The 144,179-nt window shown below is 44.9% G+C and overlaps 1 protein-coding gene across 2 annotated transcripts; it reads left to right on the forward strand.

Moving 5' to 3' along the window:
* The first annotated feature begins 14,185 nt into the window (after nucleotides 1-14,185).
* Nucleotides 14,186-105,022, forward strand: LOC115315203 (medium-chain acyl-CoA ligase ACSF2, mitochondrial-like). 2 transcript variants are annotated; one of them, XM_040210411.1, is made up of 16 exons: nucleotides 14,186-14,308; nucleotides 38,023-38,188; nucleotides 46,761-46,889; nucleotides 46,983-47,036; nucleotides 52,463-52,581; nucleotides 52,672-52,719; nucleotides 54,180-54,297; nucleotides 59,853-59,948; nucleotides 66,012-66,160; nucleotides 74,783-74,874; nucleotides 80,172-80,248; nucleotides 80,347-80,454; nucleotides 91,827-91,972; nucleotides 99,532-99,673; nucleotides 100,741-100,851; nucleotides 104,838-105,022. In XM_040210411.1, the coding sequence occupies exons 1-16, from the start codon at nucleotides 14,226-14,228 to the stop codon at nucleotides 104,961-104,963; spliced, it is 1,764 nt and encodes a 587-aa protein (XP_040066345.1). In that variant the 5' UTR covers nucleotides 14,186-14,225; the 3' UTR covers nucleotides 104,964-105,022. The 2 variants fall into 2 exon arrangements, with proteins under 2 accessions (XP_040066345.1, XP_040066346.1); XM_040210412.1 differs by lacking the exon at nucleotides 59,853-59,948 and having other exon boundaries at nucleotides 14,189-14,308.
* Nucleotides 105,023-144,179: the final 39,157 nt, after the last annotated feature.

The following is a 144,179-nucleotide window of genomic DNA, read 5'->3' on the forward strand; positions in this document are numbered from 1 at the left end:
GTCTATTGATCCAGCCGCCAGTCTGGCAGCACTGATCGAACAGCCTGGCAACTGTGCGCATCGCATTCCAAGTCTCGTCGTCAGCCATGATGTGCCTTGTCGTCTCGAGCCGGCAGCCGTTTGACTAGGGTGGAGCGAGAGACGACGGTGAAAATGATCGTTCTGCGCTCCGCGAGACGTTAGAAGAAAACGTAATGGGGTGCTGTAGTGCCGTTGGGTGCTCGAACAACGCGGAGAAAGGGTTTAGGATGTACCGGTTCCCGCAAGGAAAAGAAAACCGTGCAAGGCACAAGATCCGGGAGGCCAAAACAAGGAGGGCTAAGTGGAAGCCGACTTCGAGTTCTCGATGGTGCGAGGTAATATTATAATTAATTTATTTTGTGAGTTAAACGCGTTTTATTTTAAATAAAACTGTGCAGCGACTTGACGCGGCAGCGTCAGGTGACAGTGTCCGTTGATCACGAAGCCGTTTCCCTCCGCGCAAGACCTGATACTTGCGAGCGGCCTAGCTTGCCAAATTTGAACTGTGTATACTCCGATCGCTGCAGGCGCGTGCACGTCGCGCTGAACGACGCGTGCAGTTTACGAGCGCACGCGCTCCGTCGGCACGTTCAAAGCATTCATCTCGCTCTCGTAGCTTTCTTTACGCTCGAGTTTTTAGAAGCGGCCTCGTAGCTCCGCTTCGCCGTCTCGCAAGCGCTTTTGTTTCGCTAGCGATACCTTTATTTTTTTTTTCGTTGTTTTTAATACGCGTAGTAAATACTAACTTGTCATGCTTTGTTTTTTTTTAGGTGCACTTCGCGGACAGTGAATTCGAAAGCGGTTGTCGATCCCAAAACGCTCAGGCACAACGCGATGCCGGCAGGTGAAGAAGCACGGCGGAAAATCACGATCGGTCCGCCGTATTCCGCACAACGGTGCACAAACCTTGTGATGATGTAAACAGTCGGGGAGCGATCCAGACAATCGAACTTACCCACTGAAAAATGCGCACAAGGCCGCTGAGTTGTGTCGGGCGTTTTTGAGCGATTCCCCATTTATAAATGAGTGCCGTTCGTAAATGGGCGGTTTGTTTGCTAATTTTTACATGAATAAAACACCGAATCACAAAATGGTTGTTTTCCGACTTTCTCGTCACGGCAACAAAAGCGCGAACGGCAAAACCTACACGCGTATGCATCGCATGTCAATGGGGACCCACTTGCCGGGAGGCACATCTTGGCGGGAGCGGAACCGCTGAATCCGCTAAACCTAGCGGGCTGTAAGCTTTTTACTCACGGTATGCGTCAAGAATCTTCCACATTTTGAAACGGAACGAAGGAAGATTTACTTTTAAAAGCGCTCACTGCGTCCTCCCGGACCAGCTGGACCGGATCAGCTGACGACGACGAGACTGAACCCGTCGAATTTCAACCCCACAATAACCGATTTGCGCTTCGCGTTAGTATGGGCTTCCACCTCCAAGCACCGCACCACACACCACGAACGTTTCAACTCTTTGTCGCATCGCCGTGTTGCACCAAACCTATCTCTATGCACCAAACAGAACGAGATCGCCGAAGTCAACGGAGCGCTGTCGTGAACCTTGGCTTGTGGTTGCGCACTCGTGGACCCTGTGACTCCCTTCGCTTTCAAAGCACACCCGACGATTACGAATGATACTTTCCGTCTTCCGGGACCATCACAGGGGCACTTCTCCGGTCACGTCTTCGCTACATGTGCTCGTAAACCGCGTCAATCGGGGTCAAACCCGAAGCTGCCGATGCAATCCCGGCGCCATGTTGAACGTGCGTTGTTGCCAGACTTTCTCCCACCAAAAAAATACAACGAAAGCAAACCGGCTCTAGCTTCCAGCGTACATCGGCGTTGCGCCGTGGCCAGATTTTCTCTGTCAGCTTTAACTTAAAGATGACCTACAGATGCAGCAACACTGGTATCAAGTTTTAACATGGCGGCTCCCACGGAGCGCCGTAAATTCTGAGGAGGGTGCATTGGAAGCGGCGGCACCTTCCCCCCCCCCCCCCCCCCCCCCCCCTGGGTTGGCGCGGTCGCGGTCCCTGCGCGATGGCGCAATCGCGCAATCTCGGCGGCTCGGCTAGGCTTGGCTGGGCCGGCGGGTTCGGCCACTCGGCGGCTCGCTCAGCCGTTCGTCTGGCTCGATGGGCTACTACCGGCTACTACACTGCAGGCAGCGCAGGCGCGCCGGCTCGCTGGGCTCGCGGCTCGCTCGGCTCGCCTCCCTTCGGAGTTCAAACTGCCTCCGAAGCTCGAGCGCTCGAGCTTTCGCGCGCGCGGGTTGACGATGGAAACTTTTCTCATAAAACGAGTCTGTAACGTATCGTTTGATGGCGCAAATGCACGTATTTTTCCCGTCGTTTTTTACAGTGTGTGAATCTTGCGAAACAGGCGACGAAGAGTGGTGGGTGAAATGTGCTCGTGTGTGGTTGTGGATTTTGTGTACCACGTAGGATTACCCAGAAAGGTGGGTCAATATCGATAAATGTGCGGGTAAGAAGCACGTAACCTGTCAAGCCCAATAATCCTCATTATTTTATCGTGCGAACTGACATTGTCACGTATCGCTTTCGATTTGGGTTCCAACATCGGTAACCTAACTTTTGTTGCATTAAAACTGCAATAAACATTTGTTTGAAAACGATCACTCCAATGAGCACGTCGTTATTGGGCTTTCTCAATGAAAGGTAGGTCGCGGGTGTTCCTGCTAGTTATTCTGAATGGTTTGGTGGTTGTCTAGCATTTCAAGCGCTCGAGGCTGTGTGTACTGTGTGCCGTACGTACACTTGCGCTTTCGATCAATGTGAATGTGTTTGCAACGCGGAAGGTTTGTGTTCTGTGTGTATCCACCTCCAATATCGTTCTCTCTCGTATTGCCGTATGGTAACTCCTGCTGTTCTACGATATCATTCACGCGATGTCGTATATGTGGACATAGCGATATCCACATGTTGCTTCACGGGCGATCAATATTGTGTTACGTATCCTCTTAGTCCGCGGTATATGCCGACGTAATTCATGTTGGTAACTTGGAATTCGTTCTGAGATTTATCCACGCGATATTGTATTTTCCTTTGGGCCCGTGATCGACGACCGATATTTATATATCGTGTAGCCGCACAGTATGTCCATGTCGGTCACCAATATGCACGCGGTGTAGTATTCTATTCCAATAACCGTAAGTTCTGTCGGGATATTGTGCTTCGATATCGTGTTGTATACCAATAACCGCAAGTTATATCGGGATATTGTGCTCCAATATCCTGTTGTATAACAATAACCGCATACTATATCGGGATATTGTGCTCCGATATGAATTCCCGTCGTGCGTATTGGGTTAATCGGATATCAATAAGTTTTTATTGGTTTCCATCAACTTCATTGGAATACAATATTTCCAATAAGCCGAGTTCATATTGGCCTTTCTCAATAGGGATCCTTGACTTTATGACGACTTGGTTGAGGTTTGGAAGTACTTCTTTTTCTATCGTGGCCGAGATAGGGAGACCAGATTTATGTAGGAGCGAATCGATCAAGAAGAACGTTTATTCGTTATGTACTCTCTTTATATAGTCGCCACTATCAGGGCGATGACGTCATGTGGCTGACGTCGGGGTAGCGCATTCATCAATACATGACACTCTTCCCTGCTCAACAAAACAAAGGTTTGTAAATTAATCTAGGCTACATGGCCTTCGCTCTGTAATCATCGGCTTGGTACTTGTCGAGAGGTCGCCGGGTGCGGTTGCTCCGCCACGGTGCCGGTGCTTCACCTTGAAACCTTGCGGCGGTAGACGTCACTTGTCCGGCGTTGCCTGGGGCCGTCTGAGTCACATCGAAGTCTGCAACGCCATGAGATGAGGTTGCTGGTGATGACCTCCTGTTGCTTTCGGCTTGGCCATCGGAATACGGTGATCCCTTGTTGAGAAGTTGGGGTTCAAGTGCTGATGATAGGGCACGGTCGTGCAGCTCTTCAACTGCAGAACTGGCCTCTGTTGGCTGGCTGTTCTTCCAAGGGTTGCGTTGATCATCGGGTCGGCTGTCCGGAATCGCTGCAACGTGTTGACCTGACGTAAAAGGTGGTCTCGGTGCAATACACCACCGTTTCCGCAAGTGGTCAGCGTGAGTGAATCGCACGTTTTCTTTTACTCTAACGAGGTACGTAGCGGAGCTGACGACTTGTTCGACGATTCCCTCCTGCCATGATTCGGCTTCGCCTCGCGTTGTTTTGACGTAAACCTTCTCATTGGCGCAGAACAACTCCGCTGGCCCATTTTGCTGGTTGAGTTGGTCGGCGCTCCTTTGTTGAAGGTCTGCCATGTCACCTGCAAAGCATGGCTTGAGCAGAGACAACTTTATACGAGGCACTCGCTTTAGAAAGAGCTCCGCTGGAGTCTTTGCCGTCACTGAGTTTGGCGTGCACCTGTACGACAACAAGAAATCGTTAAGGCGCTCTTGTGTTGTGCGCTTCACTCCTGCTGAATTGTTGCAAAGAACTTGCTTGAGCAGCGCTGTTTTCGTGGTTCGCACCAGTCTTTCAGCGGCTACGTTCGATGCAGCGTGGTAGGGAGGTATCCTCGTATGCCTGATACCACTGTGTTGAAGGAACTCTTGAAAATCGTCCGAGGTAAACTGTGGGCCATTGTCAGTTACAAGTTCCTCCGGGTAGCCGTAGGCTGCGAAGAGTGTGTCTAATTTCTGGGCTGTCTGTGCACTTGTCGTTTTACTCAAGGAAAAAACTTCGATCCACTTGGAGTAAGCGTCGACCAGCACGAGCAGGTTAACTCCGTCTTCGACTGCGTAGTCCGCGTGAGCGCGTTGCCACACTCTGGTCGGATAGGGCCACGGCCGCAGTGGACCGGAATTTTCGCAGGGAGGACGCTTTGGCAACTACGACAAAGGCGTGCCGTGTCTTCCACTTCCTTGTCGAGAAGAGGCCACCAAACCTAAGACCGGGCTAACATTTCGTGTAGTAGAGTGAGCACGTGTGCTTGCAAGGTTTTGGGAATGATGACCCGATGTCTCCGAGTCAAACATCCCCCTTCCCCTGACGGCTGTCCCTACGCACAAAGAAGGCTTGCATTTCTTCGGTATACTTTCTTGGCCACCCCGAGAGCGTATAGCTGATAACTGCCGTAAGGACCAAATCACGCTTTGTTTCCCCGCCACTTGTTGGGCGGTGAGCGGCATTGCGTCGAAAACCGCTAGACATTCTGGATCGTCATCCTTGTCTTTCACCGCTAGTGGCAGCCGTGACAACGCGTCCGGAACTTGCATGTTGTGGCCGTTCCGGAACTTGAGCTTGTACTGATATGCGGAAAGTGTTACAGCCCATCTTTGGATTCTTGCGGCTGCTAGTGTTGAAATTGGTCTCTCCTGTCCTAGAATGCCAACCAGAGGTTGGTGATCAGTGTACAGACTGAAGCTACGTCCATATAAATACCGGTGAAATCTTTTCAGGCTAAAAATAACAGCAAGCGCTTCCTTCTCTCCTTGCGCATAGTTAAGTTCACTGCTTGTGACAGTGCGCGAGGCAAAGGCTACCGGCCTTTCACTTCCGTCCTGCATTTCATGAAAAATCACAGCTCCCAAACCGTATGCAGATGACTCACAGCCGAGACCGATGGGCTTGGTTGCGTCAAAGAATGTGAGGGCATCGCTGTTGATGATCATGTCTTTCCTGGCTTCGAAAGCTTTTCTGCACTGTTTTGACCAGTGCCATTTTTGCTCTTTCTTCAACAGTGAGTACAGGGGCTCGGCCACCGTTGCAAAATTTCTTAAGAACTTGGCGTAGAAGTTCAAAAGTCCCAGTTAGGCTTTCAGTTCTGTGATATTTGTTGGCCCGGGTGCGTCTCGGATTGCCTTGATTTTTGTCGATGTTGGGTAGATGCCTTCGGCCAAAACCTTGTGACTCAAGTCAAGAACTGAGTCGCGAAAGAATTCACATTTTTCTTCCTTGAGCGTGTTGTTATGACTTCTTAGCCGTCGCAAAACTTTTGTGACTGTGTTGTAGCAGTCTTGCTTGCTACTGCCCGTATTGATAACGTCGTGTATGTAGCATCCTACATTAGCGATGCCTTCCAGGACCTTGTCCATCAGTGCCTGGAAGATTGCGGGTGCACTGGCGATTCCAAACGGAAGTCTCTGATATTCAGAGTCACAAGTGCGTGTTAATCGTGAGCAGGGGCTTGGCTTCTTCACTTGGTGTCACCTGCTGGAAAGCGGAGGACAATTCCAAGACGCAAAAGACCTTGCCACCAGCATGCATGGAGTAGAGGTCTTCCGGCAGCGGTAGCGGGTAGCAGTCCGTCTTTAGTACTTGGTTTATGGTCACCTTATATTCTCCGCAGAGCCTTATTCATCCGCCGCGCTTGGGAACGACGACTACAGGAGTCTCCCAGTCACTGCGGGTCACTCGTTTCACGATGTCGTCGTTTCCCTATTGAAAATTCCACCAAGATACGTAATTTGGGACACTGAATGCAAGTCAGCAGCCTTGGTGGAACGTGATGGACCGTCCATCAGATGACGTCTGACTGCCACTGCCAAGGGAATTTCATTAACAAGGGCAGCATTTATATAAGAGTAAACCTATACGCACTCATAAATATTGCCAAATGCCTCGATAAAACAAAATGTTCGAGAAAAAAAATAAAAAAGAGCAGGACCACCGCGGATCGAACCCGTGACCGCTTCCGTACAAATCGGACACCTTAACCCCTATGCCATGCCACCGCTTTGGAAATTCGATTTGACCATTTGTTTTATACGAGGTGCTTCGGCTGCATATGCAGTTAAGCTTTCAGCATCTTATGCAAAGCACTCGTACATCACTCGCCGTACTTCAGTTCTGCTCACCTACCATGTAGAGTACTTTCGCGTCGTAGAACGATCCTTTTGTTCACGCGTCTCCGGCCCAGTAGACCTAGTACACCTTGTCGTCTTCAACCATACCGATAAAGTCCCTTACATCGTCGGAACTCACAACAGGCTGGGTCTTGTCGAGTAGAAATTCTACTAAAACATAAGACAATGTAGAGCCCGGGCAGGATCGACAGGTTGGAGCAAGCGGGCAAACAAAACGAGTCGAGGGCGATCGTTCATGAAAGCTCGGCGAAGCGACGAAGCCTCTATGGGCGAAGTGAAGTGCCGTGTTCGGCGGCGTTTCGGCGGGCTTCTGATCAAGGTTTTCGGTCGGCTGCGTGTCATATCTCTAACATCAGCGGTTTTATGGGCTCACGTCCCGAAATCGTTTTCTTGTGCATAGATTATTTTTTGTATTCATAGATTTGACGAAATAGTGATATCCGAACGAACTTTACGTCCTTTGACCATACACGTAGACTTTACGTCCTTTGACCGTCTGCACGTCAAAGCTTTTTGACGTACACTCAGAGACAATCGATGTACAATCAGAATCGCCCCCAAGACATCTTGATGGCATTTCGCGGCGGCCAACTGCACCAGGAAACCATCAGAAAGCCGACAAGTGGAGTCTGACCGGAGTTTGACTGTCGGTCAGAGTAACTTGTTGGCCAATCAGACATGCTTGACGTACAGTCAGGCACAGTCACCGGTCCACTAGAAAGCATTGACTGCCAAACAGGGTTACATTGATGGATTTTTCCTTCGGGTTTCTAACCTGCGTAGCTCTGTCGCTACGGCTTCTTTGGTTGCGAATAGTATAAGCCTCACTTTGCAGTACACTGGTGCACTGTTTGCTTTTAGGACGACCTTTTCCTCGTAGTTGGACACAACTTCAGGTGTGCTACGGAAGAATTCTCAAAGCTTCTCCTTAAGAGACTTGACTTTGTCTTCCTGTGTTACTGCAGACACGGCTTTGCAATCGAGTTGTAACTCTTCTAACGAGTCGCGACCTAGTAGTGCGGGTAGAGTTCTTTGGTTATCTTCTACCACGAAAAGAGGAAGCGTTGCGCTGCGTCCGTTGGGCTCTACGTGGACAGCTGCCTTTCCCTTTATGCTCAAAGGTTCTCCAGTGTATGTTCTCAAGGAAACCTTTGTCGGTTTGCATGCGACTTCCGTGAAGTTCGCCTCGTAGACGCTTTCAGGAATAGCGTAACTGCTGCGCCCGTGTCCAGCAACATAGGCAACCTGCAATGCTGTTTGGTTTGGCGCCGTCTAGCGACTGAAGCAAGAAATATTGGGTACCCCTAGGAGTGGCGGCTGCATTGTGCAAACGTGAGCTATTACTCTGGTGGTGCCGCTGAGCCTAGTGTCTGAAGCAAGAAATACTGGGTATCCCAGGAAGCCGTGATCGCGTAACGTGCCAGTAGTGCGGAAGCTACGGCCTTGGCGGGCCAATCGGAACGTGACTGCCTATCACCGGAGCGCGCCTCAACTCCAAAGAAGTATCAGGCTTTTCGCTGCGTCATGCTCCAACATTCGTGCGTTGCGCTCGTATACGTCGCGCATTTCGAAGCCTTTGGCACACAATGTGGGGCTTATCGTTAGCCATTTGCCAAGTTACAACGAGACAGGATATAACCGTGCGCTCTCACCCTGCTGGCGGCGCCTGGCCGTTGCCGGCTGCCTATAGAGATCGGCTTCCCTTCGATGTTTACAGAAACCTTGTACCCACGCTTGTCGCTTGCTGTACAGAGCGCGACGTGATAAACTTGCGATTCTTTAGAGTCATCGTCTGTCGTAGCAACATAGTTTATCGGACGCCGCTTCTTTTCTTGGCACATTGCTTCCAAATGTCCTGTCCATGCGCACGCCCGGCATTTCGTATTTCGATACCAGCATCCGTCAGGCGCGTGTCCTTTCCCACAGAGATAACGACCGTGTTTCGTTTTTGATGCGCCTTCCTTCTTTAATCGTGACGCGTGCCTTTTCCGCTTGTTTTCTTTTTCTTTGTTCTTTGATCGTAATGCGTGCGTTTTCCCGCATGTGCTGCCGCCGATAGCGTGAACTTCTGTCGGTCTCGCTTCTGCTGTACGCAGCTCGCTGGTTTGCCGCGATGCAAGTTCCTTTTCAAGAGAAATTTTACATGCGCCTTCAATAGTCAGACCCTCCGTAGCAAACAATATTCCCTGTGTCTCTTCGTCGCGTAAGCCTGCTACCAGCCGGTCTCTCAAAGCTTCATTCAGAAATGCCTTGAATTCAAAGTTGCATGATAGGTGCTTTAATTTCGTCATAAGATCCTTCACGCTTTCACCTTCTTGTTGCATTCGCCCGTTGAATTTGCAGCGTTCGGCAATTACGGAATACTCCGGACTGAAATGGTGTTCTAGCAACTCCCGCACTTGGTCGAAAGTTTTGTCGGTGAGTTTCTGTGTAACTAGGAGTTTCTTGAGCTCCTCGTAAGCCTGACCAACCAGCACGTTAAATAACAACTTCAGCTTTTTCGCCGCGGGTCGTTCGTTAAAGTCAACAAAATGTTTAAACCTCTCGAAGTACGACTTAATGTTGTCGCTCTTTGGGTTGAACTCAGACATGCCTCCTAGGCGTTGCTGAGGATGAGGCGTTGACATAATGTCGGTCGAAACAGTGCACTTATCTGTTCCGTTGATCTTGCCCGCTCCGTCCTCCGTCGTTTCCGTGACGCTTGCTCCTGGCTTCCGCGGTGCTGCGTTGTTACTTTACTCGCCGTTGATTCGAGCTGCCGCCGATGCCGATGCCGCCGTGAAATCCCACCTTCGTCGCCAGTTCTTCTATCGTGGCCGAGATACGGAGACCAGACTCATGTCGGAGCGAATTGAACAAGAAGAACGTTTATTCGTTACGTATTTTCTTTATATAGTCACCGCTATATAGTCACCGTTACCCCGACGTCATGTGGCTGACGTCGGGGTCGCGCGTTCATCAATACATGACACTTCTAGTTTATAGTCTGCCAAGCTCTTCACAACACGATGCTACGCCAACGAGTGAACTTACGTACAGCCTTGGACATCGTTAACTTACGCGGAAATAAAACGGAGTCGTATCTAAAGTAGAATTGCAAACAATGTTCGAGAAAGACCGGTATGCGTGTGGGTGCTTGCGGGCGTATCTTTTTCAAATTACAACCCGCATGCGAATATTTTTGCATAGATAAACGAGACATAAACGAGACCTAAGGTATAACATTTCGACGAAAACCCCGAGACTGGGTCAAAAAGGGACGGACAAACACAAAGTCTCAATTGAGACTTTGTGTTTGTCCGTCCTTTTTTGACGCAGTCTCGGGGTTTTGTCAAAATGTTTAACCACCACCAGCTCGTTTGCGCCCTTACCTTTTGTTCACCTTAGGTAAGTGGTTTTTAAGTACCGATAAGTATATGAGCAATTGATTTCATTTTTGTTTTCTTTAAAGTCCGACCAACAAGCAGAAAGAAAGAAACTTTAAACTTCTCCTTGCCGTTTGAGAAAAGAGAGACTTTCCTCATTTCTGCCGGGAGTAGCTCAGAGACGCGCTTTTATGTAAAAAGGGAATTGAGAGAAGGAAACTGGAAACCGGTTTTATTCCCTGCAGAAGACGATTCTGTAGGTCGGCTTTTAAACTTTATTTAAAAAAGGGAAGCCAGCCATTCATTCTAATATTTCTTTCCACTTCGTGATGCCATAAATAATGGCATTTTTATTGTAACAGCTTGTATCACCCTGTAGCAGCTCATATTACTGCAAGCTGTACCAGTAGCGTGACAATCTTCCAAAATAGCAACATTATCAGAAAGAATGAAGCTGCTTTGACCTAGTTAAGAATAAAGTGAGCCCTTGCTTTACCGAAGTTTTTCTTAATGCATTTTGGAATAGTACAAAGAATAAGTCAATTTGATTGAAGTAACTTGATTAAAATAAACGAGTGTATTATACTTATTTAGATCTAACATCCGTAGAGTATACTTTTGTTTTCAAAGTTAATTTAGAACTCGTTTCTCATCGACTAAATATTATATGTTCTGTGTGCAGAAGAATCTACAACCCGTAGCTTGTTCGAGGACGCGGCGCTCTCCAAGACCCAGAAGCGAAACTGTCGCAGATGTGGTAGAAAGCGGCGGTGGTGAGGAAGCCGGATAGAACAATATGCAGTGTTAGCGGTAACGGCGTAACCGGTAACGCAATACTTTTTTCGGTAACGCGTAACGTACCTACGTTACCTATTGAGAGTAACGGTTAGCCTAGTTACGTTTCCACATACATATTCTTGCAAGCATTTAAAGAAAAATGCACTTACATTTTGTCCCGTCTTTAAGCGCTAAAACGTCTGATTATATTACAGTTGTTTTCAATCTTTGCTTTTTTTATGAGCATTTAGGTGTAACCGTAAACAAATATTGGATTATAATACTTTTCTGGAGAGACGTAATAACATTTGAAATCTGGCGCTTATGAATGCCTGTAACGTCAAAACATTAAAAGCTGCTCATTCGCAGCTCAAAAAGGACGTAAAAGCAACTTCTGTTCCTTTTTATCGGTAATGGTAGCTGTAACTCGTTCCTTTTATTTCGTGGTTTTTGATAGATATAAATGATATAGCTACGCAGATTGAAGAACCAGTAAAACTAAAATGATTGCCTTCTTTACTCTGTGATAAACAATACTAATGAACAATTAGCTCTGAATAGGAACCTGGAAAATATAAGGCAATGGTGTGAGGACTGGCACATGCTAATAAATTTTCGTAAGTCGATATAAATATATATATATATATATATATATATATATATATATATATATATATATATATAACGAACAAAAAAAAGCGTTTTGAAATTTTTTTATAATATAGGCAATGTTAATTTGAATATTGTTAACAGTTTTAAGTACATTGGTGTGGTAATGTCACACGATTTGCAATGGCGGACCCATATAGATAATGTCTACTCCTCTGCCTATCGAAGTCTGTGCTTCCTTAAACGAATGTTAAAACACGCAACTACTAATACCAAAATCACAGCTTATAAGAGAATGATCCATCCTATTTTAGAGTACGCCAGCATTGTATGGAGTCCAAACAAAAAAGTATACATCAATATACCAGAAAAAATTCAAAGGCAGGCTGCACGTTTCATTCGTAATAAATACAAACGAACAGTCTCTGTGACTGAAATGCTTAGCCAGTGTGGACTTCAATCATTAGAAACTAGACATAGAATAGCGCTGCTAAAGTTCTTATTTGCGTTGTATAACAAACACTTAAACATTGAACCTGAACTATATTTAAAAGAGACACATAAACAATCGCGCAGATTAAATCACAATAAAACAATCCAACCGTATAATAGTAGGATAGACGTTTTTAAATATTCATTCTTTGTGCAAACAATTGAAGACTGGAACCAACTCCCAGATTATGTCATTAATTCTGCAAATGTGTCCCAATTCGAGTCTTCTTTAGAAAAGATATTTACCCAGCAATAAGTAAAAAGGGCGTTTTTCCTTTTTTTCTATTTCTCTTCTTCTTACAAAGTGTGGCGATATGTTCACGTTGTCTTCAGTTAAAAATTGTATAACAGTCTTCTTTTATTACGTACATATGTATAGAGTTCAAATTTTTTATATGACTGTATATATATTGTTACCTCTCATGTAATAGCCTTCAAGTGAAGGCTGACACTATTCTTAAATTAAATAAATAAATAAATGGCAATGTAGACCGGCAACGTGTTCATTTTATTTGGAAGTAATCAGTAACCTATTCTGTTCCTTTTATTTTTTTTTTCTAACACCTCCAACACCAGTCCCAAGTCGTTCTTGCGTGTTTTTTTTTTCTTTTTGTGTAAAGAACTTTACACATTTTTTCTTGAAGTAGTCACATTATTTATTTCCGATAAGGAGCTGGATAAAAATACAATACACATATGTTTCTACCAAGCGGAAAAATCCCCAAAATCGCATGACATGCATAATGTCTTCGCGGTCTCTGACAGAAATTTGAATATGTTTCCCTATGTAGCGAAGGACAGTCGTGGCTACTAAGCAATATGACGAGCTGCGTAGCGAGGCCTTGTCGCTTGGAAAAAGAACGAAAATCAGACATCAAGACGCAAAATAATACGTTCTAAATATAAGCCATGTAAATATTGTGTACCAACATTAGTGGATTAAGGAGACATGCAGCTTGTAAGTTTGCGATTCTAATCCAATATCGAACAACACAACAAAAAGTCATTTTGAACTCTGCAGATAAATCCTCCGTTTCAAAAATTTCAAATAATAGACCCTTTCCGAAATTCAGTGCCATCTGGTGGTTTGTAAAGCACTTTAGGTTTTGCCATATCAATGGCGGAAATTAACTTGTATCGGCACCGTCACTTTCGGAAGTCAACGGCACGCGAGGAATTGTTCGGTGTGAGTTCTTTCTCGATCACTTTCAGTTTGATGGTGACCAAGAACCTGCCTTTAGTACAAAGCTTCAACCCATTAGGATGCCTCGAGAAAAATTCTATACACCACAGTGCTTTAAAGGCGATTGTGTGCCGCCCACAAATTGACTGAATCTGAGTTATTAGAAATAAACGCTTACGTAGCTCTTGTGTTCCATTCCCACGTCGCGTCGTACTGACACCCCGAATGTACAGTCCTCGCAAGATCCACTTAGGAGCATGTTCAACGTCTTCCGTTATCAGTCACTAGAAGGCCGCCATTGGTATGGCACAGATGCCGCTCCAGAGATGATGATAGTGATCAAAGTGGCCAGACTGTATATCGGAGAGGGTCTATTGGGAAAGTAATGACTACTTCATCGAGCAGCGTCAAATTACTTTTTTAGAGTAATTAAGTATTCTAATTGAATAATTTTTGAGCCAAAATCAATTGCGATGTTAATCAATATAAGGCTCGCTGGTAGTAGCAAATAAAGACGGTGAGCGCCCTAGAGATACGCTTCTGGTGCCGCTTGATCGACGCAATGAGACTGCTGCCGTGGCAGCGGTATTCCATAACGTAAAATGCATTATAGGAGCTTCGCTTGCACAGTCCCTAAAACGTTTTATTAACGCGTCACACCACCCAACATTCAATCGACAAAAACGATTACACCGGATGTTTCGCAGATGTTCGCCCCCTCTTTGGTTAAGCAGCCGCTTAGAGTGCCATGGTTCTCTTCTCCTCCGTAACCCCCCCCCCCCCCCTCCCCCACACATATACTGTGGGAGTGGCTTTGTGAGACCACGTGACGGGGTCCTGTCCCATTTGGCCGAACGATATATTCCGCCATCACTCGAGACACTGACGTGTTTCTGCCTGTAAAGCCCGCAATCAAGATGCTCTCGATTCGCGCTCGGGTCGCGTTAAATCATCTGCGCTGCGCGACGAAAAAGGCGAAAAAAATTCAAAGCCACAAACGGTAAGTGCAACCGCCTTGGCACATTTACGAGCTTGAATATCAGTCTGAAAAGCGCGTAAAAAAAATTAACTAAATTATGTTGTTGTTTTTTTTTTTAATTCTTGGCAGCCATGCCCAGAATTCAACATTCTGGGCAACCTAAGCCTTCATAATTTCCCGAAGCACAGTGCGTACTAAATATGTCTCCACGTGGACTAGAAGGGACCGATTGAATAAAGATACGTTAAAAAGGTTCTGATGAGAATAAACATCCTGGCATTCGCATTTTTTTATTTAAAATAAGAAAATAGATATTGTAAAAATAATATTTTTTTTCATTCTTTCCAACACTAAAAAATTTTGAAAGGTGATAAAAAAATGGGAAACAGCATGACTGGCACCGAATTTAGCGGTCGTGACTCCGGCACGAAAGGAATTTTTATACAACGGTAACTGAATCTTAGAAAATTTGCAGCGATGACACAATGCGAAGCCAGAGAACCTTAGCTTGAAAGAATCAGCACTCATTGTAGGCAATTTGGTTTTAAGTAAACACTTCTTGTAAGATGCTTTTTGATATATGGCTGGAATCGTCAACGCGCGAGTTCCCAGTAAGAGTAGTCGGCAAAGTATAATCTGTAGTTTAGTAGCCATATTGTGTTCTTTAGAAACATACTTTTAATGTTCCTTTTTGTGTTCTATACTTATGTGTTTTAAGGGTCGGTTTCGCCAAGTTTTCGACGTAGCGTTGTGGTAGATTAGTTTCAATAATATTTTTTTTCACATAAACAATGTTTAAATGAAAAAAAAATATTTCACTAAATTTGGCAGATATATCATTAAGTGGATATTTACTTTTTGACGTACAAATTGTTCTGAGTAGTTTTGTAACATCAATATGTTATACATTAGTATGGGTAGTTGCATTCAATATGGGATTGCAATAATTTAATTGTGTATAAAAAATTTAAATTATATAACATGCACTTTCTTGGCAGTAGTAAGATGTGCTTATGACAATACGGAATACCCGCAAGCTATATTTAATAATTGACTATATTCGTTTCTCATCGTCTATAAGTTCCGAGGCGTCATCACCGTTCAAAAGCATACTCGCTTTACCGGCATAAATAAAATAAAAAGTTGATTCACTAATATTTATTATCTTATTTATATTAGTTGCATAACAAAGGTCCGCAAATACTTAATTGGGGAACCCGTGATTCGATCGGTTTTATTTTGTACGAATGACCACACAGGTACCACTCAGATAAACCCCAATTTGGGCGAAAATGTGGCAAACGTAAGGGCCTAACTTTAGCCCCAGTAGGGCGATACAAGGGCATGCCAAAGTTTGGCTATTCTCTGGTCCGCCACAGTTGTGCCAAAGGAAGTCCAAGACTTGGGCCATAACTGCCAAAGTAAATACACATTTTGGGTTCCGGACAGGCCAAAGTTTGGCATGTCTCTGGGCCGCAACCAAGACTGCCCAAAAACGTGCAACACTTGAGCCTAAGTAACGCCTAATTTGGGGACTTCGGACACGCCAAAGATTGGCTTTTTTCTGGTCCGCCACAGTTGTGCCAGAGGATGTGTGATTTGAGCCAAAACTGCAAAAGTAAACACTAATTTTGGGTTTCCGACATACCAAAGTCTGGATTTTCTCTGGTCCGTCACAGTTGTGCAAAAGGAAGTGCCAGACTTCAGCCATAACGGCCCAAGTAATGCCTAATTTGGGGATTTCGAACACGCCAAAATTTGTGTTTTGTCTGGTCCACCACGTACCAAAGAAAGTGCCAGATTTGAGCCATAACTGCAAAAGTAAATAATCTTTTAGGGTTCCAGACATGCCAAATTTTGGATTTTCTCTGGGCCGTCAAAGGACGGGCGAAAATACATGGAATACTTGAGTCATAACTGCGAAAGTTACGCCTAATTTGGGGATTTTGGACGTGCCAAAATTTGGCTTTTCTCTGGTTGGCCGCTATTATGCCAAAGGAAATGCCAGACTTGAGCCATAACTGCCAAATAAAATACTAATTTTGTGTTTCGGACATGCCAAAGTATGGCTTTTCTCTGGGCCGCCACGTGAGTGTACAAGTTAGTGCCATACTTGAGCCATAACTGAAAACTAAATACTAAGTTTAGGTTTCGGACATGTCAAAGTGTGGCTTTTCTCTGGTCGGCCTGAATTGTGCCAAAGGAAGTGCCAGACTTGAGCCATAACTGCAAAGTAAATACTTTGCAGTTATGGCTGTAAAAACTAATTTTGAGTTCCCGACATCCCAAAGTTTGGCTTTTCGCTGGGCCGCCACAGGGGTGCCAAAATACGTGCAATACTTGAGCCATAACTGTCAAAGGAACGCCTAATTTGGAGATTTCGAGCACGCCAAAGTTTGGCTTTTGTCTCGTCCGCCACAGTTGTGCCCAAGAAATTGCCAGAATTGAGCCATAACTGCAAAAGTAAATACTAAATTTGGGTTCCGGACACGCCAAAGTTTGCTTTTCTCTGGGATGCCACTGGAGTGTCGAAGTTAGTGCTATACTTCAGCCATCACTGCCAAAGTAAATACTAATTTTGGGTTCCGGACATGCCAATGCTTGGCATTCCTATGGGCCGCCACAGGAGTGCAAAAGTTAGTGTCAGACTTGAGCCACAACTGCCAAAGTAATTGCTACTTTCGGGTTTCGGACACGCCGAAGTTTGGCTTTTCTCTGTGCCACCACAGCAGGGCCAAAATAAATGCAACAGTCAGCCGTAACTGGCAAAGCAACACCTAATTTAGGGATTTCGGACACGCCAAAGATTGCCTTTTCTTTGTTCCGCCACAGTTGTGCCAAAGGAAGTACCAGGCTTGAGCCATAGTTGCAAAAGTAAATACTAATTTTTGGGTTCCGGACATGCCAAATTTCGACTTTTCTCTTGGCCGCCACAGGAGTGCCAAAATACGTGCAATACTTGAGCCATAACTGCGAAGGTAAATAGAAACTTTGGGTTCCTGACATGACAAAGTTTGCCTTTTCTCTGGGCCGCTACAGGAGTGCCAAAGTTAGCGCTATATTTGAGCCATAACCGCCAAAGTAAAGAAGAATTCTTGGGTCCCGGAAAAGCCAAATTTTTGCTTTTCTCTGGGCTGCCACAGAGTGCCGATGTTAGTGTCAGACTTGAGTCATTACTGCCAAAGTGGATACTAATTTTCCGTTCCGGACACCCCCACGTTTGGCTTTTCTCTGAGCCACCACAGCAGTGCCAAAATACATGTAAAACTTCAGCCAAAACTGCGAAAGTAACGCCTAATTTAGGGATATCGGACAAGCCTAAGTTTGGCTTTTGTCTAGTCCACCACAGTTGTGCCAAAGGAAGTAACAGGCTTCAGCCATAACTGCAAAAGTAAATACTACTTTTGGGTTCCGGACATGCCAAACTTTGGCTTTCCTCTGGGGCGCCACAGGAGTGCCGAAATACGTGCAATACTCGAGCCATAACAGCCAAAGTAACGTCTAATTTGGGGATTTCAGACACGCCTAATTTTGGCTTTCCTCTGGATCGCCACAGTTGTGCGAAAAGAAGTGCCAGACTTGAGCCATAACTGCCAAAGTAAATACTAATTTTTAGTTCCGGACATGCCAAAGTTTGGCTTTTCTTTGGGCCGCCACAGGAGTGCTGAAATACGTGCAATACATGAGAGAGAGCTGCCAAAGTAATGCCTAATTTGGGGATTTCGAACACGCCAAAGTTTGGCTTTTGTCTAGTCCACCAAAGGATGGACAGACTTGAGCCATAACTGCAAAAGTAAATACTAATTTTGGGTTCCGGACATGCCAAAGTTCGGCTTTTCTCTGCGCCGCCACAGGAGTGCCAAATACGTGCAATACTTGAGCCAGAGCTGCCAAAGTAACGCATAATTTGGGGGTTTCAAACACGCCACCATTCGGCTTTTGTCTGGTCCGCTACAGTTTTGACAAAAGAGGTGCCAGACTTGGGGCTTAGCTGCAAATGTAAATATTAATTTTTGGTTCTGGACATACCAAAGTTTGGCTTTTCTGTGGGCCGCCACATGGGTGCCGAAGTAAGTGCCAGATATAAGCCATCACTGTCAAAATAGCGTCTTATTTGGCGATTTCGAACATACCAAATATTTCCATTTCACTGATGCGCCAAAGGAGTAGCGAAGTAAATACCAGACTTCAGCCACAGCTGTCAAAATAAATCATAATTTGGGGATTTGAAGCATGCCAAACTTTGATTTTCTCTGGCTCGACACTGGAGTGGCAGATGTGCGCCAAAAGTTTCGAAGGAAACCCAGAGGCCTGTTGAAGTTTGCAGTTTCTCTGGTGTGCCACAGAAGCGCTCATTCTTGCGCTCCAGAATAAAATTAAATTGAATAAGCGTTCGTAACACGATGTTCAGATGTCATTTCCGTTCCTAAGCAGCATGGCGATACTTTGCTATATCGCTGCAAATACCGGCCGAAAATTGATTCCAACGCAGCCCAACTGTCCAGTTTTGAACCACAGCTTGGCATCCAGACGTACCGGCGTGCGGTCGTTTTTCCTCGGACTAGTGTTGGCGCAATATTATGGAAATACCCTACAATGCGTCTGCTCCGCATTGGCCGGACGTCGTGCAAGTCTGTGTTGTATAGGCCGTTGCATATTAGTTGTTCCATATCATTCACATTCCAGAGAGAACGAAATTGTTTTCGATCCCTCTCATACTTTTTTTAAACCACTTTCATTACACACACCTTATTCTCGACACACTTACAATAGTTGTACCTCCTTGTAAGCCGAAAAGCGAAGTATTAAATATAATTACCACTGCTTTCATGCCAAGCAAAACTTGCATTTGGAAACGCGAAAACCGTGGAGATTGAGAGGGAAGCATGACTACTATCAGGTGCATGCCTGCAGTGTACTTACTAATAAAAAAAGGAATGGCATGTAATCCTTGATAGATGCATTATCCGGCTCGGGAAGCGCAGACAAACACGCATGAAATATCTGTGAGATATTTCACCCCTGTCCTTGCCGCCCATGCAACCAAATAGTTCATTGGAGACGCCATTAGCAAATTAATAGACGTGCTCAAAACATCATGATCGCCAGGAGCTGACAACTTTAACAGCGAAATATTGAAGATGACTAAACCGCTGTCAACTGTTTTTCTAACATCATTATTTCAACAATCCTAAGATACCGGTGATGCTTCTGACGACTGTAAAGAAGATAAAGTCGTTCCGGTTCACAAATGTGGCGATGCACACTTCCCTCTAAATTACCGGCCCATATCATTATCTTCTGTACGCTGAAAGCTTATGAAACATGTCATTCATTCTCAAGTTATGCAATTCCTGAAACGGAATAAGTTCTTTTTTCACAAGCAACATAACATTAGGAAGCACCATTCATGGCAAACGCAGCTTGCCGCTTTCTGCCACGAAATTAATTTTTCTCTAGAAAAATTACAAGTTGATGCAATTTTTCTCGATTTTTCTAAAGATTTTGATTGCGTTTTTATAAACTTCTACTTGCTAAGCTGTCCACACTGTCTCCTCACTCTTCTATTCTAGCTTGGATCGAAGGCTTTCTCACCTCTCGAAGACAGCATGTGCAAATTAACTGCCGTTTTCGTAGCGCTCCTGTAACCTGCAGTATACCGCAAGGATCTGTTCATGGACCGCTTATTTTCTCGTGTATAATAATGACCCCCTGTTTATCATTGCCTTCTAATGTTCGTCGATCTGCTGATGACTGCGTAGTCTACAGAACTATAGCGAACACAGATGACTTGCTTAACCTACCGGCTGATCTGTACCAAATTAACGATTGGTGTTCAAAGTGGCAGATGTTACTAACTACATCAAAATCCGAATGCCTCTTGTTTTTTCGAACTCGTAAACATTTTCACTTTTCCTATTCTGTTGGCAATCATATATTAAATCCGTGTCGACTTACAAGTATCTTGGAGTTCACTTCACTCAAGACCTTTCTTGGGAAACCACCTATACTAATACTAGCATTTCCGACTCAAACCGTACTCTTGGGCTCTTACGCGAAAATCTTCGTCCCGAGTCCTGATCTGTGAAGCGACTTGCATATGCCACACTGGTACTTCCAAAACTAAAACATGCATCGTCAGTCTAGAACCTCCATCTTAAATACCTTGTATCCGACTTAGAATCAGTTCAAACGCGTGGCGCTCGCCTTATAACGTCTCAATATTCTAGGTTTTTCAGTGTTACTGAACTTAAACAAGATTTATACTAACCCCTATGTGCTCACGCAGGCGCGTCACTAAATTGTCTTTACCACAGGTTTTACTCCGATGCACATCTACACAATTCATTCATCTTGGAGCTCATCGCATATCATTCCGCATTGATCACCATTCAAAAGTTTGCCTTCCTTTAGTGGAAATACAGCATTCCTTAAATCTTTTTTTCTGGCGACAGCTGTGGGCTGGAAGAGCCTGCCCGAAGCCATCGTTTCTTTTCAAGACATGCATTCGTTCTGCCAAATGGTAACCTCGCTTTCTTTAACCCACAACCTTATGTAATACGCTGACTGAGGATTGCCAAGGTATTTAAATAAATAAATAAAGAAAGAAAGAAACTGAAAGTCTAGAAAGAAGGTTGCCCACATTCAACTGAAGTCTCGTCGTCGGCGGAGAGCAGTTGCTTCACGAAGCATGTACGACAAAACGAAGTGCAAAAATTCCAAGAACCCTGAAAAAAAAAAATGGGCAGTACCGGAAAATTGGCATGGCCGTATTCCGGCCGTTTGCGGCAAAAAACGACGGCCGCGTCTGCAACGCACGAAAGCAACAGAACACTGAAGGCGCATTTCTGAAACCGCACCTACATGGCCCGCCTATTTCTATAACCTGGCAAACGGCGAAGAGTACAGCCCCAACGATCCCATCAGCGCGTAAGAGAGAGTTACGTGACAAAAATTCGTCCAAGCGTTTTTGTCTTTCGCGTACTACGGAGAGAGGTCACACGTTTCGCTCCACCCCTTTGATTTGCTTAAAGGAATGCTGAACCGAAATTTGTATTTCACAAGATAAGGTAGCAAGAGGGTTCAACGGGGCGCCACAAACCCCAAAACACCACTTATAAAGCGATATCTCGAACGGATCGCAGTATTTTTGTAAAATGAGAATGGGCGATTGAGTGGGAATCGCGACGCCGCGCATTCAGCAAAACTGTTGACGAGGAAGGGAAACAGCCTTGCTTCCTTCCCTCTTCGCGTCCTCGCGGAGTCAGAGAGGAGAGGAGGAAACGAGAATCGGGCGACGTCAGGGGCTTTTTTGGCCTTGTTCAAGCACGTTCTTCCTTCACAAAAATACGACCATCTGTTGGACACATCGCTTGATGAGTGATGCTTTCGGGTTTGTAGCGCCCCGCATAGCGCGTTTGCATTCTTTTCTAAAATCAAAATTTCGGTTCAGGATCCCTTTAAAGGGACCCTGCAATCATGCTTAAGCTTCTACCTGTTTTGCGGTTTCCACATCTGTTGGAGTTCGGGCAAGCCAGCGGGCAGGGATAGAGCAACTAAATATCAGTTCGTCATATTTTAACCGGACGACCTGGAAACCTTCTCCACCTACAGGGGTGACCCGCGGTACCGAAGTCGCGCAATATTTGAAGTCTATGATCCTGGGCTTACTACTGGTAGAGCCGCTAAAAGCTTCTTTTTAGTGGAAATGCAAAATATAAATGACACGAACCGTTTCAGTTATTTATTAAAGTAGTTTTTGTCCGGTGTTTTAGATCAGAAAAGAAACAAATGGAGTTTATAAAGTACGGAAACAAGAAATGACCCGTCGACATACCCGCCACCAAGCGGTGGAAAAGGCGGCGCATACTAGAAAAGGGTAGTGGCATGAGGTGCCGAAGAGCGGCGAGCGTAGAAAGGTCCCAGATGTGCGCGGCGTCTCTGCGGTCGTATACGGGCTCGAAGATCCCACCGGTTCGGAGTGTTCCAAAGGCCTTCGACGTAGAGGTCTGGCTTGCGATTTGGCCGTTCAGCGGTATGGCAGCGCGAAAAAAGCTCCTCTTCTGCACCTATATTTACTCGTGTTTGCTGTCGTTTGTGGCCAATGAAGTGTCGTGCCGAATTAGTGTTTCATCGCGCAGCAAATGCAATGCGAGCCACCCTGGCTGCCCGCTTCATACAAGCTATCCAGAACATGCTTTAGTTGCGCCCTCTGGAGCCGTCGACACGGAGTGTGGCAGCCCTTAGGGCTCGCTGAGCTCACTACCCCTCCTCTAGTTCTCGGCCACTGAAGGGACCAAGGACGCCATGAACGAGGTTACTTTTTTCTTGGTTTTGTAATTTTATTTTACCTATAACTTTTAAAATAAAGCGAAATTCGAAAAAGGAAAGTTTCATTAAGTTGCTACTTTCAGTGCCCCTCAGGTTCGGTGCATAAGGTCGCAAAGGGAGAAGCAGAATCGCAGCATCCGAGGACTGCTAATTCCCGAGCGTGTTCGCACTGCGTCCCCGCCTTTTCGTCAGTCAGCCTTCTGTGAGGCAACAGAGGACGGTACGGGTGCGAGGCTGTAGAGGCCTACGTCTTAAAACAGGCGACTCAGAACATACCTCCTTCTCTCACCTTATCGGAGAGGAGGGCCGCCTTCCTGGGACCAGATCTGACGGCCCTGTCAACAGGAAGGAATGTTCGTTTATGAGATGGTTCCGTCTATGAGAAGAATCTTCGGTCGGCTATGAGATGAATGTTCCTTTATGAGACTTAAGGTGAAGCTTCTTTTCAGCTTAAGTCCAGACGCAGTTGACGCTACAAGCGCGAGCTCCGGGCTTTCAGCGTCCCTGCCAAGCACGCGCACTCGTGCAGTGCAAGCACTGTTCAGGGCCACACGCTTGTGCTTGTGGCATCGGCTGCGTCTGGACCACCGTGGTCTGGACTGAAGCTGAAACGAAGTATGGGTTCTGCCCAGCTCGCTGTCTTCACTTTCTCTCTTTTTCTCTCAACGCCTTGACTCAATAGACCTTTCGCTATATTACCCAAGCATCAAGGAGAATGCAGGGATTGGTGTTACACGCGCCGCACGTGCTGACGTCGGCAGTAGTAACTTTTCTAAAGCAAATACCTAAAAGAAATGGCATCTGGCACGCGCGTTCGTCAACGCTTTATTTTGGTTATTTACATCGAATATTTTATACGGGGAAGGCGTGCGCGTGTGGCGCCTGGAACACCAACCCCTGCATTCCCCTTGATGCTTGGGTAATACAACACATGCTCTATTGCCTCAACACAGGTGCATTTTTTTTCTGCTCTTCGCATGTTCTCTCGATGGCGAGGTGCCTTCACACGTGTGCGCGCGCTTGCAGAGGTAAAATACTCGTCCTGCAAACACTCGCACAAGGCTACGCTGCTATATACAGGGTCTAACAAAAGAAGATTTACACGGTCTTTTTTACCGCTAAAATAAACTAGGCATCGCCGAACACTTATTCTTCGCCAAAAGGTAGAGCTAGAGGTCACAACCAGCTGCCAAAGTTTCAGCCCGATCCTATAACTTAATCAAAGGTTATAGGTGATTTTCTGAAAATTTCAATGAGAAAATGGCGGCCGACGGAGTTTTCGAACACATGGTGGTTTTTATGGCACCAGAAAACGAAAACGGACAAAAATGGGCTCCCTTTTCTCATTAAAATTTTCAGAAAATCACTTATAACTTTTGAATAACGCATCGGATCGGGCTGAAACTTTGGCATCTGGTTGTGACCTCTAGCTCATCCTTTGGTCGGAGAATGAGCGTTCGGCAATGCCTAGTTTATTTTTGCGGTAAAAAAGACCGTACAAATTTTCTTTTGCGACACCCTGTAGTTGTAGCGTTGTACTGTTCGCACTTGGCGTTGTGATGTGACGCGTTGTAGCCACTTCATACACTATAGAACACAAGGCACATAATGACCCGCCGACACTCAGATAGTGCGCACGATTTGACCAGCGCCCCTGAAGCTAAACTAATACATTTCGCACAGCGGTGGTCGCGCCATCATGCCTCAAAATGTGCACCAAGTACATCATGCCTAACATATATAACATTCTGCGTTGAAACTGCCTTTGTCACGCTAATATGGGAAATGGGCAATTTTTTTTTTTTTTTTTTTTGCTACCCAGGTTTTTTTGGGGCGTACCCTGCTATTAGCGGTGAATGCACACCTCTTTTCTACAGCGATATCAGTTATTGGCTCTTCCCAGCGCTAGAAACGACACCCATTTTTTATGTTTAGTTGTTGTAGAGAATGTAGTTGTGGTTGTTGTCCTTGGCGTATTGGGGCGTAGGATATCCGTCGTCGATCTGGCCAAATTCTTGAAAAAGTTCGCCGGCCATCGCGGGAATCGAACCTTCGTTCATTGGATGCTAAGTGAAGGTGTTAGAACAGAGCTATTCCACCTTTCTTATTATTGCCTGCCAATTTCTGCAGGTTAACTTCGTCAATTTACCTTCGCCAGGGAAGGAAAATATAAGCCAAAATAAAAGAAAAATCCCGCAAAACGAAGGCGATGATTGTGTGTTTATATATATGCGCCAGAGACGTCGAGAGAATCGTCTACCTAGTCGAACGGATTCCACTTCCGGCAGCCGAGCGCGACGGACGTGTTATCATGTGCTCCGTCGGAGCGGCAAAAACGGCCGTGTCAGGCCGTGGTACATCTGTTTCTGGAAACCCCGAAGAATAAAAGATCATCCTGCCCACTCTGCCTACTGGATACGTTGCCACCAACTCTGTTATTCTTCACTGCGATGTGAAGGGCCGGCCATACCGGATCCAAGACTTTCGCAACGAACTGCGGCGGCTGGAGGTGCTGAAAGACCTGGCGTCGGCGGGGCCACACCAAATGAATCACGTGTGGATGCTCCGACTGCACACGCTTCAAGCGAAGCAAAGGTTAGTGGATGCAAAAGAGTTAACCGTGAAAGGGGGGCGTTGCCTCGTGCTGGACCCCGCCAATGTGGCGGTCAAACTCAAGCTGCATTGGGTGCCTTACGACGTACCGAACTGCCAAGTAAAGAAAGAGATGGAGCGGTATGGCAAGGTGTCTGACATAACCAGAGACTTCTTCCGGGAGAAGGGTTTCGAGGCTGTCGAGTTGAACACCCGGTCTGTACGCCTGACCCTCAAGGAAGGCTACACCGTCGACAGCCTCCCCCATGAAATCCGTCTGGATGGATGCAAGGTCCTTGTCGTCGTACCAGGACGGGCCCCGCTGTGTCTTAGATGCACGCGGAAGGGGCACATCCGACGTGACTGCCGCGTCCCGCGCTGTACAGACTGTCACCGGTACGGTCACGAGATGGATGACTGTGTGAAGACGTACGCTTCTATCGCCCGAGACCGCAAGTCGGAGGACAATTCCGACTACGTCATGGACGACGCTGAAGCCGAGAAAGCCGTAGGAGGGTCACCGCCCGCCGCCCTGACACGGGCGGAACCAAGCGGAGCGTCGAAACCCGACGACGACGGGGACCCTGACGCAGCGACTCCATCACAGGATTCTGAGGCGACGGTGCAGGTGCAAGTCATGCCCGGTGAGGGAACGAAAGAGCAGCTCGACGATCAGAAAGCGTATTGTCAACGTGGGGCAACGACGGTAGGCCATCCTGATCACGACGACAGCAACGGAGGAGCGGACGACAGCAAAGACGTCGACATGGACTCAAGTCTGACCGGGAAGCGACCGGCTGTTGCACCAGATCCAGCAAGCGGGACTGCTACTCATGGGACTGCACCCAAAAAGAGTCGTGCAGTGAAACCGCGTTTTTCGACGGAAGACCGTCGCAAAGAAGACTCGCTGTGAGTTTCCACGATCACCCCGTTGTTTTAAGTCTCCGGATACAGGATGAGGCTCGGTTGGGTAGCGTTTCTTTCTATTCGATTTAATTTCAATGCTCAACCACTCGAGCAGTTTTTTCTATTTAACGAGTCCGTACGATTCGCGACTTTAAACGTACGTGGCTTTAACGCACGGAAGAAACAATACCAGCTGCAGCGAATACTGGCTGAAGAGAAAATTGATTTTCTAGCGCTCCAGGAGACAAAAATGGCCTCCGACGACGAAATAGAACAAGCGCTGCGTCCTTTCTTGAACCGTTACGAGGTGTGCGTCAGTCACTCAAATGGGATGTCGACAGGCTGTTTTTTTGTTTTTAGCAAAGTCAGTGCCGCCGCGAGACTTGAATGTCGTCGTTGATACGCTGGGGCGCTTTGTTTTGTGTGACTTCACTTTATTTAACCGTGACTGGCGAGTCACATGCATCTATGCGCCCAACAGAGCGAACGAGAGAGTATTATTCTTTCAGTTTCTAAGCTCGTACATGCAGTGCGACAGAATAGTGGTTCTTTTGGGAGACTTCAATAGACCCTTTCCGAAATTCAGTCTGGCCACTTTGATCACTATCATCACCATCTGAAAAATGGCATATGTGCCATACCAATGGCGGCTTTCTATTTACTGATGAAGGAACATGTTGAAGATACTCCTAAGCTGAAAATTCGAGGCCTATACATTCTAGACGTTAGCACGTTGCGAAACCGGAATTGAATGCAAGCGTTGCGTAAGTGTTCATTTCTCTAATTTGAGCCCAGTGAACCTGTTAGTGGCACAAAATCGACTTCGAAAGCCCTTGACTGATAGAACTTTATCAAGGCGTCTGTCTGGGTTGGAGCTTCGTTCTGACTGGTTGCATCGTTGTGCGAATCTACACTGGAAGAGATGACTGAGAAAAACCTGTATAGCGAAAAGTTTATTCTCGTCTGCCATTGACATGCAAAAGTGACGGTGCCCGATAAAATATTGCAGGCTACGGGTTCATTGCCGCCATTCGTATGGCAAAAGTTAAACCGCCATTTCAGCCACCAGATGGCACTGAATTTCGGAAAGGGTCTATTGCGCATGCAGCCAGGCTGATCGAAGTTCAGGCGTGTCGTACCGAGATAGCAGCGTAGAATTACTAATCGAAATGTTGCAAGAACACGATCTGGAAGACGTAGCGCGCTCGAGGGCCAATCGCGACACTCTCCGTTTTACTCATTTTCAAAGGTCATCTAACCCGCGTCTCGATCGAATCTACATGTCGGCCGAAGTAATCACCAATGTATCAGGCTACGTCGTGAAGCCCCTTTTTTCACAGATCATTGCTTAGTCACTGTGACTCTGGGAAATAACAAGCAGCCTAAGAACAAATTTAGTTGGGACTTGTGGAAAATGAATAACAGGTTGCTAGACGACGCTGTTTTTGTTGAGAGCGTAATAGGGACGGCAAAGAAAATTGCCTCCAGAAAAGAAACATCCTTCCTTGAAAAATGGGAATATTTTAAAGAAGAGGTCAAACAAATGGAAATTGAAAGGTCTTCCTACTTAAAGTACCTGTCAAGAAAGAAGGAGAAAGAATTGCAGAAGTGTTGGCATGAACTTTTTGAAAAAGAAGATAAAAACCCGTGCGCGAACGTGGCAGAAAAAAAAAAAGTGAGAAGTCAGTTAGATAACTTACACCAAGAGCGTTATCGCGGTGCGATCGTACGAGCTGGAACAGATAAGTTTCTGTTGGGCGAGCAGCCCACTCGACGTGCCCAGGCCGAAGAAAGGAAGTACGCGCAAGATAAGGAAATAACGATGATTAGTCACAATGGTACTATAAGTGGTGACAGAAAGTTTAAAGAGAATGCCTTTCTTGAATATTATAAGCAGCTATTTGGAGGCTGCCAGCAGCAGATTAACACGGATGAGATTGACAGCTTACTGCAAGGAACACCCCAGCTTACAGATGATGAAAAAGAGTGGTTGGAGGAACCAATTACGCTCGGAGGAATAGAACGGGCAATAGATGGTTTGCCGGCGCATAAAACACCCGGACCTGACGGGATAAGTGCAGAATTTTATCAAAAGTTCAATGATTTAGTAGCCCCTTTTTTCCTGGAAGTCTTTCGCGAGGCGTGTGAATTCAAAGCATTACAACCTTCCTTTCTGAAAACGTATACTGTGCTTATACCGAAAGGCACTGACGCGAATGCGGCAAGGCGCGTAAGCGGGTACCGACCGATCACTTTATGCAGCGTCGATTATAACATTTTTGCACGGGTTTTAACTAAGAGACTCCAGCAAGTCATATGTAATTTAGTAGGTGAACACCAAACATGTGGCATACGGAGAAGGTGTATCCAAACAAACAGACATGTCGCACGAACAATTTTAAACACTCAGCAACGAAGGAGGCCAAGTGGCGATGCTGCAGATAGACTTACAGAAGGCCTTTGATCGTGTCCGACACGAGGTGCTCTGGAAAGTGCTAGGACGCGGTAATGTAGGGGCAGTTCTTTTGGCGGGAGCACGCATGGTCGTACACTGGGTGTGTTACACAATTAGTTGTTAATAATTCTTTGACCCCTAAAATACCTGTATCTTCCTCCGTGAGACAGGGGTGTCCCATGTCCCTGTTGTTGTTTGCGTTGTACTTGGAGCCCTTTTGTCTGAGTGTTATTCAAAGTGAAAAAGTGCACGGTTTTAGAATGGACTCAGTCGAGACAAAAGTGCTGTCTTACGCAGATGATATTGCCGTATTTTTTTTTTTAACTTTTTAAAACTGACACAGTCATTTTGCGCCTCCACGGGTGCCGTAGTGAACCTCGATAAGTGCTCCGGCGTTTGGCACGGTACTTGGGCTACAACACCAGCTTTGTACGAAGGTATTCGATGGCAGTGCACCCCGTGCAAGTATCTAGGAGTCCCACTACAGCACCTGAGGAAAACAAAGCCTTACTGGGAAAATGCCGTCAAGGACATAAAGAAACGCACCGCCTCATGGCGTAATCGTGACCTGTCTATTTTTACGCGAGCAACCGTGTGTAACATCTTCCTGACCGCGAAGATTTGGTATGTCCTACAGGTGCCAAGCTGCCCCCGAATCTATATCCAGAAGATGCACCGCGTGTTTGCACAATTTATCTGGTTGTCGTCTAGCGAGCCGATGTGTCGGGACAATCTGTTTCGTCGTGTGTCCAATGGAGGGGTTGGACTGTCGCATCATTTTATTCGTCAAACTGTGTCGCGGCTTCTTTTTCTGTGTGACCAGCGACACCCCCTTTTACGAACGATGTTTCAGACAAGGCTCAGGGACGCCCTACCGTCCTTTTTTGTCGCGTCAGACTCGGGGCCTTCAGCAAAACCAGTCAGGTTTATAAAGGAAGTTATAGAAGCCTTTTATTTTTTGGGCGTAAGATTTTCACGGGAATATTTATCAACAGTAACGCGCAAAAAGTTGACGCGCGACCTCCTTGAGCTTTTATTCCCTGCTACGTTGTATAGACTTCCTTATGTTTCGTGTCCGGGACAAGATGTTCTTGCCCGGGTAAAGAAAATGTGCGTCCCGCCTTGTGTCGCAACCTTTTTCTTCCGCCTCCAAAGCGAAACGTTGCCCGTGAAGGTATGGCTTGATAGACGAGGCATTTACGTCCCATGGAGTGTAAATTGTCTACTTTGCAAACAACCGGAGACGATTGAACATGGATTCTTGTACTGCTGGGATGCAGTGTTCTTCTGGGACGTTTTGCAACGGACTTTGAAAAAGGATTTACAGCTCAATCCTTTTTCAATTCGCTTCCTTCCGGTGGAGAAGCCTGAAAGCATACCCTATGACATGTTTATGGTATTAGGATTGCATAGCCTTTGGAAGTCTCGTATGGCGGTGCGCCACGCAGAGCAGCACCCTAAGTCGGCTCGCCTGTTTTTTGTCGAACTTGTCCAAGTGAAGAGCGTTGTTGAACGTTTTGAAACCCCGCCCATGTGGTTTCACCTGTTAGAAGAGCTAACAGGAATGAAGGAATTTTAATGCTCCTGACGGCTCTAAGTCGGAGTACATGGGTCTTTAATATGTAATGTGCGACTTGTGCGCAATAAAGAAAAAAAAAAGTCTACCTAGTCGAACGCTTAGAACGCCGGGACATGTCATCGCGGCATGTAAGTTCCGGGATCGAATCTCGGCCCAAACGCTTTTGTTTTTTTTTTTATTCTGCGCGTGTTTTTTTTATTTTTTAAGTGTGATATTTTTTTATTAATCATCCACTAAGACTACTGCGCCTTACGCGGTTCTTACTGTCTTACTGTTGGGACGATAACCGGAAGAAAAAAAAAGATTACGGTAAGCCAAGTTAACGCCCTACTACAATCGTTTCATAATGTTCATTAAAGGAAACCAAGATCAAGCGAAGTTAACGCTCGAATATGAACGTTTCATAAGATTCATTAAAAGGACACCAAGATTACACTATCGGTATGACTTTCACACAAATGGGGCCGAAACAAGCATCCTTTCTCAGCAACTACAATTTTACCAAAATGAGTTGCTGGGCGAGTTGGATAGACATCTTGACTTAAACAGCGCAAAAAAGTTACGTAAGGAAGAGACAACAGGAAGGAAAGAGCGCTGTTTAACACATAAAATTGTGTTAAAAACACAATTTTATGTGTTTTTAAATATACAAGACTCTTGCTACGACTCTTTTCAAAACCAGGAGGCGCATATTTAGTACTAATACACACTGCAGTCTTGTCAATTAATAAAAAAAGTTCCACAAAATAAACACAAAAAACAAACGCGCAGAATAAAAAAAAAAAGCGTTTGCGCCGTGATTTGAACCGCAAACTTTCACGCCGCGACGCGAAGTCCCGGCGCTCTAACCGTTCGACTGCAGCAGACGCTGCTCGCGCCGGCGGTGGCACTGATATATAAATACACAACCACCGCATTTGTTTTGCATGGTTTTTCCTTTATTTTGGCTTATGTTTACTTTCCCTCGCCGTAACTTTACCTGACGCTCCTAACGTATGATGGGACGGTCAATTGGACTCTAGTTGAAAGCCTCTGCAGTCAGTTTCTGTGAGCGAAATTTGACTGTTGCACCCGAAACGGCACGCACCTCTCTGCCATTAAACAGGGACGCTAGGTACTTCTTTGTCCCCATGGAACTCGTCACGTGACATAAAAAGTCCCTCTTGGCCGCAGCTGCAGCCGCGGCCACAAGATGAGCAAACCGGCCCTGGCCTCCCTCGCAGATTGGAAGGAAGTAGGCGCAACATGTGTTGGGCGTCTCAGCCATTGGGGAGCAGGACCACGGGCATGTGGATGCGCCCCCCCCCCCCTCCAACCCCCAAAAAAAAACAAAAAAAAAAAACCGAAACCTAAAAAGGCGTGCAGATGAAGCGTTTCTACAGAACGCGGTAAAATGCTGACCTTGCGTTATATTCATCTGAAAGGAAATGATTTAGTGGTTTCCGATGTTGCTCAGCAAATTTCTAATTGGAACAATATGCCTATTTGCACTAATAAAAAATTTAATTAACAAATTTTACTTAATTAGCCGACTCATATTTCCGACTGTTTTCCTATACTATGTCCCCCTTGCGTATAAGTCCCCTGCACAAACCGCATAAGTATAGCTTTCACGGCTTTTTTTAAACAAATCTGAAAGAATAAAAACAAAACACTCGCTATATCTTTTCTTAAGTTCTTTGGAGGACGTTCCGAAAAACGCCGCATCCCAACAATCCAGGAAAACATGTTCTAAGGTCTCGGGTTTTTACACAGAAAACAATTCAATTTTCAGACCACGCTACTGGTATTTTCCTTTGGACACTAACCAGGCTTTGACAGAGAGCGTTTCACTGTGCAGTTTAAAGAAGGTGTTTTTCCTCATGGGGGGACAACCATTTTCTTGACTCGTTTTAAAATGTATTGTCCTGGTGCGGTGCTCTACAAGGATCGCTACAAAGGAGCAGGAAACAGCTCGTCGCTCAGATCTCTGGACAACCGTGGAGCTACTCCACAACGTTAACAATAATCTGTATGCTTGTTCCGCTGCACGCGCTCTGTGGAAAACAAATGTTTTGCGGTACTCCGTTAATCCACAATAAAGTTAGAGCGATAGCTGAAACACGTCCCGGAGAAGTCGTTGAACGTCGGCGTTTAGCATTCGGAACAAAATAGGTATCTGACCATCTTGTTCCGAACGCTTCGTTTCTGTTTTGGCTTGGAGCGTGAGAGAGGACGTCCCCTAGCACGAGCGCTTGGCATTGACAGCGCTACAACCACATTTTGTTCATAGCTATTTTTTTCTTCAATGTACGTGCATTGGGCATCTGTTTCTTCGGTGGCGCCCGCCTATGGTTCCCTCTTCTGGCGTAATTATTTTGCGAACAACACGTTCGACGGTGTTTGTAACGAACACGGAGGAAGCCTTAAATCGCAGCGCCCTCAAACCTACACTCGCAACACCGTCAAATCTAAAGTTCTTACCATTGCACTCATTTCCCTCAATGAGAAATCCTTTGCTGACGGCTTAGGCAGCGCTCGACCAATCATGGTAGACCGACCACAGCGACGCTTTCGATGGCTCACGTCGCCATATTGAACGCGTTGTTAACGCTATAACGTAGATCCATGCACTCTAAGAAAAAATGGAGGAAAAAAGTAGCAACGGCGCGCCTCCCTTCCTTGTACTGATGCGTCCCCAAGCGGACACAAGAAAAGGGGAGGAACGAAACGTTTTTCTCTTCCTCCAGGCAGACAGGAGAAAGCTTTCGCCCTCCCGACTCATCGTCTTTCGGTTTCGTTTTTCGAGCAGGTCGCGCACGTTGTTTAATAAATAGCTGTTGAGTTGATTGAGCTTCCAAGGAGCTTCAACGGCAGCATCTTCCGTCTTCTAGTCTAAACGTGTCAAACATTTCGGTTGCATTGACGTTTTTATCACCCATTTTATCAAACGAACAAACGAAGCCTCTAGAAACAGCGTAATTCCAGAGCAGTGCCAGTGTCGCCACGTACAGTGGGTAGGATGGCCTTCTCCGGATTGCGGGACTCGCGCGGCACGGAACTACAGTTGCAAAACCACGCGGAACTGTGTCGACGTTTTCGACGTTATGGAAACCGCAGGAACTACGTCCAAGACAGGCAGGTTTTGCTGCCGGCTGCCTAGGTGCCTTCCGTGCTGAGTTCGGTTCTGTTTTCCGATGCCGAGTGCAACCGGCTTTCAATGTTGTTCTGTATTCGTGCGTGTCAGCAACATAGCTGCAACATCGTGATGGCAGTGTTGTGGGTTGTGAACAGAAGACTAGAGTTATCGCCGATGTGACCGTGAGTTTGCGTATCAGTAGCGTAACAACAAGATGAGATCGTAAACTGTCGGGCATTGATGCCGCTGATCGGGCCGTGATCTGAGGGGGCGGGGCGTCGCAGGTTGACATTCCGCTTTACATTAAAAAGGTTAATACCACTTGAGGGATTAGGTGCAATCGATCAGCGTGCGGATAGTCATGTTGGAACGTTGGCTTGAACAGTATAAGCTCCTATCCTACAGTGGTCAATGTGACTGTCGGTTGTCTCGTCCCCGAGAGCGATTGCGCTCTGGGGCAAGGACAACAGTACGAAATCTTGACGGAAAGGACGTATTTTTACAGTGTGGAATTTTATCATTAAAAAACAATAGTAGGTAAAATCGCAAAAAAAAAGCTACCCTTTATTTTGCTGTTTAAATCTACTACGGTTCCTGGAGAAACTGCCCTCCAAGTGGCGCGCTGGGATGAGCGCTAGACGTTTTCGGGCTCGCCACGGCGTAGCTCCGTACACTTAACACCTGCCGCAAGTCGCGGCTTTAACTGCATTCAAATTGATCTAAAAGCGAGTTCTGAGCCCGTGAAACATCACCTCCAGCTGAGTGAATATCCGCTCCACAGAGATTAATGCAAGATGGCAATTGCAGCTTTGCGCGAACAGCACAAATAGAAAAACAAACACTACAATAGAAATTCAGGCTACGACGTGCCGTGCGGGGAAACAAGCTCATGGCTTCGAACCGCATTGGAGCGGCTTGATTTATTGGCTTTCAAATAATCACGGTATGATCCAGCGTTTGATTTTTAATAAAAGATTCATCCCCTGAGCCATTCAGAATACTCTCGGCTGGAAAAGAATAAAAACGCTGGGAATATTTTTTATTGCTTATTCAGTCACCGAGAAATTCCGTCCGTTCAAAACGACCAGTATAAAAGACGGAAACGCAGAGTACGTGTGTAGTGTTCGGGTTAGTGTGGTGTTCCGTTGTACTGATATCTGTGTGTGCCGTGTATGTGCTCAATGTATGTTCACCTGATGCTTCTCATAAGCGTAATGTGTGTACAGTAGAGGATCCCCAAGCGCAATAATGGCCTGAAGAAATCAAATTATTTTTTGCAGAACCTGAATTGGGCGGTACCTAGCGCCACTTAGCCTAGCTACTTGCAATTACTCTGCTTGACCCCGGCATCAGGTGGCTAGCGATATAACCTTCTTTCACGCTACGCGATAAACAACGGCTTCGAGTTTGTTCCTTCGAGAGCGGCTTTTGGTTTCGCGGATTGAGTTTGCCCTTCTCCGTCATGTGCGGTTGACGAAGGAATTGTGACTCGAGGAACACCAAAGGTAAGACGCAAAGTGCGCGAAGTAACTGGGTATCGGCTGTCTCCGTTTAACATCGCAGTGCTGTCGACGAGAAGACTGAGTAACTGCTTTCGAAACGCAAGTTTATGTACCTGGGGGCGTGAATCTGGCTTCGGAAATAAACACAGTTCGCGGAAAGCTCGTGTCACGCTTTTATTTGCTGCTCCTCTCGTCCCGTACAAGAGCCGTAGCGTCCTCGTCAAGCGTTATTGCGCTCGATTTGCTCGATTCGGGGCCGCCATATTGAGATGCAAGCGACGGAGGAACTTTGCTCCACTCTCTCAGGGACGAAAGTTTCTCCCTTTTTAAAGGAAGATAGGTTACCAGACCGTTCCTCCCCTAAGAAAGGACTATCCATACCCTTTTTTCTAAGAGTGTGGTAGCGTCTCCGCTTCACACGAAAATGACCCGTGTTCGATTCTCGCGGACGGCGGGCGATCTTTTTCGAGGGTTTGGCAACATGAGGACGAACGTTCTACAAAGCCAACTACAACATCAACAACGACAACCACTACTAAGACATTAAAAACTACTACGCTAACAACGGACGTCATTTCCAGTGGTGAGAAGAGCCCTCTATCCCTGTAAAATTAGCAGATGACAAAAGGCCGTCGTAGCAATCTCAATGCCTTGAGCTTGTGCCGGGATACGCGCTTTCGCGCGCCCCGGAACAACGAAGACACAAAAGCGTTGAGAACAAAATGGTCAGATGTCAATTTTCTTCCGAACGCTTTTGTTCGTGCACCCCACGGTTTGTGAACTCGACGCCGCCCAATGACTTCGCCGTGGCATGCCGCAGCTATCGCTATGACTGACAGTAGATTACCACAGGACTGCTCAGTTTTAAAAGGAAGCTAAAAAGGTCATCGAAAAAAAAAATCAATTAGAGTTGAATTTCGTAGTATTTTTATCCAGTGAATCTGAACCATCACGCTTATTTCCCTCAAAGATAGAACTAAACGCGGGAAACACGAAAATCGTCTGACCAGTCGTTACGTCATACCAAGATATTTCGGCCGACAAGTGCGTGTAGCTCGCGTGGGCAGCGCGTGCACAACGGAGCTGAAGTTCGTCTGCTTCTTTGTTGCAGTGGTTGTGGTGACGTCAGAACGCCGAGTTCCAATTGGCTCCAATTTAAGCATAGTTGTTAGACCTCAAAGCAAGCTGCCTTGAGATCTTCCCACTATCCTTGATCGTCTTTTTTCGACCTTTTTCAATATAGCGAGAGTGCCAGCACATAGCTTTGGAATCTGCTAAAGATGCGCAAAAGCAAAAATTAAAAAAAAAAACACAAAAAAAAAAAACAATGGACACGACGTTACGCTCCGGGAAGGGGGGCGCTCAGCGGGATTCTGAAAATAATTTTCTCCAGCCTTCCTGCACCGAACTGAAAACTAATCTCAATATTCGTAATCCTAAAGACAAATGAAGTCGATTCAAGTGTCTTTTTCTCAAATACAAAATCGCTTTCGTTTCTCTTCAACGCGTAACGTTCTGTGGCTAGGTGTTGGACATTTCGTGAAGCGGTGGAAATTAACTTTCAGCTGAGAGTCAGCTATCTCGTCTGTTTTTACTTTGTCTTTGTTTTGTCGCGTTCTTTTAAACCAAGATGCCCAGATAGAGGCCCAGCCGTGAGTCCCGACACTGATTGGTTGTCGGGTGGGAGAGGAGCAGACTTGGGAAGTAATCCGTCACAAGTAACGCATTACTTGTAATCTGTAACGTTTTCAAATAATTTTGTCATTGCGACGTTACTTTTTTGCGGCAGCGATTTTTAATGTAATTCCGTTACAAAATTTACTTTAAAAGTTACTTTAATTACTCGTCATTTTGGTCGAGCGGCTGCGAACAGCCGCTTTACCAAAGTTCAAAAACGAGCGCTCTCGCCCATGCATTTTTCTTCACTGCGGGCAACTATACTCCGTTAATGCATAAGCTGGCAGTGCTTTAAAGTTACAGGCACGAGACCTCATCTTTGAAACGTTTCGCTCACGCTTAAAAGGCCCGTTTCCAAAGAGAGCTGTCGTATATCGCGTCTTTACCTCTGAATCTCCTAGTGGAGGTAGACGCTGCTACTGAGCATGCGCAACGCTAGTTCTGTCTGCAGAATTCCAGGGATCATTTCAGGTCGCCGCAAGCCAGAGGGATGGCGGATGTGGTTGCAGCTTTCGCTGCTATGCCAACTTACAGCTGAACGGAGGGCACCTACATTATTTCGCTTAGATACGCTATTCTATTCTTACAGGACCTACCCTACTGCGGGCGTATGAACAATGGAAAGCAGTGTTGCTGAACTTTTTTTCAAAGCTATAAAATTGTTTCTATTGTTTTCTAGATAAGTGTACCGAAAAAGTAACGAAAAATTAATTTCTACCGTAACGAGTAAAGTAATCCGTAACGTTTGAGCTAAATTATTTTGTAACGGTAATCCATTCGATTTTAGGCACCCTAATTTGTAATTGTTATCCACAACATTTTTAAAGTAACGGGCACACGTCTGTAGAGAAGAAGTGAGGGGCTAGACACTGATTGGTTCGAATTAAGACGGGACAACTCCCGTCTTTTTTTTTTGCATTTTTTTATAAATTTTTATATAAAATTTTTAACCTTTGGTCTATTCGCAGCCTTGCACAGCAAACCTTTATTTTTAAGGGCTTATCGGCATAAAAAAACACATTTTGATCAGAATATCAAACAAAAATATTCATTGATTTTGCTGGCCTGCATATCACTCAAATTATTTTCCTATACTTCTTGCGGGTAGACATATAAAATACTTGTGCAATATAAACTAAACAGTACTAGCATGTGATTAACCTCAGGTACTTAAACAAAACAAACACACTTAGTAAATATGTAATCAAACATCAAAGAAAGAAAAAAAAAAAGCAGAAGGACAAGTAAAAGAACACGGACACTGCGCTGACCCACGACTTACTCTTCATTTTCGTATTCCTGAAAATACAACTAAATAAACACGATGAACACAGGGGGGGGGGGGGGGGAATCCCACATGTAGGGCATGCTCACTGTTATATTCCACCTGAAAACTTTCTAACAGGAAGGTACTGTTTTAATTATATGTTTACTATGCAGCACCGACTTGACCACCTCAAAACATTACTGCAAAATAACTTAGTTGGAGTCATCTTATGCCAACATTGCATGCGTATCCTCCTATTTGGGTGCACTCCTGTGACGTGAACTATTTGCCTCTGCATGTCCGGACAGAAACCTCTCCAAACTCAGCTACTTTCACAATCCCGGAAAAGAGCCGCTCCTGACCTGGACAGTGGGAGATGTTATTGACAGAGCGGCAGACACCGTCGGGGATGTCACAGCCATTGTTACCACTCATCAGAACATCAGCAAGACCTATACGGAATACAAGAAAGATGTGAGTGCATACCCGGACTTTTTCTTCATCTTGAAGCCCATTTCTAGCTTTTACCGGGGCCGCAGGCCTTCACTTGGTACGGGTGTCATCCCTTTCTTTGGCGCCGGTGCTCTGCTGAGCAAACATATATATCACTAGGAGTGTATTACTCTAAATCTTACTAAATATTCAATACGGAATGCTTGACAGGGGCGCAAAATATCCCAGGTTTTGTTGCTAACTAAGACCAAAACAATGGAATGCAAACTGGTTAAGACCGGCCATTGATACAAAACTTCGGAATGCCGATTCTTCAAAACTGGCGACGGATGCGCATAAACATGCCTGAAGGGAACATTAAAGAGCTTCAAAAGAAACTCCATTAAAGAAGGTCGTTCTGGCATTTTGTATTTTGTTTGCTTTTTTACCTGTATAAGCTAATCAAATTTTTAGCCCGGTTTTACTCTTACAGACGCGCTATTTATTATCGCTAAATTAAAAATAGCTACCGAAGAACGTAAATGGAGGTTATTCCGAAAGCAACATTTAAATTTTACGGCGATTTTTATTGGGTGCATGATTTACATTAACGTGCAAATCAAGCACGCAATCAAAAAAGCGAAAACAACAAACAATGCACGGGTTTTTGTGTTTCGCGTGACCTTACCCGGCATTCATTTTACACCATCAAACTTTTTTTAACCTCTCAAAAAAAAAACTAAAAGTGTAGCAACTTCGCGAGAAAAAATAAAATATTGTGGCTTGCCATTTGGACTTTTAGTTAGGCTGCGTCTAATAATGTGTTGAACTAAATTTGAAGCAAATCAGTTCCCATGAAAGCACGAGTCGCCGCAATGTCAATAGTTTGAATGGCGCCCGCCAAGTTTCTCTTTGAATTGATTGCCACGCGGTATTCGAAGCACGAATGTCGCGGCGACTCGCGTTTGGATCTTCATTCAGACTATCTTTTGTATGCCGCCTAAGCAGCGTGACACCGGCTTTAGAAAATCGTAAAGGAGAGAGATATTATGAAATGGGTGTTTGACAGGTGCCTTAAGCCTTCAAAAACGGCAAAAAACAGCCTGATTTCTAAAACAAAAAGTAAAAAAAAAAACTAATTGAATAACCACAACAAACAACCAACATTATAACAATAAACGACAAAAAAACAGCGCGAAACACAGAAGGACGAAGCTAAAAAATAAAAACACGCAGTGCTGGCTATGAGGGAACTTTTATCTTGAAAGCAACATTAAAATAAAAGCATCAGGATAGAACGCGGGAAAAATATTCCAGAGAAGACAACCCCCAGTAACTGCCACCAACTGCCACCAACTGCCACCCCCCCCCCCCCCAAAAAAAAAAAGAAAAAAAAAAGAAGCAAGGCTCTACATAGGTGCCACTCCTCATAACATTAGACTTTTCATCAGTAATATCCCTCATCCAGTTCCACACACTGACTAGATGAAAAACCACATTTACTTGCCTTGGCAGAGTTGTACTTGCGTCGTGCTATGATCCAAAAATCTTAACGGCAGTTAAAGGGAATCATTCGCGCGTCACTTAATATGTAAAATTCGCTGAACAATCCTGCGTTTTAATAGTACATAGAAGTTTTAATGTTCTTATGTTTATTAGTTTGTGGGGGAGGTAAGTGGTTATTACAAAAACACAATGAGGGCAGAGAAATTCCTATTATTTCTATTGAGAACGCCTAGACATTATTCATAAAATAATAATTCACAGAAATGGTACGTACCATCATCCAAACGCCAAAAACATTGCTTCTTCCTCCAACCACAAAATCTTGTAAGAACCATAGTTCGCAAAGTGTATAAACAATCTAAAAAAAAAAAAATCCTTTTTTTTTCTTTGTGATGAAAACGAGTATAGATCAAAAAGTGCTTTAATTTCTAGCTAGGTAATAATGCAATTTGCTTTAGTTCTGATTTGCTTGCAATGGGATAGTACACATTCCACTTTTTCTATCTTTATGGCACGTCCTATACATCCAATAAAGGACGAACAAAGTGGAAGGTAAAGAAAGATCATTGATCCTACTTGCTCAGAAGAACCACGCTTGTCACTCGTGGTCAACCTTATGTAATCCTTTCTGGCTTGATGTTTATTTAATTTAAATACAAAAGAAATGTACATAGAATACACCAAATGACAGACAACTGGTGAATAAAACATATTGTTGAATGAAATATATTTTCAGACTAACGTTTACGGGAAAGGTTGGATTTTAATCATCGTAGTAAAACCGGTCTGGCTTAAAGCACGATTTCAATCATAATTAAAATCATCTTGATTTTTATTCTCCACCCAGGCTTTCAGTGCTCTTTGAGATTTCCTAACGGTGTTAACCTGAGTAGGCCAATTACGACTCTAGGTGCCTGATTATTGCGTACCTCCAGTTTCTACTACTGTTTATTGGTTAGATTTAGTGAGCAACGCCGAAGCAGATTATCGAGATCACCAGATCCACGACGATCCTGCGCGCCACTGTTTCGTCCGCGCCACCCCTGGCGCTGCAAACCCTCTGGATGACGTTCAAAACGGCGTGGCATTACTGGGAGATCTTCGGGTCCAATTAGAGCCGTCTCCGTGAAAGTGCGGTCCAAGAATTTAGACAGAAGGGGTCGGCTCAATCCTTTCTCCATCCAGGCTTCGGTACATTCTACCAGCTTATGCCCGCGCCCATTCCTCTCTTGTCGGCAAGGACAGCGTAACTCGTCTTCTCCTGCGAAGCCTTGAGGCGCACGCTGTCGAGATGACTTGACACGATGTCCAGCCCACACTTGAGCGACTCTTGTTGTCGCACGTTCCCCTTGATCGTCTATAGAGAGACGTCGTCCGCATAGATGGTAAAGCGAAGATGTGGTGCCTTCTGTAGTCTGCGAGTGAGTTCCGGAATGACTAGCTTGAAACGCTGGGGCGACAGGACATATCCCTGCGGCACCCCGACTCCATTAGTCGTCTGCTTTTCGAGATAATCGCCGATCCTGACTGCGAAGGTGCGCGCCTCCAGGACCAATTTCGTAAATAATAGCGTCCAGCCCTCAACCGCGAGGGCGACCGCTTCTTGAATAATCGTCCAGTGGTGAACTCAATCAAACGCTTTCCGGACGTCCACGGACGCGACCGTCCTGATGTCAGAGACATTTGGCGTAGGCTTCTTGGTGAGGTCCCTGGAGATCAGCAGAAGACTCTCCTCCGTGCCCAGATTAGGCCGGAGGCCCGTCTGGGCCAGATTGAAGGCTCCGGTTTGCTTCAGTACCATGCGATTCAGGAGATCAGCATCCTCACCTCCCGGCTTGCATACGCACGAAATGAGGTAGATCGGCTTGAGTAGGTGAGGGTACTCTGCTCCCTTACTCGTTTGGGTATCGGCACCACAGTAGAATGTTTCCACGGCTCTCGAACGTTCCGGCTGCCCCACGCCTCGTTGACGTAATTAAGGAGCTGACTTCGAACACGCCAGAATGGTTACGCATCAGGGACACTTTGACGCCGTCGGGTCCTGGGGAACTGTGCAACCTTCAATGATGCAGGGCCTCTTTAATCTCGCTCATAGTTAACGGCTGATTCCTGGGTTCCTCTTCGTTGACCGTGACTAGCTCCTGTGTGTTACTTAAGGCGGTGAGAATCCCAGTGGTGACAGTCTGGAGGAAGATCGCGTCGCCCGCCTCTATCGCCAGTGTCTCTACCGCCATGTTTACTTTTAGGGCAAGCGCGAGCGGCACAGTCCTCTCTCTCCTTCCGTCTAAGATGGCCCGGATGCGTATTTGTAAACGGTAGACGATACGCGGCATAGTAACGCAGCTCGCACCGGACTGGTCACTCCTCGATAAGGACGCCGCGTGGTCGTACGTAGCAAGGCGCGGCTGCTGTGCCGGCAGGCAGGCGTTGCGCGAACTGGTTCGCGTGAATGAGTCGCCAGAGACTCGCCACGAAGCGGCGTGAAAAGGGAGGGTGAGAGGGGGAGTGGGTGTAGGTTCAAACGCGTCCCAGATATGTTCGCGCATCAAAGCCCACTGCGGGCCGGTGCAGAAACCGCACGTTGCTGTGTGTGACGACGCAGCGCCCTCTTCGAGGAGCAGCCAATCCGACGTCCGCGGCGTTGCTATGCGACGCACCGCCCACTGTTTATAAATACGGGGTCCGGATGATGACGCGTAGCTTCTTGATGAAAGATCGTCCAGACAGCGAGGTTCTGAAGTCCAGCCGGTTATTGAGGCTAGAACGATGTCTCTGAAGGATTTGGCGCCTTTCTGTACCGTTGCAGCACGCGCAGTCTCCTGGACGACAGGTTCATGAGATGAGTGCCAGATGGTGGCAATTCGGGCGCTAAGGACTTTTTGGTCCTCGCCGCTTCGAGGGCTTCCATAAAGACGGTCTTCGAACACGACACTGTGCTTTTGTGAAGGTTGTTTTTTTTTTTTCTGTAGCAATGCCAGTTGACAATATGTACGAATCGTTTTTCGGGCTTCGCCGCGCGGGACCCGCCAGAAACTCCACTACCCACTGAATCCGCTTTAGGTTTCCACGAGGGGCTCGCCCCGTGCTTGTTGGTGTTCTGCGTGAGGTCAAAAGTGGTCTGACGTTGCTTCGCGCTCATTTCCAGACTCGTATTTTCCACCTGGATATTCATCAAGGCGTACTATTGCTGCACCATATCGTCCCATAAGGCTCAACTTGCCACGCGGAACCACGAAGAACGACACATCGTTCTGCGTGGTTCCGCCTGGGTAGCGCAATGCGGAGACGGCCGTCTTAGCCCAGTGTACGTAGCGCTGCTGACGCTGCTCCGGAACTTCTCTGTTTCTGTCGGCTTCGTTTGCTCGTTTGATAAAATTAGTGGTAAAAACGGCAATGCAAGCAAAATGTGCGGCACGTTTGGACTGGGAGACGGAATTACAGACGGCGTTTGCTACCGCTAAAGCTCAATTAACTCAACCACATTTATTAAACAATGTGAGGACGAAACCGAAAGAAGGTAAGTCGGGAGGTCGGAAGCTTTCTCCCGTCTGCCTGGAGAAGAAGAAAAAAAACGCTTTGTTCGTCCCTTCTTCCTCTGTCCGCTTGGGGGCGGGTCAGTAGAAGGCGAGAAAACGCGCCGTTGCTACATTTTCCTCCAATTTTTCTTAGAATGTAGGTGCTCCCATATTAGAAAAGAGTTTGTTTGTAAAGCCGCGGCGACAGCTACGTTAAGGAAACAATTGGAAGCGATTCCATGACAGACTCATATGAATCCATCTGATGTTCAGTGTGTTCTAATCTTTTGTTACTTTCTTGCTTTGTAGACCAGAAGTTTAGAAGTTTTAGCAAGGGGCCATATTTTGCCGACACGGGGTCGGATGCTGCGAGCTTTGCGGAGACTGCAGTTTTGCGGGTACTGCAATGCTATCAAGAATATTAGTTCCATTATATTCGGTTTAAAACCCATACATGAAGTCGAAACACACAGCACGCCCCAAGAAATCGTGTAGGTTTTTCATATGGAGGCGTATCACTACGATTTCCGTAGTACCAAGCGCCGTAAGCGCCGTCCGGTGTCAAGCATCGAGTGCCGCTCGCGTCTGCTTGCGAATACTAAAAATATTTATTCTATTGAAAGTGTGAAAGCGCGTCTCACGGCTTCCAAACTGCCACCGAAGCACTTGGGAAAACAAGAAATGACGAGAAAGAACAAGGCAAAAACGAAAAGAATCTTTTAGCCTTCCCATTCTGGGGAAGAAGGAAGACCAGCGAAGCTCTGCTACGGTGGGGAAGAAGTGATGGCCGGCCGGAAGTCGGCAAGCCAGAGTGGAAAGGCTGGGAAGGTTGCCGCCATCTATGAGCTAAGGTGGCAACCAAACAGCCGGCAAGCCGGTTGCCTGGTTGCCGACGTCGCCTATAGATGGCGGGAGCTGTCCAGAGTGTTGTTTCGAGGTTTATTTGCCGGCGGACACGATCTAGGGAAAGTAACCTTTAACAAACCCGCTCTAAATATATATATATATATATATATATATATATATATATATATATATATATATATATATATATATATATATATATATATATATCAGGGTGTCGAACCGGAACCGAACCGAATTGAAAACCGGAACCGAACCGGTCCGGAACTGAACCCGAACTTGAACCGTTATATTGTTATCGCGATGAACCCGAACCGGAACTGAACCGGAAAAAAAATAACGGTTACCGGCTCATGTCAAAACGGTTCGGCCACGCGCTGTTGGCAATGAATGTGCTATCAATTGCATTTGTTTTTTAAGTGCCGTCAACTGACACACACGTCGCTTGCATATTTTTCTTCTCCGCTCAGTCTTAGGAATATGAACGCTGCATCCATGAATCTTGACAAACGCTGCATCCATGAATCTTGACATAGGAACCAGTCTTGCGCTGGTCGCGGCTTGCACGGAAGAAAGAGAATTGGAAGGCTGTGCAAAAAAAGAAAAGAAAAAATCGCGTCACGGGATTTTATTTTCTTACAATCTCATAAATCCTAAATGCTGCTGTGTGCTCATTTCATAACACGCTTCTAGAACGCGCGAGTTCTTGAAGCTTGCTTACATCGGAATGAGAAAAGAAAAGGCTGTGGGAGTTTGATAATAATGCATCGGGTTTCGTATAGGCACTTAGAAGCTAACATATTTGTGAGACAGCGAACTCTTCTATTTTAATATTTATCCTATTACGTCCTTCTGGCGTTGCGTTCGGTGAAGTGTTTTTCATATTCCGTATCTTGTTTAATGAAAACTTCTTTAAGGGTCTAATTTGAGTTACCGAAGGATAGTTCAAATAAAGAAAGCTGTATTTTCTCCCCACTGTTCCTTCAATTGCTTACAGGCCGAGGTGGCGGGATAGTTAGCGAGTTCTACTTGTAAGTGGGTTTGTAAGGAGGTGGCGGATTTTGCAGCCACTGCGTCGGACCCAATTAGATGAAGTCCGAATGCGTAAACGTCGGTGAGGTAACCTTTGAGTGCACATAAAGAAACCATTCCTGGTAGAAATCCCTGAGCCTTACACTACGATGCATCCCGTTTCGTATGTGCTGATTTCAGATGTTTTATTTGTAACTTATTTTGATGTTGCAATTTGTCATTTATAATTTCCGAACCGGTTCGTGGATCGAATTAATCGAACCGGAACTGAACCGGAACAAAATAAATTTACCTGAACTTGAACTGTAACCGAACCCGTATTTTTTTCGGTTCGACACACTGATATATATATATATATATATATATATATATATATATTACAGGCACGACTTTACCAGACACCGGCACTGGTTTCGGGCGTCTTGCAGATGGAAAGTCACTTTGAATATGCAGTTATGCCTTCGCAGTATGGGACAGCGCTTGGGAAATGTACTTTATAAACGCCTTACTCTTGTTAAAATTTGTTGCCTGAACCAAGGCCGGCGTCAATGATAATCCTGTGACAACCTTGAATGGGGTCACCCTACTCAGCTCTAGGATTCTACGGTGTCCCTGAGCTGGAGAGTCAATAACACGCAGGTTCTTCACTTTTGGAGTTTTATATGACTTGCCTCTAACGACATCGCATGCTGGCAGATGACAGACAATGGCAGACAACGGCGGATATTGGCAGATGATTTGAGGTTAGTGGAAGCTATATAGAAAGATACCGCTGGTGTATTCAGCTTCTCTGACATCTAGGATAACGGTGAGCCTCCTATAGTCTAGGCGCTGTTTCCGGGAGAAGCCATAGGCCATGCAAGTGTTCCCAAAATCGCTGCGCAGATTTCATTGCAATACGATAGCATATCACATCTTCTTGTACAGCGTTCCTGCGAGTGCGAGCCTCAACTTCTTACCAACGTAGAAAGAAGCTCGTTTGCAGGCTGCACATGTCACCAATCTGCCCACCCCCTCAATGGGGAGCGCCTTTTAAATCAGTCCCGTGAAGCGGTCCATCGCAGTCATCACGTCACACTAGAACCATAGGCATTCACGTAGACTAGACGGCACGCCGAACGAGTGGTTAAGGAAATGCTTCTCAAAGCAGTTCTTGGCCCACAAGTACGTGTCTAATTATTCGCCATGCGCCGTTCGTAACCCATGCTCCTCTCGCCTGCTTGGCGTCCCCGTCCCGGTGTAATCGAAATTGCCTCTCTTCACACGCTTCGCGAGGCAGCTTCGTCCGCTTGACGTCCTGCTTCCGTTGCAGCCGATGTTGTCGTTCTGGTCAATTTCACACGCCTTGTTGCTCACTGATCCTCCATATTTAACCAAAAGCACCTAGAGGAATTCACTTTCAGTTAAAATAACATTTTTGCTGGCCATAATGTTTTCTTTCTTCAAAAAAAAAAAAAAGATGTACAGTCGTATCCTCGCTTAAAATATATGTTGAGGTACTTTTCGTGCTCGAATATTGCAAGGAAGCTTCTTTTACGGGAATTTTAATGCATCCTCCTGTTTAGGCCTGCCTAACGGTGCAAAAATGATTTAAAAATGAAAGAATGGAGATAAGCATGAGCAGGTGCAAAATAAATCGAAAACATATTTTTTCAACGGCAACGAATAAAATAATTGTTATACGATTTTTCTTACAGGTAGATCAGCTAGCTGCGAGCCTGGTCTCCCTCAAACTTCCGGTGGGTTCCAGGGTCGCCATTCTCTCTCCAAGGCTTTATGAAGTAGCGCAGCTAATTTATTCTGCATCCAAGGCGGGACTTGTTATGGTAAATACGATTTAGGTATTTCGCTGTATCGGGTTAGGGCATTGAAACCACGCGCATTAATTCACCCTGGCTTCCCTTCGCTGTGATATCTAGGTTGGCATCCACGCATTCTGCACGCTTTCTGAACTTGAGCATTGCTTGAATAAGGTAAGTCATCTTCAGCTGGTATAAGTATTCTGCATTTTTTTGGACACGTGTACAACGGGGACCTCCATCCGCGGAAAAATGTGGTCCTGAGCGAGTTATATTGAACCAAAAAAGATCTCGTGAAAAACTTTCTCGAATTACGCCGTAACCGTAAAGCTCAACGCGGTAGAGAAACCCGTCATCTCGTGGTAAGGAGCTAATCTTCCTCCATGTGTACTGGCCTAGGAGGGATGCCTTGTTCGTTTACTCGACTAACAGTGAGCTTCAAACGCAGTCTGTGCAGGGGCAAGATTTCATGCGAAAATCTTCACGCTCTAGCTTAACGGAAAATCTTCGCACGCAGGCCAAAGCAAAATAAAGCATGTATAGCTCATAGCAGGCGATGCAGAAGCAAACACACCAGGAGGCATTCTTAGGCATGATTACACATATATTATTAAAATCAATCGTAATGATCGCTATTTAACGAATTGCTCAGCGGGAAGGGAATCACGGGGAGTGCGTTTTGCTGCTTGACGAGTTTGCTCGGCGCCCCGTCGAGGACGAGAACGGGGTGGGGAACAGCTAGACGAATAGCCCATTCCCCTAACAGATAGCCAGCAAGCGCCGAGCGGATTCCTGTGCCTCTAGCATAATGCGAGCGATCAGCCGTGTGGGTTTTCAGACCGGGGGCTCTAGTCTGGAGCCCCCGGTCTGAAAACCCTGGAGCCTGGAGCCCCCGGCCGATCATGGCGGAGAAATTTCTCAATTGTTTTTTCGTCAAGTGTCCAAATTTATCCTCGTGTGGGTTCACCGGAGCACTCGGCGAGCGGCTTCAACTGTTCTAAGGAAAGGCGGTGGAACTTGAGGAGCGATCAGGAGAAGTTCGCTGCGTCACTCCTTTCCGGAGAAGCTGGATGGTATTCACTCCGAAAATTTAAGTTTAGAACTTTACGACAGCGGTCTTGTCGCTTTACGGCAGCGACTGCTCCAGCTGTACTTGACGATATATAGCTACAGAGATATCTGGCGGTCCTGTTACAAGTGTAGTAAGGATCTGTTTGAAAGACGACGAATCGATACGACGTGGTGCTGAGGTTTTTATGTTCACGTCGAAAAAGAGTAATCGTGGTACTTTTTGTGGATGAAGAACAGTAATGAGTACCACGCTTAATTAGGATGTCCTCATTGTTCCCTGTGAAGGGTAAGTCGGTTGATTGCCTTATAAACAAGGGCAGTAAATATATCCCGCACTCGTCCAGCACGACTTTGGTGCTTTACGAGGGGATGTAAAGGCATCGGAGGGTGGGTGCTGGTGGAGAGTGCAGGCGCATCGGGGCTGAAGCAGCGGAAATGAGATATGGCAGCTGGGCTGCAAGCAAGGAGGCCAGCTGCGTCTGCTACAATGTGTGCCCCTGAGAGTCGTCGCTCTGCCATTCCCAGCGTTGCCGGATGCTTTAAAATCTGCGAGCGCTGGCTATTTGCAAGGGGAAGGGTCTATAGGTATAACTAATTGGATCCCGCCCTTGGCAAAATGCAATACACTAAATGAATACTTAGAATGCTAAAATTGTGCTTTTAGTAGAGCAGCTTATTCACAGTATACTTGTGCAGCTTACTTACAGTATATGTGTACTTGTAGAGCAACTTACTTATAATATAAATGCACCGCTAGACTTCTGAAAGGACACTTGCAAATATAAAGCTTATACATTTACTTAGGCATTATTGTAATGCATTGAGACCACTATCAATTTACTAAAGTAATATACGGAAACAAACTCTTGTGCATTCTCTTGTAAGTCAGCTACAAGCATAATACAGCGTGCTATATAATGCTGTAAGTATGCTATAGTGCAGTGAAATGTTACTTTAAACTCATTTAAAGTGTACGGAGTATATATTAAGGTACTCTGGAGTTATTTGACAATTATTGAGGGTACATGTCGAATCGATAAACTGTGAATTCCGTATTTGTGTTGTCTTCTTGCTCAGTGAGAAAAGGGGATAACAAGGCGACACGTGCAGCTTAGCTATGTATGTTGAGAACAGTTAATTACTTAAGTGATTTTAACGCTTCTTTAAACTGTAGAAAAAATCTTATATGTATAAGAACTTGCTTTGTCCAATAAACGCATATGATCAAACAAGAGCTAAGAGAGCATAAACAACAATTTAAGAACATGTAAGAATAGTATAGATTATATAAGAAGTTATAAGAAACGTCTTATCAGATTCCCATAATTTCTTATATAACCGTATATTGTTCTTATATGCTCTAATATGGTTGTTGTATTTCCTTATGAGATGTTATTTGACCACGTGCGTTTATCTTGCGAAGAAATTTCTTACACATGTAAGATATTTTACTAGAGAATTTAGAGCAAGTCAAAGTTAAATATCACTCATTCACCATACACAATTTTTTGCTGAACACACACTGAGGAAACAAGTTTAATATTTGTTTAAGCCGTTTCTTAACAGTGAGAGAGCACTTGAACCAATAGATAGCAAAGCCAAATTAAATAATCACATTTCATTTATTGATACGGCATTACGGAGGTATTCGCAGACAAACTGATTATAGAAGGTTCATATCGCATTGGCGTTGCTCCAGTGAATATAAACCTCCCATTTCGTTGCGACGTTTTTGTTTTAGATGGCGATATTTATTTCCGACATTCTACAATGCGTGGAACGAAGTACAACAACAGGCGAGGAAAAAGGTAGAAAGAAAGCGCACATTTTATCAATACCCGAGCACATTAGTACGGTAAAGTCCAGGGCAAGTATCTCTCTGACTTGCACTCAGCAGGTACCCTTGGAATATTGGAATCTAACTTAGCTTACTGATCCGCAAAAACACCGTGTGGAAACACGAGGCTCATAGGAGAAAAGAGCGTCCACGCCCCAGCCGGGCAAAAGTAAGTCCACTACAAAACCTCGGCGATCAAGTGTTTACACTCTACATATATAAGCCCGGAACCAAGGTACGCGCAACAGAAATCGGACGTGACCCAGGTTCCCTTGCACGAGCATTCACAGCTTAGAAGTTCCATGGTGCCTGAACTGCAACGCCATTTTTTCGCCACGAACTATATACTACGTCACGGAGCTCTTGTTTCTGTCTGCGTGCATGGTGGCTTGTGCAAGCCATTGCCTCCCGAATTCCTAGCGAAGTATATTTTCTAAATAAGGCGCCTCGGCTACAGGGAGATAGGTTCTAACTCGAGCGTGAGAGAAACTCGGTTATTTATATTGATGGTGGGCGTAAAGCAACAGTCTTCCCCGTATTTCTTTCCTTTCCTGCCCAAAGTAGTAACCAAAAACTACAAAAATACAACTAACAAGCTTAATGCAGGGCGGGAATGTGGGCCGCAGCTTTAATATGGTCCACCGTTATACGATATCGCCAACCTGGCATAAAAAAAAAAAAAATCTTAAAAATGGAAAAAGAAAGCCAACCCCAGTGGCAGGAGGAGGGGCGTTGTTCGCTTTTCACAGTCTTAAAATAAGCATTGAGAATAAATTCACTCGCATTCTTTGGCACTGTGACGGTTTCCCCTCGCCACTGTGCATTGTGTTTGCAAATCCAGAAATAACTTTGAACATTTTACGTGAGGAACGTATCTCAAAACTGAAGCTGTAAAGGTCGATGGAAAATTGCTGGAATGTGGTCGCCAGAGTAATGACATCAAGGAAATTCACCCTAGGCCTCACGTCATCGTCGCGGTTTAATACTCTGAAAGCTCGAGCTCGTTGCTTGCCATGCCGCCCGCAAGTTCGTCTGCCTCTTGTGCAGGGGTCGTGGTGACGTCAGAACGCTTAGCTCTGATTGGCTCTGAATGAAAGATAATGGGCAGACCTCAAGGCAGCATGCTTTGAGGTCTACCCACTATCCTTCAATCAGGGCTAATCGAAACTCGGCGTCTTTCTGATGTCACCGCCCCCATTGTACAAGAAGCAGACGATTCGCTCGCCGCATTACGCGTCTCGATATAATTTCGTGCCGATTTTATTTAATTTTCGTGAAGCGTGTTGCACGAGTGCCAAACATCCGCAGACGTGAGCCGTGTAGACCTTTTCAAATATCGCCTTCTGCACGCTGCCATCTTTGTCTGCTGGGATGTGGAACGCCTTCTGAGCGTGCTCTGTAATTCTGTTGTGCGGTATATTAGACCCTGCTCATGCGTCCACAGCCCGGTGACTCTGCAATTTTCGCCCGGTCACTTCAGCTGATGACGTAATGTCTGTATGCGAGGGGGAGAGTTTTTCGTCAATCGCTGGATATTGCAGCTTACCGTACAGCGTATCGTGTCGTGAGCGCTGCTATTAGGCGCCGGTGAATACAATCATCTGGGCCTCAAAGAGCTTAGCGTAAAATACTGATACGTTAGGTTCCCTATGATCGTGCACTTCCTTGCGGTGAAAAAGAGGTACGGTAATTGTTTTAACACTTTCTGGTGGTGTCAGAGAAATGTCGTACATGGATAACACACATGTGGAATAGCGTAGATTTACTGAATAGTTCTAAGGCATTTAAAAACTGTTTCGTTCTTAATGTGACAATGAAATATCCATTAAAGTACGCACGCTGAAGTTATTTTTTTTTTCTGGTGAGGGGCAGAGCACGGCAATGGGAACTCTTCAGTGAGGCGGTGCTATGCAGGTTGTAGATTAGTCACTCCAACTTGCTTAAAGGCCTCTGGTCTCAAATTATTTCTTTCCACTAAAGTTTCCTTTACGAGCAACCTCGACATATAGTCTGGCGCGCGTAATCTCAAACCGGAGCGGTGTGGTGCCTTAAGTCACCCACAATAGTCTGTCAATATGCAGGGTTTAGGCGAAAATGCACTTCGGTGCTAGCGAAACTAAGGCGCTTCAGTGCGTTCGCTCGTTAAGGCAAACAATCAGTGCGTAAAAAATTATAAGCAAGGTGAAAACTTCAAATTTCCGCTACGACTGCGTGATATTCCGTCATGATGACAACTTAAATTTGCCAAGAATAAACGGGATGAAGTCCTGCGTTCAAGAGTATATAAAACGCGTACTTGCCCAATTTTTTGATGGATATGTAGGCTCATATTACCGACATATTTACTTCAGTTCTTTTTGTCTCGGTTTTTTGCTTTTCAGCACCTTGCTGTGTCGAAAGTTTTCTCCTCTCGCATGGTCTTAAAAAAAAGAAGCTTGCCGAATCTGTGTCAATGTGCATTTTTTTAAAGTTCTGAGCACGCGCAGGCCCTTCTCACGCGGCGGCGCAAGCTCGAACTACGGTTGGTGTCCCGAAGAGATGTTGCACTACCTCTACAGTCTCATATGCGACGCATCTGATTCGCGGAGGTGGCAGGAGATGTAGTGCAGCTCCCCTTCCAGGCGCCACTGGCACTTCGAGCTTTGGCCGTTTGGTGCCGTCCTTCTGTAAAAGAGCGCCCCCTTGCTTTCAGGCGGAGTGTGCGGCTCTGATACTTGCGGACATATGTACAGATACAAATTACTACGAGATGTTGCTTCAAATTGCACCGGAGATGGAGAAGTCGGCGCCGGGAGAGTTGAAAAGCCAAAGGTGACGATTCGCGTCTTGACTTTGATGATGGCGCACAGCTTGGCAGCTGGCTGTCTTCGAAGCGCCGTAACTCTTGATGCCTTCTTCCAGGCTGCCGTTCCTGAAACACGTCATCACCATCGGCGACACCCGGAAGCCGTAAGTACCCTAGAATCGTGATGTGAATCGTGTATTAAGAGTATTACTTTGTCATGGTTTGGTGACAAAGCAATGCGCAGGCAGGAAAAACAAAATGAAACGAAATAAAGAAACAACGCACACTGATGAAGTAAATACCCCCCGAAGAAAAGCGCGACAGGATCGCTGGCATCGAATATTTTCGTATAACTAATGCCGCTGACAGGTGCAGAGTTCTGTGGAATCTCCTCCCATCTCTTTTCGATTTAACAGAACGAACGCTGGTGAGCATGTCGCCATTTCTTCACGTACACTCTGCAAATGGAAGAAGAAGTGGGAGGAGCTTCCCTCACACTTATCCTGCCACCGATTATAGACTGTTCGAGGGATGAAAGCCTGCCAGTCTGTTCGCTGGTCGTAATCGGCTACAAGGAAATGTTTTTCTCTCAATTACACTTACTAGTTTGAACCCACCCTTACCTCATCCATCCTACTCGCCGAGTTAGCACCGCCAGAGGTCCGCCTGTTCCCTGCAACTCGAGTTTTGTTTATTCACGGGTTGGCAGCATTGAACCACCGAAGGTAGAAGTGCGTAACACTCAAGGGGGACTACGTGAAGAAGTCCTAAGTTTTAATTTCGTCTCATTTGGCAGAAACAATACCTTCACAATGAGGCTTACTACAAAAACGTCAGTCGTTTGTACGTTCTATAAGAACAGTTTTTCTTCAATGTTTATTCAAGCTAGGCCGACACTAGTGTTGTAGCCCTTACCCAATAGAGGTAACGAAATACGTTAATCCGTACTTGAAAACAAAATGGAAGTGTTACCGACCTACGTTACCTCAAAATAAAAGAAACGCGTTACCGTGAGCTATATAAAGTAGAGCACGCCACAATTTCGTTACTTTTTATTTAGCAATTAACACGGGTAGTGCTTGGCTGTACAGGTATGCATAGGGGCCATATCTCATGAAACATATTCACGGAGGAAGTGAACATAATTACTTCACCTTGTTTTACGGTTTCACCTAAAGACTCACGAACAACAACGCAAAGAAAAGCGTAAATTATCTCAAAAATTGACATGACTTGGCGCCTAACAGCACGGAAGAATTTAAAGAGAAATGTTTCTAAGTCTTGCGAAGAAGTAACGAGTAATATAACTCCGTTATCCGTTACAAGTAACTGCACTACAAGTAACGCCATTACTTGCAAAGCCCTACCACCAACACTGGCCGACACAACCTGGTTCGAGATTAACTCCATTATTATAACTCATCGTGGCAACGGTTGATGCCATTAGCTTTGAATTGTTTCTTAGCAAAGACTCGTTTTTGCCGCTTGAAAGATATCGTAAGCTCTGGCGCTGACAAAATCGCATCAAGCGCTCCGCACAGAAACAAACTGCTTTCGTCCGGAGCGCAGAAGCAGTTCTCCCACCACGTAAGTGGTGATTCATGGACTCTTCCATATCCCGCAGCGGCAGCATTACTTTCGATGACCTGATGACTTTGGCGACGGCGGAAGACCATGCCACCATGAATTCCGTGTCTGCCAAAACGCAGTTCGACCAAGACGCTTTCATCCAGTTTTCCTCGGTGAGTGCTTAAATTCCCAGGACCGTTCTTATATTTCACAATACCAGCATCGCACATGAAACTATGTTCTTAAAGTAAACCAAAGTCATGGTGAGGAATGGAGCAGAACAGCATGTGGAGGCCGTACCCTAAAAATCGAAACAATCCTGCAGCGAGTAAGAAGCGGCCGGTGCTCACGGGGGCTTCCGAGATCTTGAGCAACATGCTTACAGGTTGCATAAATTCGCCCTCCCAGAAGATCCTAAGACACATCGCGATTATTCCCGATTGCACGACACGCCGCGGTGAATTGTGGAGCGGATCAGTGGCAGGCTTTGACGGACTCAGTCGCTTCGCATATACAGAAGCGGCGCGTCTAATCCATCCTGGCATTATAAACGAAGAAGACAAAAACATTCACTCCAAGCAAGATCGACATGTACTGTGTGTTGTCGTCCTGCTTCTTCATCATTATTATATAGGAAATGGTTAAGCAAATATAAACTTCTGTTTTTAGGCGTAGCTACGTTTCCATGCACCGCGTATCGAATGGCCGTAATGCGTCAAGCAGGCATAGAGGTGCCGCCTTTTGTCAAAATTGTCCATTGAAATCAGGCAGATGACATAATCGATTTGAAAGCTTCGCAAACGGAGGTTCGCCCATTGGGCTTTTCTTTTTTCTTATTGAATGAGCGGCTGAGCACTTAATGCTATCTTCACGTCGCATAAAATAACTCACGAAAATAGATTTCAAAACCTTCGTCGATTTTCGTGGCCTAGGCATAGCAGAATCGCTTTTTTTCAACCCATGCCTTAGGGTGGAAAATTTACAAGTTCTACGAGATAATATAGATTTAAATGACGTCAGTCTTACGTTCGGTTTTCCTTACTGCATACCTGAGATTGAGGAACAATATAAAGTCTCGAGTATCAACTAAACAAAAAAAATGCATTCAATTCGACCTAGACAAGGTGAGAGCAATGTGACCTTTTGGTTTGGCTGTCATCCAACGAGTACCCGTGCACCGCCTCTGCCATAGATTATCCAGACGGCACGAGGATGGTGCGCGTGACCTGGCTCTCTTGACCACTACGCGGTACAAATATGGCCTTCTGGTCCAAGCGTTGACCAACCTGGACGGCCAGGATCATGGGAGTCGCGCCGGCGCCCACAATTTATGGGTGTACATGAGGGCTGACCTGCCGGGTGTTCGAAACACACATCACACTTTTATTACTCGTGCCACAACAGCGAGGAAATTTTGGTCATTATGAATACACGGAGTTCCATCTGTTGCTCTCAAAAATCCGTAAACAGGCTGTGGCTGAGTACAAATATTAAAAAAAAAAAAACGCGGGTATAAAATTCCAGCAACGGTTGACGCCAATGATCGACAAATTTATAGTAATTTCTTAAATATTTCACTAAACATTACTAATTAACTGAAGTTGCGCCAATAAACAACTGGTTTCATTGATAAACTTGTTAAGAATCGTCGGAAACCAATAAATTAACTCATTTTGGAAAGATATTAGTCCGGAGCAGCATCTACGGCGTTCCGAAACGAAAACGCTATATTTGGAAAGGTTTCTAGGTTTGGGTTTCCTGTCGAAGCGCATCTTTGCGGTCCGATTCTCAAGTAGCCTCGACGCGCAACACACGTGCGCCATACTACCGGGGAGCAGTGCCGCTGGGGCAGGTATGCGCTCCGATAAAAGACCGAGACCTAGGGACTCATTTAAATTCAACGTTTTTATTTTTTATTTTTGTTTTTTGTTTTTGCAGTTTTCAGAAGGTTACAAAAGTTAATTTAGTGGCTTTCGAAGATGCTTAGCAAGTTCTCAATAAAACCATGTGTTTATTTTAACAACTTAAAAGATTAATGAGCAACTTTTTTTTTACTTATTTTATTTATTTTTTTTTATTTTATTTAAGAATACTGTCAGCCTTCACTTGAAGGCTATTACAGGAGAGGTAACAACAATATATATACAGTCATATCAAAAATTTGAACTCTATACATATGTACGTAATAGAAGAAGACTGTTATACAAATTTTAATTGAAGACAACGTGAACCATATTGCCACACTTTGTAAAAAGAAGAGAAATAGAAAAAAAGGAAAAACGCCCTTTTTATTTATTGCTGGGTAAATATCTTTTCTAAAGAAGACTCGAGTTGAGACATATTTGCAGAATTAATGACATAATCTGGGAGTTGGTTCCAGTCTTCAATTGTTTGCACAAAGAATGAATATTTAAATACGTCTATCCTACTATTATACAGTTGGATTGTTTTATTGTGATTTAATCTGCGCGATCGTTTATGTGTCTCTTTTAAATATAGTTCAGGTTCAATGTTCAAGTGATTGTTATACAACGCAAATAAGAACTTTAGCCGCGCTATTCTCCGTCTAGTTTCTAATGATTGAAGTCCACACTGGCTAAGCATTTCAGTCACAGAGCCTGTTAGTTTGTATTTATTAAGAATGAAACGGTGCAGCCTGCCCTTGAATTTTTTCTAGTCTATTGATGTCTACTTTTTTGTTTAGACTTCATACAATGCTTGCGTACTCTAAAATAGGACGGATCATTGTCTTATAAGCTGCGATTTTGACATTACTAGTTGCATGTTTTAACTTTCGTTTAAGGAAGCACAAACTTCGATAGGCAGAGGAGTAGACATTATTTATATGGGTGCGCCATTGCAAATCGTGTGAGATCACCACACTAAGGTACTTAAAACTGTTTACAACACTCAAATTAACATTGCCTATATTATAACAAAATTTCAAAACGCTTTTTTTGTTTGTTATATGGATATATGTCGACTTACGAAAATTTATTTGCATTTGCCAGTCCTCGCACCATTGCCTTAGATTTTCCAGGTTCCTATTCAGAGCTAATTGATCATTAGTATTGTTTATCACAAAGTAAAGAAGGCAATCATCTGCAAAAAGTTTTAGTTTTACTGGTTCTGCAATGTGCGTAGCTATATCATATATATATATTAAAAACAATAATGGTCCCAAGACTGAGCCCTGCGGGACTCCTGAGGTTACAGATAGAAGTGGAGATATGTTTCCATTTATCTACACTTTTTGACTCCGATTTGACAGGTATGCTTCTAACCAGTTAACGATTTTATCACACAACCCTATCGTTTTTAATTTTAATAATAATTTTTGTGAGGTATGCGGTCGAATGCTTTTAAAAAGTCTATACAAATTACATCGATCTGTTCCTTATTATTTACAGATAGAGAAAAATCATGAAACGTTTCTACAAGCTGCGTTACGGTTGACAAACTATTTCGAAAGCCATGCTGATGAGAGTATAACGTCTTTCGCTCCTCTAAAAAAGTGAATATATATTTTGAAATGACGAGCTCCATCACTTTACAGCAAACGCTGGTCAATGAAATAGGCCGGTAGTTTTCTGTCGTAGAGCGGCTTCCTCCTTTAAACACAGGGACGACACGTGCGGATAACCAATCTTGCGGGAGTGACTCCGCTTGTAATGATTTGTCGAAGATAATTTTGAAATAAAAAGATAGCCACTCTGCATATCGCTTTAAGAATTCATTCGGTATTTTATCCGGGCCTGTTAATTTTTTTTTTGTATCTAGTGACAATAGCTTAGCAAATATTCCGGACTGGCTTATCTCTATTTCTGGCGTACTCGTTTCAATATCAGAATGAAAGGCCTCATCGAGATTTTGTACCTCGTGGGCTGAAAAGACTGATTGGAAAAACACGTTAAACCGATCTGCCATTTCTGCACTGTCAGAAATGACCACATCCTTTTCAACAATCTGCTCGATCATTTCCATCTTTCCGCTTAAGAAACGCCAAAAATTTTCAGGGGCAGTTTTTAATCAAAATTTGGGGGTTTTACGTGCCAAACCTACGACGGGCATCTGGCACGCCCCAGCGGAGGACTGGGGATTAATTTCGACCACCTGGGGATCTTTTGACGTGCAACCGAAAGCTCGGTTACACGGCGCCTTCTCCGCAATACAGGGGCAGTTTTTAAAAAGTTGTGAAGAGTCACTGAAAAGAATCTCTCTTTGGCTTGTTTGAGTGATGTTTTTAATTTAATTTTTAGAGCATTTATATGTTCTTTAAAACCTTTTCTGTGTCTTTTGATTTGACGTTTTAGGTGGATAACTTCACGCGTTATCCAGGGATTTGTGCGATATGTCTTTTTAGTTTTATTGGAAACAAAGGAATTAATGCAAAAGGAAGTAGTAGTTTTGAAAAAAATTCCACAGATCATCTACTGTACTTGTAATGCTTAGTTGGTCTAATGTTTCTAAGGATGTCTCTAAGTAATCTATAATACTTGTATCGTCTGCGCGAGTAAAATCTTTAACAATTAGGGGCCTAGCGACCCTGCAATGACCATGTCGTGGTAGTGGAATCGTAAACAAAATCATTTTATGGTCTGAAATTCCTTCTACAATTAAAATCTCGTAATCAGATATGTTTTCTGTAATAAAGACAAGGTCTAATGTTGACTGAGACTGGTCAGTGATTCTAGTGTATTCCATGACTATTTGGGTAAGGTTGTGATTAAACGTTATGTCAGTTATTTTTTTTCCGTTGAGGATATTAATGCCACCAGCCGTCAAAAGAGCCCAATTTACATGGGGCAAATTAAAATCCCCAGTCATGATTACCTTGGTGGTATCATTTACATATTTGCACAAAAACTCATTCAAGCCCTCCAAAAAATCTACTGGTGCGTTTGGCGTTCTATAAACCACTCCAAAAAGGAACGTTCGACTCTAATAAGAAATTATTATTTAATTATTATTAATATTTAATAAGAAATTAGCTTATTAGAGCGCCTTTTCAATTTTTGACGTCCTTGTTGTCTGGAATTTCGTTCCTGGTTTTTTGTTTGTTTCTCAATCACCCTATTTTTAGGGACCTTTAGAAGCCTTCGCTAAAACACGCGTGGCGGTATACAGATGCAGATATACCGAGTGATATGTTTTATTGGAAACAATCTAAAAACAAAGAGTTCTTATCCGCGTTTTCCCGCCGCTAGCTTTGCGGCAGCTGCGCGAGTGGTAACTTTGGTGCACCCTGCGTCTCTCACGAGCTTCGAGTAGATTTAAATTGGCCTGCTTTAGTGGTTTTCGATGATGCTCAGCAAGTTTCTAATTGGAACCATATGTTTGGTTTCAAATATTAAAATTAACAAAAATAATTGTGGGTAACTACTCAACGGACTGTGGCGCTTATCTGATTCTATAATGTCCGCCGACCTCGAAAAACGCTTATCGAAGGCGGTATTCAGCTAGCAGTTCGTACTGTTATTTGAAAATTATATTTTCATTCAAAATATCACCCGGTATATTATATATTTTGGGCCATTAAGCTAGTTTGACCGTGCGGTGCTACTTCAAAGCCAACCACTAAAAATCGTATCCTTCGCTGCTATTAAGGTAAGGCGTGATAGAGTCTAAATATTTCCGTAAAACATCACCCTGTCTTCTTACGCTACAAATATTGCAAAATATCACACGTGCTTTTCTTTTTCTATTTTTTTTTATTTTTTGAACGCAGGGAACGACAGGGCAGCCCAAACCAGCGCGACTGTCTCATTTCAACGTTGTCAACAACGCCAACATTGTGGGCCGCTTTGTTGGATACCATAAACAGGTATCATATTTATTGTTTTTTTACGACTACAACTAGAGCTATTTTAGGCTAACTATTGTATAATATTTTCACATTAAATTTAAAGTACGTAGTCGACGAAGTAACCGATGTCATATGCATCATCTATTGCCGGGTGTTTCATCAACTACTGAAAATCGTTGAACCCCTTCCCCCCTTCCTCCGGTGTAAGATCTCGACGTGACGTAATATTCATTGATTTCGGGAACTCTGTCATCATAACCTGAGGATAGCTGCCATATAAAGGAACATATCGACAACCACTCTTGTATTCCCGCTGGGGATAGAAATAGTATTCGTTTTGTCGTTCACGCAGAAGGAACATTGTTTGCCATCAGTGCAAATGAAGGCATTCCTGATATTTTAGTGGCGACGTTGAAAACGCCTTTCGACAGATGGGTTTCAAGACTACCGTGCACATGGGTATTGATGACATAAACTCATGTGAACCTTACAATATCTTACGTCTGCTGCACCTGCACGTTTGACGCCATGTACCACCACGATGCCACCTGTCAAAAAAGTAATCGAGCTGCTGACTTCGGTTATTGTTTTCTTGTAACGTAATATAAACGTAACGTCCAGTAATACAGCGGATAACAGGGGTCTCCAACTCATTCGTGCGTGGGGGCCTGATACCTTACCCCCGAACGGGCGAGGGAAAACGGGGAGGGGAAGGGGGGAACAATATATATATATATATATATTAAATTTGATGCAAAAAAAAAGACATTTAAACAGATGTCTTTTACGTTGCGACGCAGCCGAATGTCGCAGTGACACCCCGGATGTTCGTTAGGAAGGAACCTTGTGCTTTCTGCTTTTCTGAGGTCACCATTTTGCCATATTTAGCTCTTATTCGCACATACGACAATTTTGGGACCCCGCCTGCTCTTATAAGAAGATTTAAAATACGAACCTACTGGCCTCTTTGAATAGACCGAGAACAAAGCACACCGTCTTTGAACTGTCGCATAATTCTCTATTTTCAACCCAGGTGTAGATAAAATAACTTATATGACAGTTTTTGCTTTCTGGGCGATGTTTATAGCAGCAGTATAAGAAAACAATTGCAATTTAAATGCATTTCCGACCGCTAAAACCCCGAGCTCATAGTTTCATTTGCGACAGTTGTTCCTGCTGAGCAAGAATTTGTCCAGCCCAGGTGCCTCATTGAGCAAAGAGCTCACATTTGTAGCCTAGCAGTTTCAGTGCCACTCCGTCTGATTTACACCAGGACTACCTCCGAAGCAAATATTTAGACGAAATAGGATTTCGGCAAAAAACAAAGAAGCATAGAAGTGCAAAACGTGCAGATACGCTTTATGAGCAGAGCTTCTTTTCCAGAGGAAATGAATTGGCGGTATAAAACTTTTATTTATTGCACATGCGGAGGTCGAGGGATAGGAAGGGAGGCTCGCGGCCATGGGGTGCTTCCGGGCCACATCCCAGAGAGTTGTGGACCGCTTGCGGCCCGCGGGCCCCGTGTTTGGGACCACTGGCGAAGAATGCACAGGGTGAGGCAAGAAGGACTAACACACATGTCACGCCTTGTTAAATTCGATTGCCAATGCGAACGTTTTTTCACCAGAAGTATTATGCTTTTTCTTAGAGCTCGAGACTAACGTCAAGAAATATTAAATATAGAGCAAGAACGGCGACTTATAGATTAAACCCTAGCATAGCGTGAGTGCTTAATTTGGGCTCGTGATAACCGATAGCTCGACAAGCATTCGGCTAGTCGCCCGTGTCCAATCGCGGCAATGACGACAATCGCCGAACCCTACTAATGCTTGGAACTCAACGCGTGTTCTGTGCTTTGCTAACCCCAGCGCGTGGCTATGATCAACATTGTCGGCATATAATTGGCTCTAGACCACGTGGTCGCTTGTTCGGGTTGCGAGTTGAGAGGGTAAACGCCGCTCCTTTCTCTTTAATTCTTACTGCGACGTTTACTGCGTGGGGAGAAAAATTGACGACCGTTTCTTTGTGTCATAAACGCCAGGGATACGTTCTAAGCGGTATTGGCGCAGAGCAGAAAAATTGTCGCACCACCCTTTCAGTATAGTTTTTTTTTCTTTGATTCACTAGTTGACTAGTTCGATGGGGTCTTTAAAGTCACTATAGCCCTTGCAAAGTGAAAACGGCAGGGCGTGGCTTTCAAACGCCTGGTACACGAAGGAGGGCATGCGCCCCATGCCTTCCGTCGTGCTTTCACCGCGCGCTCGAGGTGCGCGAGACGCCGAGGCGTTGTCAAGTGTAGAAGGCTCGCGCTGGAGGCGAGACAAATGAAACTGCTCCATACTGTTCTCACCTTGTCGGAGACTATTGAGAAAGTTGGCGACTTTTGAGACCTAGCCAAGATGTACCATGTTCAATAAAACGACAACAGAAAGTCTGTAGATTCCATTGACAATGGCTTCAGAGAGTCAACTGAACACCTTCAAGCACGAAGTAAACTGGACGTCTCCAGTTTTTCCGATGACACTGCCACCAAAAAGTCAGGAGAAAAAAAAATCTACATAAAGGTAATAGAAAGTCAACAGGTTTAAGGCTGAAGAAAAACATTAAGAAACGTTTTAATACAAAGTGAACAAACGTTATGTTGACCACGTGAAGAGGAATTCAAAGTCGAAAGTAACAAGAGTGAACAAGAAGTCAACGTGTTTTCAATAAATAGTCAAAAGTAATTATTATGGGCATATATATATATATATATATATAAGTGTGTGTGTATGTATGCCCCCAATATATTATTATTTATTAGCCTTAACCTTTGCCAATGTTGTTACATGTTCCGCCTCATCTTAGCTCCCGCTCTTCTGTAGAGTGTTACGCCATGGACGCGCCAGGTTCTGGTATCGAGTCAAATAGAAGAAAAACAAGCAATAAATCGTCAAAGGGGCCTGTCAATCCATCAAAATGTTGAGCTTTCAAGCTTCAAACCTGCACGACGGTACTGAAAAATTTTATGTATATATATATATAGAAACTTTGTCCTCCGCTGATCTATAAAACAGTGCAGAATTTCGGTCTCCGCAATCCGCAAAGATTCACCCCAGATTCCTTGGAGGTTAGGATTTCGATAGCAAAAAAAAAACAACAGTCGACGGAGTGTGAGAACTGAAGGAGCCTTAAGGCCTGGAAACTGATTTTATTATATTTAACACCAGGAGAGCCGCGTTGCCACAAGTAGTGTAAGCTGGGGTAAAATGAGGCGCCGGGCAAAATGCTATCGCATTTTGCCCCGCGTCTTATTTTAGCGCCATCCGTCTCCTAGACAGCAATTGGGGCACGTTTAAACTTCACCGGGCGGTGCCGTGACAACTACAGTTTGCGTGTGTAAAAAATCAAAGTTGTCGCTAAGATTGTTCCCGATATACAAAATGCGGAGTTGAGGTTGCTGTGTTTGTCCCCTCCAAAAAAGAACAAAATTCAGCGCGAAGTTTTTTCTCGATACGAGCATTCAGGTTGGCACCGACTATTCTGCCAAGGTAAGCTTTAATTTCATTGGTATACTTTAATAACTCCTGCGGATCACAGTTGAGAGATCTGTTTTGTTTTTTTTTCTTTTTAATATATTTATTTACATAACGGGATATGGGGGGGGGGGGGGGCGCTGGGCAAATCGCGCGTATTTTGATTGAGTCATGTTATTTTTCCACCCATGTCTAGGATAGTCCGAACGTATAAAAGGAAAACAACTAGGCCTGCCTAGAGCCAAAGGGAAACGAACAAATCTCTTGAATGCTTGAAGCAGCAGCCTCACCACTTCGCACTGCTGGCACAATGTTTGGCGTACCAAAGTGTGCGCTTCAAAGGCGTGCCAAACAATCTTGAAAAATGCAAAAAACAGCGGCTCTACAAAAAAAAAAAAAGAAAAAAGAAGCCTATAAGATTTGAGAGTATTTTTTCTGTAACTAGCGTAGAATAGAAAAAAACTGAACAAGTTCGTCGGAGAGCAGCACTGTTCTAACGTCCTCCTCTTCCACAAGGCAGAGCTGATGTTGGCGAAAGCAACCAAGAACCGGCGCTCCACGCGTCGCAATCCCCCCCTCCCCCCCCCCCCCCACACACACACACTCACAACAAAAAAAAAGAAGAGAAAAGTTAAAAACAAACGTGAAATTGATCCCCCGAAGAAGCACTCAGTGTCCGCGCTTTCTGCAACCGTGCGATGCACACCTCAAGAAACTGGCAGTGCCTGCTACCCAATGAACTGTGAAGAAAAGCACCCACTCATTCATCATGTTTCCAATGCATGAAATGCAAGGAGTAGGCTTAGAAAGAGTGTATAGCAGGTGACACAATGTGTTTCAAGTGTTTTATTGAAAACACTAAAGCACATCTGGTTTTCTATGTGTGGCTCTTTGTGCCCCTGTACATCGTCGCATTTTGCCCCACATGTAGGCGGGCCAAAATGAGACATTGTGTTACATATAGTGTAGTTTTGTTTAATGTTTCGTTTGCTCCTGTTAAGTAATCTTCATTGAGCAGAGGGGCAAGACATCTAAGAATATCCCGATGCTGTGTTTGTTTTAAATAATAAAACAATATTAAAAAAAAGTAAAATATTTTGTCTCATTTTGCCCACATTACCTTAAGCAGTTACTTCCTATTTCGTTAGATGTATGCTTTGTCACGCCGGTTAGGAATAGATAACTCGGGAGGCTAGACAATAGAGAGCTAAGCGTTACCGTTTGTCTCTAATTCACACAAAAAACAAGTAAACTATAATGGTTCTCATATTGGCGCACTGGCTGAGCACACGTATGCTTAGTTCCCGCTTTCCGAACGACGTCGGGGTGCTGATGTTCTGGGGTGGTACTATCAAGGAATAAAGAGACAAACTAATGTAACAGAACGCTCATGTTCTGGTACTTTTCATCCACTGTTACTAGCTGCAAACACTGCGCAATCTAGAATCGGAGGAACTTGACCTTACTTAAAACTAAGAACAGCAGGAATGGCAAAACGATTTCAAGACATGGGACATTCTTAACACCCAACACAAACTCCCATGATCGGAAACGTTGCGCTTGTGCTGTCCTCTCCTGCCTTGTTTGTTTTGTATTTTGTGTAAATATGTTTATATTATTCAAGCAACTAGGCCGCCAACTTGATTTGTTTCGTTGTTAATGTGCTGAAAATAAATCCTGACATTAAAAAGTTCCTCAAGCGCTTCTACGGAGCTCGTCGTGCTCAGTTAAAAGATTTCCGGCCTGGGGAGCTCCGGATTTAAGTGATAAAAAAAAAATGCCGAGAGTGACGCTTCTCGAATTGAATACACGCAAGGACCCTTTTTCCAATTACAGATAACTAATTTGTTTAAAAATCGGTAAAAAATCGTCACGTCAAGGAAACAAACCTCCTAACGGCGCGTTACAAGAATAGCATAACTAAAGAGTAAATGTTCACAAGCATGCGCAAGTATTTAGTTTCGGAATGTAACCTTTCCTGGAGCTTCATGGTTATGACAAGAACAGGTTTCTTTGCTTTACTTTGCAATTTCAAAAGGTCAAACATACTAGCGCCAGTGTCATACACCTTCTTGCGTTCCTAAGCTTATTCACGATCACTACACTCCTTATGGTTTTAGTAAGCACAACCGCTTTGAAGCCACTTTTTATGTCCGCGAGGCTCAGGAAAATGAAACAGAATAAAGTTTATTCACGTGAAATAGTCGATACGAATTTTGCTGGTTTACGAAAGTACATCCTCTTTGTGCGAAGGGCCTAACAACCAGCAGAGAAGCGTATAGTGCAAAAGAAAAGAAAAATATTAACAGTCCCCAGCAGGTCGTCACTCAAAGGAAAAAAAAAAAACATTACTAAGCTACCAAAAAAAAAACGGTTTTGTGTTTATAGACCGTCATCAGCGCACTGCACCATGTAACGACCAGGTTTAGATTATAAAAAGAAACATAATCGGTGCAAAGAAATTTAAAAAAGAAAACGAACTATAAAATAATTAGTCAAACTGTGCAAAATTAAAGTAGTATTTTTTTAATTGCCTCGTAAAAAGAAGGAATGTTCTTGTTTGCAGCGTGAAATCTTCTGCCTGAACGGACAGCTGATCTACGGATTCGGCAGAACGCTGGGCGTCTTGACTGCCACGATGTTCGGCTCCACGGTAGTGTTGCCGGGGCCTTTCTTCGAGCCGAAATCGACTATGGAAGCCATCACAAAGCACAGGTGACAAGAAGCGTTCATGAATTCTCTACTCTTCCCCCGCGTACGTTGTTTAGCATTACAAAGGGATGCCCATATTTCGGCATTGTACTTTACGCCAACGGCGCATACTAATTCGTATTCCGTTATGGAGGAATTCGCAGATCAAAACTGGGACAGGTTTATTGCATCCTAGCGTTAGACAGTATCTTCATCAATATTAGTGTAGTTGTTTGAAGTCAGTTAATGTATTGTGCCAGCTGGAAATAAAACGTGAATCAGCTTGTGGTCGAATGCTTTCTTATTCCCTGTAGAAAAAACATATTTGTATCCCCTCGTGAGCTGACTTAGGTATTTTCGATATCATAGGAGATATATAAATAACCCCAGAAAATAAACGGCCTCAAACGCTGCAAGTCAAGGCATAAAAATATTAGTTTCGTATTGTGTTCTTTGTATGCAGTTGTACCAGAACATTTTTTAGACATTTGCACTCTTCTCCCCAACATGCAGCCAGACGGACAGAATCGATCTGAAACACGGCTGTCTAGGAGGCACACTTTTTTTTTTGTTGTTTTTAAAATAAAAAAAGAAGAAAGCATCACGTTTTTTTTTGTTTTTTTTTTTTTTTTAGGAGAAGATCTACAAAAAATCAACTAAGAAAATGCTTCGATTACCAGTTGTGTAATAACTGAGACTACTTTTTTTATACCCGTGGGAAACTTTCCGTGGCATTTTCGACGAGATGAAGTGTGCGCGTGCACAACTTTATTTGGCGTTCACGCACGCACTCCCGTACCTTTGCCTGTATAGCCAAAGAAAGTGTTCAGGAGTACAATCACAAGCTGCCTGTAATCGTAGCCCACCTTTTTTTGGCATTACAGCCACGTGGTGGATGCGAAACAAGGCAAGTTTTCTCCCAGTCAAAAATGTGCTTCATAGGTGTACGGAAACAAAACTTGAAATATTCAAATTTCTTTTTGAAATGAGACAGGTATGACGGAAAATAACCGTAAGTGATAAACGCACGTTTGTGTTTTGAACGACTGGCTATATTTTTCGTTCCAACCGGTGCACTTGAGCAAGCGCTCGGAGAGAAGCGAACCTAGAGCGCGATGCGTCATGGGATATCCAGCGCAAACAAAAACAGGAAGAAAAGATTCCCCGCATTCGTCACGTAGCAAGGCTGGCGTGGTTGTGAGCTTTGCCCTTGGTGGCGTTGTCAGCGTTGTGGTGTTGTCAATGACGTCAGCGCGTTACAACCGAGCCGTTCGAAGCATAGAGTTATTACAATAAACGCTAGAGGCTCAGCTGGTTCTAGTGTGCTGTTGCATTTTGAAGCAGACAGCAAGCAGTCGGAAAAAGCGAGTGCATTTTCTCTCTGCGCTCGATTATAAGAGCAAATATCACGAACAATTTGTACGTACTAGGCACATTGGAACATTTCTCAGTCATAAAGACGAAATAATCAGTCAGTTAGAGTATTTTTATTTGAAATTCGTGGCATGAAAAACGGCGTTAAAACCGCTCCGTAAGTGTATTTATGTGCACTGTCGGACACTGTTAGCGCGAACACGGCGTTGACGCTTTTCAGCATGGGGGATGTACGTGCCAAACGAACGAAATACATGTGGAAAACCAAGAGAGATGGTAAGAACTACGCAGTAACACTGGATAAGTTACTTCTTGTGGGCGCAGAAGATCAATATAAATTGAAAGCCAGGTAATATAGTCAGATTTGCAATAAATAAGTACTGCTTTATTTTTTCTGCTCATGAATATATGCGAAGGTGCTTGTTCTGGTTTCAAATCCTCACCCGCACGCTCCAAATCTTTGCAAATAGGGGGAGCCAGAGAGCAGGTGCCAGATAAAAACTGCCCCTCATAGGAAATAATCAAAAGACACACCTTTCGTAGCTAACGTGCTTTATTTTTTGTGTTCGAATGTTTCTTTAACCGATCGTAAAGATGCACGACGGGGTCATTTTCATCCAGTGACAGGACGCCGAAATGCTAGCAAACCTTGAGCACACTCTACATTCCCTTTGATCGTTAGTTTGCTTAGTATCGTCGCTCGTTTTCACATACCTTCCTCGGAAGAGAGGTTTGGGCCTGAAATAGAGCGAAGTTTAACATCGTTCAGTGGTAAAGAAAAATGCTGTAACTAAAGCAATTACACTTTCACAATACCAATAAAGGTACATTCTAGCCGGTACAACCGAAATGACAAAATTTATTGTTGTGGCGGTCCTGCGAATGAGAAGACGACGAAAAGGAGGACAGGAAGAAGGCGCGAGAAAAAGGACGGATGGTGATGAACGTTGAGCGCCGAACGCTGGGATTTTAAACCGTTTTGATTTTTCAAGTTGCCTTTGTGGCTGGAATATCTGAGAAATGCATCCTTGGACTCGATTTTCTACAGGCGAATTGTTGTTCACTGGATCTCAAGAGTCACACATTGGACGTAAGTGAAGAACACGTCATCTTGTACAGCCAACGAGCAATTTTAGAAAACGGCGGGGGATTCCTTCTATGCTCCAAGTCCACTTTGATTTCTCCACAATGCGAAAACGTTATCTGGGTGACGGACGGCAATAACTGCTCGGATGGTATTGTGGTCGCTGGAAGAGACGCCAGGTGCGATACTATTCCAGGAATCATTATAGCAAGAACGCTAATAGACTTCGGCAACGAAAAGGCTCCTATCCGCATTGCCAACCTAACGGATAAACCTATCCACCTAAAGAAGGGGTGTGGCATTGCGAAGTGGTCTCGTGCTGTGAGCTTTACTCCCCCACGAAAGGATCTTGTCCATATGACACAAGAGGAATTGCCGGCTTCCTTGCTGGATCTAGCAGGCCGCTCCAAATGCCACCTTGATCAAGCACAACAAGCACATCTCCTGAGTTTACTCAACGAATAGAGAGATGTGTTTGCTTCTTCTTTGGAGACCGGACGGACAGGTGTTGCTCAACACCGCATCGATACAGGAAATGCAGCTCCGATTAAGCAACAGCCCTGGCGAATTTCGTTGGCAAAACGTAACGAAGTCGGCCAGATGATCCAAGATATGCAACAACGAGATGTTATTAAGCCTTCATCCAGCCCGTGGGTGTCGCCGGTCGTTTTGGTAAAGAAAAAAGATGGCAGCACGAGGTTCTGCGTTGACTACCGACGATTGAACGATGTCACCAAGAATGACTCCTATCCACTCCCTAGGATTGATGACACATTCGACGCGATTGCGGGGTCTTCCTGGTTTTCCACATTAGACCTCAGGAGTGGATACTGGCAAGTTGAAATGAACCCAAGAGACCGCGAGAAGACGACATTCTCAACTGGAGATAGTCTCCGACAATTCAAAGTAATGCCGTTTGGCCTTTGTAATGCCCCTGCAACGTTTGAGCATCTCATGGACCAGGTCCTAAAGGGCCTGCCGCTGGACGTTTGCTTGGTTTATCTGGACGATATACTTGTGCACGGCAAAACTTTTCAGGGAGCACTTTGTAATTTGTCACTCGTATTTGACCGTCTGAGGGCAAACTTGAACCTAAATGCCAAGAAGTGCGTTCTATTTCAAAAGAGAGTGCATTATCGCGGTCACATCGTCTCTGAACAAGGAATGGAGACGGACCCTGAGAAGACAGAGTGCGTCAGAAACTGGCCTCAACCTCAAAATCAGCGCTACGTTAAAAGCCTCCTTGGACTGTGCACCTACTACCGGCGATTTGTAAAAGGTTTCGCCACAATTGCCAAACCGCTGTACGCTTTATCAGAACAGAATACGGCGTTTGAATGAAGTGTACAAGCACAAGATTCTTTCCTCACACTCAAGAATTCCCTTAGCGCCCCTCCAGATCTTGGATTTGCTCGACCAGTCTGCAAGTTCGCCATCGATACCGACGCGAGTAACGTCGGTTTGGGTGCTGTGTTGTCCCGGATTCATGATGGCTCTGAAAAAGTAAATGCGTACTATAACAAAGTTCTAAACAGGGCAGAACAGAACTACTGCGTTACGAGAAGGGAGCTCTTGGCAGTTGTAAAAGCCGTGACCCATTTCCATCATTACTTGTAAGGCACAAAGTTCCTCTTAAGGACTGATCATGCATCCCTCACTCAATTGCTTTTAAACTTGAAGAACCCGGAAGGCTAAGTAGCTAGGTGGTTAGAGCGGCTGGCACAATACGAGTTCAGGATTGAGCATAGACCGGGCAAGGGACCTGCAAACGCCGACGCACTTTCGCGGCGACCTTGCTTGTCTGGCAACTGTCGCCCATGCCTGAAAAGCGAGCAGCGCTTTCCATTGGACTGCCAACCGTTGTCGTCCTCCCAAACGACTACGTGCCCTGCGATGGTAGAACAGCAGCAAGATGACCAAGACCCGACAATCTGGACTGCATAGTTTCTCCGTGTGCTTCAAGAAAACGACAGCAATTTGCAACCTATTTTGCAGTGGAAGCGGGTGGGAGAAGTACCCAGCTGGAACGTGGTTGCACCATACAACAGCGTCGTGAAAGCATACTGGGCACAATGGGATTCCCCCATTCTACAGGATGGATTGTTGCTGGGAGAGCAAAGACGGAAGAAACAGCACGCTTCAGCTCATTTTACCTCAAGTCCGTGTCGACAGCGTCTTGCGTGAACTTCATGACAGTCCTGCTGGCGGACATCTTGGGATATACAAGACCCTACAACGAGTTCGAGAAAGATTCTATTGGGTTGGATCAACTCGAGATGTGCGCGAATGGTGTAAAAAGTGCGACCACTGTGCGTCGCGTAAAGGACCACCATCACGAAGCCGAGGGAGGATGGTAACCTACAACGTCGGTGTCCCGTTTGAAAGAGTGGCCATTGATGTTGTAGGTCCACTACCGAAAACGACACAAGGAAATCGGTACGTCATAGTGATTGCTGACTACTTTACCAAATGGCCAGAAGCATTTCCAGTACAAACGTACGACGCAGGCACTGTAACCAGGATCATGACGGAAGACACCGTTACAAGATACGGGGTACCACAGGAAATTCATTCTGATCAGGGTCGGACTTTTGAGTCGCAAGTGTTCAACAGCATGTGTGAGACACTCGGAGTTAGGAGGACGAGAACCAGGCCCTTGCATCCTCAGTCGAATGGCATGTTAGAAAGGCTCAACCGCTCACTCAAGCAATACCTTTCGCTCTTCGTTGACGAGCACCAGGACAACCTGGGACACTCTACACTGTAAAAAAAACGAAGTTACCACCATACACCCTTTTGTCCCATATAATACACCCCAAAACTTCATTTCGACGTACAGCGCCCTAAAATCGAACAGGCGGCCCCAAATTTTACGAGGGGCTTGATAACTGTGCGGTATAACTTATTAAATTGCTAAAGTACGTATCAAAGACCAAAGAAAGAAAACACGGAGCGTTTTCAGTAGGGTCAAGAAAACTCCGATAATCTTTTTTGTCTTCAATAATACGTACATTACCTATCTTAATAAGTTGTACCACACGGCTATCAAGCCCCTCGTAAAATTTGGGGCCGCCTGTTCGATTATAGCGCGCTGTACGTCGAATTGAAGTTTTGGGGTGTATTATATGGGACAAAGGGTGTAATAAGACACTCTTTTTTCGGAGAGTGTAATTCCATCCTTCCTAATGTCCTACCGGTCAGCCGTTCATACTGCGACAAGCTTCACGCCAGCGATGTTGTTAATGGGCCGGGAGCTAATTAAGGCTGCCTGCGAACATCACTTTTGGCACGCCAGTGCTTCCATCGCGTGAGACAACACGCAGAGTTCTTTACTCTGACTACTCCCGCTACCTGCGAACGAAACTGATCTGTGTGCACGATTTTGCACGAAAACATTTGCACCTGAGCAGTGGAAGTGCAAGAACCCGCTGCAACCGAAGCTGCTCGGGTCGCATACTCCAGCCTGGAGACAAAGTGTAGTTGCATCAGCCACGCCGCACCAAAGGTAGCTGCCCGAAACTTCAGCGCAATTCGGAAAGCCCCTACGAAGTTGTCAAGCGACTAAACAACGTCGTGTACCGGGATCGGCACCTGATAAGCCGGAAAGTTCACGTAGTTCATTTTGATCGGCTGGTTCCCTACCAACCTGACTGAATATTTTTTTTCACTACCTCAGGACGAGGTTCATGTGTCGTCGGGGGGCAGTGTTGTGGCGGTGCTGCGAATGAGAAGACGACGAAAAGGAGGACAGGAAGAAGTCGCGAGAAAAAGGACGGATAGTGATGAACGCTGAACGCCGAACGCTGGGATTTTAAACCGTCTTGATTTTCCTAACATTATTTATGTTATTTTCCGGCGAAGACACAAAATTCACGCGTGTTTTCCTATAGGAATACACAGGGAGGCTGGAAATGTATACTGCATGCTGTCTGCTCCAATTTGCAACCGGAAGTCCCGTAGACACGAGCGCCAGCTGAACCTCTAGCGTTTATTGAAATAACTTTATGGTTCGAAGTACCCGTGGGGTGACGAGCCTGTGCTGGCCTAAGGAGTACGTAGCTTCCACAACACTGTCAGCTTAGGGCTGAACGGGGTGGGAAAAGCAACTTTTGTCCGAGTTTTGAGCGACGGGCTAATCTTCTAGAGGGAGAATGGCTGTGTCCCATTTGCACGAATGAGGGTCCGAGAAAGAGGGGAGTCCTTCCTTTCCGTCTTCTTGGACTGGTTGGTACAATGCGCGATATGTGAGTTGAGGAGGGAAGCTAAGAAGGAAAGTGTTGAAATTCCAAAGAGCGGCGCTGCTCCGATGTAACTTGCTACGTCATGACTACGTTGCGAGTTCCCCAAAGTTGCTAGATTACCTCCCAAATAGGCTCCGCATGCATCCACCAGGTGCACATTGAATGATGATTTGATTATCTTTAAAATTAATTTGCTTGTGTCTTTCAACAAAAGACTGGTATGTTTGAGGTTATGCTGCAACATGCAACAAATTAGAGATAACAAATGAGCGCTGGCATTTGGTTTTTGTACCCCTTTAAATATAGGCTGCTTTCAGAGGGAGGAACGTCCAGCTCCCCATTTTCTGCTTATCAGAGGCAAAATAAAAACAAAAGGCTCTAAGTTGAAGTTGTGTACTGGTTTTCGAGAGCCGTCGGATTTTCTTATAGAGCGCAGCTCTTAGGTGGCCGTTTCCGGTTTGAGCGGCGTCGGCGTCGCCGTCACCGTCGGCGTAACCGCGAGGTCACGTGACCCCCAAGGTCACCCCAAGGTCACGTGACCCACCAAGGTCACCCCAAGGTCAAGTGACCCTCCAAGGTCACGTGACCCCCCGAGGTCACGTGACACCCCAGAGGTCACGTGACACCCTCCCCGAGGTCACGTGACCCCCCCCCCCCCCCCCGAGGTCACGCGATCCCCTCCCCCCGAGGTCAGGTGACCCCCCCGGAGCATATTCAAGAATGAGGGGAGGAGGAGGAGAAGGAGGAGGAGGAGGGGTCTACCCTCAGTACCTTTCCTCCTCCTCCTCAAGAGCTGCGCTCCAATTCGGCGTTACAGGGAGTTGTAAACGGCTTTCACTTTTTTCTTCTAACTTTACCAATTAACTCAGCTTTCTACATCACCATAACCCTGAGGCGAGAAAAACAAAACGAACAACACACGCATCAAATTATCGTATATACGATAATATAACATTAATATATAGTACCGCACATATATTTTAATATTCACGACCGTATTTGTTTACTAGGATAGGGCCAGCCTGACCTTGGGAGACCATCCTTGTAATGCACCAACTGGTCAACTCAAGCCCCTAACTCGTATTTGTATATCTGCTGAGTAAGGTTATCAGCTTGACAGCGTCTTATGCCTTTCAGCCTTCCACCTTGATGCTCTTGAACTTTTCTCGCATTTTTGCCCACGAACGTCGTCCTCCCCTGTTTCGAAATTCGCTTCGGCTTCTGCGGGGAGACGTGCTCTCTGGCCATATGAACTAGACCTGTTGGCCGAGCCGTCAATACTCGTCAAGAGGTGGACCTTATCGTTCGTTGGCAGTTCTGGTGCACAAGAGTCCTTCACAAGTTGCGAAGCGCACCGTGTGGTGCGTCCCGGGCACCTCATCTTCGCTCATTGGCCAATGAGATGGCACAATTAGCCGATAAGAACGGCGAGGGACCAGACACGAACCAAGAAGCGGAAACACAAGCAACAGTGCCCTGCTTTTCTCAACCAGACAAAGACTCTAGTGCGAAAACCTAACTGTATTTTACGAGAGCGTACTAAAACTCGCCAGTGAATGGAACGTTCAGAGGACCACAAATGTAGTTTCAGAGATCGTTTTGTTATGGTACAAACTCATTCTGATGCACCCTGAGCATCATATAAATCCCAAAGTTACAGTCATACATCACATTTTTCACCATTAGAAAACGTGACTAGAGAGCGCAAAACGCCCTTCTTTTTTTTGCTGAGATGTCTAAAAACAAAATGGGCGTATCGCGGTGTTTGGCCGCGTTTCTTACGCGCGAAAAAAAAAAACAAGCATGATTGCAAAATAGGGTTTATAGGATGCTCATAAAAACTGCGCCTAAAAAAAAAAAAGATTTAAAATTTTATTTTGGTGCGACTTTAAGCCTGATACTTCGTGAATTGTTAGCTTCTCTTCAAAAATAAACTTGATGTTCCAGATGTACTGTCGCCTTTGCTGCGCCAACTATCATCCTCGATATGGTGAATGAGCTTCAAAAAGGAGACTACGACGTTTCTTCGCTCAGAAAAGGTATGAATGCTCGATCCGACAAAATACTAGCGCCCCTTTTCCAAATTGCCTATATTCCGACTTGCCTAAAACTGAAAGCAGCCAAGACCGTATTATCGAAACACTTTTTATAGCTCCTTGGCTGGACTAATACCAGCTTGAATAAACAAAACCCCTTTTTCAGAAATTTGACGTGATCACAGGGAGTACAAGCGAGAACACATATTGTACACAAGTGATTCGTCTCTGTCTGGCTGCTCTTCGTGCCCAATAAACACCCCTAAGTAGCTCAACATGGTCCTCGGGTCTAATTGCTGAATTGACGCCATCGAACTGTCATGACAACAAAGGGGCAGAGGGTGTTTTCGGGCATTCATTGATCTGGTTTTTGTTGACCGCAGCTCATAATGCGGTAGAATAAGTGAAGGTAAAATACTCTACACAGAGGACACGGCTCGTGCCGCGCACAGCAAAAAGAGGAAAAAGGATTCGCGATCCTCAATATTATAATTGATTCGGCGCGCGTGTACTATTTCAGCGAGGACATCACCCACGCTGCCGTGAGCGAAACAAAACGGCTTTTATGCAAAGGACGAAAGTATGCACGCGAGCTGGTTAGAAAACATTAGATATCTAATCCTGTGACAAGGAGAAATAAATTAACAGTCAAGACGACGCAAACTCTGAAATGCAGCTGAATTAATTCGGGAGGGAACAACACATGATAGCCATCAACGCAGACAGGAACGAGGAAAGGCAAAAAGACATGACGCCGTAAAGAGGCGGAAATGACGCCAGGCTGACTGACATCCACGCAGAAACCACACCACTAGCAGACACCTGCCGCCGAGCTATCCGACGATAAAATCCCCGCCATGGTTATATTACCCGCTTAACCCCCCCTCCCCCCCTGCCCTCACCACCACCCCCTCGACCTTAGCAACCAAAACTCACAACAGAACCAACTTTCTTGCGCGTTCGTTTAAAACTACAGACGACTGCCTCACGCAATTTCCGTGGTCCTCTTTACTCAAAGTTTCCTTTCAAAACAATTTGAAGGAATCGCTGTCTTTGCAGAAGATTGAAGCATATATTTCCATAATGGTAAGCACGCATTAGGTGTAGCAATATCATTGGCCAGATTAGATGAGGTAGAAACACTTTCGCGCTTCTTTTTTTGTTCTCTCCAAAGGCGGTCACTTACACACCGACCCGTCTGCTCCACATACCAGAGCCCACAATTAAACTGAATGTAACATACACTTTCTCGACGCAACCAATTGGAGGATCCCTGCGTTCTTTTCTCACAGATTTGTTCGCGCTAAAAACTCGAAAGGTGTAAGGCTACATAAGCGCAAATCAGTCTTAGAAACGACATTTAAATCGTACTTCAGAGTCCAAGCTTTAAGGATATGGGAAAGCATGTGAAAGTCCCGACTTACAACAGGTACAAAATTACAACAACGAAGAGACGATGCAAGACGTTGCTGTGAAGGCAAGCGAGCTCCTCGAGGCGAAGCGGGCACAGGAGACGGTGAACGTTGAAGATACTTGTTGTCACATTCTCGTGGGCACCCACCGTATCATGGGCGCAGGTCGTTCGGGCGCAACCCGCGCAGGCCAAGGTGCCGGTAAGGGCGTCCGCGATAAGTGTGGTCAGCTTAGCTGCCGTACTAGCATAGCGGGCGTCGGTGAGCCGTCCTTCAGATGACCCTCTTCCCCAGCGCCGACTGATCTTGTCGGACCTACTGGAGTTGTTCCTCCTGGCGTCGAGCGGGGTACAGGCGTGTCGCGTCGAGAAGGCGCCGGGTACTGATGGGCAACCAGTGTCGGTCGTCGGGTCATGGCGGAGCATGTCAACGCCGGCCCCTCCGGGGCGGCCACATCGACGAGAGCTTCCGGCTGCAAGGCCCGCTGTCCCTTGTCGTCTAGGATCTTGACGACTGGAAGCAAGGACTGGCGCTCAGCAGCGGGGAGGAGCTTTCGGAGCTCCCTTCGGACGAGGACCTGAAAGATCTCGCGAACATCTGTTCTGTTGGGTAGTGCGAGGCTCAAACCTGGAGGGAGCGTTCGATGTCCGTGGCCTCCATCACGAATTGTTCGACGGTCGCTGGTAAGCAGCGCGCACAAGACTTACAAAGATGTTTTCTTTTACCTCCCGCATAAGAATCCTCGGTTTCTTCGCTTCTGTAGCTTCAGGACTCTCTCGATTGCTCAGTCGAAGCACGACTTCGACGATGCTGACGATGCTCTCGTTGGGAACTTGAACTCTTGCATGGAACAGCTCCTCAGCTCGTTCTCTTCGCTGTTGGGTCGCAAAACTCGGCACCTCCGCAAGGCACACCCTTACATGATGAATGATAGTCGCCTCGTGGTTTTCAACCTAATTACGTTCCATTGCCTCGAGAGAAGTGGACATTCTGCAGCCATATTGCCGGCGTCCACCTATTCTGACGGGCAACTTGCTTGTACTGCTGCGTCTAGTTGTCGATGTCCTTGAAGACGTCACCGTGGGAGGGCGTCGGAGTACCACGTGCGACGGGCAGGACGACGACGGGTGGGCTGTTCGGAATATGCGGCAGTGCGGTGCTCATCACCTTCTTTGTCTTCTCCGGCAACTGTAAATATTTCGGGGATTGATCTTGGGAGCGACGGCCGGCTCGGGCTTAGGTGTCTTCTGCAAACGGTAGTCTTCCGGGGCTGAGCACCTCACTTGGCTGGCGTGTCTTCAGAGCTTCGCGGGTGTAGAATTCGTTGCCTCGCACCTCCACAAAATGTTAGAGATTGAAAAGGTTGCTCAAGCGTAACCTGAAAAAACAGGTTTCATCGATGAAATTGTGCCAGGAAAAACGAGAAAGATTGAGCGTCGAAGCACAAGCAGCGAACGTCACGGCGTCGGCGCGACAGCTCGGTAGAGCGAGAGCCAGAGAGATTCGGCAAGGCCCCGCTCGGCTCCTTATCTACTGCACTCGGGATCTCGAACATTCGACCTAGAATGTTCGGGGGTGAACAAGGGTGAGACTGACTACGCAAGATCATTATGGCCTCCTTACGCTTTATACTCGGAGTAAGAGTAAACTTGAATCTTCTAGAAGTACGAGGACGCGTTACTTCATGTGATGCACGCGGCAATATTTTGATTTTCGTATCTTCCTTACTTGGCGCCATTTATGTGCAGTACCACAAACCTTCCTAAAGTGGGGACATTAACAGGTCGCCTAATCGGCCCTCGTTTCGTCACCTGCTTATCTTACACCCTTCTAATATCAAAGAACTGAACGTTTCGTGGCATACAATAGCAAATTTATCGACGTTACAAATCATTTGCAGTTCTCATCCATCATAGTTACAAATTTGCATCTCCTGAAAACGTTCAATGTTACAAAAACAAATACTCATTTATTACAATCAATTAATTCTCCTATGTGATTCTTCATCTTTTTGTGCCGTCGGTTTTGCGCCATTTTAGTTATGAATGCCGATTATAATCACAACAACTCTTGTTTGAAAAGTATTCAAAAGTGTAACTTGATTATCTGGGAGAAGAAATACTTGATCGTTCTTTTAATAAGTAACCGAAATAATACTATATTAAACATTTATGGTTTCCGGTTAGTTCCGAAGAAATCAGAAAATGTTCCGATTTCTTTAGGAGTTTCAAGTCGTTCCCACTTCTAACGCCAAGAACAAACAGAACTTATATAATTGAGAACGCAAGCTTTATACAAAACTTGTCAGACTGTAAACGGGCCTTTCGTGCTGTATACTGGTGGCTTACAATCACCATAATGCATACAACTCAAATTTCTGATTCTTCTGGAATGCCTACTGCTTGATTTCAAGGCTACAAAAGGGTCACTTTTTTATCACACCTTTGCTTTTACAAAATTTGTTTTTACTTGTTTTTCGGGCATTAAAGGGTAGGAATGTCTTGAGCCAGATTTATATTTTTTCAAGAAAGGGGTAGTAGCTTGTTTCAATTGCCGATGAAGATATGCGTGATATATAATAACCACCAAATATCGCACTAAAATTCTTTTATAAAAATTTCGGATTTGATATCGCAGCTCAAAACACAGCAAACTACAATGTAAGCTTCCAGACGAAATGTCTTACCTCGTTCCCTACAACTCGGTAACATCTTTGACCTTGGCAAAATATAGAAGCTCATTAAGGGGAGAGATCGTATCATTACTACATTGATATGTACTCACTACGTAGCTCCAAACTCGAACTGCGATGAAAACGAGGATAAAAAATCAAACTTGTTAAAAAGAAAAAACGTTTTGTCTTTATGTATTTTATTTCTTGTCATACAAAAAGGCGATCAGGCAAAGGCCTAAGTCAGATACATTCCGTCTGACGAAGCCCAGTGAGGCTTGTGTATAGCATCAGCAATATATAAATTTTAAGTAGAAAAAAAAAGTAAAATATATACAGAAAACAACGGCACGAAGTTATACATTCCATTACATCTTGAAGTCAAAAATGCACTCAACGAATTTTTTACGATGGCTACATGGAAACACACTTAGGTTTTTTCAGTATTTCTATTACTTCCAGAATGGTGAAATTATTTTTGCAATAATTATCCGATTAAGGCAATCAAAGGTTCACAGTAACACCCCCAAAAAGTAATAAAATGCAAGTACTTTCATTACTTAAAGTAAGTTCCGAAAAAAATGTTTTTCATGGACTCTGAAAGCAGAAATTTCGGTCACAACAACGACATAATAAATTCTGCATACAAATTGAGCATTCCGAAACTGCCTTCTCTCCGAACGCGAAGCTTCATGTGTCTTTCGTGGCGGTCTAGTCTTTTTTAAATCACTAATGGAAATAAGAATCTCAGTCTGCTGGTGATCTACTGAGGTGCTAACCTACAGTTTCGGTGCCACACGTAACACAAGGCCTGAGCATGACGTCACCTGTTAGCGGACCCACAAGCGGCAAACAGGCAGAAGCTCTATACAAGAAACGCCGCACAGCGACAGACGCGTCCCTCTCGATTTTTCCACGAACTAGCTTCGCGCTCATTTTTAGACACTGCAAGACGACCGCGACGCAAGCTAGGCCTCACTTCGGGGATTCACTACTAATGGCGCTTGGAGGGAAAGGCGTATGCGTTGTCTCCGAGGCGGTATTGCAAGGGCCGCAAGAAACTCTGGCTCTGACGTCGGCTTCGCTGGAGTTTCCGCGTCCTTACTGTCTCATATTTTTTTGCCTAAATTTTGTTTTTATTTTAGGTAATTGCCTGCAATTACCTCTACTCACCTGACTCCCCATTGCCCTTCGGCGTTTGCCATTTCTTTTCCCAGCAATCGTGTCCGGGGCCTTATGTAATCCCGAGGTTGTGGAGAAGGCGAGAACGAGGCTGAACACCCAAGCGCTCTACGTACGTTAACTATCCCGAAGCCGTTTCTTCGCCATGAAATGTTTTCCCCCGTTTCATAGAGTTCCTAAACTATGCCTGCCAATGATGCGACCTTTCAGATTATGTACGGAGCCACCGAAACCAGTCCGATCTTCTGCAGCACGAATCCGGACGAACCGACGGACCGCTGGATTCGGACGGTTGGGACACCGTTGGACCACGTTGAGGTCTGTATGCACCGGTCGCCAGTCAATTTCGGCAGTGGATAACCAGGAATGGACGGTGTAATTTACTTTTATTTCGGTTTTCTAGTTGGGCTATTCACGTCTCCAGAAATATCCGTGCTCTAGCCTACCTGATAGAGAAAACAGACTGACGACAATGCCTCTAACGTTTTGTACACCGCGTTGAGAGGATGGTTCTAGCTCGGCCCGGTGCGGGACGATCGTGTTGTTACGTTAATTTGCACGGAACATCCATCGGCCGCGAGCGAATTGCGAACAGCGGAGCAGATGGCCTTCGATGCGTGCTGCGGAACCGAGAGGCAACTATGAACTGATAGAACTGTGGCTTGGAGAAAAGGCCTATGTAAACATTAACTGAATTCTCGGACGTCACGCTCCTCATGTGGCGCTGCTGTCTGCAGTGATCATGCGCAGACGTATTGCCTTTGGCGAATTTGGTTCCTGCACGCGTCCAGGACCCAAACGCGATGTGGGCGAATGGGTGGCTACCTTGTTAACGGTGGGTTGGTGTCTGCCCATCGGAGTAAATGCGCACCTTCGCAGTCCCGCTTCCATTCCTCAGTTTTATGCTTCCTACCTTACTCTAGGTTGCGAAGCGTGTATCGGAGGGCGCGCACTCTGCTGCTCCCATTTTATTCGAACTCGATGGTACACGTGTCCCGGTCTTAAAGAGCATCAGCCAAATTGTCCATTCATTAGTAAATATCTGTACTAACCATATTAATGTGAGCGCGAGGTCTTAAAAATAAATTGAGATTAAATAATGGCCATTTCACATAGAAAGATTACACAAAAACTGGACAAGCTGCAAAAAGCTAAATTTTTTTAAAGAGGTGTATATGTTGTCCCTTTAAGGAGAACATAGCGAAAACATAGTTAAGAAAACGGGGAATCAAAATAAATTTTTTCGAATCAAAATTGCCGTCAGAAAAAGTTCTCGGTCAACACCGTCCCCCCAAAAATTGCACTGTAAAACGTTTTTTTTTTTTTTTTTTTCAAGCTCGAATCCGAACAAAATGGTCAAAGTAAAGTTTTCCGACGTTAATTTCTTGATCCTAACGAATATTTCAACTCCTTGCACTCTATAAAATTTAATCTGAAGAACGGTAAATTTTTCCGAAATAGTTGTTACTGGACGTTCTATATTTATATCGTATATATGCGTGATTATCTTTAAAACGGCGCTTAAAAAAAGATGTCAGATCTACAATGCTTGTAAAAACAGAATATATGCTGGGCCAATTCTTCACTAGGGCATAACTGGAAACAGTTTTTGCTACATATATTTAGTAATCGACATTCTAACTTTCAAAGAATCAAAGAAAAGTTTGGGAGTGTGCGAGATTACTAGAGGTGGCGTATTTGGGACCTTCAGCAAGCTCATATACATTACACAAAACAAACAAAAAAAGTTTTGGATGATTTTTTTCTAAATTATATTAAAAGTGCCAAATACTCTCACGAAAGACAAATGAAGTGGTGGGCAATAATTGGAAAAACTAAACGTTTAATGGGGCGAACTTGTGCCGAAAACATAATGAAAATAATAACAGGCATCGCAGGAGGGCGTCGATGAAGGCGTCGTAGCAGGATGGAGCGCTTGCGAAGAACTGACCTCGTAGAACCACGCGGAGCGGCTTAATTGTATAACGCACGCGCGTTTTTCATGAACATTCCAACTAGAATGTTTAGCCTTCGAACATTCTAAAATAGACGCTTCTCTGACATTATAAAAACTATTATTACAACACAACAATAAAAGTGGCGCGGCCCTCAGGGTGCGAGTCGGGTGCGTTGCAACTCGGCCACACACGCGGTAATATGCATAAAATTGTGTTTCTCTTAATTTTTGTAAAAAGTAACGGAGCCTCACCTTTTTGAGAACTTACCCGATTTAGGTGATGACATAAATGACTGAATGAATGAGGGTTTATGACATAAATGACATATAAAATGAAATTTGAAACAAATAAAAATTTAACACGTACAATATTTTTACTCAGAAGGTTATCTTAGCGGGAAAAGTATTTGAATATGAAAAATAACTTTAAAAGTAGAAATTTCAAAATCAATTTTCTCAAAATATAATTTTGTTTTTCATTTATCGTATGATGAGCTTTAGGAATGATGCAAGATATTTAATAAAAACAGGTGTAATAAAGGCTACGGAAATATAAATGCGTACATTTGAAATGACAAAATCGTTGAAGTTATATTCTGAAATTCGCAACTTGGCATCAATTGCATGCCTATTAACTTAGATATTGACATCTTGCCAGGGTCTTCGTCGTCTTCGATCTAACATAATTAAATGAGGTAAAGCTGATGAGTACGTGGGATATTATGCTTAATACAAGGTGTATTTATACATATGTCTGTATTATTAACTTAAAGAAGTAAAAAAAAGAAGGATTATACAAGTAATAAATTTTCTTATGAGGATTATGCGGAATGGCAAAGTACTTCGGGAAAGGAAGTATTTTCAATAAACCGGTAACCCAGTATGAAATTCGGGCTCTTTCAGACTGTAGCATCTCCACACACGCTACGCCTCGTGAGAAGGTACCTAATTTAAGCCTAGTATTTTTTCTTAAAAAAAGAAACAAACTTGCATACACCATGGAGAATATCGATTATGGTACAAAAAATATCTTGTAGCGCAAGTTCACAAGAACATTTATCCTGACTAAAACGCGTCGTTCAAGCGGGTTACATTTCACGCCAATACTAATGGGTGATTTCAGATAAGATCGACCAAAGGGTGGCTGGTCGACATTTTTAAATCAACTGATCTTTTTATATGACATTGTCTAGTGTCTGGTATAAACGAATCCACACTTAGTTTTGACCAGAAAAAAGATTTGGAGACAAGAAAAATCGTAAGGCAGGGAGAGGTGGACAGTTGCAATAACGCGCACTGATGGAGGGGCAAGTTTGAAAGTGAATAATTAAAACAATAAAATTAGGAGAATTTTAAACCTTTTTACAAACAAACTATGGGTACAACGTGCTTGTAATATAAAGTAATCATATTTATTAAAAATTTATTTAGTTTTCTAAAAATTGCCAAACATGCCTGCTCGAACGACAAATGGCAAACTTTGGAAATCTGTATCTCATGAAATAATTTAATCATTATTACATAACTTGCAGACATTATTTTACAAATATATGGCTATTATTGAAAAAATAAATAATGTATCTGAGTGACACAATAGTTACAATATATTTAGGCAAACATGGGAAAAAAATCAAACAAAGAAAAATTCCAATGCGAATAAAAAAAAAAACACCACCTTCGATTTTTTTTAAATTTGGGTACCCTGTTATACTCTATTTCGGCATTCATTTCTATTAAAAACATGTTGCATCATTGCACTGTGAAAGAAGAAACAACTCCCCAAAGTAGGGTCCTTTTTCAAAGCCTACACTTAGCAGTGTCCTATACAAGAAGTGACTCTGAGTTCCAGTTTCATGAAACTTGCACAAATCTTTTATATACATTTATTCAGATGAGGTCATTGATAAAAAGAGCGATCGGTCACACAGTAAAAGGGAGGAGAAACTATATTTAGCATTTTACATAAGCGTACAAAGTGGTATCATATTAGAGACTAATGATTTGAGAAAAGATGATGCAGTGTGAAGTTGTACCTTCCGGTATATTTTACATCTAGAGTAAAATAAATAACTTTACTTCCACACACAAAAACAAAGATATAATAGTAAGATATTTAGGTTGGCTGTGTATTTACGATTACAAACAATTTCAGGTGACGGATGCCATAGTGCATAACTGGAGCAGCTTCGATGCTCTCGGTGTATGAATGAATCGTGGCAAGCCGATATATTTTATCCTGCTCGAGGATAACATTTTGGGATTTTTTTTATAGTGATCAGATAAAAATTATTAGTAACCACCAACAAAAACAGTAGGTTAAATACCCCGTGAAGAAAAATGTGATAAATAAGATGTCCCTGCATTCAAAATGAGCAGTCCTTGGGAAATCAAATTCGGCACTTTACGCTATGGTTTTCCTCGCTGTACCCATTTAATAAAGTTGCTTCCAAGCAGATCCGACTGTCCGTGCTACATATACGTCACAGGTCCCTTCTGTTGATGACTTGCTGAGCCGCCACGCGTGCCAAGACTGAATGCCAGGGAAGGCGCGCACCGTCAGCCACTCTTCTTTTTTTTTGTTCACGATACCGAACAACCTCATTTTCGTCCAGATATACAAGATGCACGACTTTCAGTTTCTTTGATAGAACGCTCACCATTGTCCTGGCCGTCTGAATTGCGCTTACTGAACGTTCTCTCAGGTTGTTCAGCGTGGCCTGGTGCTTCACGAGTCCGCCAACTCCGTCACATGCATTTTTCCCATGTCCAGATGCAGCAAATAACCACTTATTGTGGCTTGTGGGCATCGTCCTTTGCAAATTGGTGAAGCTGGTAGCGATTCTTGAAATGACTGGCGGCGCCGTCACTTACGTACGTCACGTACGAGTATACCGCAACGTTGTCTTCAACCCACTCCTTCACTTTTTCTAGAGCCAAGCAAGCGTGAGCGGCGTCGTGACACAGGTCCTCACTGATGATGGCAAAGCTGTTTGTAGATTTTCTTGTCGTCACTACACATGTAAATATCGAAACTTGTTGTTTTTTCCAGTGATATGCTTGCACTTCGTCAGGAAGCACGATGGTCCAGTTTTCAGCAAAGTCAAAAGGAAAGACAATGCTCCCGCGTTGCATGCACTGTTTTTCATCGTAGATCGCTTTACCTTGCGTTTGCCGGATATGGTTGTGAAGTACCCAACTTCCAACCGTCACTTGGATGACTTTTAGGAAAGTCTCAGGTTCCAAAGTTTTTTTCACAAGGTCGCCGGACTCCCATGTTGCAAGCACAATCTCTTCATCCTCCGGGATATCAAGTTCCTGTAGCGAAAGAAACTGGCCTTTTGGGCAGTGATCAGTCTCCTTGAAGGCACAGTTCTGCTGCTGGGTCGCACAGAAATGCCGAGTTCATTTCACCAGTGTTGAATGTTGAGCCTGTAACGTTCTCTAGAGCGGCAATACAAAGATAATAATCGGCGCAGCGCACACAAACGCACACTTCCTGGTGTGGAATACATTGGACCCATCTAGGGCGCAACGAATAAAATTTCGTTAGCCCAACGCCGGAATCGGGATGCTTGTCTTTGTATATACGGAAGGCCTCTCGTATTGAGCGTGTCATGAAGCGCTTTGGCACGAACGTTTTCTCTCCGTTGAGCATGACAGAGATGACGTCCTTCTGGTTGGGACTTTGGCGCGAACATTGTAGCTCGTCTTTCGTGAAGTACTCTAGGGCAGCAGACAGGTTCTCAGGGCTCACCTTGCACCTCGTGTAAGGATCCGCCTCATACCACACGCCATGCTTTTCCTTGAGTTTTCGGGATTTACTGATGAGGTACATTGAGGCCTGTGGAATCATCTTTTGAACCTCATTCTTCGTCAGTGTTGACGGCAGGAGTGTAAGCAGTTGACAACGTTCCCGGAGAGAGGTGGCGGTTTCAAAGGCCTGCCGAAAGTTGTCCACCCACTCAGTGCATGTGGAGCATGTTGGTTCGGACGACCCCGATGGTGCGTCCCTGTCGTACGCAATACGTAGCCTTGAGCGTATATTCTTGACAGCAACCTGCTCCAGTTCTGTCTGCTTTCTCTTGACATAGGCAGGCCTGTCCCGACTTCTTACGACGCTTGGTTGTCTCAGCGGCGACACATCTGTAGGTAGTATGCTGCGATTTAGATCTTCAATTGCTTCTTCAGCTGGCACAAATATGTCAGGGCACTGCTCTGAGCTTCGCATCGAGATCTCCTTAGTGATGTGCATGAAGCAATGGTAGCACAGGTAGTCCGTCGCACTCACTTTGGTGGAACAGTCAGGCGGAAGAATTTGCTTCAACGAGTTTAGGTCCAACTCGCCAACACTTCGAAAATTCCGCTGCTTTGGTATAGTCTTTTTGTGTTTGCAAAAGTAATCTGCACAAAACACTCGTTCGGAGCTCCAGGACGTCTTCATAATGTATACATAAATAATAGAAATTAAACCCCAACTAATGGCATATAATTGCCAAGTGAAAGAACTACTGGGTGCACAAGTGACAAGTCCGAGGCTGAGGAGCTCACTCACTGCAAACGTACATTTGAAAAGAGAGGTCACAACTGAGGCTGTCGGCAAAGGTTGATCCACGTCAAAGGAAGAAAGAGGGAAAGTCTCCAGACAAAAAATTGTGGTCAGCGGCCTTCGAAAAAGACTTTCCGGAATCGCACTGTCGTCCCTCCACGCGCTGATATGAAAGCACCCGAGCTTCTACCACGTGGTTCATGACACAGCCTGAGCCATGTCGGCGACCGGTTCGCGAGGGGTTGGCGGTGGGGTTACGTTGATGGTCACTCGGATTAGCCCTTGCTGTACTGAGCTACCGCCTACAGTGCCTTATCGCCGGCTGGTGTCAACAACGAGAACACACACACCCTGTCTACACCAAAACTACAAGCGTTCACCGCACACGCGTCGCCGCCGCTTTTAAGCTTTTGTGAAATTGCTTTCTTTTGCCGCGGAGAACCGCCTTGTCTTAACTACGCGCCTGAAATCCTTCCAGGCGGGCGTACACAATATCAAGCGTTTCGAGAAATGCCCGTGGAGTAGAACTATGGGAAAATTCGGAGCCACGATGTCGATATCGTCGCCGTTGTGTTAGTACGCCGTCGCGTACTGCAGTCCCCCGTTGGGGGAGGGGGGAGGGCGGTCTTACTACGATAACATGGCGACAGCGTTTACACTCTATGTATTTACGCGAGGCTCGAGTATTTGGGGATAATGCTGCCGGTTGGTGTGCCCCTTTGTGCCTGATATTATCGCCCGTGACGCCAGCGAGTGAGATGGCGACAGGCATGACTGCTCAGTAAACAGGCGTCGGCGGCCATGTTTTGCTGGTTGAAGCGAACCCCCTTGTCCTTGACAGCGAGCGGGGAAATGCGAAAAAAAGATTGTATCGGCCGTTTTGCCAGAACTAGCGACGAGTGTCGTCTGCGGTTTCCGGCAACTATTTTGCCATAATCGTGAGCTTAGCGAGGAAATGATTTTTGCTAGCCACAGAACACTACCACGCAGAAAGGGAATGCTTGAACATGTTTTTGTTCTGGATATATATCAGGGATATATATGAGAGAGAGAGAGAGAGAGATGAAGGTAGAGCGGAAGAGGGAATAGCATATAGTGTCGCAGGAGAATAAAGTAAACAAAGTTCCTAGTGGCCGATGGCTGCATGATCTTTCCTCGGATCACTAGTCCGTAATATGATACCTCTTTGTACACAGTAGTTTCTCCTTAATTTAAGTGTGTGAACGATTTATTTAGTTATCATTGGCCTCATCTGAATAAAAATATATAAAAGATGTGTGTTGGTTTCATGAAACTGGAACTCAGAGTCAGTTCTTGTATAAAACACTGCTAAGTGTAGGCTTTGAAAAAGGACCCTACTTTGGGGAGTTGTATCTTCTTTCTCAATAAAATGATGCAACATGTTTTAATGGAAATGAATGCCGAAATAGAGTATAACAGGTTACCTAAATTTACAAAAAATCAAGGGTGGTGTTTTTTTTTTATTCGCATCGGAATTTTTCTTTGTTTGATTTTGTTTTCATGTTTGACTAAATATATCCTAACTATTGTATCACACAGATACCTTAGTTATTTTTTTAAATATTAGCTATATATTAGTAGAATAATATCTGCAAATTATATCATAAGGATTAAATTATTTCATGAGATACAGACCTCCAAAGTTTGCCATTTGCCGTTCGAGCAGGCATGTTTGTCAATTTTTAGAAAAATAAATAAATTTTAAATAAATATGATTACTTTATATTACAAGCAAGCTGTACCCATAGTTTGCGCCTAAAACGTATTAGAGTTCTCCTAATGTTATCGCTTTAGTTATTCACTCTCAAACGGGCCCCCTCCATCAGTGCGCGTTAATGCAACTGTCCACCACCTCATGCCTTACGATTTTTCCTGTCCCCAAGTACTTTTTCTAGTCAAAACTAAGTTTGGATTCTTTCATCCCAGACACTAGACAATAACATATAAAAACATCAGTTGATTTGAAAATGTCGACTAGCCATCCTTTGGTCGATCTTATCTGAAATCACCCTAATATATTTGTTTAACCTAACTTTGAGGAACCCTTCCTTGTTTCGAGCGTTCTTCTATAAGTGGCATGGAGGAATGATCTCGGCTGGAGTTACAGCTTGCTTTGGTTTTTGGCCTTCCTGTAGTATTAGGCCAGATATGCTCTGACGGCATGCCGGGAGATCCCGGTGTCACGGCGTGGAAGGACGGCTCAAGCATCAAGCCTCCTTGCAAAACTGGCCGTCGACAAAACTTGAAACAATTGGATGTGCTGTTGACTTTGTTTGGATAGTCGCCACTAAAGTGAATGGAAAAATTCTTCCGAGCAGTTATCTTCAGCAAGTCTTGCCGAGACGCCGACTGTACCAAGATGCAAAAAAAAAAAAAGAAGGAATGAAATGCTCTTATTCCTGTTAGAAAAATTCCGTACACCACTTTTGCACAAATATTGAAGCTAAAGGACTTGCTAAGCCTTAAGAGTGCACCTATAACCCGCGTGAACATCGTTGTGTGTAAGTAATACACGGTCTTCTGAACTTGCATTACAAGATATCTTACGCAATTGTGTAAGTGCAACGCCATCACTCGGTAGCTAAAATATTGACATATTTCAGACTACTTAAAGCAAACTTGGTTAGTGCCACAGCTGGAATATATTTCCCACATGGGGTTGTGTCCGGAGATAAAAAACTTAACCGGTAATTACAGAAATAACAATAAAGCGAGGAAACGGACCATGTCATGCCGGCGTCAAGTATGTGGGACACACTACTTCACAGCGGTGTATTTGAGCTTTGTTTTGTTTTTCCAAGAAGAAAACACAAAGACAGAGAAGCTTTAAACGAGCCCGGCTTCTGGTAGGCCTGTGCGCGCGCAAAAGCGGCAGTTGGAAAAAGACGAAATTTTGTGCTAAGAGTGTTGGTGTATTAGTCACTTTCCCCAACCCAAGTGCCTCAGACTAGACTTACCGAGGAAAATATTTGGAAGCTTTTCATTTTCATTAGGCAATCTGAAAAAAAAGACTATTTTTTTTCCTTCATAGCGATATTTTTCAGCAAAACACGTACGACGTGTATACGAAATCCTTCATATGTAGTACGAAACATGCCTAATTATTTTATTAGCCAAAACCAACAAGCGCTGTGAGTAAGTGTAAACAAATAAATAACAATCAGACATAAAATGAGGGTGACCAGGATTTGCTTTGAGGAATAGTACTTGAAAATAGTCAGGGTGTTGATTCTGAATAGAAAGGGCTTAAAAAAGGAGCGAGTTGGACGAGTGCAACATTCATCGTGTATTTATTAGGCTCGGTTGATAATATATGAAGGTATAATCATTCTAAGCTGACTAAATAGGTAATATTTTAATAAACTTTTCAATGATTGTTTTTGTCGAGGGCCGATGTTTAAATAGCGGTATTCAAGGAAAATACTATTAGAGACCAGACCATCTGAAGGATTTCCGAAAATTTGATATTTTTTTTAGTTATTAGTATTTAGGTCCGGTATTTTTTTCACCATTTCCTAATTTCGTGCAAAAGGAGCGCATCACGCCCTGCCCACAATGATGCATGAAAGCGTGACGCAGCTGTTTAGGCCATATTGTCATTTGTGTCGTCGGCGCACCCACTAAGGACACGCTGCCGACATCGTCACCACATAATATAAACGACTACGTGATTCTTCCTAGCCTCGTGGCGGGCAGGTCATGCGACTAAGTGCTAGTTTTACACAACGCGAAAACGTTGAAATGTAGCGATTAATACCTCGTAAACCATCACACTTTTTCGCATGTGTATTTTTAATTATTTGACTCCTATAGTAATTGCGGTCAATACCGCGATTTCGACAAAAGTCCTAAAACAATTATTGAGAAATTATTGCAAATAATCATGTTAGTTAGTCAGCTTAGAGTGACGATTATCGTCCCGCTTTACGTCCGCCAAGCCTGAAAAATGCACAGTGAAGACGGAACTCGCCTCAATCTCACAACTCATGAAAAGCAAAATATCGTTGAAGTTAATGTAAACTAAACCCGGTGTAGTATCTTCAGAGGTACGTATTTATATGTCTAACCTATATATTACTTCTGATTTCTTTTTATACGTCAGAACATACTCAGGGCCCGTCAGAGAGAAAAACATGTTGAGAATGCCTTATTTTACATAATTGATCTCGAAAGCGTTCTTATGGCTTTTTGTCATATTCAAAAGTATGTTTAATCAAGACCACTTTGATAAGAAATAACAACATTGTGCTCTTGGCTAGGTATTTTCATAAACTTTCATTTAATAGATACATTTTGCACCATCAATATTAATAGTAACAAAATCTCTCAAAAAATATAGTTGAATTATCATCAAAGGGGCAGGGTTCTTGATTTTTTTCAATATAAATAAAACGTAGGGACATATTTTAGGACCGTTAGACTCTTCCACTGCAGTTGTAAAAGTATGAATATGTTTCGTTTTTGTGCAAAGGGTACCTAAACCAAAACGAATACGGGCATGATCATGGCGGAGCACACACAAGAAAACGACGTTCGCCGATCACCGAAATTTCCGAATCCACTATTGTAACTTTGAAGGCAAACAATTAAGAACTAAAAGAATAATAAAAAAACTCGCTTTTGTTTCGTCGTAGTAAAGGATTTCCCTGTACATATATTGTTGGAAGAATTTAAAACATGACCCGATTTGTCTAAACGATTCAAAATAAAATCACCCATATAGTCTTTAAAGCATACTTCAGTCGAGTGATAAACAATAACAAGGAGAGAATCTTTAGCGCGAATAATTTATTTGTTCTAAATATACGCATTCCCATTTTGCGTTGTGGAATGAGTAGTTGAATGGTGTTAGAGGAGGTCACGATCTCTATTTATCGACTGTTTTTCGAAATAGCAGGAGGTTTTCTAACAACTTAACATACTTCTTGCGTTGAAGTATGTGTTGGTGAGCAATGGTCATGCAATAATTGGAAAATAAATAACAATTTCAGTATTACTCACAGGTGAAGAATATAAAAATAAACGACTACTTTCAGAGCTGAAATTGCAACCCAAACAAGCTAAAATAAAGGAAATAGTAGTTAAGCCAGAGAAACTTTATTCGAGTAGATGTACACTTTAAACACCCAATTCCCTTCAGAATAACTCAGTCTTATAATGCTTCAGGTGAAGGTTGTGGACACCGAAGGCAGGATTGTTCCCGTGAACACTAGAGGGGAACTGTGCACCCGAGGTCCCCATGTATTCAAGGGGTACCTCAACGACGACGCCAAGACAAAGGAAGCCCTCCGAGAGAACTGGTACCACACGGGGTAAGGACCACGTCGGTAGCAGTGCAAACGGCTTTGATGAAACCTTAAGCGCTACATTACATGAAAATACAAAAACAATGGTCGTCGTGTGGAACCCGGAGATTGACTCCCAAAGGCAAATATACGAACCGACAAAGCCAATAACCGGATAGAAAACACACTTTTTTTCCTGAACCAGGATCTCAACGAAAGTGCGAGTGTCTGAAGAATCGGCAAGGCTTTAGTAATATAATCTGATCAATGTTGTTTGACAAATTAATAAAACAACCACAAAACCATAATAACACTCTGGGAAACAAACTAGCAATAGATAGCAAATAAAATTTTAGGGAGCACTTGTCACTTAAGTTCAAGTATTTATTCATAACAACATGAAACGATACACCACTCGTTTGCCCGAACTAAGGACTCTACTAATATTTACAATTAATGCCTACCATAATGAAAATCCTACAGTCTAGACTAGATTTCAATGGAATTGAAGCTGAGCGGGCGGTAAGTATTACATTTCTTCGGATCTTATCTGAATATTTCCTTGTATTACAGTGAATCATTACATAAATAATAAATCGACATTAAGCTCGGCTTTCTCGATGATATTATGGCTCGCGCTCGTTAAGGCTATAAGCGCTGGAATAAACATTCTGGTGCGCCGTCTCGCGCTCGTTCCAGGCAACGTGTTCACTGAATCAACAAATATCTCGTCTTTGTACAGAAATGCTAAGTTTGGAAGACAACATAGTAACATGAAGTTTTCCAGATTATTCTGTAATTTAAATTATTTTTATCGAACCGCTTCTTAATAATCAATATCCAAGAATAGCTTAATTTCCAATGCTTTACTAGTACACTAAATTAGTTGAGAATTCACTAATTTCTTCGAAAATTGATATTTCGCAGTCCCTTTGCTATGTATGTACGGCAAAATACCGTAGGGCGCCTTTTTCACTTTCACTGAAAGCTGGGGAAATCTAGACATGGGCGCTTGTCCGGCCAAATCGGGCGGTTAAGATATAATGTTCAAAATTCTAAAGTTTGGGAATTGTTAGTAATGTGTGCTCGAACGTGGTGGGCGCTTCCACGTTAATTTACGGTATATCTAGTTGAATTTAAATATTCACACTAAAATAAAAATATGTTATTCGTTATTAAATTGCTTAAAGAAAAACACACTTTCTCATTTATATTTTTCTTCTAACTCGTGTTTTTTAGTTCTCAAAGTTTTATGATTTAGTTTTTTCCGACCACTTATTTAAAAAAAATTTTCCCAGCCCAATTCCTTCTTGGATTTACGTTCTACAATCTAGTGTTTCCTCTATTCGTACACCGCTCTTACCTACTTTGGGCTGTTTATTCTGGCGATATTTGTCTGGTAGACCTACGGACAAGTGGAAGGGACGAAGCTATTTTTTGTTGTCTCCAAAGAACTAGAGATTGAAATTGCCCTTTCTTTTGCATAACCTCAGCAACAGACGTTAAACGGACACCTGTAACTGCTATAAGTTATGCTAGATAATAATACATTTTTATGTGGCTGGATAGGATTCGTTCATAACAAAAAAAAACAATTTCCATTAAAATTTTAGCGGTAGATTTTGGTAACGAAAATCATCTGAGCTATTCGGAAACGTGTTGTATTTCTGGACCGGCGCCCTGAAATCGAAAAGTATTTGGAAATGCGCCTAACTGAAAATTAGATTCCCGAAGAAAATATAGCGCTATTTTTGTTTTGTCTAATGCTCATTTTGTGATATGAACTAATGAGTACTCTCTCGAGGCCCTTAAAGAATGATGTTATTGTGGAAATTCTTTGTCCTAAGGGCGATTGCAAAAACACAACTGAAATAAGCACACTAAGAGACGCGATTTGTTAGTCAGCGTTGTTTTTCCTATGTGTCCTCTCCTTTTGTCCTTAGTTGCGCGCTGTTGCTGCTACGATGACCTCTTATTACCAACTCACCTAACTTCATATATACATATATATAAAGGGATGGGCAGTATTTCAAATACAAGTATTTGAAATACGTATTTCAAATACTTTGTGTATTTTGCATTTGTATTTAATTACAAATTGGGCAATGTATTTGACGTGTGTATTTAAATACTAAAACATGGGTATTTCAAATACAATTGTAATTAAATACAATTTTGTGGGCGAAAATACATCTTGTTTTTATGGATGTGGTTGTAAGATAGTCTCCATTTTTTATTCGGCCATGGAGCTTTTTTCCTTTTCTTCTCCGGCTTTATTTTAAAGGCACTCTCCAGAGCAGGAAGAAAACTACGTTCTGCACCGAATGCAGTGTCTTTCAATCAAGCACAAGCTTTTAGTGACTTTGTCATTACGGTGCTAGTCTAGGGCAAGAATAGTGACGAAACCGACGTTCACAGGCAGACTGGCTAAATAAGTGCCTGTGACAACTTGTGATGCTTTCCAGCTAGATTTCCATCCATATTTTTGCCTGGAACATTCTAAATGCGCGGGTCGTCCAGATTTTCGTAACTGGTGCGAGTTGCAACAATAAAAAATTATCTAGCTAGTGCTGCGCGTCTTGGTCGTCTCGGTTCTTTGTTGGTCTATACCAAAATGTAATCAACAAAAAAAAGCTGCTTGAAGCTCTGTACTTTTTTCACGTATTACGTCCAAGCTGATTACATCTTTTTTGTGATTATATTTCTATTACGTTACTAGAGCCTGGCACACTAACTCCCGAGTGTGCAATGCAAAATTAAAATGAGATACCCAGAAACCCGTTGCACGTGCCCTGAAGTCGCTGACGCAAAGTTTGAGGAATGTATTTGGAAAAGTATTTCGAAGAGACCAAATACATTTGGTTGTATTTGTATCATGTACTTCAATGCTTTTTTGGAAATGTAATTAAATTTGTAATTAAATACATTTTGACGAAGTATTTTGTATTTGTATTTCGATACATATTTGCATGTATTTTGCCCATCCCTGTATATACATATATATATATATATGAAGTTAGGTGGGGTTGGTAATAAGAGCTATCTTAGCAGCAACAGCACGCAACTAAGGACAAAAGGAGAGAAGAGGACACAGGAAAAACAACGCTGACTAACAACTCGCGTCTCTTATTCTGCTTATTTCAGAAGTGTCGCTTCTGAAATAAGCAGAATGCAAGTCCATAATTAAAGTCAAGAATTCAGCGCTCAACACATTGACTTGTTCAGCAAGTCTTATACTTCTTTGGCGGATAAAGAAAGAAAAGTGGCGCTCGCACACTTGTCAATGAGTCGCACTATCGTCCAAAGCCCCAATAATTTCTTTAGTGAGGGGTTGGCCACCCCACGGCAATACAGTGCATTTTCTGAACCGGGCATAACAAGTTCACAACCACAGCTTGGTACAGCAAAATCGTTAATGGCCAGAAACAATCTTGTTCAAATTATTATGATGCTCTCGCAGCTGATCATTGACAAATGTGACTATTTGTCCGACATACCTTTCGCCACGTGAGAGTGATATGGAATATACCTTTCCTTCTGTACACTGAATACGAAGACTTCTTAGACTGACAGCGTTGTAAACTATATTATAAAAACTGCCTATTTTGTTTGGTAATGAAAGATCCATACTTATGTTTACCGGGTATGCTATATATCTTTGAGCAATGGGATATCCTGTGTAGAGAGGGCACCTCTGCCGATCTACACATAATAAAGAAGAAAAATGGTGTGAGTTTTCATTGCTGGTATCACCATTTTTTTTTGTCAGTTCTTTTTCCATTGGCAGAAATACATTGCGTGCTTTTTATGCACTGAAGGACTTAACGAATGGAATTCGTTCGGCAGCACAATTTAGTTCAGCTTTGTGCATCACAGCAAAGCCCGTGTCATCTACTAGCAACGCAGTTCATGTAACCGGTGGCGTACATTTGCCCGTTAAAGTGCAACAACTCCTCCCCTATGGTCCTCAGTTCGCAGCTTAGTCTAGGAAGTCAGCACCTGAGCTGCTGTCACGTGGGGGATAAGTGTCGCAATGGGCGCCCGAGGCTGGTTATAACCGCTGCACCTCTGAAGACGATGCTATTAACGCGATTGCGTTTAGGAGCTCTGTCGCAGAAAATCTGTCGTAGGCGTTGAGGTCCACGTAGGCGTCGATGGAACCGAAAAATCTCACAATGCATTGCGCGCAGCCACGTGTGACGTAACACGTGGCTGCGCGTGTTGCGGTATAAGGTTTACCCTCTAAATTTGGCGGAAATAATTTCCCGACAAATTTAAAGAAAATGTTTCCGGAAGATTTGGTGGAACATTTTTTCAACAAATTCAGCTGGTAAATTGCATAATTCAACGCACGCTGCCAAGTGTGACGTCACATGTGACATCACACGTGGCTGTGCGCCTTGCATTATGGGACCACACACACACAAGTATGCACGGCTTGGACGCGAGCACACGTATATCTGAGGCTTTGCGGGCGGGACCCGATAACGCTGTCGTATTCCACTCTTAAAGGCGGAGCTTAGCGTCCTCAAGTTTTTATTTACTGTGTCAGCCATCGGATTCACACCTTCCTGTCAAACAAAGTGAGTCGTACTTGGAGGAACAGTCCTTATTTCTTCTACAAGCTCACAAAAGAGATGGGCTTGAGTTAACGTCGCCCGATACGCTCGTTACCAACGCCCTTGCAGCAATTGACTCGGTCTTCCAACACCGCAATAGCTTTTTTCTTATCGAAGGTAAAATGTAAGGAGAAGAAACCTTGCCTCTCATTGGTGCTGAAAGGAATAGTGTGCCTTCAAGTTCAAGAAAACAAATTTCAGTTTGTAACTTTTCTTCCATAAAAAAAATACACAAACAAAATTGTCCTTGAAAAGGCATCGTTTAAGAAGGGAGGACTTAGAAAAATGCTCTGGCCTTTCACTTACAAGCTCATTTTTTTGACAGCGGACGATCCATTCTTACTAAAGGACTGATATTATTGCACCAGCTTTCTCAGACAACACAGTGACAGCGTACTCTGCTGATCTCAAAGACTTTTATTAATAAATTAAATTCCTTAAGAAGCACTTTTAACATGTGTGGAAAATTGGATTGACACATTTTGAGCTGCTGCGTTTTAGAATGCTTCAGGCGTGTCTCAGGGTACTTCCCCTGAGTTACTCACGGTTGATCTTCGATCTACTTTTGCAGAATGGGATGGAAATATCCTCCTGCAAAGGAACGGGGTTTTTATTTGGTTGCACATTGTCCCGGTTCTCAGTGACATACACCTTGACCACCTTAATATGATAATTTCAGGTCGCCTAGTCAGTTCAGTAGTTTAAACTTTTTCCCGTCGTTGAGAATTCTTTATTTTTCTCAAATATGTAGAGAATAATGACTCTTTATCATTTTGTTTTCATAGTTATAATTTTACCTCATCTCAACCTACGATAAACTGAAGGCGAAAGCAACGGGCTGCCATGTCCAAGCACAAACCAGTTAGAAACCACGTGTTATTTCGGCGTGCGTATCTGGGAGACTCGCGCATTGCTACGCATGTCGGAGCAATACACCACATGGTTTCTAACTCGCTCGTGATTGGACCTAGCAGCCTGTAGGTTTGGTCTTCAGTTCATCGTAGGGTGAGACAAGGCATAGCTTCAGAACATGTTTGCATCCGTTGTAGAAATATCATAAGCATCCGAACAAAGGATAAATCAGATTTTTAAACCTAACAATTCCTTTGCAAGAACATTATGTATTTTCGTCACAAGAACCAAGAGTCAAAAAACACCCCTTAATGATCGGCGCAATCAAATTTAGAAAAATTAAGCATAGTTAATCTATGCCTAGTCAATACTCTGGGTAAATCCTGCCCACATTTGTTCAAAGTGAGCTTCTATGCGTAGCTCTGAACGCTCAGTTAGCAGGATATCCGTTTTAACTTTTATTATCACTATTCTAAATGATGTTGGCGAAAGTAATATATGATAATAAAGCAAAACCGTTGAGAGACAAAAAAGAAATACCGGTGGTGGTGCCCTATATGCAAAAAAAATGCATATCCTAAAAAAACGATAGCAAACCGATTTAACATAAATGTGTTTTCTTCCACACTAAACACATTGATAATTTTATGTAAAGAATATACAACGCAGTCATTGCTAGACAAAGCGGCACAAAAACACAAAAATTCCTTTGTTCAGTATACAGGAGTGGTATATTCTACAAAACACACGTGTGGCAATCGGTTTATATGTCAGATAACCAGGCAGATGTTACAATCATCGGCTGCCCGAGCATTTTAAAAACACAAACGCGACTGTCTCTGCTTATCTAGGAACTCAGTGCGGAGACTGTGGTTGTGATCCTTTTTTCACAAAAGGCACTACATTGTGGAGGAATGGCGACCATTTAAAAAGATAAATAATTAAGACTGAGAAGGTGTGCGACTTGATGACAAATGTGTCATCGCCTCTTTTGTTTCTTTATCCGCCAAAATATTATAATATTTGGTGAAGTAGTCAATGTGATGAGCGCAAATTTATCAGGCATTTCGATATCGGTTTCTTTGCGATGTCGTCCTGCTTCTCACAACAAAGTAAAAGAAACGTGATTTGGTAGTCAGCACTGTGTTTTTACTTTTGTGTAATCTCCTTTATTTCTTGCTTGTGAAGCGCCCTTGATGCTAATATATTTGGAAACACACGTAACTCGAAATGTGTCTGGCGAAGTGTATTTGGCGCAGCTAGACTTGCGCCAAAAAACAACAATTTTTTTCGTTACCAGGTGATTTTGTGGAACAAGTTTCCCCTCTCTTAGCTTAAAAAAAAAGAAAAAAAAAACTTGTTTTGGGTGTTCGGTATTCCGAAGGTCTTTCGACCTACCAAAACTAAACGCATTTTGGAATACCTAGTCTTTACTCTATCCAGCATGCTATTCCCCATTTCTAAATTTAAGATAGCTATTGATAAATCAACGAATGCATGTGATTTAAAAACAAACATTCAATTTTTCCTCCCCTGCTCATCGGGGTAGTGTCACATGTAGTATAGCATGCAAATGGAGCAGGCAGTCTAAAAAAAGGCAATGTTCCGCATTTTCGTTTTTTGTTTTTCTGGCGTGAGTTTAGTTGCAACCCTCATTTCACAACAAGAAACTTCTTGTATCCCGTCGGTATACAAGAAGTTTGTATCCGGTCGGGATATACCCGTATTACAACATCTGACGCCATGTTTCAGTGTTGTCACTAGAAACCCTCAACCTCTCACACCAAATTTTAAACTATAAACCTTCGCGAAACAAAAAAAAAATGTTGTTGTGACTTGAAATTTGGTTACTAATTCAAATGATTGTGTGTGTATCTTAAACTAATTTTGAAGCAAATTAGTTTCGATAAAAATGTTCGTTGAAGCTCTCCTTTAAAGATATTTAAAAGCGGCATTGCACTTTAGAAGTTTGCTTTGTGTTATATTGATAAATCTTGTTAAATAATCCGAATCACCTGTCAGGCCATTGTATCACGACTTGAGGAAAGATTAAATGTAATCAAATTTGAGTGCAGCTTTGAAAAATGTTTACCCTCTCTGGTCAACCGTTCACAGGGACGAGGCGACCATGAGCGAGGACGGTCGAATCACATTTTCGGGCCGCATCAAGGAGATGATTAGCATTGGCACTTTTAGGGTGCCGCCACTGGAGGTTGAGAGTGTCCTCAACACACACCCCGATGTGGAGGAGGCGCAGGTATGTTTCCTAAAGCGCGGCAGACGGTGTGAGACGCGCATCTGTGGAGCTGCTTCTTGCAACGCTGTGCTTTAAGACACCGGGGCATCAACCTGAGCGCCTTTATTCGAAGAAAGCCCGTAACATCTTAGTACTATACCAAGAACAGTTGACGAGTAACAGTTTTCAAGCCATTTCTCCATTTTATAGTAATGTTTAAAAAAATGCACTAGCAGGCTGAGCTCACTTCATCGAAGGGACCCGGTCACGTAATGTGCTTTGTGGCGATGATGTTGAAAAAAGAAAAACAGAGACATGGTAGCGGAAACGTTAGGAACCAATATTCAGCATAGGCTTTTGTTTAGAGCTTCCGTTAATGTGCGCGTTTATCGGCGGACAATTTTATTGGGTGAAAGGGACAGGTCGATGTCGCCGTCCACCTTTCTCCTTGTAACCCAACTCCTCCAGCTTAACCCATTCTCCCCACTTGACTGCTCTCCTTTTAGCACAGTCAAATCAAAGTTGCCTCCCTAATTTACTACCAACAATCATCGAGATTTTCACACATATTCGCTGCTCTGACCGGTTCGCTATATAAACAAAGAAAGTTCAAAATCAACGCGATATTTTGGCTGGGTGTGTGTACAATCCTCGGACTCGTTGCGTCGATGGGTCTTACAATCTGATTTGAAACTCGTGAGGAATGGGACGGTGGAGTGGCGAAGCTCCTGTATTCTTGGTCTTACTCGCCGTATTCTGTCAATAGGTGGAACGTAAACAAATAGAGGCCAAAATAAAGGCTTGAGAAGATGGCTGATACTCTCCAGTGACTAATATTTCGCGAGCAATACCCGAAAGGCATGTTTTGGAGGACATTTTTTGCCTCCGGAGGGCTCTTTTTTTTCTCCCAGGACGGTACATAAGTTTTTGACCTCATATCTTTTGAATGCATGGTGCCACTATCAGTATAATTTTGCAGCAATTTGTTTATGTTTTACTGAATAGAAATAAAATCTAGTTTGGTTCTTCTTTAAAGTAACGCATATCAAAGTTACATGCTCTTTCATTTTTTTGAAATTTCTCGCTAGGTGATTGGAGTACCGGACGAAAGGCTGGGAAATAAGATATGCGTCTGGATCAAACTGCAGCCATATAAAACCTTGTCTCACGAAGACATCAAGACCTTCTGTAAAGGAAAGGTATGCAATCAAATTAAGGCGTACGAAGACTAGTTTAATATAAGGAGACGTTAATGAGTTTCTTGTAAAGAAATTTTTCAATGTCAACATAAACCCCAAAGCCTCAAGGCTATCCGCTTTTGATAAAGTTGATATACGGGTTTTGGTATGCAGTTTTATGCTGAACATAGAATATGTTCACAAAAATATGTAATTCTGCCAGTTTCATAATAGCGTTTCAAACATCATTTATTAAAGTCTTTAGTTAGTAAACCAATATGGTGAGGTCCAATAATACTAAATTCATGGCCACAAGAAAACTGTTATAGTTGACAGACATTTTACATAATTATGAAACTTATATACGCGGTTATTGGTTTTATTGGATACAACATTCTTAAGGGAGTGCTGGTACACGAACATCGTTTTTGGTATAGGGTTATTGAACTCGGCGGTCATTGCATTCCATCTTCGGCTTATAAGCTGGAAAACATCCGAGTTCTAGAGCGTGGGTGGGCTGGCTTTAAGCGGTTTCCATATGCGAAATCTCGTGAATGTGAAGCATTACGAATGCTTCAACCAACACATGAATAAAACTCGTGAAAGAATAATGGAGGAAATAACCATCGCGATGAGTTGGGCAATTAACTATAAATTGTAATGTGTAATATTTTATGGAACGTGTAAAAATATGTAATATGTAATATTGTGTGATATTTTGCAATTTATATTTTCCCAAATCGATGCCATCGCAACTTTGAATGCCGTCCTTATTTTAAGTCAGCCAACACTTATGTGAAAAAAAATCCCCTTAGATTGAAATAATCTGGGTATTGTTTTCGGATGTCTGTCACCCTGTCTAGAAACAGCGTGCAGAAAGATCTTCGCCAGAAATAAATTGTGATGTGTGTATGTTCTAGCAAGTGCGTCTGAATTAATTAATCTCTAATGGGTGCCTGGTGTCTTTGCCGTAGAGAAGTGTAGCCAGAGCAGTACCACTGATAACCTGTGGTCTTTAACGTGCATTACGGAATTCTGAAACACAGCCGCACAAAGGTGCGACGCCCACGCAGATAGAAACTAGCAGGGCTGAGAATTGAGCTCATGGTCCCTGGGTTTTTTCAGAGTAAGTGTTCGGTCCACATGCTCCCAGCTGCAGTGCAACGACACACTCAGACACCTCTCCCCCTCGAAGCCTGCTGAACCCTATATTTCGCGGCTTCTTTTAGTCGCCGAGGTCGAGGAATGTGAAGCCCGCAAACGTTTCTGCAACGTCTATTTGCCGATGATTGTGCATCAGACAACGCGGTGTCTGGTGAAACGGATTTCACACAGCTTATGAGAGATGTTAAACGAATTGAATCATGGTGTAGTAACAATAAGATGTCATTGAACGCTAGCAAGTGTGTTCATGTGCGCTTCACTAGAAAACATAATAAATTGACTCATCAGTACTATATTAACAATAAAAATATTAGAATTGAACCACCGTAAAAATATTTAGCTGTTATATTTTCTGAAGACGGAACATGGACAGCTCAAGTGAACAGTGTCGTTTCCAGGGATGGCAGGGCTTTAAGTGTTTCACAGCGCACCCTTAAACATGTAAGCAAAGAGCTTATGGAAGCAGCGTATAAAGTGTATGTTAGACAGATATTAGAGTATGCCTGTCTTGTGTGGGATCCGTTTTACCAGGTTCGGATCAGTGCTATAGAACGTATTCAATCTGTTGCTGCTCGGTTAGTCCTGTGAATATAAGATCGTTTCTGTAGCACAACTGATATGAAAAAGGAACTCGGATGGGTGAATTTAAATGAACGTCGTAAAAGGCAGCGTCTCAAATTGTTTTACTCGATTTATCACAACCAAACAAGATTTGTGCTGCAAAGTTTCTGCATTCACCATCTTACCGTTCTGCTCGTACAGACCATTGCTATAAGGTTCAGCCGTATTTCTCCAGGACAAACATTATGAAACACTCTTTTTTTTGCACAAACCATCGCAGAATGGAATTCATTACCGTCGGAAGTGGTGTGCCGCGAGACTGTGGATCTTTTTTTTAATGCATTGTGCCCCCCTGCAATAATGCTGTATAGGCGCTGCGGGGTTTTTTTTATTAATAAAGAATAAAAAGCTGGGAGACGGCCGAAATAGAGTCGCTGTAAAAGGTGCAGCGCGCATCCGCGGCACTGAAATGAATGCCGAGAACGGTAAGTATTGAACCGATTGTAGCACACGAATGACGAGCGGCCGAGGGCTGGTGAACAGCTGCGCTTCCATCTGTGTGAAGGCGTCTCAAAAAAGGAGACTTCAACAGGTGTAAAGCGACACGTGCGCCAATCCGCCTGCGTCTGTTTTTTGCAGCTTGTTGTTTTTCTTGGGAGAAAGCTCTTTCCAAAAGAGTTTCACTAAATGCTGATAAAAACTTGTGAATAAATTCCAGAGATGTACCAAAAGAAAATGTATTCACTTTTCTGTCCAGGAACTATAGGTTTTTGGGCATTTTTTGTAGAATTTCTATAAAACTTAGTGTATGGAGATTACATCAAATTTTTTTAGAAAACAGATATATTAACAACGTGTCTATCTCCATGATAAAGGTTATAGATCAATTTTTCGCAAAAAAAGCTATATTATGAAGATTATGTTTAGGTTTGTCACAATACAACCACGGAAACTTGCACTACTCACCCCTTGCCCTGTGCACATATGCAGGCATCACAAGTACACACATCACTGAGCACTCAACACACTAGCTAATCAGTTCTGTTGGCAGCTACACCTCTATGTACACCCTCCACTTGAAAAGCAATCATTTGAAAAAGGACCTTCAAAGAAGATTGAAAAATTGCGCGAATGTTGATTTTTATGCCAAAAAATTTGTATGAAATCTGATATATAAGGTTGGTGATCTGCATCTCCAACTATAACGCCTTGTAAAAGGCAATATTTATTCGACGCAGTCGAAATAATCAGCAACCTCAACGAGGCTCCAACCGGTCGTGATTTCGCGTCCCCGAACCGCATCTAATTATTTTCTTAAATCTTGTCAATAGAAATTACAGAGAAATATGCTGACAGGAAATCTAATCAAACTTTGCGATAGAAATCCTGTCGCATTTCTGTCATCCGTACTTTACAAACATGGGTTGAAAGAAAGTCTATGGAAATTCTATTGAAAATTGTCATAGGACGTTAGTGGATAGGGATGAATAGGAATCGTTCAGGAGTCTCAGAACAGAGCTAGGAAAATGTATTTCATACCACGCTAAAATGTGAGCCTGATTTCATATATATATATATATATATATATATATATATATATATATATATATATATATATATATATATATATATATATATATATATATATATATATATATATATATTTATATATTGTAAAGGCCTACTGGCTATAAGCGAAGGACTCCCTGTGTTGTTCATGCCGGAGCTTCCCGAAAACAGAAAGAAGGATGCGAGAGCAAGTATGCCAAGCCTCTTCGCGGGAGCCAATCCCCGAAAGGCCAGACATAATTGGCCTTCCCACCTTTGCGACGGCGCCCGCGGCAGAGCAGATGGGCGGTCACATAATTGGCAGGTAACGTGTGAACTCAATCCTGACAAGCGCTGACGTCACAGAAGCCGAGGGCGCGAGGTTGATGTCCGAACAGAAGACGGAGGGACGGACAGTAACTTTCACTTAATATGCGGGTGAAGTGTCCCTTCACGCTTCTTGAATTGTACTGTTTGGACAGGCCTTGTTCTTTTTAGTGTCACGTGGTAGATGAGACGTTTTCAAGAGGGAGCACGCGCACAGAACCTTGGGCGCGGTGTTTGGGGATTTTCGCGAAGTGCGGTAAGCGCTTGAGTACAGCGAAAACACTATTTCCAATTCTAAAAAGAACTAACAAGAAAAAAAAGGAGTGGCCGAGGAAGTGAAGCAATTAATATTTCAAGGCATTCCTTGTTTATTGTGTACGCAATCACAACAAACTTCATAATTACAGATCCACGATTACAAGATACCGGAATATGTGCTGTTCGTGGACTCTTTCCCGAGGACACTGACCGGAAAAGTACAGAAGCACAAAATGCGGGAGGAAAGCGTGCGACTGCTGAACTTGTCAAGATGATCAGCGTCAGACAAAAAAACACGCGGAAAAAATAAAGTATACATTCCACACGACATCAACGCGACTGTGGCACATTATTCCCTGAGGTGGAATCTGTGTTCCACAGGAAGGAATATCATTGACCACGAACTTGATTGATTAAACATTTAAAAATCACATGAAAACATCCCAAGAGTTCAAGCACGCTTAAAGGCCGACGTAAACTTCGAGCTTTCCACTCTTCTTCACTACATCATTTTGTATATGCTTTCCATATTCGAACCAGTTTCAACTTGCCTCAACACTGCATTTCTCGAACTTTAGAAAAGGAGGGCACTAAGGTTATTTTTCATACAGAAAAGCGAAGTTGTGCGTCGGTCTTTAAGAAAAACAATTTTGACATCGGGTAATTTGTAATTTTTACTTTAGTCTCATTAATTTCTATATCAACCCGGGTCTAGTTACGAATATGGTGGCACCTGTGAAACGCCCTTTTGAGGTATGAACTATCAGCTCCGGAACGTCGTTTATGTTATGGGATAGTATTCTTAAGCTACCGCACCCCCCCCCCCCCCTCCCCTCCGGATTTGTTTGTCTATCTGGCTTCCTAGCACGCAGTAGGTATGCTAAGTAGACCATTTCAGCTCACATTCTTGCTTCTTCATATTCGTAACCCCTTCGAAGGACCTGACAACCTTGACATCGTCCTAGAGGTCGTCCTGGAAGTCGTCCTAGAGGTCGTTCTTCTCGTCGTCCTATATACGACATCCTTTATAGAACGTATTTGAGTTCTTACTATGGGACGTCGTCCTTAAGGCCATCTTAGAAGTCGTCCTTACGATCGCCCTTGTGATAGTTCCAGACGTCGTACTTGACGTTGTTTTAGACGTCGTGCTTCAGGTTGCCCTAGAAATCGTCCTTGAGATCACCCACATGTCGTCCAAGAGGTCTTCCTAGACGTCGTCTTAGATGGCATCCTTGAGATTCTCCTAGATAAATGCTGACACAATTCATGAACGAACCACCTAGGGCGTATTTCTGACGTATTTACGGGCAGTTTTAGCGGACGCTGGACCGACGTATAACGGGCGTCGGGACGATCGCTTCCTCAACACCTCAAAGTCGGCGTAAATACACGGGTATTTGGCGACTCGGCCAAGACGGACCTGGGCGCTCCGGCGTATTTCGGCGTGGCGAATATGGAAGCTTATAGCGCGGTTCCGGCCATTCAGCTCGCGAGTTGACTGCCGAAACTTACTCGAGCATTGGCTTGCCTAGCTTTGCGGCCTCCTAAGTGGCTTGATTCAGCCGCCGAAATGTGCGCTCGATTGTCGTGTTCGCCTTTTTGATGGCGAACTGCAGGGCCGCCGTTAGGCATGGGCGAGCGGGGCGGGCGAGCGGAACGGGCGCTCCGGGCCCCGCGCTTACGACAGGGCCCCGCAAGTGACAGAAAGGCCCCGCGGTCACTCGCCGGTTGAACTTTTTGTAAAATTTCAACATCGCCACTACAGATAACTTTCATTGCTGAATTTTCCAAAGGAAAAAAAAATAGTTAGCTGACCGACGGGCGCAGGGCCCTTCGCCAATTTGCGGATTGCTCCACCCGGACAGAAAAATTCCTGTGTTGCAAAACTAACCTCTCCTCGGAAACGACGCAGCTGGACCTAGTTACGAAGCACGTGGAAGCACGGGTTTATATGCGCAGCCAAAATATCTAAATGAACCTTGCTGAAGGCTCTAGTGTCAAAAATGGTTTCTCGAAAAGTTTACAAAACAAAGAGCCATTGATCTATAATCATAAGGACGAACTTGGGAAGAGAGGGCTGCAGACCTGACGATGTTGAGGGCCCCACTGCTATTACTGCGCCAGCTTCGAAAGCCGGGGTCACACATTACGCATCTTACGAATACAGTTTGCAGACAAATGTTAATTCGAGGCACGGCAAGATCCCTGCTTTGTATGTCGAACGGCAACGAATGAAAGGAGCAGACTGGCACGCGGCCTATGAAACAGGGATGCGTCAGTGAGTCGCGTTCGATCGATGTCTGCAGACTGTTTTTTTTTTCTTGTCCTTTGTATAAGCAGTTTGAAACCGGCCTAACTTGGGCATGATATGATAGCTTACTAAAGTAAGTTATGAGTGTCTGGAGCTGAACTGTTTGGTTAAAAATGACTGTGAAAGTTTCCAGCTGAACGTAGAATAAACGTAGCAAGGGAGAAGAAAGAAACAGACACAGGCTTTTCAGATTCAGTTAGAAAAGTATTCGCAATTGTTATGCTTCAACAAGTAATTCTCATATTTGGGAATGTATTAATTACCAGCATTATAACAGGTAAATTAAGATTACATGAACTGCTTTTAAATAACAACGTAAAATCATGTGTAAATTTAGTGCTATACTTCTAGCTCCCTCAAGAATCAGAGACTGGAAGGAAATCGCCAAGTTCTTTGAAATAGAATAGAAGTTTCCTCAATGTGTGGGGGCCGTTGACGGAAAACATGTACATATCGAGGCCCCTGCTGATTCTGGAAGCCCGTTCTATAAATACAAAGTGCTGTATATCGGTCTAAAAATTTACTTTAACGTATATTATGTTTCACAAGCGCGCCTGAAGTGACGTAACACTCGGCTTTTCAGGATAACCTGCTCTATAGTGCACAAGGGCGTCGTGGACATCAAGTTGAGGTTTGGGGACCATAGCCGCTGGAGCGTATGGCCTCCAAAGTGATAATGGCGTCTTCAAGGCATCTATGATAGGACAGTGCCTCAGTCAAGGTGCCTTCAATTTGCCGCCACCAAATTTGCTGCCATCTTTTCATGTTATCGCCGCGTACGTCTTCGTTGGAGTCGAGGCATTTCAACTGAGGCCGAAATTTCTGAGGGCCTATCCTGGCAGATACCTTTGCGGTGATCTAAGAATATTCAACTATCGATTGTATATAGGGCGAGGTAACCTTTAGAATTGTTGCACTTGCATTAGAATAACAAAAAAAAAAAACAGTGTTGTCTTTGCCCCATTTCCATGAGGTGCGTCGAGAACGCGTTAGAAAGTTTGGCTGCTAGATTTCGCATCTTCCGCAGGCCAATCGAACTCCTCCCAGACCACGCCACTGGAGTCGTCCTCGCAGCTTGTGAACTGCACAGCTAGCTACAAGGCGACAAGTTGCACATGCCAGATGCCTACGCTGATTGAAGTTGATCACTTCGGCAACACCGTTGATGTCCAGTGGCGCAAGGAGGTCTCTCAACAGACAAACGCGTCGCTCAAACTGCCGAGGTTGAGATGGCGGCACGTCGATCAATCTTCCTGAGAACGCAACACAATGACCACCGCAGTGAGAGAGCTGTACTGCAGGGAATTTGTAAAGGAAGATGCACTGTCATGGCAAAGGGAGCGCGTTGGCCTGATATCCTAAGTAATGTCAGTGGTGTGGTGACAAATCACCAAGTTTTCAAGTTTTTATGTGGGAGAATCGTCTGACAATCACGCATATTTTGTGAAGACCTTCCAGAGGCGTGGGATATTCAAACGATGTTTTAACGCACACCGGTGGACCTAAACTCGTCAAACAGAAAGTTGAACCAGAAAGTTCGTGAAGCCCGCTGATTGGATGCCGGCGAAAAATGCGCTAAGTCATCGCCGTGATAGGCAAATCGGTGCTCTCCATGAGCTTCGGCCCAAACTTATAAGTTAAATATACCTATAGAAGGCGACAGTGTCTCATATGGGTAGCCATATTTGGGCAGGTCATGAATAGAGCAGGTCGTGCTGTAAACCCTCTAGACGGCGTGGTTAGTGCCGCATTTCTCGAGATGGCCTAAAAGAGATGTATTAGCCCCTTCAAATATTACGCCCTGTTACGCTCAAACTCAAAATACTGCTAGGTAGCGTGCCCAAAATACTACATAAAAATGGTACCTATTCATTTTATAGAGCCTGTTGGGAATCAATACTATATCAATTATAGACGTGTCATCTTGTTGGTGTTTCTGTGCGTACTCCAGCTTCCGGCATTCTCAGATTGACCGTAACGGTAAGAAATTTTTCAAACGGTCTATTCAAAGTTACTCAAACGCTCAGTTGGGATACTCGCCCCTGAAGGGGAACGACGACGAAGCGATCTGGTGGAAAGACGCTGATTGTTCTACTCCGGCTAATTCAGGCAAATATAAAAGATTACAAGCTCAAGCGGACGGGCGCTTTGCCGAGCGGCGGGCGCGTGCCTGCGCCTTAGGCACGGGGTTGGCTAGCTTGAAAGCCTGTATATACTGTACATAGCGCGTTTTCGGGTTTTGGTTTTGTTCTGGGCATGACACCACTGTTGTAAATAAAAGTTTCTAAACACAAGACAACCACCTGGATCAACACTCGACGGCTCTACGATGCCTGTGACTGGCCCGGGTCCAGATGCGGCTGAATGTGAAATGAACGACAACCAGGGGGGCTATGTTGCACGTTTTGGACTCCCAGGAGAACAGGGAGAAAGAAGTGACGCAGGTGTGAATGAGCGTACCTTTGCAGCACCACGCAACGCGTCATCAGCGACTCCACCAATCAACATCCTAAGAGCGTTGTTGACGTAACTTCCTTCTTCTTAGTTTCCTGGGAGTCCAAAACGTGCAACATAGCGCCCCAGATGGAAGATCTGACGGCCTCATAGACGCCGCTTCATCCTGCGCAGAACTTTCTGGTAAGGTTGACGACTTACCGGAAGCCTTCCTATTTCCAAAGCGCCGCAAGAGGCCAAATTCCGCCATCAGCTCCGTATCATCTGGTGCGACCGTAATCACAACAGCACCGCTTCAGCCTACTCTCACCGTGATTCTGAAGCCCACAGATCCCGACAAGTCACTTGCGAAAATCAATATCCCAAAGATCTCTGAAAAACTCGAAATGACCGCACAAGATGGCGTCATTCTTGCTGGGCCAAATCGAAGACTGAACCTTCTCGCAATTGATTGCAGAAACACAGAATCAACGAAAGCTCTACTTAAACTTGAAAGCGTCGGAGGAATACCTGTGCAAGCCTACGCACCGCACTCACGTGAAGCAGCCAAGGGAGTCATCTACGGAGTGCAGGAAGACATCAGTGATGTCCAGCTAGAATCTTCAGTTCGGGCTACAGCTCCCGTTCTCTGCCTTCGGCGTCTTGGGAAGTCAGAGGTTGTGAAACTAGTGTTCAGCACTAATACCCTACCTGCCTACAACACCATCGGGTACACGAGGTACAACGTTGAAACCTTCATTGAAAAACCTCGACAGTACCCGAACTGCAGTTCGTATGCTCATATCCGTGGCACCTGCTTGAAAACAAGTCGCTGCAGTCGCTGCGGTGTAGATCACGACAGGAGCAAATGCGACACAGAAGACCCTAGATGTGTAAACTGCGGAAAAAAACACGAATCAACATCTCGTCAGTGCCCCAAATTCAAACTTGAACAAAACATATACAAGTCCAAAAACTACGCTGGAGTGGACTACAAGTCCGCAAGATCAGCCATACTCTCCTCAAACGAAAAGTAGATGCAAACCCACCTGACAGAACTGAACGTAGGCACCATCAAAATCACATTGCTAATAACTCAACAGAAGTGTCCGGCACATCCTCTGTTAAGGGTAAATACCAATCGAGAAAATGTAACACAGAAACGACAGGTCGTACTACTTCAGATGACAAATCAAACACGTCTAACACACCAACATATAAGCCCAATGACGCTAAGGAGTGTCCAATCCTTCCCCATCGCGAGCCTCCGGATAATATTAATTCCAGAGACCAAACTAGAAGATCGCGAGAGAAGTGTCCGCCGACGAGTCCCTCTTCCTCGAGCTTGGGACCCACACTGAACACAGTGGCCACGTTTATTCGTAGCCTTCTTCTCACTTGGCACTCTCCTATAGCAACAGCTTTAATAACACTTCTTAATTACATCCTTTCACTCAATCAGCTATGGTATCAATAAGTACACGTCAATTATACGCCTCCGCCAACATTTTCCCACAGTAGGCCCATGCAGTCCATTGAAAGATTACGTAGTCGAGCAGCTATCTTTCAGTGGAATGCAAGAAGCCTACATACTCGCTTATCAAATTTTCGCCAGTTTGTTTTTAAATATTGTTTTCCTGTTATAGTAATATCAGAGTAACGAGTTGGCTCAGACATAAGACTATCAGGTTATGAGCTCTTTTATTCCCAGAGAAGATCGGGTTTAAGCAGGGTACTTCTTGGAATTAAGAAAGATCTCACCTTCTTTTTGCCTACTGTTTTACCGCACAAAACTAACGAAGAGATTGCTGCAAGTGTCCGCGAAGGAGCGATCTCTTTTACGATAATTGTGGCATACATTCCACCAGGTAAAGCATTCGACAAGCTTAGACTAGACGAATGAATTAAAAATACACTAAGCCCACATATTCTGACCGACGACTTTAATAGCCATCATCCAATGTGGGGCGATAAAAAGGCTAATACTCGAGGAAGAGCGTTAGCTGATCTGGCCGACAAATATAATATGACGGTTCTCAATGACGGAAGTCCCACGTGTTTCAAGGGGGTGACGATGAGTAGCCCACTAGACATTTTACTGGCATCTGCCGATCTGGCCATTAAGACATCATGGTTTCCCGACATCAAAACCCACGGAAGTGATCACGTCCCCACCTATAGCACAATAAACAAAATTTGCTGCACAAAATTGGGTACAAGTTTATCCTACACTAACTGGGAAAAATGCCAAGCAAAAATAGAAACAAAGTGTCATGAGATCGCTTCTACTAAAGACCTTGCGCACGTCATTGCGTCCGCAAAATCAGAAGCTACAGAGTCGTACAAATTGGCGAATTCGCAGACTGGTGATGATAGCGATTATGAACGGCTTCGCGCTATTCGCCGTCTTGCAGAACGCAGAGCCCGAAAAACAGGCAATTCTGAAGACTTGAGAGCATCACGGCGAGTGCAAAAGCACGTTCAACGGCGTTTATACAAGCTCTCAAAGAAACGATGGAGAAGTAAGAGCGCAAGCCTAGATCCCAGAAAGCCTTTGACACGCATTTGGCCCATGATGAAAAGCCTTCGTAATAAACCGCAGCAATTGCATCCCTTCCGATCCATTGCCTTCAGTCAAAAACTCACAGAAACCGCCGTGGCAGATTAGTATTGTGCAAAGATCACCTGTTACACGTCAAGCTCTAAATACAGTATCAGCATCACAGATCAAATAACACATGCTCTGTAGGCTGATTAATGACCCTTTACACTAAAAGGGTTAGACATCGCTCTTGCATCATGCAACACTAACTCATCTCCAGGGCCAAATGGAGTTGCTTATTGTGCCTTAACTCATCTTGGTGAAAGAACACGATGTCTTTTACTGGACGTTTATAACACATCATGGGAATCTGGCACTATACAAAATGAATGGAAGGTAGCTCGTGTCCCGCCTATTTTCAAGCCTGGAAAGTCGCCTCTTGATATTAATTCCTATCGACCAATCGCACTATCAAGCTGCATTTGAAAGATAATAGACAAAATGGTGCTTACGCGGATCGAATGGAACCTTGAGAACAGGGGCCTATATCCACCCCAAATGTCCGGATTCCGCCGCGGAAAAAGCAGCATAGACAATGTACTAAGTATGGTTTCTAGTATCGAAGATAAGAAAATACAGAAAAAGAAAACAACCGCTCTTTTTATTGACATCAAAGCGGCATTTGATGCAGTGGAACACAATGCGATACTTCTTGACATGGAAAACATGGGATTTGAAGAACCTGTAGTCACGTGGATATCAAACTACCTTAAGCGAAGAAAAATTTGCATTTCAACACAAGACGGTGACACAGGACAACATGAAGTAAAACTAGGGGTGCCCCAAGGGGGTGTTCTTAGTCCAATTCTTTTTAATATATCGTTCATTGGTCTTCTCAAACTTCTTCCAGACACAGTACATATTTCTTTATATGCTGATGACATTTGTCTTTGGGTATCGAGCAAGTCTTTATACATAAATCGGGCACGACTACCGAAAGAGATTAACAATGTCATAAGATATCTCAAGTCTCGCGGGCTACATATATCTCCCATAAAGTCAGCCGCCCGTTGCCTTCACAAAAAAGGATTCCAGTTAATATCCCATATATGTAGAACGAACACCGATACTCTATGTTCCTGAATACACCTTTTTAGGTGTAACTGTTGACAGATATCTCACTTACGGCCCTCATATTAAACGACTCAAAAATAAACTCTTTCATTCAAGTAATCCCAATGATAAGCGGAACAAGGTGGGGTTGTTCCGTCTCAGCAGCGATGACCCTCTATAACTCTCTTTTTGTAGGACTCTTACAATACACCTTACCAGTTATGAACGGAGCCTCAAGGGCAGTTATGAAAGATCTTGAAAGTGCCCAGGCACAAGCACTGCGCTCTTGTTTGGGCCTGCCCAAATGCACATCAAAGAACGGCACACTCGCTGAGGCTAGGGCACTTTTACTTTCAGACTTAAGAACTCAAGAAACAATGAGAACTCACCTTCAACATGTCATTCGCAATACAAATCACCCCCTTAAGGATATTGTTGAATGTAAACCTTCCTCAAGCTTCTCCAAAATCATTACGCTCCTGAAAGACTACCTCCCCAACTTATTTGAGGATGCGCAGAATCCGACACTTTCGCCTTGGATGTATTCTCCATTAGACATTATAGCGAACATTCCAGGTGTAGGAAAGAAAACAGAGACATCAATCGCCGTGATTACACAAATAGCCTTAGAATATATATATATATATATATCGAACCTATTCACTATCTGTGCATATTTATAGGACGGGTCTACCACTCTAACCTCCCCATCTATCGGTATATACATTCCATCAACCAAAACAACTATCAAAGCAAAACTAAGTCATATGACCTCCTCGACTACTGCTGCTGCAGAGCTCGCGGCGATCAGAACAGCCATGCAGCATATTATTCTCCAAAATCCACACAATGGGTGATATTCGTCGACTCTAAGTCTGCTCTTCTAGCTCTTTCTTCACTCCGTAAACAAACTCCAAACACAACCTATTAACGCAATTCTGGAGATCCACCAAAAAGCTTTGGTTAAGGGGCACAATATAGTTCTCCAGTGGGTGCCAGGGCATTGCGGGATTACTGGAAATATTTGTACAGACAACGCAGACAGAGAACCTCACAAAGAAACTGCTACTTTCCTCATTCCATTTTCAAGAACTGATTCCAACACCGTCACACAAACAATCGGCAGGGAAATAACATCGCCGTTATGAACAGACCCACACTACTACTACAAATACCTAAAACACATTGACCCCAAATTAGAATTTTGCATGCCACGAGGCCTCTCAAGAGCTCAAGAGACAACACTTTATCGACTGCATCTAAACGTCGCATATACGAAGAAATACCTCCATCTTATTGGCAAGAAAGAATCACCTATGTGCTCTTCATGTTCTTCACCCGAAGGCAGTGACCATCTCTTGTGTATATGTAAGAAACACGATTCTGAAAGAAAGACGCTAAATTACAGCTAGGACTGGGACCAAATGAAAAACTTGAACAGCACCACCTTCTTGGGCCGTGGTCAACGTCTGGAGACGCACATAAGGCCACAAAAGCACTAATTAATTTTCTCTCATACTCGATTATCCAAGCTGCCATAGAAGTTGATGTATATATTGTAAATAGGTATTATTTTATATACTTTTTTAAACCTTTTTTTTCTCTATTTTTCTTTCCTCCCTTGTCCGTCCCTCCCCCCCCCCCCTCCCCCCCCCCCCCCCCCCCCCACCCTACCCCCCTCTCCTTTACGAAGTAGCAAATCAGCTTTTAAGCAGGTTGACCTCTTCGTGACTGTAAATAAACAACTATTCTCTCTCACCTTTGAAACCCGCACCGCTCGCATCCACCAAGTTGAAACTATAATAATTAGAGTTCCTGTATAGACGATTGCAAGCTGGGCGACTGGCCGCCGCCATGTCCCTGCTCGAGCAGGCACGCCCGTGCGATTACGACTTGCCAAAGCTACGTTCACCCGCGCGTTGCACGCGCTTGCACGCATGGGGCACCACTTGTGGCGCCATGCTTGCAATTGTCTATAGGCTCCCTGCAAGAGCCAGAGTTGCGCGTTCATGCATGGCATGTGGATACAGCTGCTCACGTGACTACATTCGGCAAATAGCAGCGCCGCGCGTTCGAGGCGCGCGGCGCGCTCAAAAGCCAGGGAACGTACGCAGTGGCGCGTGAAACGTCTACTTTGCTGCACGACACTTGATACGGCTGCTGACGTGATCGGATCTCGGCAAATAGCGGCGAGGGCCGCACGCGGCACGTGGAATCAAATGCGCAACTCTGGCTTCCGTAGGGAGCCTATTAGCGACGTGCGCGGCCAAAAGCGTCGCTGTGGTCAGCTTTCTAATAGGGTGCCTACATGTCTGTCTGTCTCAGGGTGAAGACATCCATTGTTGCCCTGGATGCGTCAGCGCGTGACGCTCTCGAGCGCTCGGTGTGTGACTCGGGCGGTAAAATGGCGTCTATGCATTAGTCAAAGCTACGCGCTCGAGCTGACTGACACCGAATTGCGCGCACTTCAAAATGCATAAAAAAACGACTGGGCGGAAAAATGGCTGAGATGTCACCACTCAAGCAAAAGCGCGCGTGTGTATGAAGGCACTCTACTTTCTAAGATTGGCCGAACCATGGGCATTTGAGCATTGTCAGATTGTCAACTTTGACGGTGTTAGTTTCGGTTTGCGCTGGCTCCTAGCTTCCACTGTGGTTTTTAAGCACACCATCGAACTCGTCGTCGCACCCGATGGTAAGTAGCCAGAATACCAACCGGTGACGTCACGGCGAGGCAAATCCCAGTCGTGACATCACGGAGGAAAACGATAAGAGTTCGCCACCGAAACATCTCGGCGCTAATACAGGAACTCTAAACTAAATTAGGGTGCCTACATGTCTGTCTGTCTCAGGGTGAAGACATCTATTGTTGCCCTGAATGTGCCAGCGCGTGACGCTCTCGCGCACTCGGTGCATGAGTTGAGCGGTAAAATGGCGTCTATGCATTAGCCAAAGCTAGGCGCTCGAGCTGAGTGACACCGGATTGGGCGCACTTCCAAATGCATTAAAAAACGATCGGGCGGAAAAAATGGCTGAGATGTCACCACTCAAGCAAAAGCGCGCGTGTGTATGAAGGCACTCTAAACTAAATAGGATATTAGCGCCACCCTTTAGAGACTAGTCAAAACACGAAAGTTCTTTTATATTGCTACTGCGAAATAGCAATGCAAGATGGCGCCATCGGCCCTTGCCCAATTCCTCCTGAACCGATATATGCAAAGGTGCAGTTCCCGGAGTGGCGTTGCGGGAGAAATGAAAGCGTTCGAAACGCCGTTAATTCGGCGATTCGATTTGAGTATGCGCAATAGCTCTCCTTAGATAAATATCAAAGACGCACCTCCACGCCCAGTTCAGTGACACGACAACTTTCGTCATGCGATAAGTGTTGGAAGGATTTACGGGCCGCTCAAAAATTGAGCGCACCACTCACGAAAAATGCCGGCGGTATGCCGATGCAAGGTCAGGCGAGATATCGTTCACCTGTCTCTTCAAGGCGTCTCGCAACGAAATATATGTAGCATAACGGGACGTTCGATGACAGCCGTAAATAGAATGATTCAGGCATATAGGGACGAGGGAGGCCGACTACGAGACGCTGCGCGCCCCAGCCGATATCGATGCACGTCAGAGGAGGTCGACCAGCTGATCGTTGCGGCAGTAGTAGCGGATCCCTTCCAGAGCGCTCAAGAACTTCGGGACGCTCTGGACCTGGATGTTAGCCTCGCAACGATTCGGCGACGATTGCGAAAGGCTGGACTTCGAGGTTGCGTGGCTGCTCAAAAACCTCATTTCACCGAGAGACAACGGCGGCAGCGACTAGACTTTGCTCGAGCGCACGAAGACTGGACCATCAGCGACTGGGGTGAAGTTATCTTCACGGATGAGTCTACGTTCAGCTCAAGGTGGGATCAGCGGCGCCGAGTTTGGAGGCCATACAACGCGAGGTATTCATAGAGTCACTCTAAATTCATCTAATAACAAATAACTAAGAAAATTAATTCTTAAATCGTCCGATTGATACTTTGATTCGTTTCTAACGTTAAATTCAAATTTGTGATCTCGCACTTTCAATTTATTCGGCGGTCATAGTGTTTTATTAAACAAAACAAACATTCCTCGTTTATTTGGTTTTGTCTGCATTTGTGGCAAATTGTTCTCTACGACAAGCATTTTATGTCAGCGCTAAATAAAAACTAAATTAGAAAATTAAAGACGTTTACAATTCTCTGTAATGCCGAATTAGAGTGGAGCTAAATATAACCCTCCCTTCCTCCTCATGAGGAGGAGGAGGGGAGGGTACGGAGAGAAGGGTATGCCCCTATTCCCCCTCTGTATCCTCCCCTTCTCCTCTCCTGCTCCCCACCCATTTAGCGGGATATCTTGGCTAGATTTCCCCCTAAATTTAGCGGAAAAATTCCCCGCTAAATATAGCGGGGAAAGGTTTCCGCTAAATTTGGCGAGGATAGTTACCCATGATGCACCGCGCGGTTACGCCGACGCCGACGCCGCTCAACCCGGAAACGGGAGCCTAAGAGCTGGCTCTAAAATTTCTTTATGTTTATACTAGGTATCAGCCTGATTACGTTTCCAACGTCCTCAGCAGTGGCCGCTGCTCCGTAAACGTGTGGGGTGCGGTAAGCCTTGCGGGACTCGCACTGGTGGGGCTCCCGCCATCGTTCAACTCGGCATCCTACTGTGACCTTCTGGACAACGCCCTGATCCCCTACGCACTAGATGGGCCTTTTCAGGATGGCTGTTTTATCTTGCAGCACGACTGTAGCACCATTCATACGGCAAACTTCGTCCGCGCACTCCTGGAGGAGCGAGCTGTGCACGTCCTGGATTGGGTCCCTAAAGGAGGAGACTTTAATATAATAGAGAATGTATGGGGAACATTGAAGTCAAGGCTTGCGAGGATGAACTTGAGGACGGCTGGCGCAGACGATCTTTGGATGGCTGTCAGAGGCGAGTGGGAACATCTTAGAGAGCTGGCTATGTCGAAGCCCTTTCCGAATCTTTGTCCGGCCGTATGCGAGAAGCAATCCGCTTGGGGGGAGCCATGACTCACTATTAATCATGGAAAACGAACAATTTTTCTGCATTTTCCGAAATATATATATATTTTTTTATTGCGGCTTCAAAGTGGAGGTTGCACTCTCGTCTCCCAACGGCTGTGGCGGACTATGACAAACAAGAAATAATGCTTTGTATAAAGTGACAACGGCTATAACGAACATTGCGTCTAGAACGGTGACTAGAAGCTTCAGAATCACAAATGCTTCTCTGTTTCCACGTTGAAAACTTTGGTCCTTCCCCGAAACCGGAGGAATTGCCTTGCTTTTGTTTAAGCAGAATACTTGCGGTGTATTGCTTAATACTAATTATTTCGTTTCCAGTTTCTCGATTAGGATAAACCGTAATTAAATAGACGTGGCATTACCTTTTTGTTGTTGATCTGACGTATTACTTGTAAAAATGTCCTAATTGTTCTCTGTAAATAAAATGCATACCTTGTGTGTTCTGAACTATTTATTGTAGTGAACAGACATTTTGCCCCACTTGAGAGAGTCTAAGATTTCAGGGATCCATTTTTTTTATACGGCCCGCGTCTACAAGATGTCCTACCACTAATGTCAATAAGCTCCAACTTCGCATCTAATCTGGCCAGACACGCGCACCAGTTTGCTTGTTCCAGCACCCAGTTGTCTCCACGGAGCGCGCGCACATAAAGCGGGAAACGCATGTGCAACGAGACTGTGCGAAAGTCAGGAGGAACCAAGAAGTCGTAACACATATTTTGGGGGGAAATAAAACACGCGGTTGTGTTTTACGACGGGTGATTGGGAATGGTCTTCTAGCGAAACGATAGTCCCGATCTTCGTGCAATAAATATGCTCCATGTTCGAATGAGTTGCATTCGAACTGTCGCGTCAGACGTCCGATCAGACGCTTCTGTCGTCTACGTGTTTCGCACTTTACTGTTTGAACAAGACGACTTGGTCGTAGTCACGGTGCTACAGTTTTGTGACTTCTGCGACTGCGTCGTAGTCGTGTAGAGCCAAGTTCTTGCGAGGCGGAACTCTTGATGGAACCCTGTCGAGCATGTCATGACACGGCATGAATTCATGCAGAACTCTGCGTGAACTTTTTCAAAAATGAAGATCTGCAGACGGGCACACAGCGCAAGAAAAAAACAGGGTGAACTGATTATCGATTGCATCGAAATGGAAGTTATAATTATCTTGTTACTTTCTTGTCATCACAAACCGTTCTCGTTGTAAAATTGCTCGCTGCATGAGTGAGCTGGCAAGCGAAGGTTGTTTTCGCCGGATAGCAGAAGGGGTGGTGCTCATTGACAAAACTCGTCCTTCTCCCCCACTTGCCCTCAGCTTTATCTCCCCGTGAGAGCCGAACACCTAATGGTGTTTATCTGAACAGCGTTTGGCAGCTCCAGTCGCCGATAATGCGAGGATTAAACAAGAAAGACGGAGGACACCGCGAACGGCACGCGCGCATGCGCAAACGGCACCTATCAGTTCCAGCCGGTGCTGCGAGATAGCGCGGCGATGCAGTTCGGTCGCCGCTCCGGCGCTCCGTTTTACTTTGACGGCACCTGTACATGGCGGCGGCCAGATTACCTGCTTGTGGTGTCTCTTCTATAAAAAAGGACGCATAGAGAGGAGGTCGTGGTGCGTTGTCTTGTGCCATGCGCCAGCTGAATGCAAAACGCTAGGATTTAAACAGACGAGGATTAGTTTGCCCCGATTTTCATCACATGTCACATGGAGTGAAGCTCGCACTACGTAGCATCAAATTGATAAACTCAAATTGTCTGGAGCACAGCATCGTTCCCAGTAACGCCACCCCACAGAGAAGCCCTCCCCATGGCGCAGCGGCCCGGCGGCCTGTAAGAGGGAGATGGTGGCTGGGCTCCGCAGAACGGCCGTGGCTGCCGGCCGCAGGGCCCTCCCGCGCAGCACACGCAGATGTCACTCGGCACGGCTCTGCTCTGCGCACAGCTTGTAAGAATATGCTACGTATAGTGATGCTTTCGCACTCCCACACGTTAGCAATTCTAAGTGTCTGTATACTTTTTTTTATTAACGCACCAGTCACATAGCTGTGGTTGAAGATTTGTGCTTGCCTTTGTCGCCATGTTCTCCTTGTCCAGGGTTTATTTTCGTCATGCCGTTTTTTGAAGTCTCCTGGCGCGTCTACGGAGATACGCAGCCGGTCTTTAGTGAAACAGTGAAATCAGTGGACCTCCATGCGATAATAACACCTTGCTGCTAAACGTTTCAGCCCGCACATTTTGTATAGCCTGTTTAAAGTCGAAGAATTCTTTTCACTTCTTAAAAACACATCCCGCCAGTCTGAAATAATAATAATAAAAAAAAACGTCCAATGGTGATTCGCTCTTCCGCTTTGCACCCGTACACGCACACACACACGCATACACTAACAACATCGAAAATTACAGATGAATGCTCGAGCTTATTTCTAGTACGGTTTATTTATTTGTATATTTCATGTTGAAGTTCGTGCTAGTAAGTGCATACTTGAGAATTAAAACATCGGAAAAGACGAGAAATCCGATGAAGCAAGACACAGGCACAACACTGTCGCAAATCAATTTTGTTGATCTTAACAAAACAATATATAAATGCGCAGTCAAGAACAATATCTAAGAAAGAAGATCTGCCTGAAAAAGCACATAACTTAAAACAAATATTTCATAAAGAGCCTTACTCACCGCCTTCGCACAAGGCACGTGAGGCGCTCCACTTCTGGGAAGAACATGGCGTCTGAAATCAAGCTCAGTGCTGTGCTGTGCCGCCATGATCTTGCCAAGGGCTGCACGGTGCACGCGCCTCGTGCATCGACGCAACTTGCGCTACTTTTAAAACATGAAGGGCTTTGGTGAATGGATCCTGATGGCGCAAAGCCACGGAAGGTGTTCCGGGCAAACAGAAACGACGAGCCGCGTGCCGCGCGGATTGCGCCCTAGAATGGCTGCGGACCGCGTTTGAGTCACAGAAACGTCTGAGTCATAGTCACAGAACCGCGTTTGAGTCTGAGTCACAGAACACACTTACTCCTTGCACGTTACCCTCCGCACCGACCCTTCCTCCCCCACACGTATTGGCAACAGTGCCCAGTGCTACACCACTCCCGACCTCACCTTTAGCACCGGACAACTCACGCATCACACCTCGACAACATCACACACATTTGGCAGCGATAACTACATCATCAGCACTTGTCTTACCCTCTAAAGCATCTCCACAACCCCTCCACTTCCACCACCAACACACACACAGATTGGGATGTTTTCCGTACCGAATGCCCACTCCCACCTACCACCCCCTGTGACTCCGACCTAGAACAATAGACGACCTACCTTCTCTCAGCTAAACAGATCGCAACCAAGACAATCGACCCTGCTCCACCAGCGGAATATGTGTATAGCCACCTCCGTAACCTCTGGGAGGCCTACGCCAGCCAAGAGCAGCGCTGGCGAAACATAGACGCCCGACGCAACCTTCGCCTCAAACTGCAAACCCTCCGCACTAAGATCAAGACGCACGCACTCACATTAGCCGATACAACTAGAACAACACTTGCGACGAAATGCGAGGCCAGCTTTCCACTAAGGAGGTTTAACACATCTTCCGTGCCCTACTCGACCCGCGCACTGCTAAGACCCAATCTCGTTACCAAACCGCACAAAATATAGCGGACACTCATCTCTCACCCATCGCCCTGTGCGACACCCTCCGCTCCATATACATCCCAGCTCCCTCATCACACCCTGTTGGTCCTCCACAATATTGCCACGCGCGTTGGTGACGCGCATGGCAATATTGGGGAAGTCTGCGTAGTTTGCCATTATTTTTTTCCGGCAAGTCGCATCGAGGCGATGGGCTTTTAAAGGGGGAGAGTAACGCCACGCGTGTCGGCGAGCAAGCGCGTGCGTGGCCGAGTGGCCGAGTGATTCCCGTCCTTGATTGTCGCGCGGAAGGTGTGGGTTCGATTCCAGTTAGCGGACTGTCCTTTTATTCATTCTTTCAAATTGGCCTTCTGGAAAGTTCGAGAACATTCTTGTCTGATTGAGTTCTACGTACCAAAAGTTCTACGCCGAACGATCCAGAAACCCACGGGAGTGTACATAAGGGATTCCGCAAGACGAGCGGAGTCAGTTTTCGCCCCAGCGTTCGACTCTGCTGTCACGCCGACTTCGACGCCAGCATAAACATTTAGTTTCTCCAGTTATTACCGCCTCATCACTTGTCATTCGCGACAATATACCGGCAACCCCAACCCACAACTCGACGCCCCCCTCACCTTTGCAGAATCCCCATACGTAACACCACACCAGGACATGATAGCATCACAAACGTCCTCTTACGTCAGCTCAATGGGGAGGTTCTAGAGCATCTTTTGCAACTCTTCAGCCAAAATTGGCTTACCCACACCCTCCCTTCCACTTCGAGAAACTCCAACAGCGCCCTCATCCCCGAACCACGAACCCCCCCGCCCCCCATGCACAACCTTTGCCCTATCTCCCTTACCTCCTGTCTCAGCAATCTTCTCGAACACGTGCTGCAGAATCGCGTAAATGTGCACCTTGAACACACACAAACCTACCCCCAATATGATCGGCCTTTCGGCTCAACTTGTCTACGCAAAACGCCCTTATACAGTATCACCATGATTTCCACATACACCACCGCAACGAGTTTACACCTCTATACTCTCACTAGATCTAAAAAAAAAGCCTTTGACAATATCTCACACCATAGCATCCTTCAGGCAATCGCGTCCCAAAACATATGCCTACACTTCTACCACTATGTATATAACTCTATCGCAGAACGTACCGCTGCCATCTGTTTGGACCATGTCCAGTGTGATTCTTTCCAGATGCCAGACCGCGGAACGCCACAAGGAGCGTTCCTCTCGCCCATGCTCGTTAACCTCAGCTTAATCCCACTTGCGCCACTCTCCTCACCATCCCCATTCACTGTACGCAGATGACATTACCCTTTGGGTCCACTCTGGCTCCGACCAACACATTGAAGCAAAACTCGAACACGGCCTCAATCAAGTTCTACACATATCAAACTTTTGTAGCTCCAATGCTCCTCACACTAATCCGCTCTCCTCACCTCTACGCCCCCTCGACACCGCCCCACCAAAAAAAAAAAAAATAATAAAAATAGCCGGCTTTCCGAAGCGCGGCTAAAGCGGAGCTTGTCAACTGAGCTGTTCTAGAAACGTTGCCTTATAGACGCTTTATACACGCGCCACAATACAGCCGCTATTGCTGACCTTCTCTTGTTTTACCGAGATACCTAGGCACTGAAATTGGTGTGGACGAGCCTCCACAAAAGCCAATGCTGGAGAGAAAGACAGAATAAAATCTGAGATGGCAATAACCTAGCCTGCTATGGTAATAATGAAGTGAAGTAAACGTAATGAGAAGAAACAAAAACTGAAGGTCAGTTATGGCGATGGCCGTGCACAGCTGCTGCAAAGCGTCTACACTCTGTTTCACCTTGTGTTATACCGCACGAAAGGCTACAAGCGCGGGCTCCTTGCTCTAGGGCACATCTCGGCGGTACAAGCTCTCGTGTACCAAGAGCAGCTGACAACGCTATGGGTTCGCGCTTCTAGCCTTCGCTGCAATACAACATAAAGTGAAACGGAATATAGACGGCGTGGTTGGTACCGCATATTCCAAGATAGCATAAAAGAGATGTATTGTCCCCTCTTAATATTACGACCACGGTCGATTTCAAAATACTGCTTAGTAGCGTGCGCAAAAGGCTACATAAAACTGGCGTCTATTAAATTTATATAGTCTCTTAGGAGCGAGTATTATATCAATTATAGACTTGTCGTCTTGTTGGTATTTTTGTGTATACTCCAATTTGCGGCATTCACAGATTGACCGTAACAGGGGGTAATTTTTGAAGGGGTCTATTCAACGTTACTCAAATGCTCAGTTGGGAATCTCACCCTTGAAGCCCGGACCGCTCGCGTCCACCGAGACCAAACTAAATACAATAACAGCGCCACCCTTTAGAGACTAGTCAAAACATGAAAGTTCATTTATATTTCTCGTGCGAAGTGGCAATGCGAGATCCGCCTCCGGCCCTTGCGCGACTCGACCTGAACCGATGCATGCAAACGTGCAGTTCCCGGAGTGGCCGCTGCGGAAGAAATGGCGTCGCTGCAATCACCATTAATTCGGTTCTTGAGTACGGATCGAAGCCACTTCTTTCAAACGAGACTATATGGTAGTTTCCCAACTAAGTAGTCCTAGCAACGTTGAGTCTATTCCCAAATGCAGCGCTCTAAAGATAGCGGGGCGCTAGTCGCACCATGGCGGAAAAATAAGCAATAGATTCTACAAGCTTTTTCCCTCCGCCTTCTCGTTGACGTTGGTCTGTGTGCTAAAATTAATTTATTTGGCTACAAATGCGAAGCGGTCACGGCATATCACAGGTGACGGAGATTTGGACGAGCGCAAAGACAATGAAATGTATTTTTAAATGTCGCAGCAGAAGAAAATCATTCCTACTTCGCACTCCCTTGTTTCGTTAAAGCTTCATGATGCTTGAGCACACTATCCAGGACAATTCGGTCACAGCAGCAACGAGGACGACAGTCCCTGCCGCCGTCTCCGCCACCGTCTCAGCTCCTCTGGATCTTCGTTCATCCTCGAGAGGGCGGGCGAAGGGCTGACATCTGCGAGCCTGGCGGCTTGGCTTTCGCCACATGCGTGCAAACACGTGTAGCGTGCGCGTGGATGCAGCTTCGAGAATTCGCAATTGCACATGCCTGCTCGCACGTGCAGATACAAGGCGGCGGCCAGATTATCTGCTTGCTGTGCCTCCTCTATAATGAAAGAGGCATAGAGAGGAGGTCATGGTGCGTTGTGCTATGCGCCAGCTCAATGCAGAACGCTAGGGTTTAAGCAGGCGAGAAGTCGCTTCAAATTGGTTAGCCGCGATTTTTATCCTGTACTTTTAAAACTCGCGCGGATTTATTGGCGTAAGAGAGCATCCAGAGGCTTCGCTTTTTTTTGGGGGGAAACGATGGAATGACTACATACTGCCCCTTCAACAGCTCTGAGAATGTTTGATGAACGCGCGATGTTTGGTTTACGCGTTTGCTTAGGACCTTCGCAGGAGCGATCTGGAAAACACCTTTATGGCTAAAGTAACGACAGAGTCACTAAGAAAACTAGGTTGGACCAACGTCGGTTCGATATTCAGATGTGCGTTTTAAAAGGTCCCGGAAGTGACGTATGTGCGTCTGATTGGTTGAGGATATTTCCTACACCAATCAGACTTTGATACGTCATTTTCTAAGCCATCTAAAGCGTAAATGTAAGTGTTCAACCTAGATGCCCAGGGCAACTATTCGCAACTTTCAGCGATTGTGGTACCAAGGTGTGAGAATCGCGCTTCCTATCTCCTGGATGATCTCCTTCACAACAAAGTGCTTGCCTACGTCTTCCGGACACGAAACAAGAACGTAAGGCTTTAATAATGCTCGTATACAGAAAAACTAGAATTGCTTACGTGTCGCAGGCCGAGTCTCGTACTGCTGATCTTCAACGATCATCCAGGTAAAAGCCATTTTTGTGTAGGCACCAGTACGCACCCTTTAGGTAATAAATTAGTGTCTAATTCGACATGTACAAAATGAGAAATAATGCAACAAGAACATGAACCGTTAAGCCATTACAAGTCACAGTTTTTCATGGGGCCCTGTCGTGGCTCCCGTTTTTGTTTATGAGTTCACAACCAACGCAACTTCTCTCGTTTTACTTCTGTGGTACTGCGGCAACCGTCGGCAACGTGCAATGAGGTGAGCCACAAGGGAAAAGCAGGAATCGCGAAAGGACATGTTCCCGTTAGTTCTGTGTTATTTCTCGCTAGGTGCCGTTCGCTCATCAGCCAGAGCAGCCTACATAAGACCCACGACCAAGTCTATACGGGATAAGATCAGGGCCTCCAAGATACGAGGCTCTGGTTCAGCTCACGTCGCGCATCTGGTTCGCACGTGCCTTGTGCCCCGTCGGCTGCGCGTGATCCCGTGCTCCCATAGATGCTATTGTCTGCTCCTGCTTGCAATGCCTCAGCTCCATGGACGGGAACGCGGGGATTCCATCGAATGCATCACCGTGACCGAGACGAAGATGACCAAAAAGAAAGACCACACATCCGGTGCAGTGGACGTCAACATTACTCGACAGACGGTCTCGAACGAGCTCACCTGGAATCGCAACAAAACCATCGTGAGGGTGGGCATTGCTGCCATCATCATCCTCCTCGTCATCGACTTGACATTCGTTTTTCTGTATAGATCTTTACATGGAAAGCATAACTGAAGTCTGGGTCAACTACAATACAACAGGTGGGTTCATGAGCGTCTCGAATATACGCATAATGCAGCGGTTTGAATGACCCACGGAGAGATTTAGAAACACAAAGTCTGGTGAGCCCCGGACTAGCTATTATCGTTTCGGCCAATGAGACTCTGGAATTAGTAGGTAAACGCGTCGAAGCATTAATTATAAATCAGTGCGCAGAGAATAGAGAACGTCATGACTTTCTTAAAATGCCGGTGACTACAAGACGTAAACAGAGATACCTCGTTTGTTGCAGAGCCTATTGTGCCGGAAGAGCGAACAATTCTAAATCTCGTATTGTCTGCGGTACGGCACAGAACCGTTTTCACACGTATCTAGCCTGCATTTCGAATAAACGAGACGAGAAGCTTAGGCGCCTACGGCTGTCCTGTCAGGGGTCTTTTGAAAGGATAACAGGTCTACTTGGTCTCGCTTTAAGTCCAACAGCAGTCGGACTTTAGAAAAGCGTTCTGTCCTGACCCCTCCTTTTCTTCCTAATCGTTTGCGATTTTCACATCACGCAGTCGACACGATCTGAGGAACCCAAGCAAGCGGCGCGATAGTTGCATCATCATTGCGCTCGTTGTCTTTTTGGGTTCGCTATCATCGAATAAACGAACCACCCACAGAAAAACTAATCATGAGCCATTCTACTGTATGAAGTTTGATGACCAGGGAAACTGTTTATCTTATGGCACATACGTGACACAACATTTTGTACAAATCTACGAACGATCGCTGCCCAGAGGAGCCGGGGGAAAGTAGACACGCGCGACGGGACCGCCACTCCAGGAGAGCGGAAGGAAACTAGGCACGAAAGCGGCTGGAACGACGACAAATGAATGGCGTTGTGATTTTTATTTTTTTGACGCACATCAAAAATTCGCGGAACCCTCGCCATAGACAGCTTCGTTCTAAAATACCTTGCATTCACTTAGCTTAGTGCGTTCAATGGGTAAAAGCAAACGCACAGTCTTCGAGCGTTGAAACGATGCCTTTCTGTCACAGCGTGAGAGGATCCATTGGATCGAAGCGTCGACTGCAGTTGGAGTTAAAGGAAAACAAGTTTATGTCAGCGCATTCCGCTCTCGGTGAGTTGGTTTTCCCCTTCAGATCAGAAACGGTAAGGCAGCAGAGTACTGTCGGGCGTGATTTCACTTTGGTTCGAGACCGCGTGTCCACCAAACTGGCCGGAGGAGTAATCCGAATCACGTTACACGTGTAGGTTTCTACTGTTACTCTTGCGTTTTTCAAGAGTCACAAGAATCAGTTATTTGAATATTGTGTCGCTTAGTTAAAAAATGAAAAAAAAATAACAGTTTCGGTAAACCGCTTTTTTGTCTTTTCGCTCTGTTATCAGGCGAACGCTGAAGGAGCCACCGAAAACCTCAACTTCGATTGCTTTTTTGTGTCAAGCGCTTTAGGAATGCGTAATATAACCCCCCCTCTCCCCCCCCCCCCCCCCCGAAAATATTAGTCACGTAAACTATGTTTTGTAGCATGTAACAAAACGCCACTTTGAGCTATGGCATCGCGCAAGCTTGGTGTTTAAATGCGACTCATACTTTGGCGATATTGTTTCTGTAGTCTTCATATTCTCACGAATAACAATTGATGTGGCGATATTAACTAAAGAAACTAAACGGTTAATTGGGCGGACTTGAGCCCAAAAAAAAAATAAAAAGGGAGCAGAAGAAAGCAGAGCGTCGCGGGCGTCGAAATCCGCGTGACAGCAGAGTCGAACGCTGGGGCGAAACTGACCCTGGCTCGCTACGCGAAGCCCCTTGTGCACGCAAGCGAGCTTCTGGAATAGTCGGCGTAGAATGTTCGACGCGTGGAACATTCAGACCTCGAACAAGCTTTAACAGGGTTCTCGAATTTACCCGAAAACTAAATTGCTGGGATAAACAAAAGACACCTTACTCCCAGGAATCGAACCCTGGCTTTTCGCGTGGGAGGCAGGCGCGATCACCGTTAGGCCACGCGCGTGCTGCCTACTTGGCCAGCTGCGCGCGCGGCAATATTTAATAATAACTTCAAAAAGTCCTGTCACCAAGATTATCTTCACGTTGAGGTTTTTCTCCACTGCCCTTCCTCCTAGTATGCAGTTGCAGTAGTTGATTAAAAAAAAAAAACCGTTTGTGCAGGTGGCCTCTTTCAGCCCCTTCTCGCCAAGTCTGTCATCGACTACTCCTTTGAAGACACATACCCAGGGCTTGCAATGTTCTTCGACCATTACAGACAAATGCTGCTTGCTCTGCGTTGTAGGGGTTTCGATAATATGGAGTGACGGACAAATACCCATGACTTATCGCCTTATCGCCCTTTCGTTTTTGAAGCAATACCACTAGATCTTGAGAATATTGCGGATACAGTTAATAACCTACTTGCTGTGTGTTAAGGTATAAATAAAATCGTTTTCTTATATATTTTTCGATGTTTTCAAAAGCGATTCTAGGAGCTTTGTTCAAGTTTAACCCCCCCCCCCCCCCCCCCCCCCGTTCCGAAACAAATATATATTTTAACGTGCCTTTATTCTAAAAGCGGAATAGTGACGAAGCATTTGAGAAATTTGCATTCAAGTGACAAGATTCATCGATGGGGCACCCGCACTTAGCAGGTAGGTGTGGCTTACGGCACTTATTCTCACCACTACTTTTTTGGAATTTTAGCTACTTGGTCCCAAGAGCTGGTTTCAATACTCTAATGTCATAACTGCACAAGGTCGAAAACTAGCCGTTTCCCACTTTGTGCTGATTTATACAGTAGTGTTTAACATTTTCATCAATCGAGAGTTTTAGAATAGCGTAAAAACCTTTGCGTCAGTACGGCGTATGACGCACGCTACCTGTCGACGTAACGTTACGGAGCGCATTGAACGCGCACTTTTAGTATGGCGGAAGGCAAACGCATACGTAACGTTACGTGATGACTTGCAGCGCTATCTAGATGTGCTCCTTTGAACTACCTCATACAATCCAAGGCGGGTATTCGGTGAACCCAATTTAACACCGCGAATATTTTCGCTTTGCTACAATGTGCGTGAAGCTCTTTCCAGTTGCCTGTTGTGAACGTGTTTTTTTCTTTTTTCTTTTTTTTTTTTTTTGGGGGGGGGGGGGGCTGTGCGACCAGCAGTTTGATTTATATTTCGCTCCAGTGTGTTGTGGGATCCCTACTATCTTAGGTTGGCCTCGTCATTTTCTTGAAAGTATGCAAGCAATAGGTCGCGCCACTCGCGTACCGACCGCACGGTAGACACCTTTTTGAGTTCGACGACGTCGCCAACGTTTTTGGCTACCGACACCCATCTTTATGGGCGCTCGAAAGGGTTCATCGCGTTGATTTCTTTGGGGAGGTTGTGGGTCGCCGATCAATACGGCCCGATCAGGCCGAGTTTCACTCGCTCCGAGGAAATCACACAAGGAAGCGCTACTATTGTGAAAAGGTTTTATCTGTACTGAAGTTCAGAGTCCGATGAAGAGGAGGGCCAAGGCTGTCAGTGGTCCGGGTCTTCAGTTGGAGGCCTTGCTTGGCACCGGCTCTTTCGTCTGTCTCCAGCGCCGAACTCCGCGTGTGCTTGCCCGCCACGAGCCTTGCCCTTTTTCTCTTCTTCTTTCTCTTTCTTCCACAAGGTTGAGGTCATCTTCAATGATGAAGCGAACCCGTACAACGCGCGTAGCACTTTCACTGGTTTGCCTCACCGCCGCCATTTTCCAAACCGGAGTAGTCTCGCACTTTCCCGTGCGCGACGAGAGCAACGAGAGTGGCACGCAGGGGACCGCTACGTACACACTCGCAAAAAGCGATAGCGAGCGTACGTACGCATAGCTCGCTGCAGTACGTATGTATGACTCATGCGCAGTGTGGAGGACGCAGCGTTAACGCTAACGCAGGAGGCTTGCGTTTGCTCTTATACGTATTACTAAAACTCTCTAATATGTCCTTCAGGAATTATGGTTGCGCATGTGACTGCCCATTACGCTTGTACATCTTTATATTCGTTGTTGGATTATGCTAATTGACACATCGCGTAGATCAGTGGGACTCGTTAAAAATAAAACTAATCAAATTGCAACCCTGTCCGCGGTTTTTCTAATTTTCAACGCTTCAGCTTTGACGAACAATACTTCTGACATTTTCGCAACCTCTTGTTTGCGAACCCAACGCAGACTTAGGGCCGGTTGCACCAACGTCGCTTAGCGCAAAGCGGAGCTTAGCCGGGAACTTAAGCTTAGTTTCGGTTTCGTTCAGTTGCACCAAACTCGCTTATCGCTAAACCTAGCACTAAACTACGCTTAACTTAAGCGCCCAACATTGGGCGCTTTGCTTCTGGTTGTTTCTTAATCCTGGATTAAAAACATGGCGGCTGGTTTGTCACGGTCGACGCGGTGGACGAAATTGGTTGTGCAAAGTGTTTTAGGCTACATCAGCGTGAAAGTCTCGACAAAATGACTTTAGATTGTGACAAGGATGCAAAATATTGTCGCCTGAAGTGTTCATCGACCCCTGTTTTCAAGTTGGCTCTCCACTTTCAGGGCGTGTTAGCCCTAACCGAGAGACGTACGGAGCTGTGGGGCTCACGTCTGTATTCCCGTTGGTTCTTCTGTCAACGAGCTTATTCGTATGTACTTACTAATTTTCGCATAGCTGTAACGTATTGTTATTTACCACCTTGTTTATTTACACTTGCAACGAGTATCCTTCAATCTGATTAGCGCGTTGAATAATGGCAGTACGAGTCGGCGATCAGCTGATTGGCGACACCTCTGCCGTTTGCATTAGATTGCGGCGCTTTTAAGTAATAAAACAGCGAAAATTAAATTTCTTTCGTTTTCTGAGTTTTGAGACAATCTTCAGTGAATTTTCCTTATCTCGCGAGTAGAATCTTGGCTTCAGAAAACAGTCTCGTTCCATAACTGTAACTTTTTTGGTGATCGCATTTTTTTTATATACTTTGCTTTATATCTTTCATTCGTTTCCCGAGAACGAGATACTGTTGTTTCCGAGTTGTGCTCTGTGATGGTGTTTTCCCTTTACTTTTGTCGTTTGTTGTCATTGTGACGATGGTTGAGACTATATACCGGAACACGTTTTCAATAAAATTCAGTTGAAAGTTGCGCCTTGTTGTGTCCTCCGTAACTTTTTTGGTGATCGCGATTTTTTAGGAATATTTTGCTTTATATCTTTCATTCGTGGCGACGACAAATCGTAACGACTACTATGTTAGATTCGGTCATTGCTGTATCGGGGCAGGCTGGGGCAGGTGATGCGAAGAGACGACCGTTCTTATCGGCGCGATGTGATGTACTAGTGGGAGTTTTTTTTTTTTTTTTTTTTTTCTGAACTCGACAGTGTGAAACTGAAGTCCGTTTGAGGCTACAGCGGATGTTCAACGACGGTACAGTGCAGTTCTGTCACCTTGCTGATAGCAACGAGTACCGTCGATGCAAGGTCTCGTGACCTGACCTCTCGACGACTTCTATTCGACGATTTCCGGGCATTTTCGCAGCTGCCGTGGCGAGTTCGTCACTGTTTTGAACTTGATCGGTCTCAGGCTTGACTTGGTTTTAGTAGTCATCTTACCTGCCTACTTATATCCATGATGTTTTGTCTTCAGCGATGTAGTGAGTAGAGTGTCCTCGCGTTCGGTGAGTTTTGGGGCCCCCGATGGCTCCTTCGCCTCAAAATGTGAGCACGAAAACTACTACCACTGTCAAAATATCCTGTTATCAACCGATATTAAACACACAATCACAGATGTAAAGAGCATTCGTGTTTATTTGAAGCTTTGACTTCTGTAATTGCAAGTTAAACGAAAATATGATTGAATTTGGAGACCTTTAATTTGTTACTCACCGAAGAAATACAGCCAAAAGCAGACGCCGACGACGACTGCTACGGCGGTTTTTCTTTTTTTTGTTTACATCACGTGATTCCTCTCCGCCAATCGTATTCGTAGCTCTGAGCGTTCCCTAGTTTGCTCTGTTTGTCCCTAGATTCCCTACGCAAATCCAGCGTTTAGCTAGGGGCGCGTCTGTAAAGCCGGCTTAACCTTGGTGCAACCGGAATTTAAACCCGTGCTTACCTAAGCCCGGTTTAGGGCGCTAAGCCGGCTTAGGAAAGCGCCGCTTTGGGTTAAGATAAGCGACGTTGGTGCAACCGGCCCTAAATGTCTCCGTTCAGGTTTCTAAACTTAATGACATAACACGGTTCAAGACGTGACAAACGCGAAAATAATGTTGCAACATGCAGAGCATTTGTGAATATACCAACTGATTTATTTCGCATTTCATGTTCATTTGGTGCAGAAAGAATTATGCACTTTTATCCGAGCAAAGTTGTTGTAAAGAAGAAAAGTCTCTGATGTTTGCACTTAGATTAGAATAGTTAACATGTTTAGTAAGCCAGCAATAAACCATTGCCAAGGGTTCTGTAGGACACGTTATTCGAGTGTTTCGTCCAGTGCTCTGCCATTCATTTAGGTGGACCGCTTAAAAAATCAATAAATGAGGGCAAAAACAAATGGACACACAGAGACAAATATTTGAGAATGCACTCGACGGTTGCTTCCATTACAGTGATAATGAATGAAGTTTACGACTGCAACGTACCCTCGGCGCTCAAAATTTAACACCGTGGGACCTGTTAGCCTTCAGGCAAAATTGATGAAATATGTTGTTTTTTGTTGTTTTTTCTAAACAGCTTTACATGCCGGGTCTGCTTTCTCTTTGCTTTTTGTGTTTTTTCTCTCTCTCTCTCTTATTGACTCCGTGTTGCCAATACGCAGCATCTTTAAAGGGCAACTCCGGCCAAAACTCAAAATGAATTAAATTACTGGTATCGCTTTAGTGACACAAAATACGACACCAGCCAAAATTTCACGTCCGTGGGACGCCGCATTCTCAACTAATGCCGATAATAAAAACGCGACCCGCCGCGAGCCGCTGCTCCTTAGCGGGCGGCCAGCGGGTTGCTGATCGCTAAAGCAACATTGGGCCGTGATGTCAACGTCGTCCTCTTTTTTTCCTCCGTTCCGGACGGGCGCACGGCGCAGCCGTCGCGCGCGCTTCTTTGTGCTGCTACCACCGCTACTTCGGCTTGTAATTGCGTGTTTAGCCGTTGCTTTTACATGTAGCCCGTGTAGCTTCGGTATAGCTTTTTGTTTATTTGCTTGTGAGGACTCCTAGACCCGTTTTAGCGAGCAACTCGGTGCGCCCAAGACTGCGCAGCTGTTCCTCGAAAGATGCCGAGTACAACTTAAAGCGCTGTGGGCTGCTCAAACAAGCCGCTGCGCAACCCGGAGGTGCTTTTTCACAAGTTTCCAACGGATCGGAAATTGGAGAAGGTGTGGGTGAACGCTGTTCGACGAGTGGACTTTGGAAAGCCTTGGACGTCGACCCCCAGATCGAAGCTCTGCTCCGATCATATTTCGCCGGAGAGTTACGAACGAAACCTACAGGTGTTGGTTGCTTGTGGCTTGTCAGCGAAGGCGTCGAGGCTTAAAAAGGATGCCGTGCCGTCGCTCTTTGCCCATCGTACATGTACAGAAAAGGTAAACATGATAAAAGTATCCTGATCAATAAATAAAACAGTCATTGTCAAGTGCAGTGTTCAAGATTGAGCATTCACGCTCCATTGAATGTCTGTTGAATGGGGAATGGTGGGCATGTAGAGTACAACCACTAACTAGCTCCAAACACTGAAGTTTGTAATGAAAACGAAAACAATGTTCTGCTTTGCGTCACTGCTTGTTTACTACGCAATTTCGTGCGTAATATTCAGGCCCGTAACGACCACTAGCGAACAGCCGGCGCGTGAACCTCATGCGATATAAACATTCGCCTCCCAATCGTTCGAACCCGTTACGCAGCAGTATTAATTAACATTGCGCTTGTGAATACCACAAGGGACTTTAAAGAAATCGCGAAAGTTCGGATTTGTAAGTTAAGACTCCTAATTTGCCCGAGTGCGGCTGGAGGTAAATATAATATTTAAAAATGCAAAAAAAAAAAAAAAAAAACACTTGCCTTAGTCAGAAGTTACGAAGGAAAACTTAAAATCCTATGTATTCTAATAAAAAAAAAATTGTTGTGGGTGGGGGTGGGAATGCGGAAGGGAAAGAAAGTGTTCTCACCTTGCTAACGTTCTCTGTTTTCCTTTATCACCCACAAACACTTTTGCTAGCTTTGAGAAGAAAATGACTGCCCAAAAAACTTTTTTTTTTTAGTGCGGCAAGTTTGTTTTTTTTTTATTTGTACAAAGATTCACTACTTGGACGAACTTATGTGGTGAATTAGGGTCGTAGCTCACAAATTCGGCCTTTACGCGCCTGAGGAAAAAATAACGAAAAAACAGACGTCTACAGCTTGACACGCGTCTGCGCGGTTTTCGCGGAAAGCGCCGGAGAGCCTCAAAGCTTCGTATCTGGGACTGACCCGCCGCGCGAAAGCGCCAGCACTGTACGTCACTGGCAGCGCGGCGTAGAGCAACGCCGCTCCATCCACGGAGCCCCGATGACAATTTAGGCCTTGCGACGAGTGCGGGAGACCGCACGCACGCCGCCGACAGCTGCCGAGTACGGCACCGAACGAGTTCACTCGTTTTCCAGTTGCTATAGCTTTTGGGTATACAAGCAACGAGTACGGCACGGCATAGCGCACGCGCGGCGGCGGCCGCCGAGTACGCCACCGAACGAGTTGACGGGTTTTTCAGTCGCTAGCTTTTGGGTATACGCACTAACTCTTGCTACATATGCTGGATAACTACCACGTATACAGAATTTAAAAAAAAAATCAGCTTACCTTCTATCTTTAGACGGCTAGCGCAACAGAGGTAGGTGCCGCTTGGACTGCGTACTCGCTGAACGAGAACGATCTTGGCGTCACGTCCACATAACGGCTGATTTCCAGTGTTGCCGGAACCTCGAGCGGCTAGTTTCGGTTTCGTCGGCCGTGCCCCAAACAAAACTTTGAGACGTCGATATTTTTAAAACTACGCACAATAACGAGAAAAAAATTACACCTTGCAATTCAGGGGCGCTAACTGCACTAAAAACAGCCATAATCCCAAAATCGAAAGTATGGACCGGAGTTGCCCTTTAAATGATAATTTTTGTTTGACGAGTGATTCAATAATGTGGGGATCCGAGGAAGGAAACGATAACCAGATTGAATAAAACGCATTACCAGGCCTTGGGGAGTGTTCTTTCATGCTCTTGACGAGTGAAGTATTGTAGTTCGTTGACTGGCTAAAGACGCTCGTCTCTTCTCATGCTGGGTCTCAACAGTCCGCTGCGTTCCGATACGGTCGTTCATATAAAAATGCAATGTGGAACATGCAGACAAGCACCGCGAAAAACTAATTTGCACCAGTTTGAACAGCTTGATGGGAACTTGTATTCTGACTTGTCACTGCGCGTTGGAAGACAAGATGGCTGCATCGCGGAGACCAATGCTAAGTGATGGACGGATGTAGAAATGTAGAGATGCGGCGTCTCCCAACTGCCTTCTTTCCTGTTCTCTGGTGATCTCAACGAAAATAAAATAAGAAACTTATTAAGAAGATAAGCCATAGGTAACTTGACTGATGGTCGGCACCTGGAACAAAACATACGCAAGTAATTTATCACGCCCTTCGAGTGTAAGACCAGTAAATTCAAATAAAAACCAGCGTGCCATTTCACTTTTAATGCTTACGAAAGTTTTTTTTTTTTTTTTTTTTTTTTTTTTTTTAAGTTCCATTGATCCGGGGAAGAACGTAATCATAAAATATTTTGCATAAAAAATGACAGACGTTTACAATCCCTTGGAATGCCGAACTAGAGCGCAGCTCTTGAGGAGGAGGGGAGGGTACGGAGAGGAGGCTATGCCCCTCCTCCTCATCCGTACCCTCCCCACGTCTTCTTCTGCTCCCCTCCTATTTAGCGGGAAGTATTCCTAAATCTCCCTCTAAATTTACAGCAAACGATTCCCTGCTTAATATGGCGGGAAATGTTTTCGCTAAATCGCGACGCCGCTTAAGCCGGAAACACGCGGCTAAAAGCTGCCCTCAAAAAAAAAAAGAAATGTAGGTGCATATTGTAGCTACTTCATAAAATTACCGACATATTAAGGCAGTTGCAATGACTTGATACAAGCATTTGTTTGCTCCTTCTCGAAAAAATAGATTGCCGTTTCAATCTCAGTTACTTAATCACGAGTTTAAAAAACACCGTCAGTCGCCACGGACGCTTGAGCCGAATGTTTGAGATGCCGGCTCGCACTACGTAAGGAGCTGCGTGTGACCTTGTCGAGTCAGTCTCGCTCTCGGTTGTTGTTACATAGCTAAATTGCCACCTGCTTTTTTGCTGTCTCTGCGCTTGTTCTTTATTTTGTTTGGCGCAAGTTCGCCTTAATAAAGTCTCAGTTGGAAACGGTATTTTTGCCGCTTCTGCTCTTGTCCATCGTGACAATGTTAACCGAACATGATGAAATAGTCTCAGTAAACACGGACGACAAATACGGAATGAATACGACAGGGCAACGGCTGGCATACCAGCGAAATTTGTTCTCTGAAAAGGAAACAAAGGAAACTTCTTAACCATAATATTAAAACACAAAATAAAACGAACGCCTGCCAGGAAACTAGAGGCCGCAGAGATATCGTTTGGTTAAGTGCTTGGCCAGTGTTGGAGCCTAGAAAGCAAAAAACATCGCATGCATTCGATGGTTTATCACTTTGCGTGTCGGCCCCAAGTTTGGACCCGAGCCAGTCCTGAGACCTCCGGAGCTGGTGAATCTTGAAAGAAAGTTTTTTTACAAGGCCTCGGACTAGGACTGTCGAAATGCCTCTCCGGGTGTGAGGACTCCCTACGTGGTCTGGAAGCACCTGGTGGATAAGTAGGACTACTGAGGCATTTTGTCAACTAGATGATAGACAATGAGTTGCGCGTATTAGTGTCAGACAAAGAGGAGTTTAAAGACATGTTTGGTAAAAACAATTCGATGTCGCTATTCACAAAAACTTCAAGCGTGTAGATGTTGCAATTAAAAAGGGCAATGGTGCGGGGACATGAGCTGTGCCATAGCTAAGCCCTGAAGCCCTGAATCAGATGGGAACGAAGTTTAAGAAATCTGAAGGTTTGAACCTGCAAGTGTTTGGAGAGCAAAACACAAAAAGAATTCTGGCCGTTTAGGGCTATTGTAACTGAGAAGGGTTCCTGGCAAAAACAGATGGGTTTTTATATGCCAGAACACCGGTCATGCTTAGTGACTGCGGATTCGTTTAAGACGGCACCTCTGACGTGATGTTCCATTTATTTAAAAGCATTGATCATTGTGTTTCGCTTTTGTAACTCAATTTGATGATGTTTTGGCTAAAAAAGTTATATTTCTAAAAAAACGGGCGTGTGTATAGGGTCGTGTGTGGCCCGATTCGAAGTGATCTTTTTCTTGGAGAAGTGGATAGAGCTATTGGAAGCGCTCTTGAGGATACCTCCGTCAGGAAGACGCTTCGCTACGTGGATGATTTGTTTTGTCTTCCACGACAGTGCCGGCTTGGTTAATACTAAGGTAAATGCTACGACAGTTTTCGGGAAAAAAAGCGTTTAACGTTTGAAGAATTTAATAAGGGGATTATCCAGTTCCTAATTCTGTAGCTGTTCCTTAAAAAAAGAAATGCTTGTTGGTATTTTAGTTAGCGCGCTATGAAGGCGATACTTGACAAGGTGTTTACCCACACAAAAATAGTAAAATGGGTATTGCCATTTCAGGGCTTGGATCGGCTCTCAAGAAGTCATGCGTACACTCGATGAAAGGCAGTTTCATGCAGCAGGGGAATAGACTTAGGATGTCGGAGTTTGCTTTTGCGCCTTTTGGCTGAGGTGGCCGGCTCCCTTCCAAAACAGGCAAGAGGTATAGACAAGAGAAAGGAAGGTGTAGGGAAGTCTAATGGTGGCAGTCCCCTACCTTCATCGGCCTTCTCAAAATCAAGAGCAGGTCAGAGGTTGGTATGGAATCTCTGTTGCGTTCTCAGCTCCACAGAAGATGAGCCAAGCAGGCGCGAGAGTTCATGCTGGCACGGAAAAACGTCCCCAAGCTAAGCGCACAAAAAACAAAAAAAAAAAAAAAACTCTGCGTGACTTACGCATCGGGTGTCGTCTACCGGATACCCCTGTCGTCTGGAATATCTTCTGTAAGCCAGACACAAAGGAGTTTAAATGGAAGGTTTATTCTCTTATGGCTACGGTCAGGGGCCTCCTACCGCTTCATAAAAGGGATTGTTCATGTCTCACCTCCTTTTCTAAAAGCGACTGTTATTGGTAAACGCCCAGACAGAATGGCTCGGGAAATAGTTGAAGCGTTCTTTCTTTCTTCGTGGGCAGACAGATGTGTCAGTGAGCCATCGGTGCCGCTATCCGAGAAAGAGATACGGCACTTTCGGTCTAACTTCAATTCCAATTTGTTAGGCGAAACCTTTGCAGCCTCTGGTTGCCTGGTAAGCGTGTGCGTTTTAATGTTTTATGTGTGTACTTTGTTTAAGAAGTTTCTTTGTTTCGGTTTCATAGAATAAAGCGTGAAACACATGTACGACGAAACCTTCCGATCCGACGTGCGGACTGCCGGAATGACCTTGGGGGGAGAGGGTTTTCGTAGCATCGGAGAGCGTTGAAAACCCTCGCCTCCGACCGTCGTATTGCGCGGTCGGACGCCGGATTGGACGATTTCGTCGTACATGTGTTTCGCGCTTAAACTTCAGTTACGAATAGCCGTTGTCCTCTCGTGTTCGTTTCCTCGTCATCGTCTATGCTTACTGAGACTATAATTTATCATGTTCATCCGTTACAAACTGGCACAACTTACAATCCTACTTCAGTTGATATTAAGGGCATTAATTTCTGCGGTAATTGTGTTATAGAGTATATAAAGTTTGCGTGCTCATTCTGCGTATGTTAAAATAATTTTGTTACCGTTGTTCTTCGTAAAACGTTTCATCGGAACTTAAAATAAATAGTCCTATACTTCGTTTCAGCTTCGGTCCGAGCGTGGCCGATGTTATGAGCCGAGGGGCCAATCAAACAGCGAAAGAGGCACAACGTCATGGCGTGCTCTCTGCAGTTGATAGGACCAGCCGGGATTCGCCGTCTCTCTGTGCGCGCTCTTCTGCCGGCTAGTTTTATCAAGCGCAGAGAGCACGCCATGACGTTGCGCTTTTGGCGCTGTTTGATTGGCCCTTCGGGTCAAAACATCGGCCACGCTCGGACCGAAGCTGAAACGAAGTATAGTATATTTTACTTTAAGCGGTATTCACATGAGAAAGAAATCCCGGGAATTTCTCCCCGGCGTATGCATCACGTAACCGAAAAGTCAGGTTTTTGAGATAGACATAAACTTGGTGGAAGAGAGAGGAAACGATGGTCTGTCTGTATAAACAATGATAGCTCAGCGGCGGATTAGTTTGATTTAACGATAGCTTCTCATTAAACGTCTTAAAGGTCAAGCGCGCAAACCGCTGAATTCGTCTACGGTGGTGTACATAATGGAAGCCGATAAATTGAACTGCAAACACAGAAAACCTTCCCCTTTGTACCTGGTCGGTGTGAACGACGAAGCTGAGGTAGCTCCGCAGATTTGTCCATTCAAGGTTTTTTTTTAACTGTGCAAGCTGGCAGGGCGGCCATCACACAAGTATGGTCGGTCCTCACATAAGAACTGTAGACCAAACACACCAAAAAAAAACGCTTCGTTCAATCAGCACGTATACCACAAGCGGAGAGCCGAACTTACGGTTTGGTGTAAGGGCGCCAACCTCTTTCGTTGTCTCGACACGCTGACCCTCGTGGTTGTTGCACAATGTCACACGGCAGGTGTATTGGCTACTTGGTATTAGACCCTTCACCTCTATGTCCACGTTATCTGGAGCGCAGTTGATCTCGTACTTGTTCTCAGAGGATGAGCACTGCGAGGAACAACCGTCCAAGTTGCCGTTTTTTCTTTGGGAGGATCTATGAGCAGCCGAATGGATGAAGGACTCGTTGCCGTAGCAGTTACTGTGAACTTCCCGGGAGCTGTAAAGAAATGAGGTACGTATTAAATCAGGGCATTTAAAGCTCACGATTGTCAAGACAACAACGTGCAGCGCTAACAAAGGTTTTTACAGCGGAGCTGTTAAGGGCTCGGTTTCAAAGGATCGTGTCCGGTATGTCAACTCAAACCTACCTGGACAGCTAGCGCCATCTATAAGCGACGGCGGCAAGCACACAGCCAGTCTAGTTGCCGCCATCGCTCGTCAATGACGCCAAACTTTCCAGCTATCGTAGAAGAATGGATAGCTGGGTGCGTTGGTGGGAATTTATCGTAGGAAAATGCGCGGAAAACAGACGACGGCAAAGAAGCACACGTAACGAGCGCAGCGCTCGTCACGAGTGTTACTTCGTCCTCGTCTGTTTTCCGCGCATTTTCCTACGCTCTTATCAGTTCCGTGTGAGCTAAGGATGGGTCGGCCGCGCGCCCTTTCGGGGAAAGAAGACTGGCTGCGGAAGGAGCGGCGACGTACTGTACGCAGCAGGGCGAATGAGTCCGCAACAGCCGCAAAGCCACTATCGCCTCGACTTCCACTGCCGTCGAGAGCTTCTATTCCCTTGCCTAAGAAGAGCACATCGCTCGGCTGGAAAGCCTCCGCCGAGAACAGAACCAGCGATGTAAAGGGCGCCGGCGGGCCGACGCCACGGACGACGATCGTGCCACGGAGGCCAAGCACAAGCGCGAGACCCGGCGACGACTGCACTCCACGCCGGTTTCCGGGCGCGACGGCGAGGTTCCGTGGATTGTTCATGGATTACCCGCTTGGCGTCACGTGCGCAGCGTGCGACCGACTCTGGTTCACCGGAGACGTATCCACGATCGGCGGCTTGTCGGACGAGAAGAAGCGGGAAATGGGCGGGTGCGCGATGCGGCAGTGTATCGAGTACAGCTCCGCTGGTCTTCCATCTTCACGAGAGTGGAAAGTCTGAACTTCTTTTTTTTTTTTTTTTCAAGCAATAAAACATATTTCTTGGCGCCCACACAACTCAGTGAGTGCAGGGCTGCTCAGGGCATACGGCTGTCGAGCTTCCATGGTGCTATAGCAACGTCAATTCTCCACCAGCAATATTGCACGTCTTGGGAACCTATCCGAAAGTCGATGAACCGCGCCCGAACTCGAACCCTGAAGCGGGTTTTACATGTAGCGATTTTGGCCCCAGAGCGGCGTGATTTCTGCCGTCGTGGTGGTCTGGCCAGCCGCAGCGGCAGAGCGGCACGTTTCCAACAGGTTGGAAATTTTTCGCCGCGCAGAGCGGCAGCTTCCCAGCTGGCCACTCAAAGCGCGGCGGGAAATCACGTGACAGAAGGAGAAACATTGCGGGAAAGCTGGCGCATAGGACGGCGACATTTTCACGTTCTTGAAGCAGACGACAAGAAGAGAAAATACGCAAGCGACTGGTTTGAGGTTTGTTTTTTTGCGGCCGGTCGAGCTTGTTTCAAGTTTTTTGCTTCAGCAGTGGCGTCGCTACTGTTTAGCAGATAATAGAGGAGGGGGATTGCTATCCCCTTCCTCGGAATTTGTTTTCTCAGTGAATTACGCGGCTCTTTCTTGCTTTCCTCGATTGAGTACCAACTGCAGCGAGCGCAAGATACGCTAACCGGAAGAGGCTCGTGCGAGTGCTAGTGGGAAAAATAAACAAAAAAGAACTAAGCGACACTGACGTGTCTTTTATAACACAGATCGCCCACCAAATAATAAAATGTATCGCGCCCAGTCCAATGAACTGCTTATAAGTGAAGTGTCGAAGCGTCAGGTTCTTTGGGACGCGCAGCTCAAAGAATTTAGGAACCATGGAACCAAAGAGAAACTCTAGGAGGAGGTGACTGTGGTGTAGCCGAGTTAAATCAAGAAGGAACGCCGTCATTGAGATAGGTTTTGCTTCTTCTTTTTCGTCTTCTCACACAGACTACTTCTTCTTTATTCTCTTTCGACACAGCATTTCCCCCTTTTTTCAAAAGGATATGCATATTTCATATCAAAAAGGCAAAAATAAGTAGTAATAAAAGAAATGAAATTAATCACTTAACCAAAATCCCAGTTCGCCATGGCACTGCTCATGTCACATAGTCGCCAAATCTTCCCGGCTGTTGTCGCCGTCGGCAACTCCGACGAAGTGGTTGCGGTTCTTGTCGGTCGGTTTCAGGAACATTTGGCTGTAATGTCAGTCGCTGTTGTTCTCCCACCGGAAGAGAATCGTGTGGCTGGAGTGCACCTTGTGACGGGTTCCACGAGATCGCAGGTGATATCCCGTTATCCTTCTCTGAGGTAAGCTGTAGCAAGACTTCCCATGGAACTTTAGAAAGCTTGCTTGCGTTCCAGACCTTTCCATCGTCGAGTAGGAATGCGTTAGGTCCCCGACGATCTAGTATTTTCCTTGGTTTTGAATAACGCATGTTTCCTTTCACATGATGTCCCGCCAGTTTTACACGGACAAAGTCGCTTGGCTGAAAGGCCGATATACGTGCACCCCGCTTGTCGTTTGCCTACTCTTGTGAGGCGCACTGTCGCTTCTTGATTCTCTCTTTCAGCTCACTCATCGCGCTTGTCGGGTCCGTGAAGAAGTTTTCTGATGGCCCTCCGACAATGTTCAGCTTCGTTCTGTGGGCCGATTGTGCAACAGAAATGCTGGTGACACACGCTTAGCTGAGTGTGGCCAGAGCCGTATATGGGGAGAGTTCGGTCAGTCTATGACCTCGTCGCCGTAACGCTCTCTTCCCGGGAAAGGAAGAAGCGTTAGTGAGACCGCACGGCAGAACAGAGAGCTCCTATAATTTTAGCCAAACTTTATAAATCTTCGCCGCGAGCAAAGGCCATACGAAAAGAAATTAGCACAAGGACACCAGGCACGACAATTGAGTAAAGGCACCACCAAGCCCGGTGTCAAAGGACACCAGACCTTTACTCATATCCCATGGCCGAACGGAGACAAGCCTAACACCCGGCGTAAGAACAAGGAATCGACTACCGCCCTGCGGCATGTTGGCTAGTCCCGCCCCGACACCTCCAACAAGCATGGACACAGAAGAAATCGCCACAGGACAAGACTGGGAAGTCGTAGGTGCGTCAAACCAACGACTCAAAGAACATACCGGGTGAAACAAGGAGACGGTAGGCTCTTTAAATCGACCGGAAAATTCGGTTTCTTAACCTAACTTTGTGCAGCGTTGCCCACAGATGGTGCATTTTTTTTCGTAAAATTTGCAAAGAGCGAACTTACCTGAGGAAAAAGTAAAGAAAGAAAAAGGCTTAGCTCCTATGGAAACGCAGCGACGCCACCGGTCTTCAAACAACGCGGTGCCGTTTCGCACTAGACACAAGAGATGGCGCAACGAACGCCGCAACGAACGAGCATACGGCGCCGAGAGCAGGCCTTTTTAGCAGACGATCTTTTCGACTCAAAAGCGGAGCGCGTTCCGCAGGCGGCGACAGTCGCAGAAACAAAAAAGACAGGCGCGGTAACAGCAAGGAACTGCAGTTCCTTGTCTGCAAAAGGGCCGACTCTCTGTGTCGTCTGCTCGTTCGTTGGCGGCAGTTGGCGTCGCGACCGCTTGCGCCATCTCTTGTCTCCCGTGCGAAGCGGCGCCGTTTTGTTTGCAGACCGGAGG

The sequence above is a fragment of the Ixodes scapularis genome, unplaced genomic scaffold (assembly GCF_016920785.2).
Source record: "Ixodes scapularis isolate PalLabHiFi unplaced genomic scaffold, ASM1692078v2 PGA_scaffold4__175_contigs__length_147842914, whole genome shotgun sequence".
Taxonomy (NCBI): Eukaryota; Metazoa; Arthropoda; class Arachnida; order Ixodida; family Ixodidae; genus Ixodes; species Ixodes scapularis.

What these genes read in the sequence shown, in the direction of transcription:
- LOC115315203 (XM_040210411.1), top strand. Translation starts at nt 14,226, where the DNA reads ATGCTCTCGATTCGCGCTCGGGTCGCGTTAAATCATCTGCGCTGCGCG. An exon ending in CCAAGGCGGGACTTGTTATG is followed by an intron (nt 46,890 to 46,982) that starts GTAAATACGATT and finishes TGTGATATCTAG; the next exon opens with GTTGGCATCCACGCATTCTG. An exon ending in AGACCTTCTGTAAAGGAAAG is followed by an intron (nt 100,852 to 104,837) that starts GTATGCAATCAA and finishes TCATAATTACAG; the next exon opens with ATCCACGATTACAAGATACC.